Genomic DNA, 144,179 nt, shown 5'->3' with positions numbered 1-144,179 from the left:
AGGTAAGTATATCCTTTGATAATATATATAATATTAGTCCACACAAAACTCTTTACCCGGTAGAGATAAGTCAAAATACACATAAAAATTCGATGTAGCATGAATGTTGTACGAAGAAAAAGTGTTCTCGGCTTTCCCCTTTAGTCAGTTAAAATATAAGCTATTTACTTTGAAAGTAGCATCTATGTTTAACCACAGAAAAGTGGTCGTGATTTCTCGCTACGGTCAATTTTAAAGGAAGTTAAAATATAAGTTATTTATAGTAACATCAAAGGGAAGTTAACCACATAAAACTCCTTACCAGGTAGCGATTGGTAATAATACACATAACAAGAGGGCTATGAAGGCCCTGTATCGCTCAACTGACCTACTGACCTAAAGATCATCAAGATTAACATTCTGACCAAGTTTCATGAAGTTACAGTCATAAATGTGGCCACTAGAGTGTTAACAAGCTTTTCCTTTGATTTGACCTGTGACCTAGTTTTTGACCCCATCTGAATCAGATTTGAATGTGACCTATAGATCAGCAAGATTAACAGTCTGACAAAGCTTCAAATTTGGCCTATACAGTGTTAACTAGATTTTCCTTTGATTGGACCTGGTGACATACTTTTTGATCCTACATGACCCAGATTCAAAATGAAACTTGAGATTATCAAGATTAACATTCTGACCAAGTTTCATGAAGATACAGTTATAAATGTGGCCTCTATAATGTAAACAAGTTTTCATTTGATTTGACATAGTTTTTGACCCCATATGACCCAATATCGAACTAGTCCAAGGTTTTATTAATGGTAACATTCTGACCAAGTTTTATTAAGATTGGGCCAAAATTGTGACCTCTAGAGTGTTAACAAGCTTTTCCTTTGATTTGACCTCGTGACCTAGTTTTAGACCCTAGATAACCCAATATCAAATTCGTTCAAGATTTTATTAAGGGTAATATTCTGATCAAGTTTCATGAAGATTGAGCCAAAATTGTAACCTCTTAGAGTGTAAACAAGCTTTTCTTTTGATTTGACCTGGTGACCTAGTTTTTGACCCCAGATAACCCAATATCGAACTCATCCAAGATTTTATTGAGGGTAACATTCTAACAAAGTTTCATTAAGATTGGGCCAAAATTGTGACCTCTAGACTGTTAACAGTCAAATTGTTGACGACTGACGACGTCGGATGTAGCATGCATGTTGTACCAAGAAAAAGTGGTCTCGATTTTACCCTCTTGTCAGTTAAAATATAAGCTATTTACAGTAACAACAAAGGAACGATATTCTAAAAACAAGGATGCCTCATGGTGATTAACATTTGTGCCAAGTTACATCAAAATCCTTCTATGCATGAAGAAGAAATGCTCCGGACGAAGTCATTCTTGAATTTGGCTTTTGATCTCCAAGTGTGACTTTGACCTTAGACCTAGGGACCTGGTTCTTGCGCTTTCGCATCTAACATCTAAATCCCTGCATGCACGAAGAAGAAATGCTCCGGACAAAGCCAGTCTTGTAAATGACCTTGAGCCTCTGAGTGTGATCTTGACCTTAGATCAGGGTCCTGGTCCTTGGAAATGACACTCCGGCTCATGGTGGAAAACATTTGTGCCAAGTAATATTAAAATCCCTTTAAGGATTGTTGAGTTACAAACTGGACAGGAAAACAGCCGTTTTCGCTTTTGACTTCCAAGTGTAACATTTGACTTTTCAGCTAAGAGGCATACAGACACAAAATAGAAAAATGGCAGCATAGGTAGCATTTTTATAATGAAATAACAACATGACAAAATTTTTCATGGAAACTCAGATCATATGCCACCAGTGTAATTTGGGGTCTCATTTTTTTAGCTGATTTTGCAGTTCATGTGTTGACCGAAATTATTTTTCTTGCACCAAACATGACCCCCACTTTTCTTTTGATTTTTATTTAGTACTGACATTATATTATTCTTGAAGAACTGTGGCCATTAGAAATAGGTCAAATTTATTTAGAATAAAGAACAGCAAATATTTAGTGTTATAACCTATAAGAAGACATTGGTAGAAATTGAAATCTGGCCAGATGATGGTGGAAATGGGCTTCTTTGATTAGAATTTGATAGAAAATGACGAAATTATTGCAATTTTGTTGAAAATGAGGATAAAACCAAACAATATCACATTTTTACTGATTTGAACGTATTTTTTATTTCAAAAACTGCATATTTATAGCCTACTGATTGCTAATTTCTGGCCATCAGAGGTAAAAGTGAACATATTTAGCAGTTTAAATGTGTACTTTGTATGCAGATCAGAGTAGAAAATGTCAAAACAGGGTAAATCAAGGCTGCTTTTAGGGTAACTGCTTCAAAATTATGTCGCGACAGCTTTTTTTGACAGAATCTGACGCTTTGTCTTATGGTACTAAAAATGCCATAAAACCTTAGAAACTGTTGATATCAAGCTAAAACCTTGTATTTTTTATGCATTCGGGTTTCTTGTACATTTTAAATGAAACTGGCACAGTGTCAAAACTAGAATGTGTCTGTAGGACACAGGGTGTGCCCCCCACTGGTACATTTGTCACAAAGAAGTGGCAATAATTCAAATGTTTGCAGTCTTAATGGGGTATAGCCTCAACAAACATTTTTTGAAAAGGATTCATTATTCTAGGCGCTATACTTTTTGAGCTATGAGCATCACAAACAAAAAATCCACTATTTTGGCTATTTCAAGGGCCATAACTCTGTAATAAGAGCTAAGGTTCTCAAGAAGAATGCTAAGTGTGCAAGGTCACATCACGATAAAGACTCCAGCAAGGTTTCCTGAATTTACATCAAATACTTTTTCAGCTAGATATATAATTAGGTGAAAAAGTGCATATTTTTACTATTTCAGGGGCCATAACTTTAAAAATAAGGGGTGGAGCCAGACAAAAAATTAGAGGTGTGCAAGTTTATATCATGATAAAGACTTATGCGAGTTTTCAACCATTTATATTAAATACTTTTTGAGCTAGGTGTGTCACAAGGTGAAAATGTACATTTTTGACTATTTTAGGGGCCATAACTCTAAAAATAGGGGGCGGACTCAAATGAAAAATAGGAGGTGCACAAGTTCATATCATGATTAAGACTCATGCAAGGTTTCATGAATCTATATCAAATACTTTTTGAGCTAGGCATGTCACAAGGTGAAAATGTGCATTTTTGACTACTTCAGGGGCCATAACTCTGAAATTGGGGGCAGACCCAAATGAAAAATAGGAGGTGCACATGTTCATATCATGATTAAGACTCATGCAAGGTTTCATGAATCTATATCAAATACTTTTTGAGCTAGGCGTGTTACAAGGTGAAAATGTGTATTTTTGACTATTTCAGGGGCCATAACTCTGAAAATAGGGGGCGGAGCCAGATGAAAAATAGGAGGTGCGCAAGTTCATATCATGATTAAGACTCATGCAAGGTTTCATGAATCTATATCAAATACTTTTTGAGCTAGGCATGTCACAAGGTGAAAATGTGCATTTTTGACTATTTCAGGGGCCATAACTCTGAAAATAGAGGGCGGAGCCAGATGAAAAATAGGAGGTGCGCAAGTTCATATCATGATTAAGACTCATGCAAGGTTTCATGAATCTATATCAAATACTTTTTGAGCTAGGCGTGTCACAAGGTCAAAATGTGCATTTTTGATTATTTCAGGGGCCATAACTCTGAAAATAGGGGGTGGAGCCAGACGAAAAATAGGAGGTGCGCAAGTTCATATCATGATAAAGACTCATGCAAGGTTTCATCAATTTATATCAAATACTTTTCGAGCTAGGCGTGTCACGAACTTCGGACGGACGGACGGACGGACGGACGGATGGACGGACGGACGGACGGACGCACGGACAGACGGACGGACGCACGGATGCACGGACAAGAGCAAATCTATATGCCCCCACCACTCATGGGGGGGCACAAAAAGTATTTCTTATAGGCATACTAAATAGAAAAATGGCGCGAAACAAAAATGGTAGTCGCATAATGGCGGATACAAATAGTTCTCAGTTTTTTTTGCTCTGTAGAGCTATTTTCCTTATTTTCTTTGCATTTTTTTTTTTTTTTGCTAAAATCACACGGCAGATCTATGCTTGACATGTAGGTAGCATTTTTATAATGAAATAACAACATGACAAAATATTTCATGGAAACTTAGATCATACACCACCAGTGTAATTTGGGGTCTCATTTTTTAGCTGATTTTGCAGTTTATGTGTTTGACTGAAATTATTTTTCTTGCATCATGACCTCCACTTTTCTTCTGATTTTTATTTAGCACTGACATTATTCTTGAAGAAAATGTAGGTTACAGACATTTAAAATGGGTCCTGATGTGTGCTGCGGCTATTGGGAATAGGTCAATTTTATATAGAATAAAGAACAGCAACTATTTAGTGTGTTATAACCTAAGAGCCCGTCATGACACATTGACTCATCAGGTATATACTTGTGCCAACTGATATTTAAATCCTGTTTTGCATGACAAAGTTATAGGCAGTACAGGAAAATATCCGAATGGCATTTGATCTCCAAATGTGAGCTTGACCTTTAAGCTAGGGCTCTGGGCACGTCGTCTCATCATGGTGAACATTTATGCCAAATAATATAGTAATCCCTTGATGGATGACAGAGTTATGGACCTAACAGGAAAAAGTCCTGTTGACTTTTGACCACCAGTTGTGACCTTGACCTTTGAGCCAGTGGTCCGGGATTTGCGCCTGACATGTCGTCTTATCATGGAAAATATTTGTGCCAAGTAATATTAAAATCCCTTAATAAAGAACAGAGTTGTGGACCGGACACCAAACAGACCCTGTTCATGCCATGTAAACATCTGACTGCCAAGTGTGACCTTGACCTTTGAGCAAGGGGTCTGCACGTTGTACATGACACATCGTCTTATCATGAGGTACAGTTGTGCCAAGTAATATTAAAATCACTTCATTAATGGCAGATGTTACGGAAGGAAAGGAAAACAGCCCTGTTGACCTTTGACCTTCAATTGTGACGTAGACCTGTAAGCCAGGGGTCCGGGACACGTCGCCTCATCATGGGAAATATTTTTGTTAAGTAATATTAAAATCCTTTCATGATTGACCGGAGTTTGGACCGGACACAAAATTGCGGACGGATGGACGGAATGGCGAATGATGGACGGAAAAGCGCATTCCTGTAGTTCCCGAAACTAGTTTTCGAGCAGTAGGGTACTAATAATGAGTGATGATTATAGTCATAACAACATTAACATCATTATTGGCAGCAACAGTAACAAGGATAAAAACAACGAAATTATTGAAAACAAAATAGTAATATTATTATATCTTTATCTAAAGTTACTACGTATAAACGTGCGGCACAAGCATAAATCGTGTTGAAAAAAAAGTTCATTATATGCATACAATGAGAACGCTAATTAAAACTGAAACCGAGCATAGATAACAATAAATATGTTTGCTAAGGCAAGTTTAATCTATGTGAGATAAAGTGGTGGAAGAGCTGAGTGTAAGCATTCTAATCCGGATGTCATAGGTTCGAATACCGATAAGAGCGGCGTTGACCTAAGTCTCAAAATAAATTTTGAAACCAGTTGAAGAATAAATCAAATATACAAATTCAAAAGGATTTGGCTATTTCCTTAAAACTTGTTTTACTATACATAATTATATAGTGTTTTAAACATTTTCTGTTCGTCCGGAGTCATGTCTCAGACATGGTCAGAACGATTTAAATAAAACACAGTAAATCTAGAAATGTTAACTGCTATAGGGCAATGCGCTCCTTCAAGTTTTATTTAGACTGGTTAAGGAAGAAAAGGTTTATGACCTAAGCGATTTTATATACACGCATAATTCATTTTCTTTCCGTCCGGAGTTAGGGCCTATAGTCTCAGGCATAGTTTTATGGATTGCAATAATACATGATAGGAATGTTATAAATGCTCTAGGGAAGTGAGGCCCTGCATGTTTCAGACAGATAGCTTGAGCCATTTTCTGCCCGTCTGAATCTCAGACATGGTTATAATGATTTCAATAAAAGATCATAATAATGCTAATTGTAGTTAAGAAATGTTGCCCAGCAAGATTGAAGAAAAAACAATCTATGTAAATAAAATGTCTATTAATATCCATTTTTTGCCAAGCTTAATTCATTTTGGATTTCTTTGAAACTGATGTAAGGCATGCGTTCTGGTCACCGGGGTCAAAATCAGGACTGCTGTTACTAAAACTGATTGATAATTTCAGTAAGGAACAGGGGACCGGGCCCAGACTTGGAATTTAGGAAGCTTGCATGGAGGCAATGGTTTTATATGTATTTTGGGTTACTTGTATCAAGGTCAAGAAGATCGTGGATACTAAAAGTAGAAAAGTCTGTTTCTCATCGTAACTTCAGTTATGAATGAGGTAAGCAGACCAATCTTGATAAATAGTTAGCTTTCATAGAGGCCATATATTTTGTTTCATTTTAGGTAGCTTTGGTCAAGGTCATTGTTACTAAGTGTATCAAAATAGTTTTCAATGAGAAGCTTTCAAGAAGACTCAAAATCTCCTCCTTTTTGCGGGGTGAATTTGCTTGTTAGGTGAAATAGACGCTTGTATCAGGTGTTACTGATACCTATTGATAATAGTAGTATAGGCGTCGGTTTGTGTGTAAACAAACGGGCGCCATCTTGGATGACCTAGTTACTATTTATAGTAACTCATTTGCATATAAGAAATGAATTCACTGCACATGCGGGGCGGCCATTTTGAATTCTAATTTTAAAATGACGTATTTGTGAGATGCGTTTTAGTTTAAGGAATGACCTCACTCTGCTATCTGTATCTCCCAGAAGTATATAGAGCTGACTTATATACCTATCTAGGGCGTGGTCGCGCACATTGAGGGTCAGATACTCAGCCCTAGACGGGGAGATAACATGAAAATAAACTATTACAAGAAAATCAAACAGAATATGAATTATACTTAAATATGTAAATTCATCTCAGATCTAAATGAACAAATACATTTCTTTAAAACTCAAACAGATTATATTAAAAAGCAAAGAACATTACTAATCCAAATCACATTAAAAATAAAACATTAAGCATTGTTTAAGATAAATACATATTTAAAAAAGCAAGATTTACTGAAAATAAAAGGCTACTTTTTTGCTTACGATGTTTCCTCCTCGGCGTTCACTAAGTAAATGACCATGTATCTGTTTTAACAAGAGGTCATTCAAATGAACTTCAGACCTCGGTGCAACTATTATTAGGTACTGTATACCCATAGCGATGGTCATTAATCAAACGAGTCTTTGATGGTTGAGCTTTGGTATTCATGCGTAAATTTATACCGGATGAAAAAGTGTTAGTGCCTCTTTCATACCATCAATAATATGATGTTAAAGAAGATTTTGATAGTTTTCTAAAAAAAAATTGCCAAAATTTTCAATGACCATCTAGAGTTTTAGAACCTGTAAGGTACTTTTTGAGAAGGCTGCTTTAAAATCATCAAAAATAAGACGTTTAAGGGTCCATTTTTACATTTTGGGTATCAGACATTTTTGAAAAGCCTATAGAGTGCACATTACCGTAACCTAGGTGCCAACCGGAAATGAAGTCATTAAATTTCAAAGTCATCATAAAGGCTCGGGACCGGTACCGTTAGAAAGATCTTTTCGAGTAGGTTCGGAAAATATGTACTACTATGGGTCTATCTCTATCCGTTTTCCAGATATTGTGATTAAAACCGGAATCATTCATCCGGAAACACCCGGCTTCACGCCTTTATTATTAAAGATAACCTAGGCATGTTGGGTATCTAACCGAAGGTCTCGACGAGTACTATAAGTGGGTATACTCAAACCGGAAGTGAATTCAATCATGCGTAAAATTCACATATCTGCGAGTTCCTGGACGCGAACCTGGTCAAGTAAGGTACCATTGGAAAGGTCTCCACAAGAAGATTCGTAAAGTGTATACTTTGATTATCGTATTTCCAAAAGGAACCGAATAATGAGCCAAAATCACTCAAGCGTTAAAACCCAGCTAACTCCTTCATTATTGAACAAAAGCTAGGCATGTAGGGTATCTAACCAAAGGTCTTGATAAGTACTATAAGGCAATAAACTTAAACCGGAAGTCAAATCACTCATGCGAGAAATACGTCAAAGTAAGCTTACCCGATCCATACACTTTGATATCTAAAATGGCAGTGAATGAAATTACAGGGAGAAATATAATAAATAGAGCCAAACGAACGTTCTGATTAGTCAGTAAAGGTTATAGCAATGCTCTGATTGGCTAGTGATATGACGCATTCTGATTGGTTTAAATTCTCAGAGAAAGGCTAGCTTACATGTTAAAACTTGTCATGTGCGCGATAGCTGGGTTCAAAGCCGTTCCAAACTAGAATATCTATTTTAACTAGCCAATAAAATCACCCCCTTTTTACATAAGCCTTGCTTTGAAAATGTGTCCCTTCGAAACGGATATATTAAAGCACGCTTTTAGTTTGTCAAATCAGTCTGACTTTAGGCGTCAAAGCTTACAGTATGGGAAACTCTCGCCATTCAAATGTCATCATCAAACGACAAAAAGCAATCACCATATGCACGATTATGGTTGTTGTTATATTTACCTTGCCTTTCGCTTTAGCGTTTGCGACTAAGAATTCAACTACACACGTAGATTATGAAATTAAAGTGAACGAAAACCATACTGCCTGTCACTATATAAAGCAGATCGTTATACAGCAAAACGTATATATTACTGTCTGCAACAGAGATAGTGAAATCCTAGTGGATTTGAGACGTTTTATAAATCACACCGCAAGTATCATCGGAATACAACTTTACCTTAAGCAGTGGAAATCAATCATATGACTTCTTCCTAAAATCGAAGCAGCCATCATTGAAGCACAAAGCATTAAGAATATTACATATGACACAAAGACAAGAAATACTATAACAACAATCATTACACCACCACCACACCACCACAACCACCAGCTACTCCATCACCACCACACCACCACTACCACACCACCACAACCACCGACTACTCCATCACCACCACACCACCACTACCACACCACCACTACCACAACACCACCACCACCACCACCACTACTACATCCACCACCACAATCACCACCACCACCACCACCTCCATCACCACCACACCACCACTACCACACCGCCACCACCTCCACCACCACCACCTCCTCCACCACCACCACCACCTCCACCACCTCCACCACCACCACCACCACCTCCACCTCCACCACCACCACCTCCTCTTCCATCACCACCACCACCACCACCACCACCACCACACCATCACCATTACTGACAATAATTCTGACAGCAAAATATGTTTTAAAAGCGTAAGAATTGCATTTAAAATTTGTAAGAACACAAAGCAATGCCTTGTTGTATGAAAATAATTTTACATCTACTTCACAAATGAATAATTGCCCTCTATGTCACCAGTCATTCTCTAGGCGCGACGCTATGCTGAGACATCAACGTCATGTCCATGGAAATGACGAAGCCACTGACAGTTTTTCACCGCCATTACAAATATTGAACACTTCAAAAGAGACGACGTTTCAACATCCATTTTCTATGGTCGTTTCAGGACCAAGTGGTAGTGGAAAAACTGAATGGACAAGGAAACTGTTATCATCAAATCTTGTAAGACCTCAGCCTCAGCGTATCATATGGTGTTTTGGACAATGGCAACCATTGTATGATGAACTTCGGCGTGAAATTCCCGGGATCGAATTTGTACACGGTATTCCAGACTACCTGAATGATTCCCAATACATAAATGTTAGTCAAAGGAACCTGCTGGTCTTTGACGACTTGATGACTGAAGCTAAATGCGATCAAAGAATTGCTGATCTCTTTACTAAGGGCAGTCACCACAGGAACATATCTGTCGTATATCTCACCCAAAATTTGTTTCCTCAAGGTAAAGCCTGCAGAGATATCGCTTTGAATACGCAGTATCTGGTGATATTTAATAATCCTATTGATAGACAGCAAGTAGCTACATTGGCAAGAAGAATATATCCTTCGTCTAATAACATCTTTATGAAACGGTTTGAACGAGCGACATCAAGACCTCACGGTTATTTGGTAATAGACTTAAAATCGAGCACCCCAGAACAACACCGTTTACGTGAAAACATTTTTGAGGCAACCACTCCAGAAAAGAGAAAACGAACAGATGATGAATATAAACAAGAAGACTATTTCAATGGTGAAGGATACTTATCTGATAAAAATGATGACAAGATTGAAGATAAGGAGGAGAATTATGATGACCATGATGATGATGATGATGATGATGATAGTGATGATGAAACAGAAAATAGAAATAGTGACACAAGCTTTGTAAAGAAACGATCTTTGATCAAGGGACCTCCAGGTAAACGTAGAAAAGTTGAGATTATAGAAGAGCGCTCACGCCGTGAGATATGGGATAAGCGTTTTCAGGATCCTCTCAGACAATCTATTAAAGAACAATTTAAAGCTAAAGTTAACAACAATACAGAACAAGGGCTCACTTTTAAAGAAGCGTACCGTCGCACTGCTAATGATGAATTGCCTAAATTAAGAAAGAGACTGAGACAAAATTATGCCCGATTTCTAATTGACGTTTATGAGCTACAAAACGACCCTACTCAGCAGCAGATTCTACAGTCGGCTAAAAAACTAAGAAGTCAGCACGGCATGACTGTCAAAGAATCTATTAGGCAAGCCATTGCCCTTAGAAAAGACCTATTTGATGAGTTGTGGCCCGATCATAAAAGCAAAGAAGAATATTCAATAGATGATAATAAAGAAAGTGATGATGATGAAGAATCGGATGATGATGAATGAACGTTGTAAGAAGGATTGGCGTGCTTCAACTTTTCACCACGCCAAAATGGGTTCCATAGAGGTATACGATTATAAACAAGAAAAATGGGTACCGGATAAACTGGACCCGGAAAAATGGATACAACACTTCAAAGACTTGAGGGACGGATATGTGTATCCTGATCATATGGGCCGTTACATCGTGGGTAGCGGTGCACATCGAAGAAAAATGGCTGAACTAAAAGAGAAACAAGAAAGAGAAGCACAAGAACAAAAAGGGAAAGATCTCCCCACAGTAAAACTTGTGACACCCGTAGCCCAAGCGGTTGATATTGCTAGGTCGGAAATCAGACGGTCACGAAAGCATAGTGATCTAAAGCGACATAGGGATACATTGGACACACCTTTGAGTCGTGATTTAGACAGCCCACGACGTAAGAAATATCGCGAAAATATGACCCAAGATACTTTAGACTGGAACACCTATACATTCTAAAATGAATAACTATGAACTCGAGGAAATGTTAAAAGAGTACCCTGTGACAATATGTGCTGCGAATCAACTTCAGATACGTAGGGGGCAATACGTCATCTCAAATACAGACACGAGCCAGGGATCAGGAAAACATTGGGTGGCCTTTTATTTTCCTAAACGGGGACCCTACGAATTTTTCGATTCACTAGGTAATAGACCAGAGTACTACAAAGTTCATTTTGAGCAAGTGTTAAAGAAGTGTTACTGGATGAACTTCAGTCAAATACAGGATACAGATTCAAACATATGCGGGCTGTATTGCGTATATTACATTATGAACCGATGTTCTGGACGAAAAATGAAGGACATTATAAAACCGTTTGATGTGTATTGCAAGAAGTTGAATGATGACTTTATTTTGTCTTATTTTAGTTGATACATGTAACCTGTATTAGTGATACAAGCTTTGGCAATAAAAGATTGAAAGAACAATATGTCTTTGTTATTTATAACCCATACGTTCGAATTTGATCTGAAAGAAAAGATGAAGCGTCGGTAGGTGTTGTGGTGTACACAAATAAAACAACATATTCCTTTATTGTATTTTATTTCTTCAACATCGCTTCACAAATTGATATCATGCTTCGTAATAAGCGTCTCTAGCAGTTCCAAATGAAGAATTGCATCAATAATATCTACAGATTTCGTAAGTAAAATAAGATTAAGTTTATTAATCTTTTCTTGGACTGGAAACCAATCGTATAGAAATTCTTGGCCACCACCTCGTATCGCATCGTCGACATAAAGCGCTATTTCTTCGTTCTCAGGAATATAAGTCATCCAGTTACTTTCACTGATCGCCTCAATACTCAAATTCATCTTACGAAATCGAATCATGTCGATCAAAGTGTCTTTAAAAGATATAAAAGTGCTCTTTTGCTTTAACCACTGTTTTGTGCTTTCTTGGGGATACTTTTGTGCTGTTATTTTTCTAAGAACCATTCTATACGGCTCATAGTCCAGCATGTAATATAACGGTATGTAGGGTCTTTCTACACAGTCGGAAAATATTTTTCTACAGAGATCCGATGATAACACATCCATCACTTATTCTTTATAAGACGGTCTCTTTAGTCTGTCCTTCATACACATTTTGATCAACACAAATCAGCAACGAATTCCAGTCAAACACGCTTTTAAATCTACCAATTTCTGTTTGCATGATGATCACAGAGCATAGTAAGTACATCTATGTAGATATTTTCGGGTCCTTCAGGTTCTGTACTGATGTTACAGGAGCAATAGGAATTTGGTTGCAAGCTATGTTCGCACCACTTGAGTTCTATTTTCGGATGATATTTGCTCATGTAGTTTCGCAGCATGTACATCCATGTGGAGTAATTCATATCGAATTCAGTTGTCGTTTTTGTTATGTCCTTGTACTTAACATAGAGACACCCCTTCGCTTCCAGAAAGTCGCGTAAAGCACACTCTATGTCTACCAAATAATGAACGCTAGGCAAATTAATCCCCATGTCCGTATACGGATCACCAGTGTGGACGATGGAGAAGTCTACGTTCAAATTCGTCCTGTTTCTTATATAGCTTGTCAATAATTCTACCTAAATGTCTTCGGAAAACCCAAAATGTACTTTACTGTAATGCACTTCATTAATCCATACTTTGTGATGTACTGGACATACTTCCTTTAGGTCAGCAGCAAAAGAATTCATCATATTCTCGAATACTCCCGAGCTATTTTCCATGATTTGACTTCTGAATGATTTTGTCTGATGAAAGCGCTATTATATACTTTTCATTCGAGGTATTTTTAGTAACAGTGGTCATTCCTATTAATTGTGATTGGCCGATTAAAAATAGACATTCCAGTTTTGAAATGACAAGTTTTAACATGTAAGCTAGCCTTTCTTTGAGAATTTAAACCAATCAGAATGCGTCATATCACTATCCAATCAGAGCATTGCTATAACCTTTACTGACTAATCAGAACGTTCGTTTGGCTCTATTTATTATATTTCTCCCTGTAAATTCATTCACTGCCATTTTAGATATCAAAGTGTATGGATCGGGTAAGCTTACTTTGACGTATTTCTCGCATGAGTGATTTGACTTCCGGTTTAAGTTTATTGTCTTATAGTACTTATCAAGACCTTTGGTTAGATACCCTACATGCCTAGCTTTTGTTCAATAATGAAGGAGTTAGCTGGGTTTTAACGCTTGAGTGATTTTGGCTCATTATTCGGTTCCTTTTGGAAATACGATGATCAAAGTATACACTTTACGAATCTTCTTGTGGAGACCTTTCCAATGGTACCTTACTTGACCAGGTTCGCGTCCAGGAACTCGCAGATATGTGAATTTTACGCATGATTGAATTCACTTCCGGTTTGAGTATACCCACTTATAGTACTCGTCGAGACCTTCGGTTAGATACCCAACATGCCTAGGTTATCTTTAATAATAAAGGCGTGAAGCCGGGTGTTTCCGGATGAATGATTCCGGTTTTAATCGCAATATCTGGAAAACGGATAGCGATAGACCCATAATAGTACATATTTTCCGAACCTACTCGAAAAGATCTTTCTAACGGTACCGGTCCCGAGCCTTTATGATGACTTTGAAATTTAATGACTTCATTTCCGGTTGGCACCTAGGTTACGGTAATGTGCACTCTATAGGCTTTTCAAAAATGTCTGATACCCAAAATGTAAAAATGGACCCTTAAACGTCTTATTTTTGATGATTTTTAAGCAGCCTTCTCAAAAAGTACCTTACAGGTTCTAAAACTCTAGATGGTCATAGAAAATGTTGGCAATTCTTTTTAGAAAACTATCAGAATCTTCTTTAACATCATATTATTGATGGTATGAAAGAGGCACTAACACTCGAGTTCCCAGTCAGGAAATTTAATGTGTTTTCCCCATACTTGCTCCGTTAGGCATCGAGTACTTTGTCACGCGTGAATTCCAAGTCAGGAAACTTAATGAGTTTTCCACATGTATTCAGAGATGCAGAAAGTGCCCTATCACGCTTCAGTGCTATTCTGGAAAAAATAATGAGTTTACCACATGGACTCAGAGATACAGTAAGTGCACTTTCACGCTTCAGCGCTATTCCGGATAAGATAATGAGTTTACCACATGGACTCAGAGATGCAGGATGTGCACTTTCACGCGTGAGAGCCAAATGGAGAATTTAATGACTTTTTCATCCGGTATAAATTTACGCATGAATACCAAAGCTCAACCATCAAAGACTCGTTTGATTAATGACCATCGCTATGGGTATACAGTACCTAGTAATAGTTGCACCGAGGTCTGAAGTTCATTTGAATGACCTCTTGTTAAAACAGATACATGGTCATTTACTTAGTGAACGCCGAGGAGGAAACATCGTAAGCAAAAAAGTAGCCTTTTATTTTCAGTAAATCTTGCTTTTTTAAATATGTATTTATCTTAAACAATGCTTAATGTTTTATTTTTAATGTGATTTGGATTAGTAATGTTCTTTGCTTTTTAATATAATCTGTTTGAGTTTTAAAGAAATGTATTTGTTCATTTAGATCTGAGATGAATTTACATATTTAAGTATAATTCATATTCTGTTTGATTTTCTTGTAATAGTTTATTTTCATGTTATCTCCCCGTCTAGGGCTGAGTATCTGACCCTCAATGTGCGCGACCACGCCCTAGATAGGTATATAAGTCAGCTCTATATACTTCTGGGAGATACAGATAGCAGAGTGAGGTCATTCCTTAAACTAAAACGCATCTCACAAATACGTCATTCTAAAATTAGAATTCAAAATGGCCGCCGCGCATGTGCAGTGAATTCATTTCTTATATGCAAATGAGTTACTATAAATAGTAACTAGGTCATCCAAGATTGCGCCCGTTTGTTTACACACAAACCGACGCCTATACTACTGATAATAAACCCTCAACGGTACTTATTTCGTCTTTTTCATACGAGTATTGATAAGCTTAGTTCTACTCCGCGTTATCAACTGATGACATATCCAATACTGTCAGTGTACTAAATTGTCTTTTCTTACAAAGAGCCTCAGGAAAACGAAGACAGTATATTACAAGTATACAAAGTAACTTTAAATCAACAGAGAGAAGAAAAATACTTCATGAAATATAAATAATAAAATCTGTAAGAAGATCCTTTAGAAGCATAGGATGCAACAAAAAAAATCAGAATAAAAGCAAACTCGGTTTGATTCAGTCTGTTCACATTTTTGACATCAGAACCTCGCAACGCAAATTGCTAGAAATATGCTGTTTTTATTTAATGTTATAAGAGTTCAGTCATTATTTATTATTTCATTATTAACAGAACTTGTTATTAAAATAAGAAATGTCATATTTTTAAGGACTTGTTTATTATTTATAAGCTACTGATTACTGCTTAGTATTTAGAAACATTTTGTCTCTAAAAGAAATAAATAAGAAAAAAATAAAGCATTTCATTTGAATGTATAAGGAAAGCCCGGACAGAAGAGAATTACAACTTCTATAAGTTTATTCGTAATAAAATTCAAACTTATATTTATAGTGCAAAAAAAAAGAGAATTATTTTGCTGAGAAACCTGAGCATGATAGGAATAATTCCAAAACATTTTGGAAAACTTTAAAAGCAAATAGGTCTGCCTTCTATGACAGTGAATTTTCCTTTAGTTATATTGGTCTTTAAATAAAGATGTCACCTGATAATCAACAAATACAATTATATTCTAAAATATCCTTTTCTCTTTCAATCAATATTTTTTCAAACGCAAATATTGTCAAAGTAAGTAAACAATGTTTCACTAAAATAAAACGCTTATTTCAACCAGGGCTACAATTTTATGTATAGATGAAAAATATACGGTAGCGTATATGAAAAAAAATACGAGAAATATATTTCTTGTATTTTCCAAGAAGACGCGTAAATTCAAACCCCGTATTTCTGGCATATACGGAATATATATGGGGTTGCTTACAAAGTATATATGGGAAATATAAGTCCAGTACTTTCGAAATATACACATTTCCAAATTCCGTATATCCGGCATATACGGAAATACACGGAGTTGTATATGAAGCATATACGGGGAAAATATGTCCCGTATGTTCGAAATATACAAAACATTTAAATCCCGTACTTCTGGGATATACCAGAAATATACAGAGTTGTATACAGAGAATGCACGGGGAATTTAAGTCCCATTTTTTCGAAATATACAAATGATTTAAATCCCCTATTTCGGGCAAATACGGATTTATTTAAGAAGATTATACGGGAAATGTAAGTCCCGTATTTTCGAAATATACATATTATTCATATCCCGTATTTTCAGAATATACGGGAAATATACTGGGTTGTATACGAAGAATACATGGGAAATAAAGTCCCGTATTTTCGAAATTAACAAATTATTAATATCCCGTATTTCCAGAATATACGAAGTTGTATACGGAACATATAGGGGAAATATGTGTCCCGTATTTTCTTTACATATGGATTAATTTATATCCGTACACCAGACATATACGGGAAATGTACTGTGTTGTATACGATCAGATTAACCCTTTCTAAAAATTCCCGTATTTCAATAATATAAGCTGTATCGTATATCATAAATTTCATATTTCATAGTATACGAAGTCCGTATTTTATTAGTGTACGGCTTTCAAATATACAAGCACCATAACGCCCGTACTTTCGTTTTCCCGTATTTCTTCCCGTATATTATTGATATACGGATCCTGTACACTCCCGTATATTAACTCTTTTTTTCGCAGTGTTAAGTAGATGGCGACAATTATTTTGATATGTAAACTGTAGCATAAAATATTAACTCCTTCTATACAACTGTTGCATAAATGCTTGCTGAAAAACTACCAAAATGAATAAGTATGGTAGGAATTGTATATCAAACTTTATTCATCAAAAGCAATTTTACCCTAATTTTTTTTTCATTTACTATAGTGACTAAAAGATAAAGTTTTAAAATATTTGAACAACTTAAGCGCTAATAAAGCAACAGGATTTGATTGCATTCCACCGAGGTTTGTAAGCGATGATGCATAATTTAACTTGTCATGACACAAATACTTTGCAGATGTCATTATCTAAGGCCGCCTTTGATTGAATGCAATTAAAAACATTGTTTTACACAGTTCATTTATTATCTCCATACTCTTTGGCATTTTCTGTCTTATATTTTCAAATGTTTTCAAAATAAACGATTCGCCATCCGAATAATAATATAATAATGAATATGTATAGGTAAATACCTTTAATAAGTAGTATAAAGATAAAATGTGTTCCAATTCCTCTCGCCATCTGTGATTGCTACAACGCTTACATAAGAAAAGCCTCAAGTACTCTCTGTGAATGTTAGAACGCTCACAGACAACTGATGAGTTTGTCAATCTTATGTTTTGCTGAGCCAAGCTGGCGAAATATACATTAGAAAATAAATGATTGACACGTCAAGCAATAGCAAGCCGAATGAAATCCAATAAATCTGGAAGCTGTTTCTGAGCTGCACACATGACAAATTGTCGTGCGGTCCGGTTTTATTGTAATAATTGAAGCCAATAGAAGTTTATACCTTTTTGGACACAATATTTCATATCCTCCATGAAAACCCATTTCTTAAGTGCCAAAGCCTTGCCTCTCTATATTTTCTTATCTTATGTTTGTGATAGGGGAGGTATAATTCACTTTTAAAATATACATTAATAAAAGAGTTTACGTCTACCAGTTTTATCACTGTTTAATTACAGTAACTATCTTATTGCCAGTAATTGTATATATGTCAAACAATTAAAGCAATAAGCAATAATGTTGCCTTCACATTTTCTAATCTGTTTAATTTGCCTTCAAATTATTAGTCACTAAAGTGAATTCGTTTTAATGTTTGTATGTCAGGCAAAGTCAGCAGTGTAGATATAAACTAAAAACGGCCAAGGGCAAAGTTAATATCAGAGGTCAAAGGTCAAATTTTGTGTGAAAACTCGCATGAATAGCTTCATTTTGAAATATAACAGATATCTTTAAATCATTATTAGTAATTGCTCCTGATTTATTTAAATGTATATATGTCCTGTAGTTAGTAATAAAGATATCGTCGGAAACTAGACAAGTTCAAATGTGATATAAAGGGTCATAGGCCATTTTGAAATAAAAGAATAAAAAAAAGCAATAGCTTTTAAACTTTTTGTTAATAATATCTTGTTGATATTAGTCAATGATATTTTAATGTATAATGTTAGGCGATATTTGGTATGCAGATATAATTTCAAAACATTCAAAGCCAACCATAATATCAAAGGTCAGAAAACAAATCAGTGAGTAAAATGTTGCAATAATATCACCTATTTGTAATATTTCTTTGTTTAAAGATATTCTTTTTGTCATTTTAGTAACTGATTAAGTTCATTTTACTATATATATGTCAGACGATGTCGTGGAAGAGAAAGTAAGTCAAGGTCAAACCTGATATTAAAAGTCAGGCGTCGTTTTAAAGTTTATAAAGTTTAATATATATACATCAAGCCGTTAATGAGACGAAGTCAACTGAAGATAATTCTACTTAAGCTCTAATGACCCCTTAAAGGACCAAGATCACTCATTTAAAAAGGTGGGAAAGGGTCTTACAAAGATGCTATAGATTGAGTTTAATGAAGATCCATCAAGCGGCTCATGAGAAGATTTCGTTTTAAGACTTTTCTATTCTTATCTACAGCGGCCCCTAGAAACGTCCAAGCATACCAATTCTTGGAGATGACCTTACAAAATTCCTACAGATTAAATCTGATAAAGCTCCAGCATGTGGTTCATGAGAGAATTGTCACATTTTCAGTGCCCAGGAAACGTTCAATTTTTGACCAGCATTCGGCAAAACAAAATGCAGTAAAAATCACATTTTGTCGTTTGACATACACAGTTTACTTAAATGACTTTCCGGCCATTTGCGATACTAACCAATACATGTACACCTTTAACCTTTTCATGGCCAGAAAGTCTCTGCTGTGGTATATTAAAGTCTAAAACCGTATCAAAATTGCGCTTAGGGTTATATGTTGTGTAGTAATGCTCGGCATCGTGATTTTCTCCAGTCATTTCTTTAGTATGCACTCATGGTTTACTCAGCTATGTGCATTTTTTGAAGAAACTGAACCACTGCCCGTATTAATACATAGAAAAACGGATAAGACTGGAATAGGTAAAAGACATGAAATCTTCGATGGTCCTAAACGTACCCATGTTACTACCTACTATTCTATGGTTGGAGGAGTGGGGTCATATGCTAGTCGCTCTTCGAGAATTGCAGGAAGAAACAGGAATACGAAGGTGCGTTGTTTCTCTTATTAAATACCACTATACAAATCCATAGTATAAGGATAGCTGACCAGCATTTCAAATAGGGAACCATATATGGTAACCGTCTAGTTAGCAAAGAAGGGTAATTCTCAACATGCTTTTAAATTTTGGCTGTTGAAACTATATCGATTTGGTAGCAGTGCTCGAATCAACTAGCTGCAGGACTTCACCTCGATCAGCTAACATATAGTTACATTTGTGTAAAAGCTTTGTATACAAGATTCTTACTGAAAAATTAAGTGCGTCTGCAAACTAACGCGGGAATGTAATTTGTGCATAACTGTCACAAGTATGATATCTTCACCAGAAAGCCTTAGGTTTATTTAAATCTACATTGAGTTGAAATAATGAGCCTACCATCAGTTTATATAAACAGCTAAAGTGTGTTGTTGTGTGTTGGGGTTTAACGTCTTTTTCAACAATTTTTCAGTCATATAAACGACGGTGTCTACTTGTAGCAGTGTGTGTATGTGTGTGTTCGGGTTTAACGTCTTTTTCAACAAATTTTCAGTCATAGTAGTGTGCACAATGCCCAATTTTATAGTGCTGCTTCACTGGAATATCACGCCGTAGACACATGACATATACCCGACCTAGTCACATTATACTGACACCGGGCTGACCAGTCCTAGCAAATTCTGAGCGCAAAAAAAATAGCTAGAGTGATTACATATCTTGGTTGTGACGTAATTTATGTTGTCATTTTATTTTTAAAAGGCTTTATGGTTTTATCCCTCGGTGCCTCCAGATTTTGGCAAAACATTATTATTCTTTTATTTTGAAGTTTGGACATATTATGAACATTAGAATATGAGTTTTTGTTTCTGAACTATTAAAAATGCCAAATCAAGAATAAAAATATGCCCCCGTCGGAAATCAAACCCGGACTGCAGCGGCAGTAAAGAAGTTTTCAGCTGCAACTACCAATAGCGCTATGGAGGATTTAGTGTTCAATGTGCGTTAAATATACATATTTATAATCGAGGCAGTTGACCTCGAGTAAAGAGTTTCAAACGATTTTCAATTTCCATCATAAAAATTAGTAAAAACAACTAATTATCATGTGTTGCTATAACATATGTTCTGTCAGTTATTATTAAGTTCCAAAGTATTCTTAAGAAATATAGCATTAACCTCAAGATATCTAGCAGAAAATCTGTTTTGTTGTTGATTGATGTTGAGGCCAGGGCCTTTAACTGCACAAAGTATTTAACAGCGAATTGTTTTGAAGTCAGGTAAACATATGTGATGTTTTTATGCCCCCAACGTTAAAAATAAGGATGCCGGGGGAGATTATATCTGAAATCATTATTATTCGTGGGGGATTAATTTTCGTGGATTTCGTAATCCCAACGAACAAATTGTGCCCGCGACAATTTTTATTGTACGCAAAGGTCAATGTCACAGTTGGGGGTCAGAGGTCAAATTGAAATTGCCCGTAGGCACACTTGTTTTCATGCAAATCATACGTAATCACCATCATGGAAATACAAAAGTATAATAGTTATTTTGTTGTGCGTTTTTAACTATTTGTCAAGAAATATAACACTATTTAACAGGAAAACATTTCCCTTAAACTTATTTTTATACTTTTATTAATACAAAATTACAATACAGTCATTTTTTCTGATAATAAGATGAAATACTTTATATGAGGTCATCTACTAACTTATTCCCAGACAGCAGACATGCGCTGGGCCAACAAAGATTTCCAATGTTGGTCTAACGCCATTTTGCTAATTGGCGCAACATTGATTGGCCCAACGGTTGGTACTCCATTGGGCCAACAACTGGTATCCTACACTTATCGTTGGACCTCCACTGGGCCAACAGCATTTTTCCGTCTATCATGGTTGGTCCAACGTTGGGCCAACTCTATTTCTTTGTTGGCCAAAGATGGATGTCAGTGCTATCCCAACGATTACTGAAAAAAGACAAAAGCTAGCTTTATTTAGCACATATTTTATTTTCAAATAGTTGTGATTTTGTTAAAGTTTAACAAAAAAAATGTCTAACATTTATTTAAAGTTTGTTTGCATTTTTCCTGAAGAAATATAACAGAATATTTCATCACTACAACATGTCAAATATTGATTCCAGCCTTTTAAAAATCTAAATTATTTCCTTTTTTCAGTCACTGATTAAGTTCCTACTAAAGTGAATTACTGTCTGTATATTAACTCATTATATATCCAAGTTCTGTTTGATTGTTTTCTTTTCTCACTGAAGTTGCAGCTTTCTTTTTTTCCCCTGTGCACCACAGTGCTACGCACTCCATTATTACTCTCTTGAACAGGTTTTACCTGTTTCGGATCACGTGATACGGATCGAGTATATCATTAAATTTCGTGATTACCTTATTGTAAATTAAGTTCTCCGGCGATTTGATGCTATGCATGAAATTCAACAAGGTTCTGTTGCCAGATATGGTAAATAATGGTTGATTGCCAAGTGAGTGTGCAGTTATTGATTAATTGCCAATAAAGTAAATAATGACCATTGGGCATGCAACCAACCAGTCAGTACTTTTTGTATCTTCTGTGTGGGTGTTTTTTTTCACTGTGGCAGGCTTGTTTCTTTAAAATAAAGTGTAATATATAAAATGAAAGCAAAACTACACATACCATGTTATTTGCTTGATTTCTGTCAGTCTGAGACATACCAACAGGTAACACTGATTATTCCAGGAGTTTACTTTTTGACTGTCCCTTTGACTGATGTAGCTGCTTGTTTGTCAACTACCTTTAGCTGCAAATAATGAAATAAGTTGAATTCCACTATATTCTAAAACCTTAAATTTCTTTCTTCGATAGAATTACGCAGAAATATTATGGCATTCAAAGGCGTCAAATCACGACCAATCCTGAACGGTTACAGGCCTAAGTTGTACTGTCATCTTCCTCCAAAAAGTCTCATTTAAATTTGAATTGTGAACTGTTAAAAATTGCCAGGTCTTTTGTTATAAAACCGGAAAATCTCCTAAATACGTATCTGCATTTAGTACATCTGCTATAAGATTATGTAACATCTGGCAACATTTTCCTTAATTTGCTTTGTCAGCCATTTAATTTTGGTGCAACAAAATATAACATAATACAAGTGTTTAAAGTTGATACAATACTGAAATATCCCTCTTCAATGACTAGACCTTGGCTGACTATGTTCTTCTTAGACTAAAAATTGTGTACTCCCTTAGCCAAATGTAATAGTTAAACAAGAGGGTCATGCTGACTCTGGATCGCTCACCAGAGTAATATGAGCTACATGTTTCAAATGTCAAACTGATGATTTTTAGAAATTTTTTGGAAGATTTTTTCAATGTACAATCAAGTAACCCCTGGGGCTGGGCCAATTTTACCCCGGGGGTCATGATCTGAACACAGTTTGTAGAAGTCTACTGGGCAATATCTACATATCAAATATCTAAGATCTAGGCCTTCTGGTTTATTTTTAGCAAATTTATGAAGATTTCCCTATGTACAATCAAGTAACCCCTGGGGCTGGGTCAATTTGACCTGGGGGGTCAAGATTTGAACAACTTTTGTAGAGGTCTACTAGGCAATGCTGCATGTCAAATATCTAAGCTCTAGGCCTGCTGGTTTATTTTTAGAAAATTTTGAAGATTTTTCTATGTACAATCAAGTAACCCCATGGGGCGGGGTCAATTTGACCCTGGGGGTCATGATTTGAACAAATTTTGTAGAAGTCTACTAGGCAATGCTATATGTCAAATATCTAAGATCTAGGCCTTCTGGTTTATTTTTAGAAAATTTTTGAAGATTTTCCTATGTAAAATCAAGTGACCCCTGGGACGGGGTCAGTTTTGACCCCGGGGATCAGGATATGAAAAAATTTGTAGAGGTCCACTAGGCAATGCTACATGTGAAATATCTAAGCTCTAAGCCTTCTGGTTTATTTTTAGAAAAATTTTGAAGATTTTCTTATGTAAAATTAAGTGACCCCTCGGGGATCATGATTTGAACAAATTTTGTAGAGGTCCACTAGGCAATGCTACATGTCAAATATCTAAGCTCTAGGCCTTCTGGTTTATTTTTAGGAAATTTTGAAGATTTTTCTATGTACAGTCAAGTAACCCCATGGGGCAGGGTCAATTTGATCCCGGGGGTCAAGATTTGAATAAATTTTGTAGAAGTCTTCAAGCCAATACTACATGTCAAATATCTAAGATCTAGGCCTTCTGGTTTATTTTAAGAAACATTTTGAAAATTTTCCTATGTAAAATCAAGTGACCCCTGGGGCGGGGTCAATTTTGACCCCGGGGGTCATGATTTAAACAAATTTTGTAGAGGTCCACTAAGCAATGCTACACGTGAAATATCTAAGCTCTAGGCCTTCTGGCCCCTCGACTATGTATTCTGAGGATGGAAGTGGGGCATGTTTGTTGGTATGCAGGGCAAAAGTCAATAGGTGGCCATTTTGTACAGCAAAGCGGAATGTGTCTGCGATATGCACAACTAGGCTTGGTACTGATCACTCCTGTGAAGTTTTGTAGAAATCCTGCCCGCAGTTTGACCTATGAAAGCCGAACAGTTTTAATGTAGACGGACTGACAGAATGGTGAAGGCAAAAACACTATGTCTCCACTAACTATGGGGGCAACATAATACTAATGCTTACTTAAGACCCGATTAAATGAAAATAAAAAAGCAGTTTATAAAGATTTATTTTGCTATTCATCATCAGTTTATAGGTATCTATTTTCTTCTTCACCATCTTTAAAGAGACACTTTTATAATAAAAGTTGTCTATAAGACAGTAGCACACTCAACAATACAAAAAATCCAAGGCATGGGCCATAACTTGACAAGACTTCTGCAACTGAGTTATCTTATAAAATTTTAATGCATATTGGAATTTTATTATGGCAATATAAAAACTTCAGCTAAATTTTTAAAGTCAGATGACTATAATCTGAATAAATTTTAACCAGGAATAGTCAAGCTAAAAGTAACAAAAATATCTTTAATGACAGAAGTATTTACTCAATTCATTTCTTTCATTCCGAGGAGATCTCAGTCTGTAAAGACTTCTAACTGGTTTAATGCAACAGAAAATAACATAACAACCTGACTAAGAATTCAAGTCATCTTGAGTAAATTTCTCTTTTTAGTTTAATAATTCTAACAGAATAAGCTAACCTACCAACTTCATGTAAGTTTTGGTCTTTGATACAGATTCAGTTTTTTGCCGGTGTGCTTGACATGCATGGCCTTCCTTCTGTGCCTGGCATTGTGTCATCATGGGAGGGGTATGCATGTAACACTGTCTGCAGCACTTAATGAATCATTTTCCATTAAATCCAGGAAAGAACTGTGTCCATTCATCTGAGGCTGAATAGAATAATTTGTTTACATAAACTTCAAATATAAATAAACTGATTAGGCGTAAAAAAAAAAATTGTTTGTTTCCGGTATCCCGACCTACCCTAAATTTTTGGCCCGACCCTAAATGTTTTTATGGCCTTGGAGAATATTTTTTTCAACTTTTTAACAAAAAGATGCAAAACTGCACTTTTTATGCTTTAAACATGGCCAGTGATGTTAGAAATCAACTTACTGATGCTCTAAAGGCATAACCCCCTTATTTGTAATCATTTTTTGACAAAAAAATAATTTCCGAAAAGTCTCCCTTAATAAAAAAAATTTCCAAAAAAAAAATATTTTCCGACCTACCTACCCTAATTTTTTTGAGCATGTTACCGGAAACAAAGAATTTTTTTTTTTAGGCCTTAATTAACAATTCACATCAATTTCTATTCAAATAACTGGCTAAAGTAGGACTAACCTTACATTTTATTTCGAACTGTTAAGCTCAGGATTCTACCTGACTGCTGAAAAAAAACTAAAATGATTGACAGTCTTTCATGTTTTTTTTAAAAAGAATACTAAGTTTTAGTAAGTCCACACAATTGTAAACAATGTGCCTGGAAATATGGATGACTGCAGCCTGCTGAAGATGATCCACCAGATTTTGTAAAAACTGATGAAGTCTGGATGGCAAACAGCCCTCAAAGTTTTAAGAATCTCAGGCGAAGGTACTGTGAAAAATCAAAGCATAAAACTTCAGTACAGTTTTCTGTACCAGTACCGGTATATAATGAATCCCGATCCTTTCATTTCATCAACATTATATTGATTACCAGGTAAACAAGTAATTTCAGTAAGAGTAAAATAAATGGAAGTACACTGTGGTAATTAAAATTACAATTTAAAGATACCCAAACTGAAAACTTAATATCATTATTGCTGAATAATGCTTTTAAGTATCTGAATCAAATTTGAAATACCTAATCTCTTTCTTCAATATCATTACTGGTATTGTAGGTCTGTTTTCTAACTCGATCATCGGCTCGCCCACAAACAACAGCCATGGCTTTGCAAAGTGTTTGTTAGGCTGGATTGTTGTGCTCTAGCATGTTGCCTGTTGTGGACAGACAGTTTCCTGCAACTGGTGTGCCGACTGTATCTGATGGCTTGCTGCTTTCAATGTATTTCCTGTGGACAGCTAGGGGTTCATCTCCAACTGTTGGGGGCTCTGATGTCAGCAGCTTGATACATGTCCCCGGCAGCTCATCTTATGACAAAATTATCACTTGCATTTCATTTCTCTGTGATAATCATATGACGTCCAACTTAGCCATGTCTGAAAACAGACGAATTACATCATTAGTGATTAATATCCAAACATAAATATAAGTTTCACAGTATAAAAACGAAAGAAATATTTAAAGTTGCTGTACAATACTGTAGGTAATACATTTTTCTTGTGAAGCTTAGCATGCTCAGCATAAAACCTATAAAATATATGCATTTAATACAGCTTTAAGTCGTGTTCGATTTGTCCACTAAACTTTATTCCGGGTGTTCTTGGAGGAACAAGCACATGATAATAGATATGAGCCGCGCCATGAGAAAACCAACATAGTGCATTTGCGACCAGCATGGATCCAGACCATCCCGCGCAATCTGGTCAGGATCCATGCTGTTCGCTAAAGGTTTCTTTAATTGCAATAGTCTTTGAAAGCAAACAGCATGGATCCTGACCAGACTGCGCGGATGCTGGTCGCAAAGCCACTATGTTGGTTTTCTCATGGCATGGCTCATATGAATCATAGATCTCTACCCAGATCTGTTTTGTTTTCAGATGTTCTAATTTAACTTTAGATACTTGTAAATGTACAAATAATATTGCGCTAATACACTTAGAACTAGCCTGAGACGTTGTGCTCCTCATTATCTTCTATCTGCCAGCACTGGTACATGATGGTGGATGAACTCCTGCAATAGTTTTCAAAGGACCTAGCCTAAACAATATGACTGCATTATTATCAAGTGAACTTTCGCAAATTGTTGAGATATACATGTACTACCAGATACACCAACTATACCCTAAAAAGCATCCCTCCTTCAAAAAAAGAAAATGTGTATACAAATTTTTTAGAAAATTAAGCAGGAACACCCCTGTGGAATGTTTAGTCATTCTTCATGAAATACTCATGAACCATTCATGAAGGTACTTTATGAACTTACCTCAAGAGAAAAGCGTGAACAGAAAATGAGACATATTCATAAAAAGCTCATGAAACACAGTTCATGAAATATTCATAAAGTGGTATATGCATGAATTATTCATTAAATCATGCATAGCTCATGATGAAGTCTGAAACAGGCAACTTCATGAAGTAATTTCATTAAATGGTAATATCCATGATTTTTTCATGAAATTGTTCACTGTGACACAGCTCCTGTTCATGAAGAGTTTATGAACATTCATGACCAAAATTCTTGACAATGTACTTCATGAAGATCAGTTCAAGATTTTTTTGTTCATTATTTTAATGTCTCATTTTCTGTTCATGAATATTTTATTCATAAATAATGCATGAATATAAGTGCTTGAAACTTATGGACAAAATTATGATCAGCCAGAGTCATCTTTAACTAGAAATGACAATATTTATACATATCAGCATGTGTAATAAAACTTTTCCTCATCTCGGGAAATTCAAACAATTACTAAAGACGCCTTTTAGATGTGGTTGCTTACCATTTCTTGATACCACAAGAAGTCAAAGAAGTATTTTAAGGCACTTCAGTTTTGTTCTACTGCATTTTCTTTTGTATATTTAACTGTAGTCTCATTAGTTAGTCAACATTTCAAAAACAGTTAAACTCAAGTGGCAAATACAATATAGAAAAGAAGTAGAATTGATGATTTAAATTCCCCTACAAGCTTACTAAGGTCTAAAAATATGATCTACTATTGGCAAGCCATTAAGCTGGCTCTGTTCAACAAATGTTTAAATGTATTTAATTAAGTGGTCATAGCTCATAGAAACTGTTATAATAAGGCCTTGTTCAGGACTCATTCATTGGGTAATGGTAATACTTAAGTTCCCCTTTTGCAACTGTTAATACTCAGATGTCTGAAGATATTGGATAAAATGTGATTGAAATCATCAAATCATGAAAGTACAGGTATCAAATGTTTCAGTGTGTGAAAAATGTAACATTTTGTAGTTAAACTGCATGTATTTATTCACAGTTTGACTGACACGTGCACCTTCCTTCGTGAAAAAAAACTGAATATTTCTGAATTATAATCTGAATAACTAGAATCTACTGAACATTTCTAATTTCTTAATACTTGCTTAAAAAGGCACATTTCAGAGATAATCAGAAATGTTCAGACATCAATTCAAATATATTCAGACATAAGTTCAGAAATGTTCAGACATAATTCAGGAATATTCAGATCAATTCAGGAATGTTCAGATATCAGGCCTTTTTTTCATCAATTTGGGAATGCCACCGACACCGGTGGAATTGGGAAAATGCTCTCAGAAATTGTCTTAATTGGGACAATTTGCAAATTACCAAAATCTACATAAATGTGTTTTTGTGTGAAATATTTATGAATTGCATTTCAGTAATTGTTCAACAGTATTATTTACCTAAATATACACACAACTTAGCAAAACTATCTTAAAACAGCAAAAACCCTAAAATGTATAATCATTTGGGAATTTTAAATTCAACTTTGGGAAAAAAACATACTTTTTTGCATTGGGATTACCTCCTTTTACAGGAGGTAGATTTATAGCGGAAAAAAGCCCTGGATATCAGTTCAGAAATATTCAGACATAAATTCGGAAATATTCAGATCAATTCAGAAATGTTCAAACATAATTTAAAAATAGTAAGACATGATTCAGACATATTCAGAAATCAGTTCAATCACATTTAGAAAATCTCAGGCATCAATACAGAAATATTCAGCCATTCAGAAAATCTCTTCACATCGATTCCAACATAATTGGAAAGATGTTCAAAAATTTACAGAAACAGATGGAAGCTACATTTTAAACACAATCTATTTTTTTTTTTTTTAACATTTTTTTTTATTTGTCAAAAGTAGGTTACTGTATATAGCATATAGTATATGAAATATTCTATAAGTAGGTGATTACATACCAAGTTATTTGAAAAAATTGTATTATCTAAAACTTGTATAAAGCCCTGACCCTTGCCATGTTAGATTTCATTAAAGAATTTGTCTGTCCTTCAATTCGGACAGCACTATTGAGAGATTAAAAGATGTTGAACACTGTTAGAAATTACTTTTGGAATGATGTCTTTAAAGGAATCATACGAATAAATGATCAATACCCAAAAAGCTGGAGTGATTTTTGTGCACTGCCAGTATGGCACAGCAGTAATTGGTGGTGCTAGTTTTCACTATCCCATGTTTATAAGGAAAGGAGTTTTATTAGTCAACGATTTTCTAGATAGAAATGGAAATTTTCTGTTGTATAAAGATTTTATTGATAAATATGAAGTCAGAACAAATGTTTTACAATACCAAAGTATTATCAAATCAATAAGAGATTTCAATGACAAGGTTAGATTTCCACATTATGCAAAAAGGGAAACCTCACCTTTACAACCATTTGCAGTAAAAATAATTAATAGTCAAATAAAAGGATGTAGAAAAATCTATGCTTCTCTACATTACAACTCGTTTCTGAATCTCCCCAGTGCTACACCACCAACCCCTACTATGTTTCTGTCCCTTCTCCCCTCCCCACCCCCCTTTTTTTCTCAAGCTTTTTTGCATAGCCTCTCATGCCAATCTGGTATTTTTTATTTTTGTTCTTTATTAAGGGTATTACAAACAAGGAAGATGAGTAACTGTGTTTTGATTAGCTTATTGTGCTTGTAGGAATTATTTCCCTTTATTTAGCTCAATAGTAGTAACATTATACTATGGTATTGCTTTGACCCTTGTTTTTGTTTAAACACAATTGTTCTGCCTTTGAGACCAGTGTAGATCTTGACTTGCAGGCAAAGCAGTGCAGTCTGATCAAGATCTGTGCTGTTGTTTTTTTTGTTTTTGTTTTTTTTTCGCCTGTTGGTCAGTATCTTTTGGTAAACATCTTAAAACACAATCTAAGTCTTGACCTGTCATGATGCGTAAAACCAGTTTGCTTTGTAGTGTTTGAGATATCTGCTTGTATTAAACATGCAAAACTTACTCAAAATTTCTAACTTAAATTTGGGCATAATTTTGAAAATCGTCAAGCAAGCCTTCATTCCGTAGTACAATGGATTTCTAATTCATTATAGATATCTGCGACTATATTAAATAGTTACTGAGTTTGAATTAATGAGTTATCAAATACAGCAAGTGTGTGAGGGGAAAGGGGTGGGGTGGAATTCGTCATATGTCATACAGATATGTTTATTCATATCCAAATTTAGATGCACATGATGTTACACCAACATGTTCATATGCTGAAATTTGACTAGATTTTGAAAAAGCTGTAAAGTAACATGTAAAGAATATTCTAAGTTTAAGTGATGATGTTTAAAAGAAAGAAATATTTAAAATCAGATAACAACCATATTTGTGTTTTCTTACATTATATTAGGTATTCATTGCAGCAGGTACTTTTGGTACACCCTTATGGTTCACCTCTTTCCAATAATTACGTGAACCCAGGTTCACTGTTGATAAACTAGGTTTTTCGAACGTAAAACCAGGTTTTCGAATACTAACCTATATTTTCCGGCTAAAACGTAAGATAACGGGCGTAAACCATAGTTATACGCTCGTGAACCCAGGTTTACATTCGATACACTAGGTTTTTCGATTGAACTATGAATTTCGGTCGTTATCCTAAGTTCACGAGCATGAACCTATGTTAACGACCATAACATTGGGTTTACGATCGTTAACATAAGGTAACGCTCGTGAACATAGGATAACGACCGAAAATCATAGTTTTGTCCGAGAAACCTAGTTTATCGAACATAAACCTAGGTTCACATTCGTAAACTATGGTTCACGCTCGTAAACCGAAGTTCACGGTCGTAAACATAGGTCACGGTCGTAAACATAGGTTCACGCTCATAAACATAGGTTCACATCTGTAAACTATGGTTCACGGCAAGCCAACAGTCCAATAATTACATTCTTGGTTGAAAAACTAGGATTATCGGATACTTACCTATATTTTCGAAAACATAGGATAACGGGAGTAAACTAATTAGTTTCGCTCTTGGACCCTTGTTTACCTTTGATAAAATAGACTTCTTGACTGAACTATAAATATTGGTCATTATCTTAAGTTTACGAGCGTGAACCTATGTTTACGGACGTGAACATGGGTTTATGTTTACGACCGAAAATCATAGTTTTGTTCAAGAAACCTAGTTTATCAAACGTAAACCTAGATTCACGCTTGTATACCCAAGTTCATACGTCCGTAAACTATATGGTTTGATAATCCTTGTAATTATCAATCGTAAACCATGGTTTTACGTTCAATAAACTAGGTTTCTCGATTAAACTATGAATTTCGGTTGTTATTTTGTTTACAAGCGTGAACCGGGGTTCATATGTTTTTGCTTGAAAGAATAGGTTTACAAGTTAAACCTAGCGACAGTAACAAAGACGTCACAACTAAGTATTATTTAACTTTAAAAGAGAGATTTTTTGATATTGTTGGAGTAACAAAATTCTTTTAGGGGGTCTGAATAGATTTGTTATTTTGGTACCTATTAGAATATTCACCTGTGGTAAATCTACGGTGATAAAAAGTCAAAAGCACATACTTATAGATAATGCGTGTGTAGATCTTGATCCAGACTCAAAAACCAGGGCTAACTCAATCAGTTTTACTTAATGCTTGGTTTCTGTTCGATCTAGAACAGTTCTAGTAGCAGAATTGTCTGTTAAAATGGCATTCAATTTTCATTGAAGTACCATTTTTTTTCAGAGAAATCATTTAAAAACCATTTATCTGGACTGATTTCAATGACTTTTTCTCCATTAGAATAGTATTTTTTCAAAAAATGGAAAAACAATGGATGAAATCAATGATCAAAGTAACACTTTACCATTTAAACACCATTGACATTGTTTTTCATTGCAGAATATACTCAGTTCTTTTATATCAGTTGGTCCATTGTTTTTCATTGAACAACCATTGTTTTTCATTGAACAACCATTGTTTTTCATTGCAGAATTTGCTTAAAATTTGTTCAGTCAGTTTTCTCCATTGTTTTTCATTAAAAATACATTTTTTTACCATTTCTAAATGTAGTAACTGAATTTCATGATTTGTAAATAAAATAGCATCTGTTTTGGTGGAAAAATGATGAAATGGAGTTCAAAATTCTGGCCCAGGCTTATGTAAATAGCATGGTATCAGCTACAGTAAGTGTCTTTATATATGCTGAATACACAAGAAATTTAAATGAATAATAAAATGTGATATTTTTTCTGTTTCTTCGATTCACATATTCTAGTCAGATGCAGTCATATTTTTGTCATTGGTTTTCATGACTATTATTTTTTTAACATGTTTGATCAGTTCTTGATTTCCATGCTTCTTACTTTGTCAAAATATGTATTTTTGTGCCCCCAGTATGAGTGGTGAGGGGCATATGCATCTGTACATCCATCCTTATGTGTGTCCGAAAAAAAAAGTGACGCGCATAGCTCAAATAGTATTAATGATATAAATTGATGAAATCTTGCATAAGTCTTTAACATGATATTAACTTGTGCACCTCCTATTTATACCCCAACAAAACGAAGTTTTAATTGGGGTGGTATATAGGAGTGAGCTTGGCGGTCGGTCTGTCCGTTGTTTTTCATGGTTACCGGCTGATAACTCATGAAAGGCTGGACCAATTAAAATAATTTTTGGTACACAGGTGTAACATCAGAAATTACAGGTCCGGTTCAACTTTGGGGTCAGTAGGTCAAAAGTCAAGGACACAGTGATGCTGAACAGTTAAACGGTTTCCGGATGATAACTTGAGAACACTTAGGCCTAGGATCATAAAGTTTAGTACTCAGGTGTAACATCAAAAAAATACAGGTCAAGTTCGACTTTGAGGTCAGTAGGTCAAAGATCAAGGTCACAGTAATTCGAAACAGTTAAACAGTTTCATGATGATGACTTGAGAACGCTTGGGCCTAGGATCATAAATTTTGGAACACAGGTGTAACATCATAAAATACAGGTCAAGTTCGACTCTTACCTCAGTAGGTCAAAGGTCAAGGTCACAGTGACTCAGAACAGTTAAACGGTTTCCGAATGATAACTTGAGAACGCTTAGGTCTAGGATCATAAATTTTTGCACACATATGCAACATGATAAAATACAGGTCCAGTTTGACTTTGAGGTTAATAGGTCAAAGGTCAAGGTCACTATAACACGAAACAGGCAAACAGTTTCCAGATGATAACTTGAGAACGCTTGGGCCTAGGATCATGAAAATTGATAGGGAGGTCGGTTGTGACCAGCAGATGACCCCTTATGATATTGAGGTCAGTAGGTCACATGTCAAGGTTACATTGACCCAGAACATTTAAACGGTTTTTGGACAACAACTTCAGAACACTTGGGGCTAGGATCATGAAACTTAATAGGGAGGTTGGGCATGACCAGCAGATGACGCATATTGATTTTGAGTTCAAAAGGTCAAAGGTTGGAGTGACCTGGAACATTTACACCTGTTCCGGACAATAACTTGAGAACGCTAGGGCCGAGGATCATGAAACTTCATAGAGAGGTTGATCATGACCAGCAGATGACCTCTTTTGATTTTTAGGTCAATAGGTCAAAGGTCAGGCAAGTTGGGCTTTGACATTGACTTTGTTCTGTGACAAGGCCATATTGTGGGGTTGTACTTCGTCAGTCCTGTGACAACTCTAGTTTTCGTCTGTCTCTGCCCCCTATTTCTAGAGTTATGGCCCCTGAAATTGTCAAAAATGCACATTTTCATCTTGTGGTGCACCAAGCTCAGAAAGTATTTGATATAGAAACTTGCAGGAGTCTTAATTTATTATGATATGTATGACCTTGTGCAATCCTATTTTCCAGCTGGCACCACGCCCCCTCCCAATTTCCAGAGTTATGGCCCCTGAAATAGTGAAAAATGCACATTTTCATCTTGTGATGATGCATCTACCTCAAAAAGAATTTCATATAAACCTTGCATGAGTCTTTAACATGATATGAACTTAGGTACCTTCTATTTTTTGTGGCTCAACCACCTATTCCCAGAGTTATTCCTCTAAAATAGTGAAAAAATGCACATTTTCACCTTGTGACGCACCTTGAGTCTTTATCATAATGTAAACTTGCACATGACATCAACATCCAATTAAAAGCAACATTGCAAGATATATCATGTATATTTTTACCTAACGCAAAGATTAAAATCACTTGATAAATGAATATCCACTGAAAGACAGGGTCTGTATTAAAAGTTGAAGGGGGAGGCCACCTGTCAGAATAGTCATCTGTCCAGTGTTTCCTTATTGCCCGCCATGCATTTGCAGTGGGAAAAATGCTGTCCATGCAGTGCATTATTCACCATTGCATTTCATTCTAAGATATCATTGAAGTACCATTTATATTCATTGATTTACCACTGATTTTCATTAGATATCATTGAAGTACCATTTTTTTTCATTAATGTACCATTGAAATACCATTTATTTTCCATTAGAATTCCTCCATTGAAATACCATTAAATAACATTGAAATTTCATTTTTTTAAAGAGAGCTCATTTGCATATTTCGGCCCATTTCAATGGTATTTATTTAATGGTTTTTCAATGGTCTTTCGATGGTTTTTCAATGATTGCACTATAACGTATATGCGAATAAAAATGGTAGATCTCTATTTCAATGGTTACTTTCCCAAAGAATAAATGGTAATTCAATGATGTTTCAATGCCATTGCATTTCGCTAAGGGTTGACACTGAACTAAGAAAGATAAGACTTTTCATGTCCGTATTTTTGGATACACAAAATAATGACGAGAAAGTTTGGACAGTAGAGATATACTCACAGTACAAGCTCACTTTGATTGATATAACCTATAAACAATGTTCGATAGCCTTTTATTGCGTTGATATGCCGCAAAACGCATGGACACAGTACATATTAAATTCAAACAGTGATGGTATTTCTAGAACGTGTAAATTTCAAGCACGCTAATGCTGGAAAAATGTTGTCACTGTCACACTTTAACACATCACAGCTGGCGTCATTTGGCAGCCAGGAGTATCTCATCTTAGTATAAACCTGCTAAGGATTAAAAAAAAAAGAAAAGGAGAAAAGAAAATGAGAGGTGGTGGGGGAGTACAAATTAAGTGGTTTAAAAGACATGTGTAGTGACCGTGTCCGTAGTTACCCTAGTGTCCAAAGTTACCCTAATTGACCCTACAGCCTGAAACTTAAAACCTTCATTTGCTTGTGAGTCAATTGTATTACAATTTAAGATTTTCAATATTTCAATTATTAATAGTATAATACCGAAAATCAAAAGAACATCAAAATATTTGTCCAATATTATGGTAAATCAACATGTTTAATTTTACCCGGTAGTGAAAATGCGTGACTTTTAAATTTTAAGTAACTGTTTAGCAACTGTTTCTGTTTATAATTAGCAGAAATAGTAGTTGTGTTACACTGAAAATAATAACATTTGAAATAATGAAAATGTACCTTTAATACATTGTACCCATCAATGCTGGAAAACTGTTTAAAACTAGGGAACAAAATCAATACTCAGCCATTTTTATAAAGTTGCTTACAAGTAATATTTTTGTGAAAATTGCTAAGATGGATATATTGCCGGTGTATTGCCAGTTTGAAACCAGTGTATTGTCAGTATAAATCTGCTCATAATTAATTTATATCCAATGTAATGTCAGACAGACAGAAAATCCCTCCATTAATTGTTAGGTCAGATGCTATATTTAAAAAAAAAAAATCTTGTTAATTTATGTTCAGTGTGTTGCCATTCCGTAATCAGAATCTGACAATACACTGGCACTAGACTAGCCACTAGACTGATAATAAATACATTTCTACATTTTCCCCTTTTTCTGTCTAATTCAATTTAATAGAGACAAAAGCCAATCCATTTCAGAGATTTTCACAGAGAAATGATGTTAAAATTATCAGTCTAGTTCAATCCGAAATGCTCTTGGCACCTATGGCTGTTAGATTACCCGTGGATAATTTGGTACATCATGCTAGTAGTCAAGTGTTATGCTGCTGACCATAAGTCTGTTTACCTAGCTGATTTTTAACCCTTACCCTGCTAAATTTCCATAATGGACTGGTCCATGATTCAATTTGGGCAGTACCATTTATTATTCAAAGGGGTGTTCACTGAAAAATTACTGACTGAATAGCGAAAAATGCAGACTATGATCAGACTGGACGGATGTGCAGGCTCATCTTGGTCTGCACTGGTTAGTAAGGGTGTAACGATATATTGCAATTTACTGTATGGCGATACCTTAGTCTTGCGATATGCATATTGTAGACCTGTTTCTTGATACAGAATCGATACAGTGAAAAGTAGAAGCATTGAATGAAAACATTCATACAAGCAGTATAGAAGATAGTAACTAAACAAATGTGTCATTTATAACAGTTTCTTTTAACTTTAAAACAAAATTTCAAGTACTTTCCAAGTTTAGGAGCTTTTATTTTCTTTTTCAATTTGTCACATGAATGCTCAGTGTGTATCGCGATATGTACCGTATCGTTGCATCTGTATCACGATACGTATTGTATCGTGAGACAAGTGTATCGTTACACCCCTACTGGTTAGTGGTCACAAAGGCAGAATCAAGTGCCGCCAGCAGGTTAAAGGTTAATGGTGATAACTGAAGAACCCTTCTCATCTAGAATAAACCATTTTGCTACTTTTGAAATCTTGATGGGTCCTCTTGTAAATATCTATTGACAATAATATGTATATATTTTATCTAAAGGATTATTTTAATCAGTAAAAATCTTATACTGAAGAATTCTAGGATTGCTAACATACAAAACTTTTCAAAGGTATAATTAATAAAACTGAGGCTTGTTGTCCTGTTGGAAAGTCAGTTAACAGTTTATGTAGGTATTGTCACACTGACATTTATATACTGAGCAGTCTAAACTTCATGCATTAATATAGACAAAATTAAAAGTAAGCTGTAGCAAAATTGAAAGAAATACAGAGAAGTGTCAGCAAAAATAATTTCCATTCAGTGATCTCCCAGCACCGAACTGCAGTCACTGCAGCTACAAACAAAAAAAAGAAGTTTTTTTTTTTCTTTACATATGGAAGACACTTTCATTTGAGAGGAAATCGTGCCTATATGACACTGACAGCTAATGCTTTGATAAATACTGACGTTTTCATCAGCAGAACTCAGCAAAACATCAATCATTGCCCTTAAATGTTTTTGAAATATTTGAAATTTCATTTTTTTTTGTTTTGAAAATGACTGAAAATAGGGCAGGAGGGTCTGAGTAACGAAAAATCAAGAAACTCTGGCCTAAAGGATGCATAATACATTGATAATTCAGCTCTTTTCAATAAGCACTTAGCAATAAGCATATGGCATAAATTTCTCAATTAACAATTAACATTTTTGTACTATAGACAATTACAGTTTGACAGTCAATATTTGACATTCAGCATTTTGCAAATAGCATTTTGCATTAATTATATTTGTCATTTAGCATTTGGCATGTGGCATTTTTCAGATGGAAGGGCAGTGGCATAATAAATATATATTGATATAAATGAAACTATACAGTAACTACTGTCAACAAAATAGCAAATAACGTGGACTAATAAAATACTGTAAAAGCACTTATTTTTGCTGTGTCAAAATTTCGTAAATATGAAATTTTGAGCACGTTAGTGAGGTTCAATATTCGCGAAATTGTAAAAAATGGTATTCAGTACTGGATTTTGAATTATACTAATAGTGAATATTTACGCAAGGTTTAATTTTCGCGATATTTAGGGCCTCGCGAATATAGTGAAATTTAAACCCTCGCAAAAATTTCTGCTTTTACAGTAAGGTAACCAGCTCTTTCAAATAATATTACTGTAAAGTATACATAACATTTTCAATTACCTCCAGTCCTCTCTACACTGGCGATTAACTGAATAAATGCATGTCGCTTACAAGAGATATGTAATTGAATGTTAATATGTAGAAGTACCCTTACAATACCATAAATGTTTTGAAACCAAATGTCTCTATTTAACATTATATTTTTCACAAATCAATTAATTTTTATTTTAAAACATTTGGTATTTCTTGATTTGTTAAGTACTGGTAATAGATAACTATATTTTATTATAACTGCAGTCAACTGAACAATATAGTAAGCAATATGCAAAATTTGCACACAAGGACTCATGCTTACAAGAATTATAAGCTTAAATGTGTTTCTAACTTTAAGACTTTTCTATCATCAGTTTTGGTGTAAATGTATTGTGCCTTCAGGTATTTACATATGGAAATTCCTCCAATGAATGTGACACCTGCATTAGATTCAGAAAAGCATAATTATAGACATTGTAACTAACAGAATACATGAATATATTTTTCAAGCAAAATCAGTCAGGATTTTTTTTTTCCAAAAAATTCCAAGCCCCACCCAGAATATCCGATGGTCAGCCCCTAAGAGACTGAAAGTTTGTGTTGTCTGTATTACAAAAGTATTTGACCTAGAGTCATCAATTTTATAGGAATATTCAGCATGTGTGTAATATGCACTTAGTGTTCTTCTGTGGGGAAGGTGTAGATTTAATCTCTTCCCCCCCCCCCCTCATACCACTCCAACTACAAAGAAAATAGTTAAATATAGAAAATTATATCTTTAACTCTCAGGTTCTTTCATGATATCTTTTATTACGGTACTTTAACCCTTACGCTGCTAAATTTCTATAATGAACTTGTCCATCTTCTAATTTGGACAGTACCATTAACTATTAAAAGGGGTGCTTACCAAACAAAAAGATACTGACTGAATGGCGAACAGTGCAGATCATGATCAGACTGCATGGATGTGCAGGCTGATCATGATCTACACTGGTCGCAAAGGCAGAATAAATCATGTCCAGCATGATAATTAAGGGTTAACAATTAAATACTTGATGTTTTGTGGTACTAATATACCAAGGTCATAGAAATGTTTTAGAACAAGAGCTCGTCAAACACGAAATGCCCCCCTTGATGCATTTAGTAACTGCACAAGGAACAGAAATTATATGCTCACTGTAAACAAAAGTACTACCATTCTGGTTTAATCTGACCTTGACCTTTAACCTATTAACCTAACAAGAGATTACAGATTGATCTTGGCGCCAGCCACTGAGCCATTTTTGAATGTTCCAAATTTCAAGACTAGCTCAAGGTCAAAATCAAGGTCAAATTTCATTTAGGTACAAAACAATGTGTATGTGGTCCAAATTTGAAAGCAGTGGCTTGAGAAATGTGAAAGCAGGTCACTAGATCAATTTCAAGGTAAAGTTCATTTCGGTAAACAGAACTATGCATATGCTTCAAATTTGGAGGCTGTAGCTTGAGAAATGTGAAAGTAGGTAATAGATAAAAATCAATGTAAAATTTCAATTCAGAACACAAAAATATGCATGCAGTCCAAATTTGAAGCCTGTACCTTCAAAAATGTGAAAGTAGGTCACTAGGTCAATCTTAAGATCAAAGTTCATTTCGGTACACAAAACTATGCATGTGGTTCAAATTTTAAGGCTGTAGCTTGAGAAATGTGAAAGTAGGTCACTAGGTCAAAATCAAGGTCAAATTTTATTTCAGAACACAAAACTATGCAAGTGGTCCAGATTTGAAGCCTGTACCTTCAGAAATGTGAAAGTAGGTCACTGGGTCAATCTCAAGATCAAAGTTCATTTCAGTACACAAAAGTACGCTTGTGGTTCAAATTTGAAGGCTATAGCTTGAGAAATGTGAAACTAGGTCACTAGGTCAAAATCAAGGTCAAATTTTATTTTGGAACAAAAAACTATGCATGTGGTCCAAATTGATCAACTTTCTGATTTACCTTTTTTTAAATTTCCTGTATGTATCTGGGATGTAATGTTTTGAATGTTTATTGATATTGATACTAAGTATTAAAGTTTATGTTAGATATTATGCCGGGTTGTAAAACTCACTTCAACATTTATCAAAATCGTTATCTTGAGAGCTGTCACTGTCTTATTTACAAAGTGCAATTTGTTTTATCGTCATATCTGTTGGAAGCACATAATGGAAATAACTGAAATGTTTGTCCTGTTCTTTTGTCTTTTGATGCAGTTGCCAGGAATTCATGCAACCAATTTTACAAGGTAGGTCAAACATATATTTGACATTGATCATATCAAATGATTTCATCGTATCATGTTGTTTTGTTTTTTTTCTTCTAGAAGTTTAAACAGAAAAAAAATGTAGCGAAGTCGTGATATTTCATGTTTGACATTTATTAAACTCAGTTATATCAATAGTACCTCTCGGCAAAATATTGCCTAATACATTTTTGGTCCTTTATGAAACAAGATCTACAACTTATTAATAACTCAAGACACCTCTTTGCTGATGTGTCTCCATTACCGCCAGGAGAATATGAGAGAAGAGAAGCCAGACTCCTTAAAAATGCCGGACGCGGGTAGGGGAGCTACTAGTACAGAGACCGCACCCACTACCTCCCGTACTCGGAGAGGGCACTTTACCACTGGACTACTCTAACTTTTTCCTTTTTAATCGTAGAAAATACTTATACCATTTAATACTGCCCCCACAAGTCCCTTGATCTTGGTTTGCAAGGCATTAAACCGGTATGATTTCTATGATAGATATTGGTGTCTGTTGTTACCTATTAAAAATAACATTCAATGTGTCTCCAATACGTTATTACCGTAGATAAATAGGACAGGAAACATAACATACCGGATCACCTAAAATGTTTATTTGTACCGACAGTCCGTAATACTGCGGTGTCCTGATCGGGCAACTTTAAATTTCGCTGATAAATTGTGAAAATTAACAGTTTCTTGAGTTTTATAACGCGAAAACTATCAATATTTTCAATTTCGCAAAAAGTGTTGTTTATCTACCGAAAAATTACTAGTAGAATTTAAGGACTAGTGATAATTATTAGGGATGGAGAAGCGAAATTCAAAGACTACCTAACCGAAACTTTGCCAAAGGCGGGAAATGCTACGTGGTACCAGTATTTGGTTACACCGGTGTATCGGTATTTTTTATCAACATAAGCTACAAGTTATTACTTAGATCAACATAACAAAATAATGCTGCCTGGATACATTGCCCTACCTACTCGGAAAAATTATCCCAGGACTAAAAAACATTTTACTAAAATTCCACATGTACTTTATTTACTAGTCTCCCCACCTCCCGTAATTTACGTGAGAAATTAAGGCTAAAACTCTCACAAACATTGTTAGATTTCATACATACCTGGAGTGGAGCGGGATTTAAAGTGGGCCGATCAGGACATAAAAACGTAGATGATATTAAACATCATATTCAAACTGATTTTTTATTTACAGGCGTGATCTCCTGGAGTACCTAACAAACAAAACTACGTATGACCTGAATTATCCACCAGGCTATGATGAAGGTACGTAAGAATTCCTGTGGTCACATTTAACAAGCAGCATACTGAAAAGTATTTTTCAAGTGTTTTATGATTCTTTTCATTTGTTTATGTCACTGATACTAGACACGTTATGAGTAAACATCCATCGATTAACTTGAGTCTTTTTGAAGGGCTCCAGGGATGGTGGTTGGATCTTTGTCCAATTTTGAATTGTTTCAATTTTTCGCGAACTATTTTAAGAGTTGTGAACTTGTGCGAATGAAATTCTGTTTCTTACACCTTAACCACGTCGCTATAAAACGAGCTTTTCTACTAGAAATTCTAGCTAATAAAGAAAGGTATTATCAATGAACCATTATACTCTGTCATGCTATAAAAAGCTGAAAATTACAATGAAATATTGCCTATCGAAATCGTTTATGATGAATCTAAAGCTGTTAGAAAAGTTTAAAAATTTAAAGAAATAATCTGTTTTCCCATTCGTTCGGTTACAGTGCGGCAATAAGATTTGAAGATAAGATGCAATGACGCATAGGCGTAGGAGCGAGTTTAACTTGGGGGGGGGGTGGGGGGGACAAACCTTTCGACAGCCGGGTGGGGGGGGCGGGGAGGGGCGGGGGCCGACAAGGGATCCCCGGTGCATTCATGACAAAGCCTTGTCAAGGGGCCAAATGGGCCATATAGGCCCCCTCAAGCCCCTGTGTTTAAGCAACCATTGAGTTATTGTGATGATACGCATGCGACTAGCCGCTGAACTGTCTGCAGCTTGTAACTTAACCGGTCAAAATATGTATTGTTCGAATCAAGTGTGCCATTTTTTATATTCTTCCGTTGAAGACCTGGACATACAATCAAATAGCGCTGCATTTGTCTAATTGCGATATAAAGTTGTGGAAATATTATTTCCCTTGAATGGACAATGAAAAACGTAAATAACATTACGTTTACATGCGTAAACAGGCTAAATACTTATTCGTTTTTGCAGACGCTCAAACCGGAACTGTAGTGATTGCGCTCAATATCATATTCCTTTTATAAAATGTAATCAAACAATCCTCGGCACGTACAGGTTTCAATACTCACCTTACGGAGACAAGTCAAAATGCAAGGAAAGGCCAAATGTAAATCAAGAATCAGGTTGAAAAGAATTATATGATGCTAAGTAAATATTATATTAGACTGCAAGTTATATCTCTTTCGCAAAATATTGGGGGGGGGGGGGGGGGGGGGGGGGGCAAACTATAGTTCGCACCCCCCCCCCATCCTAGCATAGGGGGCCTGGCCCCTGCTGGCCCCCTCGGCTCCTACGCCTATGTGACGCTATAATACGATGCGAAGACTCGATCTCAATATCACTCTTTCGCACCGTGTTTTCGCGTTGTTGTATCGTGTTATCGCTGTATCGTTCTTAACCAAATTAGCATGCAAATGCTCCATATTAACATCGCACTTTGGTATTTATGCAATATTGCTCTTAGGTCCAAGGGACAATATCACGATAACATGATGCAGAAACACAAAAAATATGATGTGAAATTACAATATCAAGATCGCACTGTAGTACTTTCGCAATACCGCTTTAAGGTTGGGGCGATATTACTAAACAATGATGCATTCGAAAATGCGATATTGATGTATTTTGTACGTATCGTGTTTTCACATCGCATTAGAAATTTTAAGCTTACTTCGACGCTTACTGCGGAACTCTGACTGCGGACTTACTATTGTAACGATCAATTCCGAGCGAATAATTCTTTAAACTACACAATAAGAACTACTGTACATTAATATAATATTTTTTTCTCAGACTACCTGCCTAGTGATTAGATACCAATGATTTCGAAATGATTAGAATGCTTTAAAGATCAATTATTTAATCAAAAATTGAATAACACAAAAATGTCTGTACTTTTCTGCCTTAGGCTTTTAAGACAAGCTTTGCTTCCCAAGGCGCCGAAGTACCCAGAAGAATGAAACAGGTCTAGTATATTGCCCGATTGGTGCATCATGCACCGATCGGTGTATAATGCACCAATTGGTGTATTCAACAATACACCGATCAGTGTATCGGCTCAAAAAAATTATCAACTGACCGTTATTTCACATGTATTTGATATTTCCGCATCACGGGTAAAACTAAAGAACAGCCCTCCGAGGTGAAGTTTTCAAATTATTTCATTATTTTTGAAATTTATTAGGTAATGTAATGATCAAACACATTTACATGTACTACTTACATATTATTTATTGTCGAACACAACAATTTCTGGTGTTAAAAAGCATTTCTGTTTAAGATTTCTCAGTGCCACTGCAGCATGTGTTCCGCCATGTTGATATCCGGGTAATTTTGAGTGATTTCCCTTTGATTCGACGCCTGAACGCTGGAAAAATCAGCATCTGTCAGAAAATTAGACTAAAGTATGGTGTCCAAAAAATGACAAACCAAAATACAAAATTACTGCAAAAATGATTTTTTAAGTTATCTAAGCAAGTGTTGTATAAGCTACAAAATGAAATAATAAATGCACTCATGCCATCGTGATAATACATATTTTAACAGATTGAATACTAGGGAAAGCAAGTCAGAAAATGACACATGTCTGATGTCACTAAATCCATGCTAATCATCACAGAGGAGAGATAATATCGAAATAAAAGAAATAAAAGCTTTAGATAATTATTAGCCAAACTCCTTGATCCACTCTTGATTTATATAACATAATAGCTTATATCATTAATAAAACCAACATGTTACTAACTTTGATATCACTTCTTATTGATAATACAACTGTTAAATTAAGATTCATGTAAAGTGTTTGAGACTGCCCCTCGGGTGAATATTCGTTTCACGATTTTTGACCTCAAAGGCTTAAGAAAGAGTAGAAGTGTCATTCAAGAGAGGTTGTTTTGTTCGGTATAATAGTATTTCTCTTATATCACATGTACTTTGCTTGTCCACATTCTGTTTTGTAAAAAATATCAAACTTCTTTTTCAAAATTATATTGACATTAGGTCTATACTTATTGTGTGCCTAACATATTTCTCCAGGTACTCCCAGTGTTAAAATTGCTACAATACATGTACAAAATGTTGCAAACATTGCAAAACGAAAGTGATAGTAGACCTGTCAAAATGGAAAAATACTCATATGTTTTAGAAAATATGTAAGTTAACTGTATTTCAATACTGGGAGTACCTAGATAAATATATTAAAGACACAAACAAAACATATTTAAAGAAAATTACTTTTGAAAAAGAAGTTTGATATTTTCTACAAAATAGACCTGTGACGATCGAAGTACATGTAATTTTAGACAAAATACTCATTCTCAAAGAAGCTTATCTTTATATAATGTATTCCCTACTTCCTCTGAACAATTCAGTGTATTTTTAATAAATAGTAATGGTCTTTCAGGAATAAATTTCCAAAATAAAAATTCACCTGAGGGGTGGTCTCAAAACACTTTTGATGAACCTTAACTTTGAACGTTACAAGGTTTCAAAACTTACACTGTGAAAATTTATTTCATATTTTATTATGTCGCTACAGGTACACCATACATATTCAAGGTAATACGCATGTCAAATTTTGGGATGCTGGGAAAATTGTGTAGCTTTATAAGCGTAGATCCGAATCCAACATGGCTGCAACTGTATAAGGCAAAGGTTATTTAAGGAAATATGGGTAAAAATCACATTTGTTGGGGTATTTAAATGGTGTCTGCTTACCTGTCAATGAATTATAATTATGTAACAGTGCATTCAATGTAAAAAACGCAAAAAACGCAGCAGTCTGTCTGAAAAAATGTTGTGGCGACAGAAAATGGCTGATGTCATCAACAACATGTGAAGGTATCGGAATGCGGTTTTTTCCGGTTCTCGAAATATTTTGTTTTAAAGTAGCATCCTACGTGTTGATACACCGATTGGTGTATTGCTGAATACACCAATTGGTGCATGATACACCGATCGGTGCATGATGCACCAATCGGGGAATATACTAGTTAAAGCTGTGCCAGGTTAAAGCATGTAAACTGAATTAGAACCACTTTTTAAACATAAAACCTTATCAAAATAAACGCTAAGAATAGTCAAAATATTACTTCTTGTTCAAATATGATTGACACAAGCTGTAGAGAAGTCTTTATCAATCAAACTGAATACGTACCAATGTTTTGATATTTGTGTTTGGTAATGCAAATGGCGGACGTGAATTAAAGGGAAGTGACTCTAGGTAAAGAAAGAAAACGATAAGGTAATATAGTAGTAAATGTTACACTATAGTGGTTTTCTCAAATTGTATACAAGAAAGTTATGCATCCTGTTCTTATGACGTAATACTGTTTCCACGTGAAATATCTGAGAAAAGACAGTTATAAGAATAACTAATATCCTTTTTATTGAATATGAACTACCGATATATTTTGTCTTAAGGGTAAAAGTCACAGTTGCTTATATATGTATACGGCACAGATTTTCCTTTGAACAGAATTTCTTTAAAACCAAAGACAAATATCAAACAGGGAATGACACGTACCAAAATCGCAGCCTCCCCAAAACGAAACCTACAGCACGCAGACGTGCACACCACAAACACACACACACATACATTTAAACTTTGTGTACTGACTTAGTGGTTTCTGATTTTCAAGGGCAGATTATTCAAGATCAAGCCTGGGTACCTATATTTTTTAAAACATGACACTCAGTCAGTACACAAAGTTTAAAGAAATTCTGTCCATAGGAAGTCTTGCCTATATACTCTAAGCAACTGTGGCATTTACCTTTACAAGGTGGGCGCATTTGTTTTAAACTTTACCCTTGTACCTTTTTCATCTCGTTTTGATCAATGTATCTATTTAAATCTTTCGTTTACTTATGAACAAGAAGCTAGAGGAACTGTATCATAAACTTGTTCTTTTTTATTTGAAGTGCTGCAACTTATTTATATGTTTGCTGTCATTTTCATGAGGTTCTAGCCAGTATACGCTAGGAGTGAAAACAGCTGTTGAGTCTTCGATTAACTTACCCTATAATCCAGGATTTGAGCTAAGAGCCGCCTGGTAAAGGGACAGACGTCGCAAGAAGTTTACCTATTATCACAGCAACATAAGTTACAAATTATTACTTAATTGAATATTTGGTATAAAAGAATGTAAATAGTGTTTATGGAAGCATGGAGTTTCATTTTATTGCACTCACGCCGCTGAAATGCAGCTGTAAGACGCACAATTTTGAATATGCACGACACGGTGCATGCCATTTTAATGCACTGCAGTAAAAAATGTCGCACGTTGTAGTATGTATTCTTAACCATTTCAAACTCTACAAATTCAGTTTTATAAGGTACTGAATTCATTCAGTCTTGCCAGTCCTCTTATCATGATATACATTGATGGCTACATTATGAATATTTTAACCAGTATAGACCTTGAGTATTCGTGAGTTTAAGTCTTTGTTCACGTTCTCCGAAGCCGAGTATAGTCGATTACCATTTCAAACACATGCATGTATGGTATGTGTAGATACTCGGCTTCAGAGAACGTGAACAAAGACTTAAACTCATGAATACTCAAGGTCAATACGCAGGCAGAGATTATAACTGCATTTAATACTGTAGTAGTAATACATAACGCTATCTTGATGAAATTCTTAATGTAAATAATCCGTTGGTTTGGTCAATTTGTTGGGTACTATTCATCCTAGGGAGCTTCAGTTAATTAGAACGAACCATTCGGATACTAATGTTCCATTTTAAGATTTACATCTCTCTATTTATGACAATATTATACATACCAAAATTTATGACAAGAGGATGATTTTAATTTTATTATTGTAAATTTTCCCCATTTGGATGGGGATGTACCACAGGCTACATCTTATGGGGTATATATATATAACAGAAAATATTAAAAGTTACACCTGGACAAGTATATAATAAATAAAAAAGAAAAACATCCAATGGGTTTCCTCTATCTGTATTTCTGTTCATATCATAATCATCAGGGCAGACATATAAAAAATGTGTAGTTGCTACGCAACGTCACATGTGTACGCAACGTTATATTATGACGTCATCAATATTTGTTTAGTTTTGGCTTAAATATATCAAAAAAGTAACGTTCCTTAGACAACCTAGCTGAAACATTATTATTATGAAACTTATATAAAGGAAAATTTAAATACTGTGGGTCCATTTTAGAGCATAGATCTAAATGTTCACTAACAGGCAATTGTCTTGTTGATGGGTCTCTTATTTGCTGATCATGAACTGTCCTTCTGTTTCTTAATTTGTCACCTGTTTGACCAATATAAAACTCTTTGCATCCATTGCAAATCAAAACATTCAGAACATTTTGAACAGTACAATCCAGATATATCTCAAATAATTCGATTTGAAAGGGCGTATAGTCATGTTAAGGATTTCAATGAACGCAATCAATATATTACAAGTAAACATCTTCAGCAAGGCTACCGTTTTTACAAATTGCGTAAATATTTTGCTAAATTTTACTATCGTAATTCTGATTTGGTTTTAAAATTCAATAGTAATCTTAAGAAAACTGTATTTGTAAACTATAAACTGTATTTGGTAAAATTATAAAACATATTATTATTGAAACACGTTACGACCCAACTGTTTTGAGACATACTGCATGTTTAGTGTTCAACCCGTTTACAGTTAGACACAACGCTTCCCTCTTTGTGTCTGTGAAGAGGGAGAGGACTCTATGATAAGCAGTTTTTAAATCCTACCAGGACTGAACTGTTTTGATGTCTGTCTTCTGGTATGTGTCGTCTGGCCCTTAAGGGTGTTTCTCTTGTTGCTCTGTCTTCTGAAAAGGCATTGAGTACATACGTTTTTGGTTATTAAGGTTGCTCTTTATATATTTATACACGACCATTTTTGTGTTTTACATGCCATACCTTTTTGTTTCCATTTCGTTTTTTTTTTAAACTGACCGTTCCAAGGCGGTGCCCCGCTGTGTTCCGTTCTTTGTTCGTTTTGTCCTCGTGAGTTGGCTTTGTGTGTGTGTGTGTGTGTGTGTGTGTGTGTGTGCGTGTATGTGTGATGCACATCTGCGTGCAGTGGGTTTCGTTTTTGGGAGGCTGCGTTTTAGTACGAGGCATTCCCTGTTTGATATTTGTCTTTGCTTTTCATTTGTCAAAAATGATATAAAGCTAGTCTCGACTACTAAGATGTTTGCATCAATTACCTCACAGAATTGCTCAAATGGTGTCATTCGAGTCGACTAAGTCAAAAATATAATTCTATTGACAGTTCTATGCATGTACTGGCCGTAAAATATTTTCGGAATGTGATTGGAATTTCGACCTTAGGTGCTTCCCACGACCCAAAACAATTGTCGGTCTTAGCTGGGATTCAAATTGAAATTATGACAGATAGTTTTAATTGTCCTTTAAGATTAAATTCCAGTTGAGACTTACATTCTTTAATGAATAGTCACTTTAAAATAGTCATGAATGTAAAACAAAAACTTTAACATGCAGTTTTGATATCAATAACAAAATTTCACCATCAAAATTGAATTCCTGGATTTCTGTTTTGAAAACATTTTGAGTCTCGGTTGAGCTTGTCCTGACCTCTGTCATCAAGATCGAGTCTGTCTTGATCCGTTTTCACAATTTGATATAAGATAATGATAATATGAAGTGGATGTTCCTTTTTTTATTATCAAACATGCTGATACATAATTAATGCAGGATGTTTTCGCTACGTTATGGTAATTAATCGGATCTCGATTCGACGAGGATGAAATGAGAACCTCCTGTATGTTTAGACAACATTCTACAATTATCAAACTTAATAAAAACATGGACTTTTTTTCCATACAGAAGTCTACGATAACACAGTATTTTGTACTACGCAACAAAAAATAAACGGACGTTCATTTTATTCAAGCTGTTTAATTTTTTTTTCCACAATACTGAATATTTGTACTGCGTGCTTTTCTTCTCTTACAAGTCTAGAAATCGTATGGACGGACACAAATTAAACCGAAACTGTTTTTATAAGGATCGCCGTTACCTTCCAATCAATTACTCAAGTTGTATTTTAATGCATGTAATATTAATGTCAAGTATTATCGTAGTACCGTGGGTTCGAACCTGTACATGTGCCATTTGAGTCGCGCGGATGATAGGTAACGCCATATTTGAAAGGCAAGTAAAATGCGACAGAGTACTTAGCTGAATATATAGGTATCCTTCATGTAGACATTTATGGAACCGAATCGTTAAAATATGTCATGGACTATAAAATAATAGAATATGAGGTCAAAAATTGCGATTACGTTTGTTAAATGTAGCCTGTTCACTATACGTATATTTTCAAACATATGTATTGTATTACCAGTTAACAATATCTGTCACAAACACTAATTTCTACAATGAAGGCAAACGTGACTTCACATATAGGTAAAAGAAACATATTCTATAGGTATGTATACTTTCTTTCGAACCTTTAAATATTTTGAGAAAACTCCATACTGTATGTGCGCAGTCGAAGTAAGTTGAAAATCTCTACTATCACTGCATTGTAGCGTATCTTTGCGTATTGGCGTAGCCTTTGAGAAATAAACTCATTATTTGAGTGCCCCTACGCTCGATGTAATTGTATCATTGTCTGCCAATATGAACAACGCATTAGGCTACTAATTTTGATGGACAAGGTAACATTCCATTTTCAGCGTTGGTACTATCATGTGACAAGCGTACTGTAAGCGAAATAGAGAACGGTTTTAGAAATTTCAACATTTCCTACAGTATTTTATATATAGGCGGGACCTAAGACGTGTTCTCTAACTTAGTTAGAGTACGGCTTATAGTCACGCCTCTTCCTCAACTGAAGAATATTACAAATAGAAGTTAACAGATATAATGGCACTGCAGGTAAACCATGATACAAAACGTATTATCGCACTGTCGACCTTACCAGTTTACATGTCGAAGGGGCGAATAAAGGATGGCCCTGACAGAAAATTGATATTAAGACAAATCAAAAACGCTTGTTGGGATATGGTATTTTTTCATACAATACTCGGTCTAAACGCACGTTTGTCGTGTCTGAAATGAGATTGTAAACGAGTAATATTTTATTATCCTTAATGATTAATTTTGTCAATATTGCACTGTTTAAAGATGAAGTGTTGATATAAAATGTTTTAATATTCCAAGAAATGCATAGGTCCGATTTTTCTGAAAGGGACGCCCAACCCCAATCCCCTTCGTCTGGAATATTGTTGATTTGTCTCAAAAGCTTTCTCAAAAATAGTGGATACACATAATACCTCTATGACTGTTTATCTAAATCTCATACACGTTATTGTACAAAATCATTAAAACCTGTCAGATCACGCGCTACATGAACAATTAAATAATCACGGTTACATTAACTCTATGGGAAAAGTGGCGGAATAGAGCTGTTAAATGTCTGTGCCAAAGTGTTCACAGACTATTGATATTAATAAGTGCATGTATATACACATAATCAAGGAAAATCACGACACAGTCGTGTCCAAGCAAAAAAAGATATGTCTTTAAATAAATTAAATCTAAATCGTTGAAATGCATATTCTATTCGCATAAATCCACTGAGTAACACTTGCACGTTGTAAATTCTGAATGTTCGTGCATGATATGTTTGGGGTTTTGTTTGTTTGTTTGTTTTCATGGAAATTAGCATACATTCGAATAAATGTGTTTCTGCATATTTTAAGCCAAATGCTCAAGGTGAGCTTTAGTTACCACTTGATGTCCGTCGTGCATCGTCTGTCTGTCAACAAATTCTTTTCTGTACGAAAATGGTTTTATTTATGATTGGATGATTGGACTTCCACACAACTCGTATCACCATAAGATCGTGGTTCTTGTTTTGTGTGTGTGTGTGTGTGCGCGTGTGTTAGTGTGCGTGTGTGTGTGTGTGTGTGTGTGTTCGGGTTTAACGTCTTTTTCAACAATTTTTCAGTCATATAAACGACGGTGTCAACTTGTAGCAGTAAGCACAATGCCCAACTTTATAGTGCTGCCTCACTGGAATATCACGCCGTAGACACTTGGCATGATACCCCACCCAGTCACATTATACTGACACCGGGCTGACCAGTCCTAGCACTATCCTCTTAATGCTGAGCGCAAAGCGAGGGAGCTACTAGTACCATTTTTTACGTCTCTGGTGTCATATCCCGTTATGGGTTCCAGACTTACAGCTCCTGAAAGAACAAAAATTGACTATTGTTGTCTTGACTGCACGATAGTGGTTTCTTTTATAACTTGATTTTAACAAAACTTTCACACAACTTGTAACACCATAAAATCTCGGTTCTTTATTTTAAATCGTCATATTCCACCTTGGGTTTTAGGTTTGCAGCCCCTGAAAGACCTAGAAATTGGCTATTTTGGTCGTTTCTGCACAAAAGCAGTTTCATTTATGACTGGATTTTAACCAAACTTGCATGGCCCCGTATAACGGCGTGGTCCCTTTTTCCTATATTTACTGAATATAGTCAAAACATTAAAAAATGTTCTTGTCTGAAACTGCTAGCCTGATTTTAATATATTTTTACACAAATTGTTCTTGTGTGACCCTCTACCAAGACTGTTCAAATCATTTCGATTCATTCAAAAAAAAAAAAAATGGCTGCCAGGGGGCGTGGTCACTTTTCCCTATATGTGTATATAGTAGACAATCTAATTAATTTCACACAATTTGTCCTTGAGTAACCTTCTACAAGTATTGTTAAAATGTTTCTGATTCATCATAAACACGACCGCCAGACATCAAGAATTTCTTTAAACAAAATCTTCAATACCAATGAAGGGATTATGATGAAACTTTACATAAATTATCTCTCCGGGTAGCTCACTATCAAAGTTGTTTAAAGTTTCCGATTCAGTGTACACATGGGTAGTTTTGGTAAAAAATAGTTTTCAGCCATCAGACTAAGAATATTTTATATCGTTAATATTTTGCATATGATATTAGGGTTGGACTCTCTACCATACTTTTCCAAATTATTGCGCTAAGGTAAAAGTGGCACGCCCCTGTGTGTGACATGTATATTTGCTATAGGTTTAAATATAAGTAACTTTGAAAATCTTCTTCTCTGAATCTATAGTTATAGCTAGAGCCTTGATATTTGGCGTGTGATATCACAGTTGTACTGTCTACCGTAATTATTCAAATTATTGTCATAGCTTCAAAAATATGTATGACATGTATATAATATAGGCTAACATAAGAGAAACCTAACTCTGTACATGTGTCATCACGTTATACAGCTCACTCGAAGCCTTGTACATAGGTGAGCCCTTTAGGGTCAATGATCCTCTTGTTTCCAAATTATTATGTATAAATTTTGTATGTGTTTGTGAGTTTTTGTTTGAATACTGAATTGAGCAGAAATATTCCATGAGGTTGTACAGAAATAACTATTTCTAAACTTTCTTGTTTTCAAAATACAAATCTCAATAATTAATTAACACGCGAAAAGTTATCGTATGACTTCTGCATTTAATAACCACTTAGATATCATTTCGTACAGTTTGTTAGAATTATGTCAATTTGTAGCATTGACTGATTAAATAATTAGATAATTTAAATAATGACATTAATAAATGTGTCACATATTGATATTATTCTTCATTTCAGTTGCTTCACACATCATCTGCAATATTAGATAAGGCAAAAAAAAATAATAACGCATTCTTTCTTACTTCTGATATTCCTAAGGAGAATAATATCAGTCAATGGATATCTAACATTAAATTGTTCTACAAAATCTTTAGAGTGTGGCCAAATTTATAAAAAGTAATGCATTCGATATTATTTCAGGCATTCTTAGGTTAAAGAAAAACAAAATTCAGTTTACGATATTTAGCATTAAAGTTCTTATACAATATCTGCAGAATGTGTAGAGTAATAACTTATTAGCGACTGATGGCCCTATCAAGCATCTATAGAATCAGTATTTAATAAACGAATGTCGTTTTGAAAATATGGCTGTAACATCTAGGTCAGTAGCTCTTATGACCAATTCTCTGTAAGAACCAAATAAATAAATTAAAGAAGGGGTGGGAAACTCATAGTCTCAGAATTACTTCATATTTGCACCTATTTTAGTATTCAAGCCATATATGAAGAATCAAGGGCGAAAATATATGATTCAGCTCTGGTTACCATGAAAACGGGTACATTATATTTTTTTTGCGAAAAATGCCAAATTTCAGAGAGTCAAATTTTACTAAAATGTTACAATTTTCTTTACAAATAGTGGTCTCTATGTCTGAAACAGCACGCTAATTTTCATATCTGCCTGAAATACATACCTGAAGTAATTATTTAAAACAAATTTTGTCTTTCAACATTTTCACAGTTTTAGAAGCAACAATTTTATAAGAACCCACCTTTAAGATTTTATATTATCTTTAAAAATTGGTCTACATGTATATTTTTAAATTCTAATAGATACTTGTATGGATTCAGCTGAGCTATAATACCAATTTCAATTTAAGGAGGAATTTTAGTGGGTCATTCATATTTGAGCTTTTTAGAGAATTTTGAAAGTTGACAAAAATGAGTTTCCAGCAAACTCATTTATGCCTAAATGACAGAATAACCTAAAATGATATTACATTGCCAGATACAGAATTAAAGCAAAACATAAGTATTTCATGTAAAATCATTTTACAAAGTTATAGTGCCCAAATCTTTGTCTAGAAATTAAGGAGAATGATCCGTTACCAAGGCAACGTACAAGAAAATTATAATTCAGAACTTTTTTGAGCACTTTCAGTATCAATTTTGTATTCTATGAAACAAGAAAAATTCATCTGCAAGCTGTCAATGCATCTTAGGCACCTAAAGCATATTCTGGGCAGAATTAGGATGGATACAACCATGATAATAATGATCTATGAAAGCATTGTCACAAGGTCAGTTCTCAACAGACTTGTATGCACTTTTCTTTCTTTTTGGTACACTAATTTTGAGTTTAAAAGCAGTTGGAAATACTTATAACCAACTGTTACTGGCCCTTAAGGTATTGTATGGTTACTAACCATGACTTGTTTTGCCATGGTTACAACATTCATTATGAATTTAAAAAGAGCTATAGTTATTTTTTGCTGCAGTTAGTATAAAGCCATTAATATTAAATGACATTTTTGGATAAAATAACAAAACTATTTATGTATTTGTGTAAAGACAGTGTCCCTTCCTTTCACCTTTAGAAATCACTTTGTTGCCATGTAAACAAATAGTAGTAAAAGCAAAATCATGTATATTTCAATACAATTCAAAATTATGAACAAATAACAGTGTATATCCAAGACTGAAAAATATCATGATATCTAAAGATATACAATAGGTTCATGTAAATACAATCTAGGAAAGTTTATTAGGTTTAAATACTGTCAATGGCAAAATGAACGTTTCTGTTATCAATTTACATTTAGCATGTAACAAAATTACAATGGTCAATTATTGGGATTTGAAATACAAATATCCCAATCATTTCCATCCAGCAGATTTTTTGGTGAATATTTTAAAAATTGATATTTCTGGACCTAGATGCACATTCTTCCTTTAACAAGCAAATTAAATCAAATGATCTACAGAGAACGGTTTAATCTATATTTTGCTACACACAGCTTTTATTTAGATGTATATGGTTCTTTCTAACTATCAAGACAATTATCAGACTTTTTAAGTATAGCAATAGATAATGTAGATTCAAGACCTGACTAAGTTTATTCAGAGTCATGCACATACCAGTGCCAGTAAATACTGCAGTTGTAGACATATCTCCTAATTCTTTCCAAAATTTATCAAAATACACGACTAAATCTACTTTATTTATTAAAGTCATAACATGTCGGTAAAATAGGATGTTATATGCCTTGTATATCTTAGAATGAAACCTGTTTTACAGATGACAATTTTACTGGATTTCTGAAGATTAATAGATGTTGTTACATGAACGAGGTCTTAAATTAGCCAGAAAGTCAGCTAGGAACTCAGATATTCTCTTTAATCATTGGCCAATTAGTATATATGGGCTTAAGTAAATACCTAAAACAATATAGGTAACTTTACAAATGTATGATTTTTCATTAAAATCTACATGTCAGACATTTAAAAAAAAAAATTCATCAGAAAATATGATTTTATGATGCAGTTTTATGAGTGAAAAAGAATTGTAATATTGTAATATTTCAAAAGTCTCACAAAATCAAGTATACTAATTCAACCATTATTTTGCTATAGTTTCTTAGTATTTTTTAAAGGTTTAAAAAATCCATATGAAATAAAAAAAACAACATAATTATTAACTCTGACATAATCAAACCATTTACATTCAGAATGTACTTGTGAAACAGTTAAACAGGCATGTGAAGATTAAACATGCTGACTTATGTGTAGCAATGGATGCAATTTAATGTTTTCGTTTTTGGCATTCAGTGAGTTTTTACTTCAGTAAGTCTAAATTTCTACAGGTACTTTGGCAAACACATACACTATTGCAAATGACTAGATTATGATTACCTCTCTAGAACACACATTCACTTCATAGTTGTTTGAAACTTTATCATCAATCAGTCATTTTCAAAAGACACAAAACAAATAAATTTACAAAAATATATACATTTTGAGATATAAATATGTCTTTATCTGCTTTTTGCAAATAGCATAAACAAGCATGCTAATGGTCATTTACAACTAAAATCGGGGCTTTTTCTCCTATAAATCTACCTCCCATAAAATGAGGTAATCCCTCCAAAAAATTGTTTTCCCAATTCTGAATTAGAAATTCCCAAAATCATAAACTTTGGCCAAAATCTACAAGAATATGTCTGAATGACCCACTACAATTTATATTTCTTTTTGAAATATCATCTTCCCTTCATACAAACAAATATATTTTCTGCAGCGACCTGTGCACTTTTCAAGATGTAGAGCACAATATAAATGTACGTTTTGCTCCATAAATATATTTTTCTTGCAGATGAAAGTCTAGATCATACAAGAATCAAAAAAAAAATACTTGGAAATATTAGTTTGGTATGAAACCTTGTTCATTTGCCTTTAAAATTTGTAAGTACAAAAATAAAGGACACTTTCTAGTACTTTCCAGATAACAAAATAAGCATGCACCCCTGATATTTTGAAAATGAAGCAAGTGGAGAATTTGCATCCCCGTTTCCATGGTAACACATTGAAAAAATGAAAAACAGGATTTTGCATCCTCTTCAAGAAAAAATCGGTTTAAAGGAAATCTGTGACTATGAGTTTCCATTTTTTTGTTCTTACAGAGAACTTGGTCTAAAATGCAGAAATACCTGACATCTCAGGCTTGTACGGACACTTTCAAACAACATCAAAAAGGGCCTTAAAATGATTGATTTCACGAGGTTAGAAAAATCTACGTTTTACCCTTGTCCTACTATGGACCCCTGTGGGGTTTACGCGCGCAAATATTTGTTCATGAAAGCTAACATGTCGTGCTCAGGCCTAAATATCTTTAAATTGTAAATCGGTTGTTAGGTTAGCTTGAATGGTATAGGCCTAGCGCCGACGGGGGAAGTTTGGGAGGGAGTGCCCCCGCCCTTTCCGCAGGTAGGTGTTGTGGGTGAAGGTGTCCCCTAAAAGCATAAAATATGACATTAAAACGCATTTTAGTTTTTTCCCTTTCACTCTGCGATCTACCGCATCGTACTGATATTAATCTAAAGTTCGTCTCAGATTCATCACGACTTTCCATTGTGATGTGTATGTATAATACCCTGGATTGTGGATCTTGTTTATCACATAGGAGTAACATTACATTCTAATGGTCCAACCATAGGCCAAACTTACGCTGCAGACAGGAGGAAAGGGGCATTAGTCTTCTATAACAAAATATTTTCTATCATCGGATGAATAGAGTGTTATTAAAAGACTTGACATGTGATTAAAAGAAATGGTATATCTCACCATAGATCCGACCACGTTTCAATTAATTCATTTGCGACGTAAAATTATGATAAAACCAGGTACAATAAAAATTCATATACATACTAGATAAGATGATTTAATTAATCATAATTTAAGCTCCATCTATTGATCATGATAGCACATGTTCACGCGTCATTACCTGTCGTCTGAATATGAAGGCGTTCGTGGAAAAAAGTACATATCTCCATTGAGTGAAAATGTTGGAAAATTCGCATTTTTATTCATATCACTATATCAAAACATGTTGTCTGCCGATTATGTTTATGCAACGAGGGCTCTACGTCCATAGAGTTAGGACCATTTTTGCATTAAAGCTAATAAGCTTGATTTGTGCATAATTTTGCCTAAATAAAGCTATAAAATATATTAATTTCACATACCTGATGACTTTTAAAATCGATATAGACCATTTACATTAGGTTAGTGTTCTTTTTATTATAGGACCATTTCGCATTAAAACCATGGTTTAGAACTGATAAGTTTGATTTGCACATCATCGTTGAGTTAGAGTGCTGCATACCTGAAATACCATTTTTTTTTACTATTAAACAGAAAAATACGCTGCTGGGGGATTATTCACTGGTAGAGAGTGTTCTTTTTATGTCACAAAGGTCCTAACTCCATTTTGACCAAATATGGAGATATGTACATTTTAGCACGGACCAATATGACGTTTTTTGAAACAACAACTTCGCTTTCATTAATTATTATTCAAAGCAAGTGAAAATATACCGTATTGTGACCTATTAAAGGTCCGCTACTAACACCCGAACGAGTATTACATTAAAATTTTAAAGAAAACTTTGTAGATGAGACTTCATATTTACTGAAAATATGACCCACTGCATCAGATCTGACCAAATAGTCGTGGATATTTTCAAGAATAACCAACAAATAAACAAAACCATTTTGCCCATTTCAAACCGAAAGTATGTTTTTCGACTGCTTACGAACCCGTCCTGCATATTCGGATTTTTTCGGAATAATGCTCCAAAACGAGGCCATAGTTTATAAATAGATCCAACGGTTACGTGATGTTTACAAACATAGCATAGGGAATTCAACATTTTTGTAACTCACAAAACCTTCATAAAAATCATTCATATAATACAAGTAATATACAGCTATTCTACAAGTTTTTGGGTGGACAATTTAGGCCCTTACTGTATAAATGTGTTTTCACAACTTTATCTGCAAACTTATGCGGTCAATCTTTTTTCATCAAAGTTTTAAGAATATAGATTAATAATTACCTTACACTTTAGAAACAAAATGTGATTGAAATTCACCTAAAACCATTGATTTATGTACATATTGCCACATCATTCAATAAAATTTTAGACATAAACATATTGTCTTGGCCTAATATATGTCACCGTCAATTTGAAACTAAAATCTTGTAAATTTATATTTTTCATGCAAATCATGTGTAATTACTATCATAGAAATACAAAAAAATTATACAGTTACATTGTGTTTTTAAACGGATATTCGTTTGAATTAATTTTGAAATCCCGAAGAATTTCCGATCGATAACGGAAAAACGATAAACATGAAAGTAGGACAAAATGACCATCCATGTCATCTAAAAAAATACAAAATCATTCATTCGTTTATCTTCACATGTTTTGACTTGAAGGGAATATTGCACGGCTATCGTAATGTTTAGTAATATATTTCAAATTGTGTATTCTTTTTTAAGATTTATGTTTTTCTTTATTTTTCTTTATTTGGTGCCTTTAAGTATGTTTTCACAAAACTAAAATACATATTAACAAAGTTGATAAGTCATCAAGTTTCATCTATTGTTCATAATGTAACACAGCACGACCCTATAAATCTTCTTTGCACTGAAGCTCGGTGCTTTTTAACGCAAACATTTAATGAAGTCCCAAATTCGTTTTATTTTTAGTCCCGAATGGACTTTATCTTTATTGTCAAATATAAAATCACCATGACATATGCTCAGCTTGATTTACACATGCATTGAGACCTGAAAGAAAACTCTTTAGAATTCTAAATAAATCTATTTCAGTATCAATGGTTACTCTTTAAATGATTTTGCCCTTGTCACCAAACATTTTTAAAAACTTTCTGAATTTTGAATCTTAACCATACATTGAAATTAGGTTAGATTAGATTACATAAAGGACGACCATTAAGAACATTTTAGCTCGACTATTCGAAAAAGAGGTAGTGCTTCCTACAGACCATGGCGTCGGCGTCACACAATGGTTAAATATTTCGTACCAGTCCACATTTTGACAAAACCTTTGAAACTTTCAGCGCTTGTGTACCATCACCATGTCAAGTTTGAGACAAGAATACATCACTCCTTTACGGATTTCTGCCGACTTATGGCACCTTATCACTTAAAAATCGTGGTGAGGTTTTTTGTACTTGTTCATATTTTATGTAAACTGTTTGATGTATGGCTTTAACCTTAAGACTGCTAAATTTTTAAAATGGACTGGCATATCTTTCAATTTCGTCAATACCATTTATTATTCAAAGGGATATTCACTGAAAATTTACTGACTGAATAACGAACTGTACAATGATCAGACTGCTCGGCTAATCTTGGTCTGCATTGGTCACAAAGGCACAATCACTTGCCGTCAGCAGGCTAATGGTTGAGCCTTTAACACTTGCTATTATAGCATCTATCTGTAGACAAGATATAGAGTATATAACTATTTCAAGTATTTTGAGTGTATCATGGCCCTTTCTGGACTTGGAAATTGGTACAAATTTCATAAAAGTCAAACTATTTGACATTTGGCTTTGAAACTTTGAACACTTGCTTATCATCATCATTTAAATATGTAGACAAGAGTACATAACTAATTTAATTTGGCTGAATTATGGCCCTTTTTTGAGCTTGGGAATTAGTTCTGCTTTCGTATAAATCCACGTTTGACATGTGGCTTTGTAACTTTGAACACTTGCTTATCATCATGAATTCCATCAGTAGGCAAGAGTACATAACTCTGTCAACTATTTTGGCTGAACTATGGTCCTTTCTTTACTTGGAAACTGGCTCAATTTTCGTACAAGTCAGGGAAGGAAGAAGACATAAATATTACTTAAATTAAGCTCATTGCAAGAAAGATTAACTTAATAGATGTTCTGAGATGAGTATAAATATGCGAATATACCGTTTAAAAATTACCGTGTAAGCTTAAAATCTGTCATTTCATACAGAAATCGATGGGACTCGATATCAAAATTAGTTACTTATTTCAAACTCTTAGGGAAGCAAGATGATCATATTTTATTTTATCAAAATTATATTGAAAGGAGAGTGATATTGTGTCAGAAATAGATTCGTCTTATACTACTATCAATGAAACCTTAATTCTGAGACAGACAATTTTGTTTCTTCAAATCTGTCCTGTTCTAATCAGTTTTTTTCAATGACCAAATCCGTATCTCACTGTCACAGTCACAGCTTATTTCAGGATCCTGAAAGTTGATAATTGGGTTTCTGAATATGCAAATTTTAAAACAAGTGTGTTGTTATAACATTTTGTTATAACATATATAGTACAAATATTTTTTATGCATCATTGATAGATATAAGTTCATTTTGTTATACTGCAGTAGAGAAAATTAGGTGCCTTCCAGTAGGGGACTTAATATTGCATGGCAATACTTCATTTACGGCACTTCTTGCATCGTCATAGAATTGTCAAATCTGACAGTTTGACGTACTAATGTAGATGTAGATGTAAATCCTGGAACGCTTTCAATTTAGTAGTCTAGTGTAGATTCAATCAATGACCCTTTCTATTGAGTGGTAATAATCATTCAGTTGCATTCATCCCATCACTTGCCTCTTACCGATGTAGGTTCGAGCCTCACTCGGGGCGTTGAATTCTTCATGTGAGGAAGCTATCAAGCAGGCTTACGGAAGGTCAGTGGTCAGTGCCCGCTCGTGATGAAATAATGAACGGAGGGGCACCTTGGGTCTTCCTCCACCATCAAAGCTGGAAAGTGGCCATATGATCTATAATTCGGTCGGTGCGACGTTAAACCCAACAAAACAAACAAACTTGTTCTTTGCCAGCGCACATCTAAAGCCCCCTTTCAACAGAACATTTCTTTGGCGTGATACGGTCATTTCAAAACAAAATAAATAGTAGCATATAATTAAAAACTATACTGCAGCGGTGCGATTTTAAACCTTAGCTTCTTTCAACAAATATTAAAAGACTGTGCCTTTTAAAAAAACATCAATGCATTTTCTTATTTGTCTGTTCAAGTCTTGCCTTGAACTCAGCTTTTTCCAAAATACTATTAAAACCTCCTACTTAAAGTGGAAACTAAATGAAATGATGTGTCGACGTCTACCTTTGATTAAAAATCAGTTATTTATATCCATACCTTCATTTAGTAACCGACGTAGTCGTCTAATGAGCGTAGAAATCCTTGTCTTTGGTAATTCCGCTAAAGGTTGTTCTCCACTTCTCAAAACAGCTTTTCGAACATAATACGTCAATTATGTCATTCATGTCAATCATTCAGCAAGCCGTTTAAACGCATATTGACAGACTAGATGATTTGTCTCCGTTTTCATATTTCTTACACATAAAATGACAAATATAAGGACATGTAAAGAACAAATATCATACATATGCAGATTAATAGTATACAACAAATGTTCAGGATGTGCCTTGTTCTTTCACTATCAAAATGCTCAAATTAAGTTTACGAACCATCTAGCACTGTTACAATTTGTTACTTCAATTAATAGAATGTTCAGACAATGATGATCACATTTATATGAGCCATCCCGATTTTAGTTATGCTGGAAATTGGTAAGCCGGTGGAAGGCGAAATTTTAGTTTACTGATTTCTTGAAAAGTTTAGATTCTGGTAACTAATCAAGGTATCACTGACCTCTGTTTGCAATTATAGAACATCCTTCAAGGCTTTGATTTGTCAGAAATGCATGAAAACTCTTTTTATGCGGTACAATATGGTGTGTTGGACAGAGAAGTGTTTTTATGAAGAGCATTGTGCACGAATGTTTTCTTAAACGGAAGGGTTTCTTGCAAAATGCAAACGTCAATGATAAACTAGACATACATGCGGGTGCTTTAGACTATATGCCATTTCCAAATGTATTCATTATCATTGTAATAATCGCAAGTTTACTCAACGAATCGAGATGTTTTGACACACACACACACACACACACACACACAAACACATCGGGAGGTGTTGCGCGTTCCTGTTGATGACGTACTATACCACCTCTGAGAACGCAACATAACGAAACATTTTATTTCGCCTTGGCATAGGTGACAATGCGCCATCGTGAACTATGTGTTAATGGCGCGTACGTCGTTAAACAAAGAAGCATTATATTTCGTCTTGGTGCCCCCGCCAACGCGCAAACACTGACATTTTTTAGAGTGCGCTTGCCAGGATGAAATATAGTGTGTCGTTCCCTCACTATCTTTGTTTTGTTTTGACGCATTCAAATTGTCGTTTTGTCGGGGCTGTAAGCACAACAAGACGCCATACCGAAACTTTCGCTATGGCTTGTTGGCGCGCACACCAAGACGACATAACGAATTGCTTTACCTCCTTTAAGAATCGACCATTTTCACTGGTTAAAAAGGTGTCATGTGGTGACTTCTTATATTTCTGTGGAGGGTTAGTATATCTTCATGTCGATCAAGGTTATAAATAAATAGTGGATAATATTAATCAATTCTAGCGTTTTTAAGCGACTCTCGACGGAATAAAAGTGGGACCACTATGATAAATATGCTGGGGACTCGACTAACGCCTCGCCCGCTCCCCGACATTTATCATTCTAGCCCCACCTATTCACATATTTCCGCGGAGGATCACTAATAAACACAACGATTAATAATGTGCTACAGAGGTCGCGCACACGCGAACCCAACATTATATAAATAACATATGGCAGCGTGTTTGGCATTGATATTGTCAACCCGAGGGCAGAATGTAACCCGAGGCGAAAGCTGAGTGGTGACATTTTGTTTTAAGGGTTGACAGTATCAGTGTCGTACACGCTGTCATATGATATTTATTTTCTTGTACAGAACAAAAATAAGCAGATATAAACGTTTTTAAAATGTTTTAAATTCATTTTATTAAATATTAAACAGTTTTATCTTTAGCGCGGTAATCACCGGTGTACACATTGAATAGTAACATCATTACAATATGACACTGTGTACAAGGGAGGCAATCATTTGACTAAAACTGTAAAGCAGTTATTTGCCCTTATTTGACATTCAAAATATCAGCGCGGTCACATGAAGTGACAGTGACTTTCGCTTGGCCACGTGTCAGAAAGGTTGAAAAGAGTTCTGATAGTCAAAATATCTCTTTTTCGGGTTATGGGATTCTACCATTGTAGACAAAAGTGAGGTATAATAAAACGAAATATCCTTATTAAGCCACCATACAATCTATCATTCAGTAGTAATCCTGCTCGGAAATATGTAGGATCAGTACAATAAATCGCGGGGAATGTGGGGGGGGGGGGGGGGGGGGGGGGGGGGTTAGCTGAGTGCCCATATTTATCTTACTGATTCTCCTATTTCTGCTGAGGGTAGAAAACCCTATAACTGAATTGTTTATTCCACCACTTATCTTTTTAGCCTGGAACGACATTAAGATCACAAAAATATAGATCACTACGCCCTACTGGATGCACATGCCATTAAAAGGCTCATGAAGTTGGCCTTATTTTTTCAAACATTGTAAACAGAGTTTTAACAGGTCACCAATAAAATTCACCTCTTCCTTTTTTGCTATTTAATGGCATTTTCATGACCATAACTTTAATGCCATATATTAAAAAGTCATGAAATAAGTACAGTAAAACCCTGGTAAAATATACCTTGTTAAAATGACTTTGAGTGCCATGAAAAGCTGCTAAAAATAAACCATTAAAATAATTTAATTGGCTCCTTAAAACCCCATGATAATTTCTTAATTGGCATTAAATTAATGAGCCACTAAAAAAGGTACCCCTTAATTTGACATTACTTAGTAAATACTAAGAGGTCCATTAATTTTTTCAATACTCTATTAATGGCTGTTAATTATTAAGAATTAGTTAGTGGTCTCATTAAATATGTCACATGTAATAGTATCTATACATATGTACTGTTTTGTAAAATGCTAGAAGAATATTTGATTCTTTTTCTCTCAATATTTTGTTATGTAAACAAATGTAACACACATTTGTCATATTGTATCCTCATTCTGTCACATGTTCATATGAAATGAGAAAATAAATGGATATTGTATTGTGTTGTACTGAGAAGGGTTTACAGGTACCGGTTTTACTATTAAGACCAAGTGACCATTTGGGTAGTTTTAACTAACCAACATTTTCATACTGACAAACATTCTGACCAAGTTTGTTTTAATGTCTGGTACAGACATTAGGCGTCATGTGTATTCAAAACGCCACTGTTGATGACAATGTCAACACACAATGGGCGATCACAATTTAGCTCTCCTTCAGTACTTTGTGCTCAGGTGCATGCACTTAAACAGCTAAGAGCAAATGTTTGAGGGATTGCATCACAAGTAGCTCCCCCCAATCAAGCGTACCACACTCTTTGATTCACTGAAACGAAACAGCTAATGGTCTGCCCATGCCCCAAGTGAATTTAAATCAGACTGTAAACTTCACAATCATGTGTATTGTTCACTTCTCTATAAACCTTAGTTTTTACTCGAGGATTGGAAAATTTGAAAATCTGAACTGGTCTGTACACAACTCATAATGTAAATTCCTTACCCCACCCACTTTCGTATACAAATGCTGATTATTTGGACAGGAAAAACAGAAAACAGAAAAGTGGCATGCATCAATACGTATTTACCCTTACCAAAATAATGTAGACTGATGTTATCAAATAAATCAGTATGTTTTTATCCGACTTTCATTGAAATAAATCCGATTTTTGTAGGAACACAATTTGGCTAACATTTGAAGAAAATGGCGTAATTGCATCAAGGGGAAATAACTTTAATGCAACTAAATATAACATCATGATATATTATAAACGATGTGTGCGTAGTATGTATTTATTGTGATTAAAGTCCATTTTAGAACAATATGGGACTGGAATTATAAGCATTCAATGGAGCAAGCGCAAGCCAAAAACAAAACAAAAATATTTGTTTGTGTTTCTGAAAATATAGGAATCACATTTTACAGAATGTAGGATTTCATGGGCATCACATTGCTGTTATGGGCCATTAATTGTACTCTTAAGTGAAATCGTACAGAACCAAAACATTTAATGGGCATTAAATCATTATTTTCTCAAAGCCATTAACTTTTTTAGCTACCAAACCAAAGTTGTAAATGGGTGTTTTAATGGTATTTTAATATGTAACCTATTAATTTGTGAAACCTGTTAAAAAAGTGATGTAAGAATTAATGGGGTTAATTACCGGGTTTTCCTATTTTAATGGATATTTTACAGGGTTTTAAACCATGTTTAATGGTATGTGCATCCAGTAGTGACGGTCTCTGTAAAGTTAGCAGTATAGCAAAATAGCAGAATAACTCCAGCAGAATAGCAGAAAAACTCCAGCTTAATAGCAAAATAACTCCATCAGAATAACTCCAGCAGAATAACTTCAGGAGAATAACTCCAGCAAAATAGCAGAAGTATTCCAGCAGAATAGCAGAACAGCAGAACAACTTCAGTAGAATAGCAAAATAGCAAAACAACTACTACCTATGTCACAGTGTGGATATGATTATAATGCAGAGACTGAAAATTCGATCAATTTGTGACATTTCTATAACTTCTTCCCGGCAATTTTTCAGGAATATAATATTCACAATTTAGTAAGACTATATGGAGTTGTGAGTAGATTGACTGAAAGTACATTTAAAGGTTCAACATAGATTTATTACTTTTGGATTTGAGAAAAAGAGGCTTTTAACTAAGTTCAATGTTTGTATTAAGTGATAAACAGTTAAACGTACAAAATGACTTAAAGAACGCTAATAATCAACGTCCGCCATCAAACAGGAATGATCATAATTTTATGAATTCAAATCACGTCGTTTGACGATCTTGCTGGGATTGATCTGGAAACTCAATAAAGTTCCGTCTGCTGAAAAACAGGCGGTTTTAAGAAAAATTTAGCATTTTTGTCTTTTTAACGTTGTTTTGCTATTCTGCTGGAGTTGTTATGCTTTTCTGCTGGAGTTGTTCTGCTCTTCTGCTGGAGTTGCTCTGCTATTCTGCTGGAGCTATTCTGCTGGAGTTGTTCTGTTCTTCTGCTGGAGTTGCTCTTCTATTCTGCTGGAGTTATTCTGCTATTCTGCTGGAGTTGTTATGCTTTTCAGTTGGAGTTGTTCTGCTATTCTGCTGGAGTTATTCTGCTATTCTGCTGGAGTTGCTCTGCTATTCTGCTGGAGTTATTCTGCTATTCTGCTGGAGTTGTTCTAATTCTATTAATCGTTCGTTTGTAGAGAGAGTTGAGTGCCATTTTCCTTGCCAAACTGAGTATGGTTGTTTTCTCAATGTGGCAGAGTGTGTAAAACAAAGTTATCCTCGTGAAGTTCGTGCACTCTCGTGCAAGTACACGTCATGTTGAATAATTCATAATCAAGAAGATATTTGAAAAAACTTATGTTATGCGAAAATAGCAAAATGATACAAGTAATGCAATTCAAATACATATTTTACATTATCACCATTTTAAAGTGTATGTTAGCAAAATATAAAATGAAAAAAGTATACAATGAAAAAAAAATGATCTCCGTTGGAATTCGAACTCACAAAAGTTAGATTCAAGAGCCGTTACGCTTACCACTGCACCACGGCGTCTAATTATCGAAGGAGGCAGTCATTGAAATATTTATTATAAAAATAAGTTATAAAAAGGTAGGGTACCTCTTTACTGAATTGGATTATTCCAGTAATCTTTTAAATCTATTAATAAAAGCCACAGGTCACTCCTAAATACTAGTAATTGCTTTGCTATTTTTATAACTGCTAAGTGTCGTCGACGACAGTAAGTAGTTTACCATTGAAATCTTTGAAAGTACGCCGAATTTAACAAGTATCAATGTTTCACTATTGAAACCAGATTATTTGACCACGTACAAGTAGAATTATTTTTTTCTATAACGAAATTTAATTAGACTGTGGAAAGCAGCTTTAACTACTATACATATATCAAATGTAATTTTCGATAGGTTACGACTGCAACGTTTTTTTCATTTTGTTCTCATTTTCTTCCGTGATTATTTTTTCCACTAGTTTGTAAGTCATATACAATTTAGCGTATTTTTGTGACTTTTCAAAAATGGGTTGAAGTTATAAAATGCAAAATCCATGCTGTTATTGTTTGATTTTACTGGCTTATTTTCAGACATTTGTCTCGGGTTAGCTGTTTTGTTCGTTATATATAGCTAGTTTTTAGGAAATAGTAACGCCACAAACTGCTTTACGGACATTTTCGTTGCTGCGACATCTTGCAATTTAAGTTCCATATATAATATAAATGTAAGTTAACATTTACATTTCAGGAAACAGAACTGTAGTGATCGTTCAGCTGGATATATTTGATTTGACTTCAATCAGCGAACAAAACATGGTACGTCTATGAAGTCTTAAAGGCAATCGATCACATTTGACCAACGTATTTTGACATTTTAGAATATTCTGTTTGAGAATTATTTAAAGAACAAAGGGACTCATTTCATAGGTCTCTATTGGAAGTATATGTTTTATTACTACCTATGACATTTTGTGATTACTCTCCTTACTCTCCACTTAAAAAGTGAACTATTGCTACTGATTTCAATATAATTTCTAATTTTACATTTGCATTTAATAAATATTAGGATTTTCAAGAATTTGAACCAAAAGGCAAGTTCTGAAACAATGTGTAGCTTAGGAATTCATATATTTCCAATCTGTTCTGGTTGCGCAACCAAGGTAAAGGGCATACGTCCAAGAAAGGCTTCATTATGAAATTGAACATGTGCTTCTGCATTCTGTGTCGATAGGATGAACTTAAGCCCAGATTTAGTCACCTTAGGTAATCGATGTAGTCTTTATGATATACAAAGTGAAACTAGTTTCTGCAATTTATACCTTATATGTCAATAAAAAACGATGAAATCTGGTGCGTTTGGGGGTGGGGGGGGGTGCATTTTTATGCATTGAACCATGTGGATAAAATTATTGCTTGTATGTAGAATCAAATAATGGCACATATTGTGTGGCATTGGTCTGCTGATGTGTCAAGTGTGGTGTGTTGTGTGTTGTTTGCTTGTCACTTTCCGCTTTCAGCCTCTACCGCTGGCTAGCCTTCTGGTGAACAAGGAGCCGAGTGCCAGTACATAGCCTCTCTGCAGACAAGCCCTTTTGCAGTGCCTCCCAGTTGGTGCCCACCGGTGTGTGGACATGCCCTGATGCATATGAACAGACCCCCAGCTATGAGACAAGTGTTCCCAGGATAGGGTTTTAACTCGGAACTAAGGGTGAGGTAACCCCGAAAGAAACCTAGAGAGTTGAAGACAGAGGTGCTGGGCTATTGGCACTCTCTTAACGAACTACAGCACCATGCAATACCGCTATGACTAAACAGCCATCCGGTATTCAACAATGTGGTGCTGAATCTCTAAGGTCCCTCCAGGGGGATTCAGTGCCGGGCTCTGAGCCTCGACAGAGTCCACTTACAGCTGCTACTGGGGGTCCCTCCTTCAATCCACAACATGCAAAGAGAAGAAGGAGGAACATACCAAGGAAATGAACCAATCCGCATCAGCCTTTCAGGCTGATGCATTGGAATGTGGAGGGTGTCTTCAACAAGAAAGCTGAACTTGAGCATATCCTCCATGAGAAAGACGTCAATGTCTGTTGCATTCAGGAAACTCACCTACAGCCAGAGAAATCCTTCAAAGTCAGAGGATACCAGTGTTTTCGCTGTGACAGAACTGGCAGAAAGAACGAGTTCAACTTGAAACTTGTGAATATATACTCTCCAAAGCTCTGTCCCTTGACAAAATTACAACTGATGAAACCAGGTTCATCATTGTAGGAGACTTTAACAGTCACTCACAAAGCTGGGGATATGACCACCTGGATAAACGTGGAGAGGAAGTGGAGACCTGGCAAAATGATAACAAGCTAAACCTTATCAACAAGACAGATGATCCCCCAACTTTTTACTCCAGAAGCTGGCGAACAACATCAACCCCTGATCTTGCTTTATGTACTGATGACATATATGGACATGTCAAGCGGAAAGTCGATGAACAACCATCGCACATTCCAACTTACTATGGACCATATAGCCTCTACTTCACCTAACATCACCAGATGGAACTACAAGAAGGCCAAATGGACCTTTTACCAAAGTCTGAGTGATGAGCTCTGTAAAGACATCAAAGTGGAAGGTAGAGACATCAACCGGGTTGTCAAAGACTTCAACGCCAGTATACTTAAGGCTGCTTACAGCGCCATTCCAAGGTGAGCAAGAATAGACTATAAGCCCTACTGGAGTGATGAGTTTGAGAATCTACAGGCAAAGTCATCAGAAGCCAGGGAGGAAGCAGAAAACAATCCCACACAAGAAAGTAACCTCTCTCTACAGCGAGCCAAGGCCAAATTCCTCAGGCACAAACGGGAAGCACAGAGGAAGAGCTGGAGAAACAAAACAGCCTCGCTCAACCTAAAGCTGTGGAGATTGACGAGACAGCTGAACGATGAAGAAACAGGAAGAAGCTCAGTAACTTTGGAAGAGAATGGTGAACTGTTGACGGGTAAACAAGCGGCAAACACTTTTGCCTCTAACTATAAAGATGTTTCCAACATCCCCATCAACAGGGAACGGCAAAGGGAAGCCCGAAAAGAAAAAAGGGAAAGGCAGACAAGCCAAGTGACACCAGAATGCATGAAGCAGAGTCTTAAACTGCATGAGCTACAGACAGCTCTTAGGCAGTTGAAGACAAAGAAGTCTCCTGGACCAGATGGAGTCACAAATGAAATGCCGACCCAGCTAGGAACTGCCGCAATTTGCAAACTCCTGGAAATTTACAACAGCTGTACACAAGGACTGCTTCCACAGATATGGAAAGAGGTAGTCATGATCCCCATCCAAAAGAAAGGGAAGGATCCAAAGAAGGCTGCAAGCTATCGCCCAGTTGGCCTTACCAGCTGTGTTGAAAAGACCATGGAGAGGATTGTGAATGCAGTGAAGTGGTACATGGAGACTAACACCCTATTTGTAACGCAACAAGCTGCCTTCAGGCAATTCCGCTCCACTGAGGACCAGACCACTTATCTATCGCAAGAGATAGAGGACGCCTCCTTCCAAGAGCAGAAAGTCGTGCTTACAGCATGGATTGATCTGTAGAGAGACAAAGTCTGGACTGATGGACTCCTCGTCAAATTGATGACTGGAGTAGGAGGTCACATGCCGAGGTGGATTAAGTCATACCTCCACAACAGGAGAGCAAGAGTCAGTTTAGAACATGCCAGCAGTAGGAAGTTCCTGATGCGTCATGGTGTCCCACAAGTCGGAATCTTATCCCCTACACTCTTCTTGGTTTTCATCAATGATCTGGTGTCTGAACTACCGAAAGGAGTTAAGGCTGCACTCTACGGTGACGATCTGGTGTTATGGTGTAAGGCAGAACATGCCACTACGGCGACACACAGGATGCAAGGAGCCATCAACTTTCAGCCTGGGCTGAAGATTGGTGTGTATCGATCAATACAGAGAAATTGTCCACCACACTATTCTCCCTGTCGTCAAAGCAGAGGGCGGGTAAAATCAAGATTGGAAATACTTCGCTGATTGAAGCAAAACGAGGCAAAATACCGTGGCGTGACCTTTGACAAACGGCTAACCTGGAAGCCCAACATTAGTCAAGCAGAAGGGAAAGCCCGTATGAAGCTTGCCATGATGCACAAACTTGCTGGAACAACGTGGGGAGCAAATGAGCAAATACTCAAGACAGTATATCAGGGAACAGTGAGACCCGATTTAGAGTATAGCTCAACTGCCTGGTCCACTACTGCCAAAACTAACCAACAGGCTTTAGACAAAGTACAGAACCAAGCATTGCGGATCATGACAGGTGCTACAAAGTCTACACCAATCTCCTTCATGGAGAAGCTAAAGGCACACAGCCGTTACAAGACAGGAGACAAGCAGAGAAGTTCAGGTCTTTTCAAGACCATCCCATGAAAGCCAAGCTAGATGGCTACACCAAAAATCGGCTCAAACGTAGCAGGAGGCAAAGAAACTCAACCGAGAGTATCAAAACTGAGCTGAACATAACAACGACTCACCTAGATAGTGAAGACATTATAAACCCACTAGCGAATGATCTGTCCTCAGTGACTATGAGACTTGCTGTTCCTCTGATCAACAATAAAGCTCCGCAGCTAGCCAGGAGAATGTAGAGCCTGAGTATAACCTGCAAAGTAGCGCTTCAGTGGATTCCATCCCACTGTGGACTTACAGGCAATGAAGAGGCAGACAAACTGGCTTAGCTAGGAGCTCAGTCAGAACAACCAAAAGAACCTGTGACTTACAAGGAGAAAGTCACCATCATCAAGGCACTAACGAGACCAAGGATGGAGGAAGATGCTTTTCATCTCCTTGATCGGTCTGAACAAGTGATGATGGCCAGGCTCCGCTCAGGGCACAACAAGCTCAATGCTCACATGTACAAGAAATACAGACTGGCATCATTGCCAACTTGTCCATGTAGCGAGGAAGATCAGACTGCGGAGCATATACTTCAGAGATGTAAAAGGCATGACCAGGAGCGAGATACCTCAATCAACAAGAAACTGTATGGAGGCATTGAGGATCTGCGTCAATCCACAATTTTCATCGAGGCTACTGGTCTGACAGTGTACGAGAAGAAGAAGATGGTACATATTACACTGCCGTTAAATTTTTTAATGATGCCGACGGCATACGTCTAAAAAGGCATGATTACGAAATTTAAACCCTTTCCGGTGCTTAGATACTGCTGTATTTTGCATCGTCAAGATTTGGTCACCTAAGGTTATAGCTTTCGTCTTTATGAGATACAAATTGAAATTAGTTTAAGCAATTTAATGTTTATGCATTTTGTGCCTTTAATAAGGCACGGTAAAATCTTATTTTTGTCATTTTTCAGGTGTCCTAAAATGCTCCGAGACGAATTACAGCAGTAACAAGAATGTGGCCCCGTTTTCTGATATTCAAAAATTGACAAAATACGATTTCAAACAGATTACACAGAGTTTTTTTTGTTGTTGCTAAAACTAGTTTCAAAGTGTATCATTTACAGTCCCCGACGATAATCACTCTAAGCGGGCAAATCCGTGGCTTGAGTCCGTCGTATTGGCGCAGAACACAAAGGTTACTGTGTTCAGTTTTCTTAATGATGTCTTCTTTAGACGTTTGGCGCGCCCATTTTTCGGACACCTAGAAATATTCCACACATTTAACCGTCTTTCCTTGGAGCATTGTGAATACATTATTAAATTAATTTTATATCTCATATAGACTCTAACGATTACCTAAGGTATATTGGCTCAAGAACATCGCTTTGGCGCAGTATCTAAGCACCAAATCATGTAATACAACAATTACAACAGTAACAATGATTTGAACCTATTTTCGGACATCCAAAATTCTAAAAAATATGATTTTCGTCATATTTTGCCGTTTTTCTTCGGCACATTATACTGAAATTGGTAAATACAATTCCGTTTTGTATCTCATAAAGACTCCATAGATGAACAAAGGAGACCAAATCTTGGCTCAAGTCAATTGTTCCGGTGTAAACTATAGCAGAATCTAAGCACCAATCACGTTCCAATTTCGTTATGAAGCCTTCGTCGGCATCCTGAAAATCCGTTGTTATATGTACTATTATTTGGAAATATTTACCAGCAACATATCCAACTTGTTCAATGCATCCTCAAGCCGTCCCGAACACTGCAAAATAGAGCAGTAACAAGGATTCGAGCCCATTTTCCGACACCTGAAAAATGACAAAATTTACGATTTTTCATACATCACCGTTCTTGCCTCAAGTCATCGTTTCAATGCAGACAACAGCAGTATCTAAGCACCCAAACATGTTATAATTTTATAATAAGGCCTTTGAAGGTCCTGAAAATATGTCGGTAATTTAACATCATCTACTGTTATTCGGGCAATACGTTTAAGCCTGATATAAACATTGTTTAACTCATCCTCAAGTCCTCCTAGACGCTTTGAATAATAGTATAACAAGGACTTGATTCCTTTTTTGAAACCTAACAATTATCGAAAGAGAGAGATTTTCAACACATTTTGCCCTTTTCCTTGGCACATATTGCATGAATAGCTGATACTAATTTCATTTTGTAAGCAACGAGGACCTTATGTGACCAAATCAAGTCAATCGTTCCGGCGCAAGAAACAATAGCACAAAAACATGTTCCAATTTCGTAATTAAGTCGTTATCCGTCGGCGGCATTTTAGTATATTCTATCTTTTTGACAAACAAAGCAACAATATATCGACATCGATAATTGCATCCTCGGGCCCTCCTAAACGTTGTAAAATTACAGCAGTGATATGGGTTCAAGACAATTTCCTGAATCATAAAAAAGACATAGAATAACACGTGCCAAAACAAGAGGGTCATTATGACCCTGGATCGCTCACCCGAGTAATATGAGCTACATATATCAAATGTCAAAAATGATGCTAAAATATTAAGAAAGTAGGTCAGTGGGTCACATTCATGGTCACTGAAAGTCAGTTTTTAAGATCAGTGTGCAAAACTGTACATGTCACCAAAGTTTCAAGGCTGTATCTTAAAAAACAAGAAAGTATGTCGGGGCAGGGCCTCTTTTCACCCAGGGGAATAAATCAAAGTAAAACTTGGGACACCCTGGATGGGGTTTCTTTTCAACTAAGGGGCATAATTTGAATAAACTTTGGTATCTAGAGGACCACTAGGCAATGTAACATACCAAATATCAAAGCCTAGGCCATGCAGTTTCATAGAAGATTTTTAAAGTTTTTCCTATATAGGTATAATGTAAAACTATGGACCCCCAGGGAAGGGCATTTTTTCACCATAGGGTAATAATTTGAACAATCTCGGTAGAGGACCATAAGGCAATGTTACGTACAAAATATCAAAGGCCTAGGTCTTGTGGTTTCAGACAAGAAGATTTTTAAAGTTTTTCCTTTACAAGTCTATTTAAATCAAGTGACCCCGGCCTGGGCGGAACAATATTTGACCCTAGGGGATAAATTGAACAAACATGGTAAAGGACCAATAGATGATGCTACATACCAAATACCAAAGCCCTATGCACTGCGGTTGTGGACAAAAAAAATTCAAAAATTTTCCCTATATAAGTCAATATAAACCATGTGATCCCTGGGGTGGGGCCATATTTGACCCTAAGTAGATACTTTGAACAAACAGACTATTTGATGATGCTACATACCAAATATCAAAGTCCTAGGCCCTATGGTTTTGGACTGGAAGATTTTCAAAGTTTTTCCCGATATAAGTCTATATAAACCATTAATTTGACCCCGGGGCTGGCCATATTTAACCCTAGGGTGATAATTTGTACAATCTCAGTAAAGGGCCACTAGATGATGTTACATAAAAATATCACAGCTCTAAGCCCTGTGGTTTTGGACAGGAAGATTTTCAACGTTTTTCCTATATAAGTCTATGTAAACCATATGACCCACAGGGCGGGGCCATATTTGACCCTAGGGGATAATTTGAACTAACTTGGTAGAGGACCATTAGATGATCCCACATACCAAATACCAAAGCCCTATCTACTGTGGTTTTGGGCAAGAAGATTTTTAAAGTTTTTCCTTTCCGTTGCCATGGCAACCAGAGACCTGCATGGATTTCAATTATATGGGCAATTGTGATAGAGGGCACCCAAGGATCATTTCTATGACCAGTGGTTTTAAAGAAGAAGATTTTTTTAATTTACGATATATCCATATTGGGAAAATAAGCCCAGCCGCCTGGCGGCTATGTTTTTTTTCCAAAACAGAATGGCTTAGGCAAGTTTGGAAGAGGGTCACCTAGAGATCTTTTCTACAAAATATTTTTGAAAACTGGCTAACAGTTTCTGACCAGAAGATTTTCAAAGTTTTTCCTTTCGATTGCCACGGCAACCAGAGTTCTGCATCGAATTAAATTCTTTGGGCAATTTTGAAAGGAGGCCACGCAAGGATCATTCCTGTGAACTTTGGTGTAAATCTGCCCAATGGTTCTGAAGAAGAAGATTTTTTTTTACAAATTGTTGACGGACGACGGACATCAAGCGGTCACAAAAGCTCACCTTGTCACTACGTGACAGGTGAGCTAAAAACACAGCGTCTCCTAATCACAACTCTCAGCACGCGGACGTGCACACGGTAAACACACACAAACGCACGCATGCACGCGCGCGCGCGCGCACGCACGCAAGCACGCACAAACACAGAGGCACGCACGCGCGCGCTAACAAAGAACGCCGTGGGGTACCGCTTTGGAATAGTCAGCGGCAAAAGCAACACTGGTTTATGGTGCGAATCAAACCTCACATTTATCCAAATAATGTTACAAAGTTACAGTGTAGATGAATCCCTAACACAGGCAATAGAACAAATTGCACGAAATGGAAACCACACAAACTCTGGTGTAGTATAAAAAACTAGAACAGCTAAATACGCAGGATAATCAGCTTGAAGAGCTTGACAAAACTGGCCAGAAGACTAGTATCAAACAGATCAGCCCCATTGAATACATGCATGTTGGTTACATTTTCAATGAATCAAGCAAAATATCAAATGTATGACCCTGACCTTTTTAGTGACGAATTGTATTATGTATGTAATCAAATTCTTAAAACTTGTGAGTTTTAGTGAAACTAAAAAGATTACGATCAGCACATTCCTATTCTGAAACCAACGCCGACCATCTGTTCTGATGTTGTTTGTTTGATATTGCCTTTTGTAATTAAGGGGTTATCTGACCTTATAATATGATTCTACCTTCACAATGTGGCTTTGATGTCACATATTGCAATAGTTTCGAACCGCCACTATATCATCAGTTTATGTGAGCATCGTCTGAATGTGTTGATTATTGCACAAAACAATAGACTAACGAAAGTGCATCCAAACTTAATAAATGTATACTTAAATGCAGAGTTAAATAGCGAATAGTAAGTGCATAATTACAAAAATAAATACTTTTTGTCCTGGAATCCAATTTGGATCTAAAGTTTCGCTTTAGGGTGGATTATTCCCAAAAAAAGGGCCTCCGTGGCCGAGTGGTTAAGGTCACTGACTTCAAATCACTTGCCCCTCACCGATGTGGGTTCGAGCCTCACTCGGGGCGTTGAATTCTTCATGTGAGGAAACCATCCAGCTGGCTTGCGAAAGGTCAGTTGTTCTACCCAGGTGACCGCTCGTGATGAAATAATGCATGGAGGGGCACCTGGGGTCTTCCACAACCAGCAAAAGCTGGAAGTCGTGATATGAATTATAATTGAACATAATTAAACATCAACTGACGTATATTTTGATAGCTCTAGATGAAATAAATTATGTAAAAGGTCAAATCTGTTTCTTATATTTAAACGAAAGCAGTCGGAATTGCCTACCGTCTATTTTGTCTATCTGAAGTTGGGATCATTCACCAGATATTACATGGTAACATAGTCTTAAACAGTGTTGTTTCATATGTTGTATTAATAGGATTTACGTAACAAAAATTAATACCTCTTTAAGAAGACTTATATCACTTTACATAAAACCAATTTTGAAAAATAGAGCTGTAATCAATACTTTTTTTAATCATTGCAGGAATACACAATAATGATGCTTATGAGGATGCAGTGGCAAGATGAACGATTAGCATTCAAAGAACTTGCAAACTACAGCCGACTTGATCTAACAGGGGAAATGGTCGCACTGGTTTGGACACCAGACCTGTATATAAGCAATGAGAGGAAGGCGGGGGCACATTCATTAGTAAAACCTGAAGAGCTTATTTACATTAATCCAGATGGAGTAGTTACGTTTAGCAAAAGGTACCTATCCATAAATCTTAAATTTCTGACGAGTTAAAAAGTATCCAGTGTACTTTCCGTTCCCTTCCGATTGAGGTGTAATAGTAGATCTAGCTACTTCCTACTAATTCTTACCCAGGCAGTTATGATAGCATGATAAAATGTTTGAACGATCATTATATCTTCTGAACCTTGACCCAGTTTATAATGCTTACTGTACATGTACTTGGAACAGTAGACTACCGGATAAAGCAAAACATGTTCATCTGCTAGCTTAGATTTCGAATGTAAAATCATCCAGTCATCGGAAAATCTAAGACAATATCCAACACATTAAATAAGGTTTATCTTTTGTCTTTGAAGTGGAACCGTACATGTTTGGTTAATTGATCTTGTGTGTTTGGATATATTCATTTTCTGTATGTATAGGAAATTAAGGGTAACCGCGTGTACCGTAAGCTGTTGGAATACAAGACAGGTGGAAAATCTGATTGCCTAAATCGATTAAAACGATGGGGTCTTTTGTTCTTAACTGTTATCGTGTATCCTTTATATACAGCCCTTAATAAATTAAGTCTCTTTAGACGGTTTGGTGTTTTTCTGACCCTTATTGGTGTGGTCTCAGCCTGTTATTGCTGTTTGGTACCATATTATTGTTGCAATACCTCATCTATTCGTGTACACGTACTTTTGCTGTTGTTACTTGTCACGTATGTCTTGGAATTGCGCACTTAGTCACCAATGTTTACTTGCTTTTACATGTATTTGAACTTCTAATAGACAGCTACTGGCATTACAAAACCTTAAATAATGTTTGTCAATTTCGTATTTCTATATCAGATGTTTTAAAGTTTGCAAAGTACAATTGTGGTGCATATGATGTCATGTATTTCCAGTGCTTCCTTTGGCTAATATAGCATACTTTATTTATGGATTATAATTGCAAATGATCCACTAGAATGTACTGCCATTAAGTTTAGGCTTACAGCACTTGTTTTATTGTTTGTAATTGTTTCGATGTCCATTCCCCGCAACCCCACCCACACCCAGTCCACTCCGACAAAACGACATAACGGAAAATATGTAGCGCAAAAGAATGCCCAATATGTACACGTCAATGAGATCTAACGATTGCAATCTTTTTATTACCAGACTTTCGATGACAAACTTCTGTCGTATGAATTTGATGAATTATCCATTCGACGTGCAAAGATGTGGAATTACGATAATGAGTTGTAAGTACACGTATCATTTTAACTTTCAGTGTGTATTTATTTATGTGTTGAGGGATAATTTTATACATGTACTTATGAAATCAAATTTATCTTTGTATCGTCACAAAAACTGTAAGTCTACATGGGCAAAGTTAATAGATAAGGTTAGAATAAGGGCATGTGAGAACTTAGACACCTTCCTTTGAAGAAGCAGTTAGTCATGATTAATTGAGAGAAGCAAACATGATCGCTCTTTTTTCCAGCTATAAGCATTATTGAACGTTATTAAGACATGGCTCCGAATTGCATCATTCTTGCTTTAGGCTCGTGGTCAGTTCTGTTTAATGCTCTTTTTAGCTCACCTGAACTGAAGGTTCAGGGTATAAGTGAAAGTGGATGGTCAGGCGTCCATTGTACGTCGTCCACATTTTCACTTAAACATCTTTTCCTCTAAAACTACTAGTCAGAACTACACCAAACTTAGTCAGTAGTATTCCGACACTTTTTTCTATCACATTTGTTCAAGTGGTTTACCTTGGACCCTTTTAGAAGCCGCAAAAACTAAAAGTAGAAAAAAATATCTTTTCATGAAACGTTTGATGGATCTTCACCAAACTTGGTCTGTTACAGCATTATAATGTTTGTCACAAGTTTGTTCAAATTGGAGCACTTGGTCCCGTTTAGAGGACGCTAAAGCCAAAATAAGAAATGCATTTAAAACACTGTAACGACGCCATTTCTTTGTATTCGCAGTACTGTATTTTTAATTCTGGACTGCTTTCAATTAGACTTAGTATTGTATTTTCCACGTGGAGTCCAATATTTATAGGTTATTAGCTTTGTATCGGGAAATATGCACGAGTTCTTCAGCGGAAATATTGCGCGACTTTAGGAGCACAATATTCTTCCGCTGAAGAACGAGTGCATATTTCCTGATGCAAAGATTATAACTTTTTTATTACATACACATCTACACGTATAAATATAATGTTAATATCATAAATTTGTTCAATAGCCTGAATAGGATTGACAATATTGAACTAAACAGAAAAAAATAGTGCAACAACAAACACTGAATTACGTCACGCACCCGATATGAAATTCAGGCGTCAGTGTATGGAAAAATATTGACGTTTCCGGTACCATTGTAACTTGACGGGGAATAGAAACGAGTATGTAATAATTGTTTAATATTGGAGTCTTTATTTGATATTGGATTGCACGAGGAAAACGATTAATATATTTATTACATACACTTTTCTATTCCCCGTTAGTTTACACTGGTACCGGAAATGTCAATATTTTTCCATACACTGACGCCTGAATTTCATATCGGGTGCGTGACGTAATTCAGTATGAGTTGTTACACTATTTCTTTTTTTTAGTTCAGTATTGTCAGTCATATTCAGGCTATTGAACAAATTTATGATATTTACATTATATTTATACGTGTAGATGCGTATGTAATAAAAAGGTTATTATCTTTGCATCGGGAAGTATGCACTCGTTATTCAGCGGAAGAATATTGCGCTCCTAAAGTTGCGCAATATTTCCACTGAAGAACTCGTGCATATTTCCGATACAAAGCTAATAACCTATAAATATTCGATTTACTCGTGTAGTTCAATATTTAGCAATAGCTTGATTCCATACAAATACATTACTGTAACCCACTGAAAGCAGTTCAATATTTGAACACAGAACTGATAGTAAAAACAAAATTAATAACAAAACGAAGTTTTATGTATTGATGCCTAAGCAATATGGAAGTAATCGCAAAATATTTAGAATAACACTGACATTTTTGCATGTGTCGACGTAGTCTTGCTGCCTAAACGACACATACCTAGAGCAACAACTTCCCTTGAAAAATATTGTTTAGGTTTCTTGGTTTTAATAATTTATGCAAGAATTTGATCCCTCTCTTCATAAAAACAAGTTTTATAAGATTAATGATAAATGATACTTCTGAGAGGCTGTGCTGTAGTAAATTTTTGGATTTCGCGACGAGAGAGAGCCTACTTTTCATACAGTCCCAATTTCTCTATATTGCACGAAGCTTGCATTAACTGCCTTGTTGAAAAGAACTATATTAAAAATAAAATCTGCAATTAAGGTATCCTAGTTTTAAACACATTTCACGTGCAAATTTTCATAAAAATAAAAGATGAATAAGCGGTAACTATAAAATCAATAATTTTGTCATAATTATATTATAAGTATCTATGTGAAGATATGCAAAAAGTAGGTGCATTTCACTACCTGTTTTATGTCTTTATTTGATATTTTTTTCTGGCCAGAATGACACCATTTTGAATTTTACGTGTAGTCAAACTCAATATATATGCAATTCATGTAATAATAACAGCCAATTATAAACCAGACCGTGAAGAACAAAGTCTTAGGAAATTATTTTGAAATTTTACCAGGTTACTGAATTATACACGAAACTCCAAACAACATTAATTTATCCAATTTTTTTTCTGTTCAAACATAATTTACATGTATATAAACAGGTTATAGTTCGACTTTTCAATAAAAAACCATGTTATCTCCGTATATAAGTCAATATAATTAGCGCAGTGATGCGTTGAACTATCGATGCGTATTGGTTTACCTAGCTGCAGGCTGTGGTCAGTATTGCATGTGTACACAAGCAACATTTTGAATTAATTTTACATGGGGTTGTCTGTCTGTGCATAATGCAATAACCAGGAACAAATTCGACAAAAAGTCCGTAAGAGTGTGTATTATACATATTGTACTTAAAACGAACTTAATTTTGTCTTTGTAAATTAAATATGTATTATAATGGAGTTTAATTGCGCGTAAGATTTCAGTATGTTGGGGTAGGCTTTCGGTCTAAACGAGAATCAACATTTTACAAGCGGCGTATGTACTATAAATCATCATAAATCATCATATGATACTGTGTTGACGATAATTTGACCAACTGTTAAGGCTTTAGTGCAATTTTCAAGAGAAAAATACTCGGCCTGAAAATTTGAACTGATACTGAGTTTTGACTGTGGCGAATTGCCTTAAAAGCTGGGTTTGAAAAGCAAATGCAAGCACATTTGTTTGGAAATCTGACTTGAGGGTTTGCAGGGGCCTCCGTGGCCGTGTGGTTAAGGTCGCTCATCGATGCGGGTTCGAGCCCATCTCGGGGCGTTGAATTCTTCAGGGGCATTGAAGCCATCCAGCTGGCTTACGGAAGGTCGGTGATTCTACCCAGGTGCCCGCTCGTGATGAAATAATGCACGGATGTGCACCTAGGGTCTTCCTCCACCATCAAAGCTGGAAAGTCGCCATATGACCTAAAATGTGTGGGTGCGACGTTAAACCCAACCAAAAAAAATATAAGGGTTTGCAAGAGTTATCTTTCCTGTGGTTAAAAATGCATGAATGAATTAATGAATTCAAAGTGAATGATATAAGATATATTTTACAGTACTCATGATGGGACTACTTAAAATATATTTCCCCTTAGGGTGCATCAGGCACTGACGTCTATTGCGATAATAACGATAAGAATAGTTTCGGGCGCACAAATAAAATTCATATTGAAACCAAGCTTTCATTAGTTGTTAGCTTCCGCCTCACTATGCGCCACATATTAACCAGTTAACAGAAAAGAAAATAATATCAATTAGTATGGTTTGGATTTATCATAGCTGTATCCGATAATTATTGAAAGCGTCTGTTCTGTAAGTCTTCTTGCACTAAATTTGAAGATTTTCAGGCATATTCATGTACAACCCAGCAAAAATTGTCATTTAACTAATATATCAAAACAACAGTTTATTGCCAGGCAGATAAATAAATAACCCATTTTCTCATTTAGTGCACACGTATACGGTGTATATGCAGATCGGATCCCTCTCTGTGGTAAATGAGAAAACAGATCCCTCTTTGTTCGCGCATAGGGCTCTCTTTATGGTGAACAATGAATTTCAACGTCAGGGAGCTCAGAAAATCAAAAGTTTCGTCCTGGACACATTTTTGTGCATACAAAAACACGGAAAGGCGTAGCTATATACCGTTGCTTTTTATCGTTACATTAGTTTTATCAGTTGAAATGAAGATGGAATGTAGCCGGGGTAACTGGATGTTTATGAAACTTAAATATGACTTTCTTTGAATATAGCAAGTATCGAATACCTTAGATGTGAAGCCGTTGATCCCATCTTATTTGTAAATACCTAATATGTGGTTATTTTTATCATATTTCCTTAAAAACGCTCTACTTTCGATTTCACTAATGCTCGGGATCCCTCTCAGTCGGCTCAATTTTGCCTCGCAGGATCCCTCTTGACTCCATGCACACGGTACAGGAACCCTCTCGCACTCAATCAATTTTCTATCGGCACCGACGCCCTCTCAATTTAACTTCAGTGTTAGAGTTATGAGATTAAGTTCGTATTTAAAAGCACCACAATAACTATAGGCTATGCACGAGTTGTGCAGCGAAAATAGATTGCACGACTTTAGGAGCGGAATATTCTTCCGCTAAAGAACTAGTGCATATTTACCGATGCAAAGATGATATCCTTTTTATTACATACGCATACAATGTAATATGGCGTGTAATGTGTTGCAATATTATATCTTCTATAATTATTTTCTATCTTTATACATTTATTCAATGTCTTAAAATATTTATTGTAAAATGGAAATATTTGTTCAATATTTTCATATATTTTTTTCTATCTTTTGAAATAAGTATTGTAAAATCAAAAAAAAATATTTATTCAATGTTTTCAAATAATTTATTCGATCCTTTAAGATGTTTTTTGCAAAACTAAAATATTTGTTCAATAAAATTTAAAAAATATTGTATATCACAAAATATATTTCAAAACTTTAAAATTTTTGTTAATCCTACAAAATTTTTGTTCGATGCAACAATAATAATTTTGTGTAAAATGTAAATATTCATTCTTGAATAAATATATAAAGATAGACAATAATTATAGAAGATGTAATATTGCAACACATTACACGCCATAATCAATGTAATGTAACTACTATAGATTTGTTCAATAGTCTGAATAAGATTGACAATACTGAATTAAATAAAAGAATTAATGCCATGACACACATTCAGTTACGTCACGCTTCCGATATGAGATTCAAGAGGGATCCTGTGAGACAAATTGAGTCGAATGAGAGAGATCCCGTGCATTAATGTAATCGAAAGTAGAGCGTTTTTAAGGAAATATGATGAAAGTAACCACATATTATGTATTTACAAATAAGACGGGATCAAACGGCTTCACATCTAAGGTATTAGATACTTGCTATATTCAAGGAAAGTCGTACTTTAGTTTCATAAACATCGCACGATGTTCATCCGAGCCAGTACCTCCGGCTCCATTCCATTTTCGTTTGGACTTGTGTCAACTGATAAAACAAATGTAACGATAAAAAGCAAAGGCATATAGCTACGTCTTTCCGTGTTTTTTTATGCACAAAAATGTTTTCAGGACGAAAAGTTTGATTTTCTGAGCTCCCTGAGGTTGGAGTTCATTGTTTACTACAAGACCTTTTCGGCGTAAATGTATATGTGTGTATGACTACGTACATGTATTATGTACGTCTGACAAAAGTGTGTATGTGCGGGGGGCGGGGGTGTTGTCTCAAGACAATAACGAATAACGTATCATCGGTTAATATTAATACCAAGTCTCATAGTCATAGCACAGCTGTTTTTGATCACCTTAAAAAATGGTTTGGTATATTCCAGTTTGAATATTGAAACTTTCTAAATAAATAGAATATTTCCACTATGACTTAATACATTTGCCTCCTCTAATTTGCGCTTCATAGTTTTGTCGCCCAGTGTGACAGTTTTACACAAATTTAGAATCACAACCATATTTCATAGGAAACTTGGAGCTATCAAATTATTTTTTATTATTGATTCCTGTTCGCGAAAACATTATGAAAGTTACGATTTCCCATAGACACACATTATGAAAATTTGCGTGAGGTCTAAAGCAGTCAAGCAAATTTCAAGCACACCCCTATCTTTTCTATTTGGTGAATTTTTTAAGTATCTTCTGACGTTTTGAAATATCAGGGTTCTGTACCAGTCTCCGCAAGTAACTGCCAACTTCCCTACATGAATCAAAGGTGGAAGACGAATGATTTCAGATACAATGTCTTTTATCATATAGTCACTGAGAATATACGCTTAGCCCGAGGATCGAACTCAAGACGCCGCTATCCGAAGATCTATGCTCTTCCTACAGAGCTAAGCGTCGAGTGTTCTAGATATTAAACAAAAAATACGTTCGCTTCGCTCGTAACAACTACTAGTATTTCATTCTGGTCCATATCCTACAGTTTGAAAGATAGTACTGTTATAATTTGACCTTTATTCCGGCAAGGATATCAAATATATATTGCTTCTCCTGCAATAATTATGTTGCCCATTAAAACTAAATTTAAAAACGGCATGTAAACTTTTTACCTTTATGCTTAATTGGCTACAGCGTAATAAGTTACTGTGCATAACCTGTTGCTGTTATCCATTCATACATGCTTTTTTATATGATACTGTATAGACTTTAATAAAGAGTAAACGAGTCTGGGCAAAATCTGACAGGCCAGGCTCCTCTTTTGAAATGGCCGTTCCCTAAATATTGAATTTGAACTGAAAAACCACCATCAGTGTTTTAATTCCACGGGTGTCGAAGACCAACGAGGCATACAGTATCCGACGTCCGTCGGTCCTATACCGTGAAAAACTGTCGTTTTCAGTTCATTTTACAGTTCTCATTAAGATGAAATAAAAGTGGATATAAATTATCAACATCATCTTTTCTCTAGACGACAACGAATAACATTTCATTAGTTCATATAAATACCAAGCATCATAGTCATGGCACAGCTGAGTTAGACAACCAAAGGAAGAATTGATTATCGCACGGTTCGATTGTGTCAGAATTTATCAAGCACGTTTCTGTTTGACTTTCTATGTAAACTGGCTGAATTATTCATATCCAAAATGTGTCCAATAATTTGAGAAAACCCCTCGAAATTGACCGAAGTACATATACCTATATATAGTCGTGTACATTTCCATTTACACCGAAAAGGTCTACTGAAACGTCTTCTTCTCATAAACTGCTTGAAGGATTTTCATCAAACTCGATCTGTATCATCATTAAACGCATTATACCCATGAACCGCCTGAATGATCTTTATCAAAGTTTTGATGAACAAATTACATACTCAGAGCAAAATATTTTACCTAGTGTAATTTTCGGCAAATTAATTAATAATTAGCTGCAGTACCTGTTCAAATGTCGGCTTGTGAAATTTCGTGTAAATACCTGCATTATTGACAAAATAGTAATACAAATATAAACTGACCGATTAGGAATTTTGTTGAGTGTATGTTTTGAGAAAGAAGACTACGACGGAAAATGAATTATACATAAATATGTAAGACTTCTCGTATAAACTTTTACAAACTCTTTACTATCGAGTATGCAACTAGGTATATTTAGCTCTATAAGGAGAGCGGGGTCACAAATTCGATCCACTGGCGAGGCGTTTGTTTTCCATGACGACTTGATGATAGATATTGTGCCAGGAGTAATTTTACCCTCCACCTCTGAATCATATTAGGAAGTTGGCAGTTACTTGCGGGAAATGTCTAGTACAAATACAGAATCCAGATACACTTGTTAGGTTAAATGACTGCCGTTACATGACTGAAATACTTGTAAAAATGGCGCTATACAAAAAAAAGAACAAATAAACAAACTAAGTATTTCAATTAAAAAAAGATAATAATAGCTCTCTTAAGATATTTTTTTCGCAACTACAGCATATAAAAGTTTTTTTAGTGTTCCTTATTACAAAAATGACGATACTGAGTTCTATCATTTTCTATAACTTAAATTTGACAGGTTCCATATCTTAACATACCTGATAAACTGAAAGAAATAAACACTTGTACGAAAATACATCTCACTTTGTAAATAAAATTTACATATATGATATACTTCTCCAGCATGCAAAGATATCATTTCAGTACTGGTGATAAAATCATTATATAATAATATCTATCATTTTAGAAGAATAACTGAAATGTTGATTACGTTATACGTGTTCACATGGTAGGATCATTATAAGGTCCTCTCTCACACTTGTTCAAAAGAGGGCAGTTGCTAGACTAAAAGTAAAAATTCATTTAATGACTACTTATCAATAAAAGCTCCTCTCATAAATGTGTGTGTTCAGTTTGGGGCATTTCGCCCATGGTAGGGTCAGATGGTTTAGGTCCTCTTCAGGTGAGCGAATTAGGTACAATTGGGCCTCTTGTTTTTCCTATGTGTGTGATGATAAAATCTGTGAAGGACCGATGGAAGCATAAAAAGAAACCAAGTGAAACAAGAGGGCCATGAAGGCCCTGTATCGCTCACCTGACCTATTGACCTAAAGATCATCAAGATTAACATTCTGACCAAGTTTCATTTAGACATGGTCATAAATGTGGCCTCTACAGTGTTAATTAGGTTTTCCTTTAATCTGACCTTAAAAGCTTTACGTTTGATTTGACCTGTTGACCAAGTTTATGATCCAACCTGACCCAGATTAAAACTTGACCTAAAGATCTTCAAGATTAACACTCTGATCAAGTTTCATTAAGATATGGTCATAAATGTGGCCTCTAGAGTGTTAACAAGCTTTTCCTTTTAAAATTATCAAGATTAACATTCTGACTAAATCCTTAAGATACGGACATAAATGTGGCTTATAGTGTGTTAACTAGCTTTTCTTTTGATTTGACCTGGTGATCTAGTTTTTAATCCCACCTGGCCCAGATTTAAACCTGACCTAAAGATCCTCAAGATTAACATTTTGGCCAAGTTTCATTAAGATATGTTAATACATGTGGCTCTATAGTGTTAACAAGTTTTTCCTTTGATTTGAACTGGTGACCTAGTTTTTGATTTCACATAACTAAGATTCGAACTTAACCTAAAAATTACCAACGTTAACATTCTGATTAAATTTCATGATGATACAGTAATAAATGTTGCCTCTATGGCGTTAACAACCTTTTCATTTGATTTGACCTGGTGACCTAGTTTTTGACCCCCACATGATCTAGATTCAAACTTGATCTAAAGATTATCAAGATTAACATTCTGGCAAAGTTTCATGAAGATACAGTCATGAATGTGGCCTCTAGAATGTTAACAATCTTTTCCTTATGTTTGCCCTTTTGACTTAGTTTTTGATCCCAGATGACCCAATATCAAACTCGTCCAAGATGTTAATGAGAGTAACATTCTGACCAAGTTTATTTAAGATTGGACCAAAATTGTGACCTGCAGAGTTTTAACAAGCTGTTCCTTTGATTTGACCTGGAGACCTAGTTTTTGAACCCAGATGATTCAATATCGAACTCGTCCAAGATTTTATTAAGGGTAACATTTTGACCAAGTTCCATTAAGATTGGGCCAAAATTGTAACCTCTAGCGTGTTAATAGTCAAATTGTTGACGACGGACGGCGACGGACGACGGACACAGGGCGATCACAAAAGCTCACCTTGAGCACTTCGTGCTCAGGTGAGCTAATAAAAACAGACTGGACGTGATTGAGTCTGTTCATAAAAGGTAATGAAATGTGCAATACCCCTTACGCCATTTAGCACCGGAGTAAGCGAAATTCTGTTATAGTATAGTATGAAGGGAATTCATGATCCAAAAGGAAAACAAAATATAACAACACTCAGTACATGTATGGGGTACCTATATATCAAGTTTTATTGCATTTCTAGCTTCAAATCTGTAAGAAAACAAAATCAATATGAAATTAGGTGCTGCCAGACAGACAGGAAAACTAAGTCACGTAAGGTAATGTTGATTCTTGCAAATTGTTCTTTACGATATATCAGTAAACGTGGTGTTTTTGCTCTTGGTATGAAAACGAGAGATACAAGCAAATCTTTAAATATGTATTATGAAAATACACGTTAGGTTTCTTTTTTCACCGTTTTAATCATTACTTGTTTTACCATGCCATATCTATCAAAAATTTGAATACTTGTAAATAGTTTGATCCTATATAATATACGACTTTATCACATGTTTGACGTCGCGGGAGTGTAATAAAGTCATTTCGTAAAAATGATAATACACTAGGGTAATAAAGCTTTGACGTCAACGTCGTTTATAGTATAGGAGACGTTGCTCAAATAGACTTGTTTATATTGAAAAGGAGTTTAAAATTTTTAATATTTCGGCAAGTAAAGCTAATATGTGATAAAAAGATAATTACATTTGTTACTTTCCACATTGAATTTATTTAACTCGTTGAATAAAATAGATAATGCTCGGCAAAGCCTCGAATTTTATTATTTTATTCAACTCGTTTAATTAATTCGATATGAAAAGACACTCATGTAATATCCTCTATATAACTGGAATAAGTATCTTCTTTAACTAATGTCACAATTTTCGCTGAAAGTTGCATGATCGCTCACAAATGTTTAATATAACAAAAATAAAAATAATAATGTTACTGAAGTAAGCGACTTTATTGTAAATACACAGTCTGAGTCCGAACCTGTGCAAGATGTTAATACGATATGTTTTGTTGTTACAAAATTATTTATATTTTTCGATGACCTGAACGCGTACTGGGGACAGACGAATCAAATAAACTGCTGTACTGGGGATACCTATTAAGTGTACTGAGGACAGCTTTGATGTATTTAGAACATTATTACTGTGATAATGATTATTTATAGCATATAGCTTCTTACCTCTACGCAAAGAAGGAGGGATATGTTTTCGAGGGATGAGAGCAAAACTGTTCCAAATGTTTCTGTGTTTCGCTCTGACCCCTCGATATCTCGTCTGTCTGTTCGTCCTTCCAGAAGTTGGTCTAACTTTTTGATCTCGCATACACAGATTCTTTGGGTATTACAGTCTTAAGTTTCTTCCCTCATTTATTCTTTTGCCTTCCTTCGAAAAAGGAGGGGTATATTGTTTTGCAGATGTCGGCCGGTCAGTCGGTATGTAGACCAATCCGTTTCCGGATGATAACTCAGGAACGCTTGGGCCTAGGATCATGAAAGCTGGTAGGAATGTTGGTCATATTCAGCAAATGACCCCATTAATTTTAAGATCAGTAGGTCAGAGGTCAAGGTCACAGTGACCCAGAACAGATAAACAGTATCCGGATGACAACTCAAGAACGCTTGGACGTAGGATCATGAACGTTGACAGGGAGGTTAGTCATTACCAGCAGATGACCCATATTGGTTTTGAGATTAGTATGTCAAATGTCAAGGTCACAGTGACCCGGAATAGTTAAACGGTTTCCGGATGATAACTCAAGAATGCTTGGGCCTAGGATCATGAAAATTGATAGGGAGGTTAGTCATGACCAGTAGATGACCATGTTGATTTTGAGGTCAGTAGATAAAACAGAACATTTAAACCGTTTCCGGACGATAACTTGAGAATGATTGGGCCTAGGATCGTGAAAGTTGATAGGGAGGTTAATCATGACCAGCAAATGACCCCTATTGATGTTTAGGTCAGTAGGTCAAAGGGCAAGTTCACATTGACCCAGAACAATAGAACTTTTGTGTACAGTGAACAAATAATTTCTGTTCCTTGTGCAATTACTGAAAGCATTAAGGGGAGCATTTCGTGTTCTACGAGCTCTAGTCTAATATCAAATTTGCAATTCTGTATATACATAGAATTGTTTAAATATTTCCTTCAACACAAAAGTATAATTTACTATACTTTTATTTCAAATAATTAAAATTATTGTTAAACAAAAGATAATATGTAAGGGTAGATTTCTCTCGGATTTCTCGGAATACTTAGTTCGTATAGAAGTAGTTAACCGTTCTTTTTACCAATTTAACCTTTCCCAAGCATCAACTTTCGATATACATATAATTGAACGATACATTAGAGTATAGTTCTGGCTGTCATAACTTAACTGGCTCTATGTTTGTAAGCCCGAAAGGACAAATTATGTAACATCCCAGGTGTCCGTCTGTCTGTCCGTCCGTTAGCAATTTCGTGTCCACTCTGTTACTCCTAAACCCCTTGAAGGATTTCAAAGAAACTTGACACAAATGTCCACCACATCGGGTCAACGTGCAGAGGGTATGTTCTGGATGGCTCGCTTAAAGGTCATGGTCAAACATAGGGGTCAGTTGTCATATTTCGTGTCCGCTCTGAAAACTTAGCATACATGTTCACCATATCAAGAAGACGTGCAGAGCGCATGTTTTGGATGTCTCGCTTCAAGGTCAAGGTCACACCTCATCGCTCTGTAACTCTTGAAACCATTACAAGGATTTCAACGAAACTTGACAGAAATGTTAACCACATCGGGACAAGTGCAGAGGAAAAAAACTATTGACATTTGATCTCAAAGTGTGGCATTGACCTTTGAGTTAGGGTTCTGTGTGTTGCGCATGGTACGTCGTCCGGGGAACATTATGCCAAGTAATATTATAATCCCTTGATGGATCACAGAGTTCACCAAAGGATACGTAACAGACGCTCTTCAAGCCATCTTATCATTTGACTGCCATTTAAGCTGGAAGTTTTCGCATCGCCATATTATGTAGTACATTTGTGCCAAGAAATATTAAAATCCTTAAATGGATTGTTGAGTTACAGACCGGGCAGGAAGAATGCACTGTTGACATTTTACCTCCATGTTTGACCTTGACCTTTAAATTAGGGTCCGGGTTTTGCGCATTACATGTCATCTCATCATGGGGAACATTTGTGCTAAGTACTTTAAAAATCCCTTGATGAATGAGCAATGGACCGGACAAGAAAACGCTTTCAATGTTGAACATATCGTCAAGCAGTTACAGATCCTGTCAAAAGATATGTTTAATATTTTAAATATATACATATATCCTGGCATGGCAACAAGCTGTGACTCTAGACAGAATCCATTGAAAACTGTTAAAGGGGATAACCGGATATCTGACGATGCAACAATTATCTTAGATGGGTCAGAAAAATTCTTTAACTGTTTACTAAGCAAAATCGAAGAATTTAGTCATTTTTCTCGATTAAACGCTAATACAAATCAGTCGACTATTTTACGGATCGGGTATCTAAAACACACAGACAAAATATATTGTTAGATGAAACCATTTAATTGGTCATCTGACAATGTCACAACGCTAGAAATTGTATCTACTAATCGTGTTGAATTTGAATAATAAATTAGAACAGTTATATCGCTGCTTAAATAGATGGAAAAACACAACCTAACTTTACTTGGAAAAAATACTGTGATAAAAACTTTTGCTTTACCTAAAATAATATCCCATTTGACGGTCCTTGAAAATCCTCAAGAACATATACTGACAAACAAAACAAAACGTATGTACTCTTTTCTTTTGGATAATAAACCAGAAAACAATCGCACGAAATGTGATAAAAAAAAGAATATGAAGAAGGCGGTCTAAAGATGATAAATATAAAAGCATATATAAGCTCAATAAAAGCAAGTTTGGTAAAGCGCATAATAAATGCTGAAGATAAAGGCTTCTGGAAAGATATATACAAAAAAAGAAATATAAAAATTTGGCGGTAATATTTATTCGAAGCAAACATTTTTAAAAACGATATAAAAGAAAAGAATAGACAAAAATACATTTCTAACAGACGCGCTTATAAGCTGGGCACGTAAAAACTTCAACTCAGACGCAGGAAGTGACAAAAGAACTCATATGGAACGACTCTTTTATCAAAAAACGAAAATAAAACAATGTGCACACAATGTTCTATAATGAATGATTTACAGCCAGAGTTAAAAACATTAAAAATATATACGAATTTAGGAGAAAAACAGTTTTTTGCCATTTGTAACAGTTCAAAATAGGTTTACTCTAAACAGTTCAGACTTCCTTAATCTCTAATATACCAAGTGAATGGAAGGAAAAGCTAAAAATGAAAATCAATATGACGAGGCGGATACATTATTTGCAACAAAACACAATGACAATAAAAAATCTGAAACTAAATGGAATAGTACGGTGCCCCTAAAGTGACATGTTACTCACTTTTTTTTCCACTTAGGTAATGTGAGACTTTTTTAAACGAAATCATTTCGTTAAAACGAAATAACTTTTTCGTTTAAACGAAATAAGTTTAAACGAAATCATTTCGTTTGAACGAAATAACAATTTCGTTTAAACGAAATCATTTCATTTTAACGAAATAACTAATTCGTTTAAACGAAATAACATTTCGTTTAAACGAAATCATTTCGTTTTAACGAAATAACTAATTCGTTTAAACGAAATCATTTAGTTATTTCGTTAAAACGAAATAATTTCGTTTAAAGGAAATAGTTATTTCATTAAAACGAAATGGTTTCGTTTAAACGAATTAGTTATTTCGTTAAAATGAAATGATTTCGTTTAAACTTATTTCGTTAAAACGAAATAAAAAAAAGTCTCACATTACCTACGTGGAAAAAAAGTGTGTAACATGTCACTTTAGGGGCACCGTAGAATAGTGTCTATGAAAATTTGAATTGGATAACGATATATTGTGCGACTCTTTGTAGTTGTAAAGACGCAAAATTAAGGGTTTTCCAACATAAATATCTTAAAAGAATTAGAGTAACAAATCAGTTTCTGCATAAATGCAAAATTATCGAATCTCGCTTGCGTAATTTTTGTAACATGAAGGTAGAATCATTGAACTTTCTTTTTTCGGAGTACCAAATCTTACAAGGTTTCTGGTCAAGTATCAAACAATTCTTATATAGCAAAGGTATAGAATTTGCATTAAACTTCCAAAATGATTCATTTGGTTCTCAAATAAAATCTCCTACAGATAATAAATTTAATCACAATTTTAGCAAATACTTTATATATAAATGCAAATTAGGAAATCAAAATCCAAGGGTTGAGTCAAACAAATTGAAGAAATTTAAAAACACATAGCGTTAAAAAGAATAAAATAACCAGTTATAACAAAATGTGGGATCGGCTGCCTCTATAAAGTGCGACATTCCAACATTTTGGAGATCTAAATGAAGGACACTTTTATTTTCTTCCGGAACATTGTATATACATTTTTCTTAAATTATATCTTTCATGCCCATCTTCTAACGTTATGCCGCCTTTACACTCTTATCCCATAAAAAATATCATAATTTACACGCCAGAATTCGAATCATAATATATTGATTTACGTACTGATGTAAATCAGATTTTTTTCTCTCTGTTCACTGAAATATTCAGAAGTATGTATATGTATATATATCATATGTATATATGTTATTTCAAAGCCAAAATTCATACTCAAACAATTGTTTAATTTGGGAATATGGCATTTTGTATTAAGTAAAAACCGATACATAGGTTGGTTAATCACGTTTTAGCTATATCCACACTACGTTTCCCCACCTTATTAAAATCTATACCAGCATCCATTCATCCCAATGATTTGTCATTAGTTCATTGCTTACAGACGCCTTTACCTCGGATGAATTGATGTTGCAATGGGCCGATTACAGTGTACAAGCCAAGGGCCTGGATTTACCAAACTATGATATTGCCGTTGAGAGTGTTACAGATGGTGTCTTGTCTAATGGACAAAAGTCATTGGCAGGTAGTGTCGTAATACCCGAAACTAGCATCATCATTAAATACATTAATCATTGTAGTTGTTTTTATTCTTCTTTTTTTCGTAAAGTATGTATATGCATTTGAAATTATATCTATCACAAACACATTTTGCAAATTTTAAAATTGTTTTTGCGATGTAAATAAATACGACTTAATGTGTTGTAACATAGAGAGCTAGTCGGTGGTGGTGATTTGGTAATGTTTCGTTAAGCTTTATGAACAGGTTGTAATTATTCTGCCTAGAATCAATGATCATAAAAACTGTGCTTTCACTATTTACCATATAATATTTGGAATGAAACTAAATGTTTGGTATATTTTCAGAGGGTAATTTCTCCACTTTGACTTTGACATTGAAAATTGAGAGAAAGGCTCGAGCGTACGGTTCCATGTATTTTGCCCCCTATCCTGTGTTTTTCATAATCGCAATGACTTCCTTTGGATTCAAGAACAAAATAGGTTCTCGGATCACTGTCTGCACGGCTGGTATAACAACATCCGTACTGCAGTGGATTGCTATCTATTCAAGACTCCCTCCAGTTTGGTACCTTACACATCTCGATGGCTGGATCATCTCTCATGTTTCTATCATTGGATTTCTCCTAGTGTACCATGCATTTTGGTACTTGTATCTACATAAGGTATTTCTTTTTTTACGTACGTAATTATTTTTATTGTTAAACAAAAATATTGCTGAAGGTTTAAGAGTATATCATCAAAATACAGAAATATTTGGTAAACACATGACATCTTTACCAGCAATCTTCGTATTAGTTACATACTCTACCATACTGTCTCGTACAACTGGATACTTAAAATATTCTCAAAAAGTTGTCCCCCTTTTTGACTTAATGCCATTTGTAAATAAATTAACATAAACACGCTGAAAACTTCGTTCCACCTAGTCAGGTAGAAATTTAGCACCGGGACATAATTGCAAATGCATCAGAAGCATATGTACCTATTCTTTGAAAATGGTGAGATTTTAAAAGCACTGATCTCTCCAGAGGTGCAGTCCTTCTCCAGATTTTAAGGTATAACTCCTGTAATAGTGTACCTCTTTTAGAGAAGAATTCAGTTCCTACAATAAACCTACTTTTGACTTAACTTTTTCAGGGGCATAGGTTCAAGCCCCACTGGGACCAATTTTGTTTCCTTATATCCCCTTTTTACTATTTTTCAAGATTTGTTATTGATTTGTTGTACAAAGGCGATTCCTTTCCATTTGATTAGTGATTTCTTGCTGTTCATAAAGAATTTACCTCTGAAATAGAAGGGGTCGGAGTTAGACATCTTTAAAGATACTGAGTTACATGTGGTAAAAGTTTAGATTACATGTTCTAATATGATTGTTTCTGTTAAAACACTTACGCTAGAATGACGTCATGTTAATGTGCGATGACGTCAAAGCTTTTGTTGCGAACAAGAAAGCGCGCTTCTACGACAATGACAATGACAATGACAATTTCTTTATTGATATATAGGCCACCGGCCTAAAACAACATAATGTTTACGCAAGTATTATTATGCTAATGTACACAGCCTTGTAAATGTTACAAGTAGGTTTCAAACAATATAATATCAAACATATACACATAATTTCACATCATAGTCATATCCTTTCCATCTTTAAGTATGACTTATATGATCTGCGAACTGTTTAGGAATTATAACTTAATAACCATATTTTCTGTAATGTTTAACTTTTCTTAAATTGCAAGTAATTTGTTATACAATTTCAAATGTTTATTTAAAGTTTTTCTGTGGTCGAAAAAAAGATACTTGAAAGTTCTGTATATGTGTTTTAATTCAACCGATGTGAAATGTTAACCAGTAGCCTTAAATGAAACGAAACAGTAAGGCAATCTAACTAAACATAACACAAACTGTAGTATGTAAAATGTATACATATTCAAAAAATAGATAATATCGCTTTATATCTTTAGATACTGCTTGGTTCCCTTTAATGGAAAAGGGTACAAATATGTACATGTATGTCATTTGTTTAACAATTGTACAACTAATAATTACATAATTCTACAAGAAATTAATCTAAATATATACATACAGCAACATCATCTGGTATGCTAAGTTTTTACATTTGGACAATATTGTGAAAATTCACTGGTCATTACATAATTTTACAAGAAATCAATGTAAATCAGTGTAACTTCCGAAAACCGGACCTTCTGAAAACCGGACACCTTTGAAAATCGCACGAAACTCAAGGTCCCGTTTTTTCTGTTCTTATTTCTATATATTTTTAACTTCTGAAAACCGGAACTTCCGAATTCTGAAAACCGGACGATTTTTGAAGCACCGTTTATATCTTAACATTAAAATTGACTTCCGAAAACCGAACAGCAAAATATTTGCTGGATTAAAAGTGTCACCTGATAATCAGAAAACGCTTTCAACAAGTTCTTTTGTTTATCTATTAGCGGCGCGCGTTTATTTTGACACGCTATATAACCACAATGACCATTTTATGCAAAAGTAAGGAACTTAATCAGCGATAACTTTCATTTGTACTCAGTTTATGAAAGCGTGATGAATTAAACATCTTACGTGTAAAAAACTTTCTTAATGTTTGAACGAAAGAAAGATAGGTGTTTTAATTGATTTAGTTACATCGATTAAACTATGCATTATCAATATTAATTAAATTTTAATATTGATGAACTCGGGACTCCAAAGATGGTAAAATGTAAGTGGAAAATGTTTGCGTAAACAAACTTTCAAACTTCTAAACTCCGGAAACTTCCAAAAACCAAACTTTTAGGCCGGTCCGGAGGTCGTTCGGTTTTCGGAAGTTACGCTGTATATACATACAGTAACAGCATATGGTATGTTAAGTTATTAGCCGTACTCACTACATGTGCAGTCACATGTTTATAATTTTAGCTAATTTCTTAGCTCCGATCTGTGCTTAAATGCATATTATACAAAGAATGCTAAATTTTTCAATACATTTTCTGACCTTGAGCTAAGCAATATATTAAATTTATTTATATTTGGCGAAACCCAATATTTACGTGGTGTATACTGTTCTCTCAAAGCTGTGTATGCTTTACAAATTAAAACAAAATGAAATTCGGACTCAATACAGTTCTCCTCCTGACATATTTTACAAAGTCTTTCCTCTCTATTGATATTTCTATATCTTCCTCTTTCTATACCAAGATCATTGTTTGATATTCATAATTTGGCTAATGCACTTCGAAATTTTCTTATAGTTAACATATTAAGATATTCTTCATGTTCAAAATTTATTTTGAAACTGCTGTAACACAGAAGTTTAGAGCTGCGTGTTATATTTGCTGTCCAAACTTGGAGAAATTGGTCTTTTAGTCTTTGGATAAATACTTGTATGATTTTTTTTCATCACTTACATACTGATTGTGCCAAACATAGCCAAATCCAAGTAGGTTTTTGATTTCAGATGCCCAGTTGTTATGTCCTTGATCATCCATATGTAGTAACATATGGTAATATTTTTTACTAATCTTTGATCTTTCATATTAAGGATTTTAAGCCAATATTTCAAGCACCGTTTTGTTGCTGTAATATGCAGAGGGTGTCTTCCACAATCGCCAAGTACGGCCATGTTAGATGCTCTTTGTTTGACGCACATATAGCGCTTACACTCATAGTGATGTACAGTTTCAACTGAGTCCTGTGATTGTGTTCCCCAAATTTCAGCACCGTACAAGAGCACTGGTGTAACTTTGGTGTCAAATATATTAAAATAAACACTTTTTAACATTTGACCGTATTGATAAAGTTTGTTTCGTACAGATATAATAATTCTCTTTCCTTTCAGTGCCTGTTCCTTGGCCATATTACACACAGAATTTCTTTTAGTAAAGTTTAAACCTACATATGAAAAACATGACACTATTTCAATGGCATATTGTCGTAAGTCCAACGTTCTGTACGTGCTAATTGTCATCCATTTCTGAAAACCAAAATTTTAATCTTTTTCATATTACATTTAAGACCCTTTTCTTTGCAGAAATCACTCAAAAGATTTAAAAGTATCTGTAAACCTGTAACTGTATCTGCAAGCAGTGCTAAGTCATCTGCGAATAATAATGATAGTAACAATCGACCATTAACTTTATAGGGACCAATGTGCTACCATGAATAAACTCTTAATTTAGGCCCAAACTGACTACTTCTCTGAGAAGGTTAAGTCGCGTGGTACTGACTACGAAAGTTTGGCCATGATAACCAAAAATCTACTAGGAGACAGCCATGAGGCATCCCGTCCCTCTAACTCATCATCAAGGGAACTTGCGCTGAAGTTAACTGACTTTTTCATCGAGAAAATTAAAAACATTAGGAATGACATTATTTCGCACAGCCAAACTGATTGTGATTCAGTTGACTTGCATTGTTCAGAACACCAGGAAGTAGCATACTGTCTTATTGATTTGGCTTCTACAACGATAGAAGAGGTAAAACAAATTGTACAAAAATCTCCAAACAATTCTGTGAACTTGACCCTTTACCGACATGGCTTTTGAAGAAATGTCTCAATGAGCTCTTGCCGTTGATAACAAACATCATAAATACATCAATGGAATTAGGTTATGTACCAAAAGAGTTTAAAAGTGCTAGGATAAGACCCCTGCTTAAGAAACCAGGCCTTGAACCAAACATTCTCAAAAACTACAGGCATGTGTCTAAGCTCCCTTTCATTTCAAATATCTTAGAAAAGGTAGTAGATGCGCGTCTTGAGCGGCACTTGAGTGAAAATAAGCTACATGAGGGACTGCAGTCTGCTTACAGAAAGTTTCATTCAACTGAGTCGGCTTTGATAAAGGTACAGAATGACATCCTCACATCCCTCGACCAAAATGCTGTAACAGTCCTCGTGCTACTCGATCTTTCTGCAGCTTTCGACACGACTGACCACCAAACGCTGTTACACCGACTCGAACATCATTTTGGAGTCACAGACAAAGCACTTGCATGGATGTCATCATATCTTAGTCACCGCTATCAAACTGTGTGCGTTGACGGTGAGTTGTCGACGCCTATGTTGATGAAATACAGTGTGCCAAAGGGATCAGTGCTTGGTCCAAAGAATTATATCATGTACACTAAACCCGTAGGTGCCATATGCAGACGTCAACTTTTTCACCATTTCTACGCCGATGACTCTCAATTATACCTATCCTTTTAGCCGATAGAGGCTGTGGCTAGAAGTGCGGCCTTGTGCCGCATTGAGAGCTGTCTGGCTGAAATTGTATCGTGGATGCGTTGCAACATGCTGAAGCTTAATGCTGATAAAACGGAGGTAATGCTTTTCACATCAAAGCGTAACTCCGAGTACACTGATGACGTCTCTGTGAAGGTCGGTGACTCTGTGATAAAATCCACAAAATGTGTTAGAAATCTTGGTGCAGTAATTGACAACAATATGGATATGGAACAACAAGTCAACTCTGTGTGCCGGGCTGGATATGCACAACTTCGCAGAATAGGTCACATCAGACGGTATCTTACCAGTGATGCCACAAAGACCCTTATCAACAGCCCGGTTACTTCACGGTTAGACTCCAAACAGCACACTTAACAAGTTGCAACATGTCCAGAACACTGCAGCTCGCGTCATCACCAAGACGCCCCGTCGAAATCATATAACACCGGTTCTGAAGGAGATCCATTGGTTGCCAGTAAACTACAGGGTGCAGTACAAGGTTCTGACCCACACCTTTAAGGCTTTTAACAATCAGTCCCCTGCCTATATTAGGGATATGATAGAAGTGTATAAACCGGTCAGAAACCTAAGATCACAAGACACGCTGTCACTGGTTATGCCAAAAACTAAAACCATGATATGTGGCAATCGCAGCTTTTCGTGCACTGCTTCAAAGCTTTGGAACTCCCTTCCCGTCAAGATCAGGGAAGCTGACACGCTAGCTGCTTTCAAAAGCCTGCTAAAATCCCACTTCTTTGTACAATATTTTGTTAACTGGCCGATACACTGATGTTTTTTCTTCTTCTTCTTCATAAAACTGCGTAGAACAGTTTTTATCCTAGGGTAACCTAAATACTTTTAAATATGTATGTATGTTTATCTTGTTTAATTTATACGTTTTACATTTATGAATTTTGTTAATGTGGAATGCATTATTTTTGTATGCGTATTTGTCAGTATTTTTGCATTTTTCTGTGAAGCACTTTTTAACGTGTATACGTGCATGAAAAGAGTGCTATATAAATGTGGTATAATAATAAAATAATAAAATATGAGTTACGTCTGGAAATAGTTGTATACCAGTATATCCTGAAGAATTTATTCGTTCTATTAATTCGTTTATATAAAGTATAAAAAGTGTTGTACTCCCTAAACATCCCTGTTTTAAACCATTTGGACAATTGAAAGATATCTGAATGTCCAGAGTTTGTTATAACACATGCCTTTACATTTTTGTATATTCTTTGTAAAGATTTAAATAGTTTACCACGTATTCAACACTTTCTTAGTACAGACTATAATTTCTGTCTACTGACACGGTCGAAAGCCTTTTCGAAGTCCACAAATGCTACATACAACTTTGCCCCTGTTTTGATAACTGCTTTTGTATTACAGAGTTTAGTATGAAAGCATTATCAATGGTACTATATCCTTCACGAAATCCTGCTTGTTCTTCGGCAATCTTATCGTATATATTAAAATAAAAATTTAATCGTCTAGTTAATATGTCAGTGTAAAGTTTTCCAAGGATGTCTAATAATGAAATCCCACGATAATTGTTTGGGTCATTGATATCTCCTTTCTTGTGTAGAACCACAATGTATATTTACTCCATGTATCAGAAAATTCTACAGTTAATAATGGCAATATTTTATCGATACTACTTATAAAAAAAATTCCGGAATTAAGTTGTCATCCCCACCACTTTTGCCCTTTTTCAAATGCTTAACAGCTCTTAACACTTCTTCATCTGAAATTTCCGAGTTAAAGATGCAATTTTCAAGGTCATCTAGATTTCATTTAAACCGAACTGGTCATCTTGTAATAAAACATTGTCATTTTCGTCTATGCTTCCAAAAAGGCCTTCAAAATGACTTAACCACTACGCTTTACTGATGTTGTTTGCTGTTTTCTTTCTGCTTTGAGACATATATTTCAGTTTATTCCAAAACGCTTTGGCATCATTTGATTTTTCTATAAGATCATCTAACTCCCGGTGGTAAAATTCATTTTTAACTTTATCACAATGCTTTTTAAATGTATGTTTAGCCTCTATGTACAATTGTAAATTTTTATCACACCTATTACGCCTATATATACGAAGTAAGCTATACTTTTCTGCTTTTAATTTCTTGCAAGTCTTGTCAAACCATTTTTGTTGCTTCTATATTTTGTCTAATGTTTGAGATTAGGGGCATATTAGAATCGAAATAATTTATAGCACAAGCGTGCTTTAACACTGTTTATACACTCGGGTGGTAATATGTCGTTCAAATTATTATTACGCCCGACATATAACCACCCATCGTGCATAAATAGTGTTAAAGCACTCTTTTGCTATAAATTCTTTCTTAATTGTTGTAGAAGTATAGATAGGTTTTACTTCTGCCCCAAGGTTATTTTTGAATGAAGTGAGCAAAATTTAAAACATTTCCATAGGATTCGACCTTAAATTTTCCTAATAGTAGAGGCAAAATAAAAAAAAAAAATACCGCAAGTAACTCGTATTTTAAAAGATGCCCAACTCTGGCCCCTTCTGTTTCAGAGGCAAATTCACTTTGAACAGCAAGGAATAACATTCCCATTTTTGTACAATAAATCAATAAAAAGTCTTGAGAAAAGTAAAAACTTACTAGGAAAAAGGAAATTAAGTAATAAAGAATTGGGCCCAATGGAGCTTGAACCTACGTCCCCAGAACAATTTCAGGCAAAGTAGGTTTATTGTAGGAACTGAATACTCTTCAAAAAGGATGTATCTATTACGGGTCTAATACCTCAAGTTTTGCATATAACCCTCTCACTTGATGTTTATTGCTGTAACCTTGTTTTGAACATTTGAAATATTCACCATTAGGCGGGTTATATTTTAATGTAGATATTAGTCAAATTGACAGAAGTTTGCTTTTAGAGCAATATACATTGTATAATATGTTGTTTACTTTCATGTAAAATAACCCTCTCCATGATTAAGTGTTGTTTGATTTTTTTCTCGAAATATGGCGCTTACCGTTAAAGGAATGTTTGTATTTAAGTAAGATACCCGTTATTTTGTTCACTGTTGTGTTCTCTAAGTAATATCGCGGTTGCTGTAGGAAACTGTAAGATATGTTAACGGATTTCAAGCGCTGTCGATGTACATGAATTGGCAGTCAGTATAATATTCGTGGTATAAGTAAAGACAATATTTCTTTATTTCTATGAAAGTAACGGAAATGGTTGATTTATTTCGAAAAATTATCTAATTTTATTTTATGTTGATTCAAAATTTAACAATAGAAGGATGAAATGTATTTAGGTATTTAATGGTACAAGAAACACACAATGTTGAAATGAATTTTTCTAATGAGATTTCCAAAGCATAGAGGCGGTAAGTAGAGTATGTATAATTGAAAGAAATGTCAAATTCTATTTTAGAGTCGCGAAGAACAAGACCAGGTTTTAGTCTTTCATGTACCCTGGCTTTTTGAAAACCTCTAATCCCCTAACGTATCATCTGCAGTTTAGATAGTTCCCGATTTTTGTACAATTTGTCTCCGTTAAAACAACGGCAGCCATTTTGGGGTTCTAAATTCTAGATACCTAACAGGGACAGATTAGAAACTCGGCAAAATATAGTAAATGTACAAGGAAAGATTGCATATGTAGCACCAATATAAGAAATATTTTTATTAGTTAACAGAATCTCTGAGTATAGTGTGAGAAATTCTTGTCAATTCTGTTACGGATTTTATGGTAGGAATGACCCCTTAAATGGCGGCTAGGGTAGATAATTTGTGCAGACACAACCTTCCCCTTGCCGCTTGCTTTTTCTGTACAAGACATTATAACACAAAGCTATTACGATTCTGCGATTTAAAAATTACTTTAATACCTTGTTTAGGGGAGTACCTTTATAGATAACAATCAAATATTTTAAACAGATACCACTTATTTCATAAAGATCATAAAAGTAACACCTTAGTTGATGCTAGCATAGTTTACATGTTAAATAGAAAATGTAGGTATTTTCCTTATATTTGTTTCACACAACTGCTGTGACAAGGCAAAATTTGAAAGGTTAGAGTAGATTGCCTGGGAAATAGAGCACAGTTAAAACAGCCAGAACCACACATACATTGCAAAGTTTGCCCGCCGCAAATAGAACTTCTAGTGGAAAGATATAGCAGACGGAGTAAACAAACAAACAGCGGGGACAATTGAGGGGCAAGTCTTTTAAAGTCGGCGACCTTAACCACTTGACACAGAGCCATTTAATTAATCATTATATATAAATGTATGTATTGAAACTTTCCGAGAAACATAAATTAGTGTCAATGAATAAGCTCAATCAAACCGAGACTAAAACGTTTTCATTTATGTTGTGTTTGACGACCGGTGGTTTTCCACTTTTCTAACTTTACCAATCAATAATGAAGTAATATACAAAAATAAAGGATGCTTTAAGGTAATATGCGCCACCTAATGATTTTCAACGGACTGTTATGACATTTTGCCAAATTAAAGTTGACGATATTTCCGATTGACTGGTACTTTTTTCAGTTCTCAGTTTTTCTCCATTTTGCAGCTGTAAGTCTTCAAACATGACCACTAAAGTCATTTTTTAGCAGAACGCAAAATGACACACTTGACAGGTTTTTTGAGTAGCGTTTTTAAATACAACTAAAATGCGACAAAAAATCTTTATTTTCAAGTTTGTATTAAAATTATCTCTCCAATGATATATAATTTGTCAAGTTTCTTTCGACGTCACATCCGAGGTAAACGATTTATGAACGCAAAACACGCAAAACTGACGTCGAGCTTCACCCCAAATTTTGCGTAAAGACGCCTATATTTAAGAAACTGCCAGATAGCTTTTTGAATAAATTTGAACAAGCGTGCAAAATTTCAATCGCTATCTATTCCATCAACAGAAACAGAAACTGAATTTTGAATTAATGAAAAATAGGGGTCACCGTTTTAGATTTCGCTCTATTTACCGTGGCGCCTCCCCTACCCCCAGTAAAAATAATGACATTTTTATACATATTTCGTAAATTATTGTTTTTTGAGTACTTATCACCAGTTTTGCCTATTTAGTTTATTCGCCGTGTTAATTTTTGAAATGCATGTATACCAAATTAAGTTGAACACCAGCACTACAACAATAAAATAAAAAGTTCGAACTCCATGTAGTATTTTGAAGAGTGCACAGTTAATGATTCCATCCTTAAATAGAAACAGTTTACAGTAATTTAGCTTACGCATACAGTAATCTAATGAGGAGAGAAAGGGATTTGTCCCGTAAGTTTATTTAGGGTGTTACGAATCACATGTACCTCCAAGACGTTCACACTGCAAAGTTTCACTCGTGGTACTTGAAGCGCAGATACATTGATCCGTGATGAAAATACATACATGTTATCTTTAGTTTGAAGAGAATAATAATGAAACGATATTAAACTTTTGATTGATATTGAGTACTTTAACAAAATACTTGTTTTGTTTATATATCCCGATAAACAAATGTTACAAACAACACCGAGGATAGTTTGCGCCTGATATCAGAAGACGCAAGTTCGTACATGTGCTATATATCCCGACAAAAATTATAAACGTCTACTGGAAATTATGCTGTAAATTGAATAAAATACTCACAAAACGTGAGCACGGCTTTATATATTAACATATTTTATAATTTAATTTTATACTACAGTCATGTTTTACAAAGTCTCCATTTTATTTTCTGACCATATTTGCTTAATTAAACTATCTACATGTGACGTCAATATATACTTGACAAATTATATATCATTGGAGAGATAATTTTAATACAAACTTGAAAATGAAGATATTTTGTCGCATTTTTGTTGTATATAAAAACGCTACTAAAAAACCCTGTCAAATACGTCATTTTGCGCTCTGCTGAGAAAATGACGTTAGTGGTCATGTTTGAAGACTTACAGCTGCAAAATAAAGAATAACAGAGAACTGAAAAAAATACCAGTCAATCGGAAATATCGTGAACTTTAATATGGCAAAATTTCATAACAGTCCGTTGAAAATCGTTAGGTGGCGCATATTACCTTAACGATGATACACATGCTGTAAACAGAAACGATATAATCAGTCCCGTAATTATGGAAGTCTCACAAATGTGTGTAATGTAAAAGAGCTCGAAACGAATTCATTAATTTGATGTGGAAACATCAATAACTCAGCAAGAACAACACTGATACAGACACTGATAGCCACTTAATAGTGTAGTGTATGCGGATATCAAACCCTTTGAAATGTCAGCCATGTTCAGGTCTCCTCTATATGCAGTGTTGAAACTTCCTGTGTTGAGGATGTCGCTGTATCGTTTTATATAGGTTACCGGCATGGCTGACTTAGGCGAATGTGCCGTATTCTCAGGTTTATTGAATGTGGACTCTGTTGCGGACTAATGTTCGTAAGATCTGAATATGACGCGATTTTTTCTGTGCTCTTTGCTCCAGGGAAATTTGCACTTACCATTTTATTTAATACTGTGTTTTTTCCATATACCTTGCTAAGTATGTTTGCTATTCCTTTCTGAGAGGGTTTTGCCTAGCGGGGATAACTTTTATCAACACTGTCCTTTACCTTTGGAAAATTCTGGAATAAGAGTTAGGTCAGGTGCACACCATAAACCGGTTAATGCTACTTTTGTTGCGTTGTTTGTTCGTTTTGTTCTCGTCTATTTGCTTTGTCTGTGCGTTTGTGTGTTCAGGTTTGTTTGTCGTATGGGCATCCACGTGCTGCGGATTGCGCTTTGGGGAGGCTATGTTCATGTTTCCTAGAGATTATATATACAGCTTTTTATCATTTAAATGATAACGCATGTACCATTGTCTTCATATTTGACATTATTTATGAAAGTTCTATGCAACTAGGGAAATCATGAATTCAATAAATTGACCTAAACCAAGAATTGGCACAAGTACCCTGATTATCATAAGCACTGGTAAGCGCTTTGGATGTTAGTTGTTCATCAAATGGTTTTTCGTTGATTTTAAAACGAATAAGCCTTTCAACAATAACTATGCAATTTTCAGTGTACATACGTCTATGGTTTATTCGTTTTTCTTTTATATATCTTTTACATATCCCGTATGTAACGGATTCGCCTGCTGAAAATAACTTTATTATTAAACTTTGAAGCATGGAGGGGTTAAGAGTGACGGTTCGCGCGCAATTTACCGGTTAATACCCATTATTATTCAACTTTACAATATTACACACTGTATTAGATCAATTGCAAACATCATATGAAACAGACAGAGCTAATACAAAACATAACTGAGCCAATAAGAGAAAAACAGGGCAAATACGAGAAACACAGGGCCAATACGAAATTCAAGCATTTTGATTGGTTCAAAAGAGAGGGCCAATACGGAGAAGCCACTTCCGTTAGATTTTTAAAAGATTTAAAGACGCCATTTTGTTTTACATCAGAGTTATAGATTACATTTTTTTCACATTTTGACAAAAAAAAAATCATCCAACATGTTCATTTAATAAGTATGACTGTGCGGGATGTACGTCTTCAGAGATTACAACGGTATTTTTGCTTATTCGGTATTGTGTAAAATGCAAGTGTTTCCTGTCATAAATTCTGGCAGTTGTCAAGGAAAATAATAAGAAAATATGGAAACTCAGATTAATTAAAAGAATGAGACTTATCTTTAACAGACATTTTGATAGTGTGGACTATTTGTGCAATGATAAATAGCGATTCAAGTGCTGGAAAGTGGATAAGTAAATTGGTGAACAAGAGTGCAAACAATTTCGGAGAAGAATTAAACGAGGCATGGGACTATATAATATGTGCTTGATTGGTTGTATTATCTTGATCAACACATATGTGTATAATTTTGTGTCTCGTTGCTTGCAGCCTAAAAGGAAATGACTTTTAAAGCAGTTTTTATCGCAGTTCAAATGATAAGATACTCGCTAAAGAAATAAATAGGAATTCCAAAACATTAAGGTAAGTTCTAGTTACTCTTGATTTTGTCGCATTAAAAATATCTCTCAAAATTATTCTCAAGTACCTACATACAACTCATTCTGTTTTACTGGCGAAAATGATCATGATTTCTAAAATACGTCTAAACAATTTGTCAAGATTTTTCACCTGAATATGCATAGCTGTCATAAGGTAACTCACAGAGTTCTTATACTGTTACCGCCAACAGTTGAAAGTTGAATAATAATATTATCATTAATAACGGCCTCGGGCCAATACGACAACCCTTGGACAAATAACAAGGCAAATATGAAATTGCTTGATTAATAACATAATAGTACATTGTATTGTTTTGTCAACTACCATTCCAATTTGTGTCTTTTGTATATTCATGACATCTGAAGCGATACAAATATTAATAATATTGTGAACATTTCACAGTTTATTAGTATCACAAGATTTTCTCTAATCTGCTAAAACAAAAGAAAAATGGTTGACTGTTGTTTAAAATATGATTACAAGTATGAACACATGAACAAGGTATTAAAACAATAAAGAATTAAAGTAAAACCTGAGCTAGGAGAATGTTTATAACAGAAATAAACGACCTTACAGTAAGACATATTTTAAGCACATTTTTAAAAGGGTAGCCATACATTTACTGATTGCAGAATTGTTGCCTTGCTGAGGAGATTGATTAAAAAAGAGGTTGACCAGTATAAAACACATTTTGAATTTCAAGGCATATTTGATCTTCAACATTCCCTTGAAAAGATTATGTTAACAATTTGGTTAATTATATTTATAGTTCGAAGAATTGCTGAAGGAAGTGCAGGAAGGCCGACGTACAGAACAAAGCATTGATAACCAAAACGACAGAGAACCAATCAGAGATGATGTGGATAATCAAAACGACAGAGAACCAAAAAGAGATGATGTGGATAATCAAAACGACAGAGAACCAATCAGAGATGATGTATATAACCAAAACAACAGTGTGCCAACATGTGATGATGTGGAAATAAGAGCAGATAAACGATACAAAGTTATTGGACGGGAAAGAGCTGAAAAGTATAGGACAGAATTTGCAAAACGTTTGGTAGGTCGTCGTATTAGAGGATCTGGCCTCCAGATCGTATGATAAGAAAAACGAAATATTTTAGAAACCGGGAAATTATTGCTCTTAAAAAGACTTTGAGACTTAGTTATCGGCAGGTTATTTGTTATGAAAACGCATGAAAATTAGTTATTGTACTACTTCAGCATTTTTAAAATAATTTAGATACACAAACTTCTGTTCAAATGTTCATAATAAAACCAAACAGCATTTGTAAAGAAAGATCATTTTGATCTAAAATCTGGAGCCCAGTGCCTTTAAAATAATTGTTTAACATGAAAGTTATCAACCCAAATTACCAGTTTATATATTCTAATGAGACATATTATACTACAGGATAGTTTAAAACATAAAAGGCAAGCATATTTGCATGATAAACGAAACTTATGCTCATGTTTGAAAGCGATATTATGCTATTTAATTAACCTTTTTAGAGTTACATTTTTACTAAACGTATATCTTCATGTGTCACTATGTTACAATATTCACTACCATAAACATGTTTTGTCAAAAAGACCAAACCGTGGATAATTGATAGTTATTGTTTTAGGAACATGTCTGCAAATCTCTCACAGGTCTGTAATCACCTTGCAGACCTATTCCGAGAATGATAACTGAAGTTCACTTACTGCATGTTCGTTTGTTTAAAAAAGTCAATATATAATAGGGTTTGCCCTATATGAATAATTATCTTCCGGCTCCTTTGTTTAGAAGAGGTTTATATATATATTATGAATCGTTTAAGAGTTCTGTAATGACTATCTGACAAAGCAAGATTATTTATCTCAATATACGACCGGTCCTAGGATTTATCTGATCATTAAAACGGGCCCACTCAGTAAGATCATTATCAGTTATAATTTATACAGAACATTAATGCAAAACTTGTATTTTAGAAATTAAACACACGTTATACTGTTCAGAACATATTTCATCACGCTTCAAGGCTTGTCTGAAAAAATAATCCTTCAGTTTAACAGTAAATTTATAAGGTAGACAAGGGTGGATAATTTGAAAGAGTACATTCCTCGTTTTCTCAACATGTCCATGATCTTGAATGATATCGTTACTTTGTGACCTTTTTCATGCTTTTAGACAATATAACATATGTTGCATAGAACAAAGGTTAATCGGTCTTTTGCCGTTTATGTAACAGTCTTCCATTTTTGTAGAGCATCCAGTCTCCCGAATTCTTACTAACATGCAACACAAGAAAACAGAAGGGCACCGTTATAGGCTCACAAGCATACAAACGCACCCACACAAGTAGGAAAAAACAATCTAGTACCGTCTTAGGATTCCGGCTGCCAAAACAAAGGGGGACCACGAAAACATACTCAAAGTAAAGGGGGAGGGGATGCAAACAGTAGCCTAAATGCAAGGGAAAGGGGGGGGGGGGTGGGGGCAATGGGGGACTGTGGAGGAGGAAAAACGCTTACAACAAACAAGAAAACATATGCAACAGACAATACAAGAGAGACAAAACAACCAGTTGAAAATAGGTGCACCGCCTTGGAACGGTCATTAACCTATATAGAGGAAACTGAGGGGGGGGGGGGGGGGTAAACGCGTTTAGGGCATGCCAACCTTGCACTTACGCTATTTTCAACAAGTTAAACAACACAATGTAAATAAAATCCCCGCTGAGAAAGGCTCTAAAATTAGTGCAAAAATAACAGATAAATAAAGCAAAACATAAAATTAAAAAAATAATCTAAGGTATAATTACACCTATGTACTCAACAACTTGTCTGAAGTCAGAGCAACAAGAGCCTAACTTTTAAGAGCACGAGTAAGAAAACTGTAAGACAAAAATCAACTCCCTCCGTCCGTTGTAAGTAGGATTTAGGAGAAACGCATCATGGAGTCCTACACTTTATTAGTCATCGCACCATCAAATAGGAAAGCGTAGCAATTAACTGTTGAGGGGTCAGTCACTAAACATACACTGTGCTTCACGATTTTCGCATCGTATCCTCTTTTGATAAGCATTTAACCAATTTTACAAATATTCGATTAAAATAAGAGCTATGTTTAATTTTCCGAATTTTATAAACTACATCTCCATAGTAAACTGCACATATTTTGTTGAATTTAACATTAAAATCCGCTTCCCGGTCAAACCTTTCACCAGACAGAACAATTACGACGTCATCTAAGGACAATACGCGGGCGTCGGCCATCAAAACAGCGGTCCGTTATCACTAAGCAACGTTGTCGTAACTTCTGCGCCTTTTCTTTTGCTGTTAATACAAAATGAACTCAGTTTCTTGATAACTATGCTATAAATGTTGTCGGAAAGAAAATGCAGATACGATGGAAAAAGAATATTTTTAAAATCATATTTTTAAAACTCGAATTAAATTTTATGAATTAAACCCTTGCTTATTACCTACTAAACCCAAGTTTTCACTTCGAAATTTAAAGAAAGCTTTATTTCAGGTACACACGAACCTTTGTTTTAACACCTGCTGACAAAGCTCAAAATTATATTACCATTATGTGACACATTTGCTATACAGAAATATTATAAAAATTAACTGAAACATACGAAAACTTACCGGTGATCGCTACAAGATGAGAATAATATTGTAAAATGTCATGTAGATCAATGTTAATGTCGCACTCGACTTGCGATCCCTTTCTTTGGCATCTCCTCCCCTTTATTATTAGAAAGTTATCATGTCCATCTAAATTTTGGCTACCGGAATCTTAAGGCAGTGCCCGATTGTTGTCTTTGCTGCTTATATGTGTGCATTTGTGTGCTTGTGTGTCAAGCCTATGAGTCTGCCATATCGGTTTTAGGTCAAGGCCACAACACAAGGTCAAATGTTTGAGTCGTCCGTTGTGTGTCCGCTCTTTATCTTCTAAACCGCTTGAAGGATTTTCAGGAGACTTGGGTCAAATGTTCACCTCATCAAGACAATGCGCAGGATTTAAGTCGGCCATGTTTGCATAAGGTCAATGTCACAACTCAGAGGCAAAGGCTTAAGTCTTCCATCTTGTGTCCGTTCTGTTTCTCCTAACCCACTTGAATGAATTTTAATATGACTTGGCTGTAATATTTCCCTTATCAAGACGATGTGAAGTACTGAAAGTTCACCTATGCCAGCTCAAGGTCAATGTCACAACTAAAATGTTTGAACCTTCAATTCCCTAAATGATCATCTTTTCTGGACGATGTGCAGAGCTCATTCAGAATTCACTGATGATTTGTATACTCTTGATTCTTTTTTATAATATCAAATTTATTCCTGTAATCTCTCAGCGTATCGCTTGGAACAAATTCAGTGATGTCGTCATACATGGACTATGAAATACACCTTACAACATCAATACAACCGCCCCAGTACCACTAAACATTTCACTATCCATAACAGCGGCGGGGGGTATAGCTGTCTTTCAGACTGCCTTGTCTGACAAATTAGAGAGAACAGGAAAATTGTTTTGTATATGTCTATTTACATATCTAGATAATTTTCAGGACCTAATTAGCATTAAATGTTGACATGTTACTGCAAAAGTGTTTAAGATATTTTTATGTAAAATCTACATTTAAAAGACATTTTTGCGGAACAGGCTCCTATTTCTCTCGCGAATTTTAGGACTTGCTTTTAAATATATGTCCAAACCTCTAATGTTACTACTTATACAACAGAATTGTTATAGATCTCTTTAGCGATTTATAAGTATGACGACATGGTATTGATTGTGTAGATTTTGTTTTGTGAGAAAATATTGGTAAAATTTGGTTTTTACCTGTCACAAAATACAAAATAAAAACAAAATGGGTTTTATCTTTATTAAAGATCTAAATCGCCTTCGCGTGTAAAAATCTAAATATTCCAATCTCTTGTTAAACTGAAATATTGCACCTGTTTGACCATACACAGGGATGATCAAAGTTTCTCTCTTTAATTTCCCTTTCGAAATTAGTTGAAAAAGATGAATATAAAAGAAAGCTAAAATACTTTTAAGACTGTTATACGGAGAAAAAAATATATATATCAGAAGTTATTGAATAAAATATAAAAACAAACAACAGCTTAAGATCTCAATACACACTACTATATATATAACGAATAACAATACGGAATACATGTACTTCGTTTCCGATCACGTAACTACGTGCTAAGCTCACAAATGTTTAATTAAAGTTTGATTTATTATTCCTTCTCTTGAGAAGGAATATCTTAATTCAATAAGTCACACTTGACTGAGGTACTGGTATCGAAAGCTGTTGTAATTACAAGCTGGCTAATTAAACTCCGTGACCTTAGAAATAACCTCTGACGTTAAACTATTCTTTCTCAATTGAGGCGACTCTATGGATTACACAATACTAAACTTGAGGATGATTAATTGATTCTTTTATTTCCTCCATTCTTGAAGAACATAACATATGTACATTCAGTTGACCAGATAGACATATATCAGCAAATTTAAATGTAAAAAAAACAAATATTATCGTTACTTTCAAATGCATGGTTAATATGTGAAAACAAATCCCATTGCGACCCTCTAATTATGCGCAACGAATTCACACATTGCATCATAATAGATTGACCGGGTCAATGTCTTATTGTCGTATTTACTCTACTGAAAGTGGTAACAGATTTAATTTGTTGTTTCATTAACCATTTATGTTAAATAACTAGCGTAAATACTTACTTGACGTTTTTCGGCAGTATAAAACAGACATTGCAACCAAACTTTACAAGATGATCATTATATATTTATATAGATGTGCCCTAGAAGGAACTTTTGCTTTGCATTAACTTGTATTACGTTATTATTTTACTGCATTTATAAGAATGATATTGGGTCAGGTCATACAGCATAACTGCCTATCTCTAGTAGCTCAGAAAAAGTATCTTCCTATACTTAACTGTTTTCTTTTGAATATTGCAGAACAGCAAGACAAAGTTCATGAAAGCTATTCGGAAAAACTTGATAGAGTTTCTCGTCTTTGTGTTATTTACAGTGGGTTATACAGGGTTATTAAGCCTTCTGCTTATTTGGTCAAGATCTCAAGATAAAGTGATGTGGGTGTACGTGTTGCTTCCAATCATCGTTTTCGTTATCGCATCATGTATCCTGTTTGGCTGTGAATATGCATGTATGAGGCGCCAAAGAGTGATCGAAACGTTTCGAACGAAGGTGTGTGCGTTGATGTACACACGTATGTAACTAACATTTTACATCCATCGATACTATAGAAGACGCTGTAAATGTTGCTTTCTTAAAACACAGAAGAGGCAGAACGTACTAAAAGAGTAACAATAACTGAATACTTGTGTGTTTGAATGGTATTTTGAACGATACTACTATGAATTGTCTTAATGTTACAACTTTGAAATTTATGATAGTTATATAATATGTTACGTCAAAGGGTAACAAATGCTTGTTAAAGTAAGTAGAAGTAACAGAAAAACAAACCAGCAACTATTGACAATAACATTAAATTTTATTCATAAAAGTAATAATTCAAATACCTTCAAACATGTCAAATAGCCGTCAAATTCAGTTTTATATGTAATATTAGTCCGCATCCTGTCCAGGTCAAATTTAAATCATAATATCTACAATATTTCACACCAGATCAATCCCAGATCTTTACTGCCAAAATAACTATTTAAATCCGCAGTTTCAATGTAAATCCTTCAAATGTTAAATATCGAAACTGGTAATATTTTGTTATTTCGAAATACAGGAAAGTTTTCAATAATACTATAACTTTAGGTTCTGTGCGTAAGTACCCTATATAATGTATCATGGAAGGTGACAGAATTTTAATTTAATACTAAAAATAAAAAGACCGTTTTGGAAAAACCAAGAACAATCCTTTTAAAAAGAATGATTACACACTATTTAACGGTATTGTGGTAAACATGCTGGATCACCTTAGAAAATATTTACATGATGTCTCAAAACCAGGTCAATAAACACCTAAAAGGGCGGGGGTTGACATTATGCATGACACATTATTTCAAACTGATATAAAAGGTGCAAATAAAATTTGATTATGGTTAAAGACACCATAAACAAGCTGGTGTTGAATTTTATAAAGGAATATGAGAGAGTCAATCTGACTAAAGTACTTGATCTTCTGAACAAAGATCTGAGAATGACCCATTTACATTCGTCTTTTGTATATTTTTGATTTACGATATTGGTATTTTTATTTTCGTAAATCTATCTATATTTGAATCAATTAGACGACTTGTTTCAACAAGCATTTAGCTGAACCATATAAATAGCGTCGAAAGTCGAAGAGTGGGAAAAATGTGCAGTCAGTCCGGGGTTCGAACCCGGTCAGGGCGAGTGCCCTACCGACTGAGCTAACCAGCTGTCTGACATCTTACGTTACCAAGTCCGTACCATGACATATGATTTCTCTCAAAACACGAGGGCGTAGTCGCGATTTGGTCGTCATACAAAACATTTAAAGATGAAAACCCCAGGCTAAGTATAAATTTTTTAAACTTCTACTTTCACATAAAAAAAAATTGTAAGGTTCTGACTGGCTAGCGGAAGGGTAGTCGAGACTATCAATAGCACGTCTTCAGAGCCTAAGCATAACGTAATTGTAGATGTACTCCAGTCAGATTGATGAGAGAGTTATTGGCTTTTCGATGTTCTAGAGTTTGTTTATCATTTGTGATACACTGCTGATGAAATCATAATTATTACAAATATACCTGGCCGCAGCTCTCTGGACACTTTCGATCTTATAGGTAAGATGTTTTTTCAAGGGTGCCAAACAGCTGAGCAGTACTCCACTTATGGCCCACATTGTAATGTAAGCAGCTTCTTTTACCTCTCTATTAGATGTTTTGGTGTTTCTTTTGATAAATCTGAGTGAATTGTTACCTTTTTCCGTGATGTTGTTTATGTGCTGGTTCCAGTTTAAATCCTTAGAAATGGTCACCCCTAGATAATTAGCTGAATCAGTGGTTTTAAGTGTGGTGTTATGCAGCGTGTAGGGGGAAATAACAGTAATGTCTGTTTTGTATTCTATATATCTACAATGCAACTGCAATGGAAATGTTTTAAAAAGTTAATTAAGGAAGAACTTTATGTCATAACTGCCGCGAAAACTGATGACAAATTAACTTTATATATCATTGGACAGATGCGGAAATATAATATAAATGATGATAATAATGATAATTATGAATAAACTTGATATTTTCTTTTCGCTACATTAAGGGAAAAACTTGAGCTTTTAAAGAATAAGAAGTAAATATAGCAAGTATTAAAGAGTCAATCATGTAACGTATTTTCCTGTATTTCGAAAATGTCGGTGCGACAGCTTTATTTCACTTAAAGTAAATCAATGTTATAGAACATTTTTCCAGGGTGAGATAATAGCTTGTTTAATCATAATTTGGACCTACTTTACTCTTAGGGTGTGTTCGATTTGGTCAAGCGGGAGTACACTAGTGTTACACTCGCGCATGCGCAGTTTACTGTCGAATCGAACAGGCTCGAGTCGGGTAGAGTTGAGCGTAAATACAGATGATTTTTTTAAATCAAAATGACGCATCTACATTAATTCGATAAATTTGCATTGTTTCTCAACATCAGTTTCGATGCAAATATTAAACTTTACTTACAATCGGTAGAGTTTTTGTTAAATGCTAACCTTGCGGAAGGAGCATATTCTTGAACTGTGACCTCGACACTAGTGTTGCACTATTCGCGTTCGATTGGCGGTAGCGTGAAAAATCCGCTCGATTCTACCCGAATCGAACACACCCTTAATGACTGGCTTGAGGGCAAATAGGTCACACTTCCTATCAATGACTTAATAACAGGCGCTGGTGTCATAAATAGATACTATTTCTATTATTTTCTTTTTTCTTAAAATTATAGTACTATGTATTAACTGTGCTTCAACATGTTACATGTATATATATGTTATGCTACCTGTTTCGATTCGCCTAACAGATATGATTTTGATTTTTGTTATGTCTCAGTTTCTTTAATGCAAAATAAAAAGAAGATAATAAAGATCATATATTCAGAATAAAGTAACGTAAATCTATCGTTCGGTGTCTTCTTTTTTCCGTTCTGTATTGTATATTATTGGAAAACTGAATTAAATAAATTAAACTAACTAAAATTAAATGTTATTACATTCTATGTAACCCGGTAGAAATCATTTTAAGGCAGACTGTATTTGTTGTTTTTGGACCGGTACTAAATATTGGTATAAAATTAATTCCCTATTCCCATGTTTTTACAGTATCTATAAGGCCTAACTAAACTAAAGGAACCAGCGTGGGAGCCATCTGGACTAGTCGCGTAATGGCTGCCAGGTATTTGAACACTATTTTTTCAATTGGCATGGCAACAGAGGTCTAAATTGAGGCTAGTTTTTGTTTAAATTTCATTGTGGATGTATTTTTGACATTTTGGTAGGAAAAATGGGAGAGCAGGTTGTATTTGGTGAAGTCAAGCTCAATTTTAGTATGAGTAGTACTTCCAGGTCACAGCAGTGTGATTTTGATGTCAGTTTACAGTAAGTAAATGTGACCAGAGAAATCTCTCTTAGAAGATACATGACCCCTACTTTTCTCTTCATTTTATATCAGTTTTATCATAACTCTTTAAAATGAGGTAAGGATTTGTTCTCTGAAATGGGTCTAGCTATGTTTGGTAGCTCTTTGAAAAAGGTCAGTTTTATATAGAATATATAGGGAAAACTATTTAGGCTATTGTGACCTATAAGAAAATGTGGGCAAAAACTGAGATTTGTCCAGATATTGATATAAATGAACTAGTTTGGTCAGATTTTGGTAAAAAATGAGCATTTCATTGAAATTTTGCTGCAAAAATTGATAAAAACCCAAAAAATCACATTTTCACTGTTTTGGGGGTATTTTTTAAAAAAAAATGCAAATTTGCACTCTAAATTATGCCCATCTATACCTTTCAGAGGGGACATTTGGTATATTCCAAAGTGTTAATGTGTAATTTGCTTGCAAATTATGGTGAAAATTTATGAAATAGGGCAAAAACCAGCTCTGGCTAGAAGAACTGGTTAAAAATTATGTCGCGACATCAGTTTTGAAGGAAAATTGGCGCAGGGACCCGCGTTACTGAAAATGCCATTAAACCTGGAAAACTGATTTAATCAAGCTGAAACTTGGTATTTTTCATGCAGATGTGTTACTGCTACTATACAAATGAAATTGAGACTATTACAGAAAAACAGTTTTTCTTATAGGCCTAACTAAACTAAAGGAACCAGCGTGGGAGCCATCTGGTCTAGTCGCGTAATGGCTGCCAGGTATATGAACACTAATTTTTCACTTGGCATGGCAACAGAGGTCTAAATTGAGGCTGGTTTTTGTTTAAATTTCATTGTGGATGTATTGTTGACATTTTGGTAGGAAAAATGGGAGAGCAGGTTGTATTTGGTGAAGTCAAGCTCAATTTTAGTATGAGTAGTACTTCCAGGTCACAGCAGTGTGATTTTGATGTCAGTTTACAGTAAGTAAATGTGACCAGAGAAATCTCTCTTAGAAGATATATGACCCCTACTTTTCTCTTCATTTTATATCAGTTTTATCATAACTCTTTAAAATGAGATAAGGATTTGTTCTCTGAAATAGGTCTAGCTATGTTTGGTAGCTCTTTGAAAAAGGTCAGTTTTATATAGAATATATAGGGAAAACTATTTAGGCTATTGTGACCTATAATCCTGGCATTTATGTTCGGCACATCCCGTAGATTTTGAAATAGCCGAAGCATATCGTATGCGCTCCTCGATAAAATATCCGATATTGATCTGTTTATTGAGTTAGACGGAGGAAGGGAGACAACTGTGTATAGCGTTGATTTTATGAACAAGGGGAGATAATAAAATCGATTTATACAATTCTTCAGTATGGATAAAAGCTGTTATAGATATTGCGAAAATATCTAAAAAGGAAACATCTTTAATTGGAATATTTATAGATTATTAGCTTTGTATCGGGAAATGTGCACGAGTTCTTCAGCGGAAATATTGGGAGCGCAATATTTTCCGCTGAAGAACGAGTGCATATTTCCGATGCAAAGATAATTATCTTTTTTATTACATACTCGTTTCTATTCCCCGTTCAGTTACACTGTTACCGTAAACGTCAATTTTTTTTCATACACTGACGCCTGAATTTCATATCGGGTGTGTGACGTAATCCAGTGTGTGTTGTTGCACTACTGTTTTTTATTTAGTTCAGTATTGTCAATCCTATTCAGGCTATTGAACGTATTTATGATATTTACATAATATTTATACGTGTAGATGCTTATGTAATAAACAGCTTTATACCAGCTATCAATGAAAAGTAAGATAGGTATTAGTTATCAATATATATGGGTTGAATAATAGTTGGAAATGCGTGACATTACTTTTTGCAAATAATGTGGTGAAGTAGCTTTTGATTCAAAGCAGCACACTGTTGTACAAAACATATGTAATAAGCGGCATCTTCATATAAGTAATAACAACAAGGGTGGCTAGTTTACACTGATTTATTTTAAGTCGCTTGAGAAACAATTTCAATGGCTTAATATAAATTATTCTCCATATTACGTTTCTAGTTGTATCAAGCAACAAGACATTTTTCCTACTTGAGTGTCACGCAGAGGTTATATGACGCGTTTGGTAAGGAGCTGCTGGTAAGTGAACCCAAATAACTTCTGACATCCAAACCAAATGCTCTACCACTAATGTTTCGAAGCGCTACACGGCTAATGGATAATGTCGCAACAAATTCAAACTGGTGAATCTCGTAATTCATTTTTGTAGTAAAGCGTAGTTGTTGTATTAAAACGTCTGTTGTTCCCGTTTCGGGTGATAGGGTTTTATCCTCGAACATTGTGCCGTAATACCTATAAGGTGGTGACCATATGTGCTTTTATTCATGGGCTCTTCCTCTACCAGTTGTGTGCTCGATCACAGCTGTTGTATAGGAATGATTCTGCAATACAAAAACTAAAATTAAACAAACGTATTAAAAAGTGTTTTACTCAGTATGATTTATGTTTATAATCAAAGCACTGAGAGTACTGATGGGTCGGGGCAATTCAGCTGTATTGATAACATAGCAGAGTAATCTCCAGGGTTCATACAGAAAGCTGGGAACTGAATTCAAGGACTTTCCGAGGAATAATTGGCATTTTCAAGGACCTGTACCGCGCTCCAATTTTTGAGACTGTTACAGTTGTTACTTTGAAACACATTTATCAAACTATTTAAACTATAAATATTATTCATAACTTTCGCCCATGGCACTTTTTCAATTTTTTTTATAACAAACTCGGCAATGCGCTTTGTGGACGTCTTTTTCCTTTCTGCACCATCTTTAATCCTTTAGCCAACTCAGTTTGAAACGGCACTTGCCATTTTGAAATCAATTGTCAGTAAATCACAACAGGAGTCAGTAAATTTACTTTTCTACCATTCGATTCGACATTTCAAGCACTTTTCACGATGCAGCTCGTTTTCAAGCACTTTCCAAGGCCTGTGCGAATATGTGTCAAAAATATTAAGTATTAAATATTAAGAGAGGTAAAGATAAAGTGTAAGCTTCTCTAATTTATATGTGAAAATAAAATATGTGTCAGAAACCATTTGATGCTGAATATCATGCTTGATTCTGCCTTTACAATCAGTGTAGACCACAATCAGCATGCACAACTGTGCAGTCTGATCATAATCAGTATGTGCATCTGAACAGTCTGATAATGATCTGTACTGTTTGCCATTCAGTTAGTATCTTTTTGTTAGCATCTATTTTAACAATTAATGGTAGTATTTCCAGATTCAAAGATGGAAATATTGATTATTTAAATTGAGCAGGGTAAGGGTAAACAGGACAACAATGTGGAATATGACCATAGTTACAGAGTGCATCTTACTCCCCATACATGTTACAGCAGCATAAATAGTAAATTTCAAAGGGTTCATGCAAATATTTCCCCCAATATTCAACTTCATGAACTTCCCAAAAACATTTCAGAGTTCAAAAGCTTGAATTCAATCACTCTTTTCCTGTAATGCCAGTATTATATTTCATGCAACAGCAATATAAGTCATCAGAGTACATGCTTTTGAATACTTTTCATTTGCACACAACACAAATTTGTTCTCATACGAAAAATATCATAATTTAACTAGACAGTGATAATTTTGTTTCCTTTTCTTATTTATTTTCTTTTAATTTTTTTCTTGGATTCCTTTGATAACAGCGAAAACATTTCAGATTCAGAGATATTAATTGATCACATGTTTGACTTCGTGGGAGTGTAAAACCGCCAATGAATAAAAATGATAATACACTAGAGTATTAAAGTTTTGATGTCGATATTGTTTAACATATATATGAGAATTGGTCAAATTGACTTGTTTCTATAGTGAAAGAAAGTAGTTTTTTTGCTGTTTCAAAAGGAAACGCTAACATGTACCGTAATTAATCCTTGACAGAGCCTCGCATTTTTTTTTATATTATTCAGTTTGTTTAAAAATTCAATATGAAAAGACACTTATGTAATATCCTTTATAGTATCCTTTATCAAAGTGCTGTTACGGATATCTTGTGCAATCATAAGAAAATAGAAAGTGCTAGACCAACTTTGCTAAATAAATAAGCACTTCTGTGAAGAAAACAAAGAACCTGCTTGTAAATGAAGTTCATCTTTTAAAAGATTTTTGCCAAACATGCGACAACGCCGCACTGCAAATTATGCCCGGTAGTATGACAATACAACACTTAGATAAAGCTTCATTCCAATATGGTGGCTTCCAGCAAATTAATTACCTCTTTTTTTCTAAGTCTTAGCATCTGTATTAGTACTTGTTTTATATTTCTAAAATAATTAACATTTTATCTTGGCCAATAAAAACAAACAAAATGCTGTTAATGCAGTTATTTTACATAGTACACTGAATTCATACATGTAGTACATATTTTCGTATTTGAAAAACGTTTATGGAAATCCTTGTTTAGGTTCTCATCATTTTCACTGAGTCTGTCAGAGCTTGAAAGAAACAGTCACTATTGCAGATTCAATAATATTTCCATATATCAATCAATAACAAAAACACTTGTATCATCCAGGCTGTTACTGGAAGAACTGGAATGGCCGTTTGACTCCTTTCTCGCAGTCTGTTAAATGTCTCTTACTTTCTGCTCGCTCCCTTGTCAACAGAAATAACAATGTCTGTCTTAAAACTTCCAACATTATTACTGGTATACACTCCAAACACCTAAAATGATAAACTTGACAAATAGTTGATTAAGTTACACTTTTCTTCTTATAGGAAATCAGTCACAATATTTGAAACCTACGTTTCTGGAATCTTGTATAAGTATGTTCATTTTAACTGAGATACTGAGCTCCATTTTTTTCATCAATAACATGTTCGATCAAATGGTTCAATTTTGGTTTCAAATAAAAGTATATGTACAGGTAAAAAAAGCGGTAACAACATTTATTTCGCATTTGTTATTGCGATTAGAATGATAAAGTTAAACTTTTACTTTTAGTATTTTAGACTTGGAATTGTTGCATTGCTTAGTTCATTCTATTAATAGAGTAGATTGTACCAGTTACTAAAGTCACCAAGTGAGAGCTGTTTACATAAAATATTTAACAAAAACTATGTTTATGACAATAAATCATAGCTTTTCCTTAGCAAACATCATATACATGTACATTGTTTACATGGTACATAGCAGTACAACTACAAGTACATAATTTGATTACCGCACCGTCAGGTGTCCGTTTGTTTGTTTTATTATTTTTTTTTTTTATTGGTCATAAGGCGACTTTCAAGCTTTGATGATGGAGGAAGACCCCAGGTGCCCCTCCGTGCATTATTTCATCAAGAGCGGGCACCTGGGTAGAACCACCGATCTTCTGTAAGCCAGCTGGATGGCTTCCTCACAGGAAGAATTCAACGCCCCGAGTGAGGCTCGAACCCACATCGATGAGGGGCAAGTGATTTGAAGTCAGCGACCTTAACCACTCGGCCATGGACATAAATTCTATTTTCATAACATGAAAACATATTTTACAAACAAAGGACGTGGTTGATTAAAACATATTTTGCAAACTAAGTACGTGTTTGCAGTATAAAAACAACTTATACATGATATACGGACACATAAAACCACCACTTTTTTAGTCAGTTTTGATAAAAGATGAAAGTCATGTTTATCAACATGAAACGGTCTCAGAAAAAAATGTGCAGCCTAGACCGGTACTCGAACCTTCGGCTTACCATGCCTACGCTCTTCCAGTTGAGCTACAATGGCCGACCAGTACGAGAACCGCTACACACCTTTCCACTTACCGCAAGAAAATTGGCTCTCTTTGTTAATGTCTAACGCAGACTATTAACCGAATTCAGATGCACACCCCAGTCAAACTGCTTTGTTCCGCATGTGCTCAAAGGGTAAACATCTCAGTAGAACCTCCAAATGTAACAGTCTAAGGAAAAGTTGTGCAGCTTAGACCCGAACCTCGGTCTTTCGACTTAATGCACCAACGCTCTACCAACTGAGCTACTTAGGACACCCGATAATAGAACTTATACATTTGTTAAAGAACTCGTTTGACCATAAAATGTAGTGATAAAGATTTCCGTAGCTACTTTAGAGACATTATGCAGCCATTCAATAAAAAAAAATGTAAAATGAAATTTTAGTCCCATTCAAATACAGTATAGTCAGTATAGGCTCTTTGAAAACCAGTGTATAATTTCCAGTGTGTGCATTTTCATGTCTTAAAACTCTTTAAAATGTACATGCAACAAAATAAGCTAGGTTTAAAAAATGAAAGCGAGCATTCGAATCTGCAATTATAATTTACGGATTCAGGTGTAATCAAAACACGACAAGTGTTTGCTGAACGGCGAACGTTATACTTTACGAACCTTTTCTACTATACCTTTCGGTTTATCTCCACGGTTAGGTAATCCACATTCAAGCAAGAGTTTCAGCTCAAATACCGAATGTTCATTTATATCATTTTAACGAAACTTCGCCCTTGGAATACGGTTTCCGTAAAGTTTTTATTTGGAATAGTTTCTCAGAAGCAATTGTTTGTTGTGTATATCAACTTAATCAAGCGGTATACATGACATATATCGATCACGTCTGTGTGGCATTCTAAAAATAGCCGTTAATGTAAAAATAGCCAAAAATAGTCCTGGTGATATTCATGCGCTTTGTTATAGCTGCACTAATTTTTGTTATTTGCCGTTTTTTACTAAAAACTGTAGTGGTTTTCATTTACCGTCTATTATTCCATTGAGTCGGAGCAAAGCCCCGACCCAAAAACGGTCTGCTACGTAGAGTCTTTAAAAATGCCCGCAGTACGTTCATATCATAGTATAAAGATTATGTTATGGCATATTATCTGTGAATATATAGTACTCGAAGCTCGATAATGTCTTACAAGATGATGATTACTTTCTAAATAATCATCTGCTAACAAATGTACGATCACATTGTTACAAATGTCTCTGAGTTAATCCTGTGAAAATGTGTTGAAATGTTAGCAGTCTCCATGTCATATTCTACTGTGAAATATTGCTGATTTGAAATTGTGTGCAGTTTAGCAAACACTAGTATATTGTTTAAGTTAACGCAATACGTAAATTTTCCACCATATGTTTCCTGAGTTCAGTACATGTATAATGTTAGGGTACGGCCGAGCTATTCAACTACCTTTTTTCCGGAGTAACGATTCCTCCGTGAAGTGTAATGAAATTATTTACATATAGAGTATATCTTTCAACTATTCTATTGGTAGCACCGTTACTGGTATCAGAATGAGAGAAAACTGAATACCTTTAGTATTTCCACTATTGCTGTGACGCACTCTAATAAGGCCTAAAAAATCATTGTTTCCGGTAACATGCTGAAAAAAATTAGGGTAGGTAGATCGGATCTTTCTTTTTTTTTGGATTTTTTTTTATTAAGGGGGACTTTTCGGAAATTATATTTTTGTCAAAAAATGATTACAAATAAGGGGGTTATGCCTTTAGAGCATCAGTACGTTGATTTCTAACATCACTGGCTATGTTTAAAGCATAAAAAGTGCAGTTTTGCATCTTTTTGTTCAAAAGTTGAAAAAAATATTCTCCAAGGCCATAAAAACATTTAGGGTCGGGCCAAAAATTTAGGGTAGGTCGGGATACCGGAAACAAACATTTTTTTTTACGCCTAATTATTCAATCAGTTACCTCCTGAAATGGACTACAATGATGTGTTTGAATAGTACTGAACCTTATCCATTAATTTTGGGCACTGGACCCTACCATGACAGTTAATATTGAGTTTCGTTGAAGTTTAAAAGTTCATTTAGCATAAGACAGATAGCTTTGGGGATATATTTAAAACAGACTCGGTCTATAGTTTATGAGAAATGAATAATTCGAGATGAGCAAAATGCACTGAACCTTATTCTACGATTTCAGTTAGATTTCCCCTCGATTTAAATCACGTGATCAGCACTCCTGGAAAACTACAATAGCTTTTTTGTTGCCACAAAGACTGGTATGTTCCAAAACGTGTGTAGCAGGTTTACAGCCCGGTGTTCTTCTCCAGCATTATTTTTTTATAAAAGACACTTTTTAGGAAAAACTCGCCTTTTGGTGTAGTGCCGCCATATTAGTTGTTTAGATAAGGATCAATGCGATTCTTCCCTTGACTTCACACACATGTTCACTGTGATGATTGACATCCAACCCCAATTAATAATATAGAAGAAAATATGAAATAATGCCACTGAAACATGATATGGCATATCCAACTTATAATCATCGTGTTGTCCTATTAGTCAGTTTGTCATGACAAGTGTCCAAGTTATGTAACTTACGACTCCTGGCTTAATAATTCGGTGTCTTACAAAAGCATGTAACAATGTATTCGCTCTCGTATCATGGTATGTACATTACTTTATTAAAGTCCCATTATTACGGTGTTCCGTTTGGACAATCGTGACTTTTTATTTAATACTAAACCGCGATGCACGATGGTACGATGACGAAAACGCAATTGCGCGATGGCACGATGATGAAACAACGATGGTACGATGGTGAAAACGCGATGGCACGATGATGAAATCGCGATGGTGTGAGGGTACGATGGTGAAATGTCGATGTAATATCGCGTTTTCATCATCGTACCATCGCGTTTTCACCATCGCACCATCGTGCCATCGCGTTTTCATCATCGTACCATCGTGCCATCGCGTTTTCACCATCGTATCATCGCGTTTTCACTATCCTACCATCGCGTTATCATCATCCTACCATTGTGGTTTCACCATCGTACCATCGCCTTTTCACCATTGTACCATCGCGTTTTCACAATCGTTCCATCGCGTTATCGTCATCGTATCATCGTGGTTTCACCATCGTGCCATCGCGTTTTCACCATCGTACCATCGCGTTTTCATCATCGTACCATCCTTCCGGTTAGAAATGCGTAGTCCCGTACACCGTATTTTTGTCAACAATAGATGAATGTATCTCGATGTATACTGTGAGAAGAAAATTACCATTTAGATTATGCTGTTTGGCAAAATGTTTTACAAAATTTTCAGTGCTCAGTTCATATAAAAATCTGGGTGTAATAGTCACATGGTATTATTCAAACTCAGCTTATTCTTGTTAGGATGTAGAAGGTACATAGTGCAATGTGAAAATGAGATTATATCAAGCCTGTATTTTACTGACACATATACTGTACCACTGCGCATGACCACCGGAAGGCGATGGTACGATCGATGGTGAAAATGCGATGGTACGATGGTGATAACGCGATGGTACGATGGTGATAACGCGATGGTACGATGGTGAAAACGCGATGGTACGATGATGAAAACGCGATGGTACGATGATACGATTGTGAAAACGCGATGGTACGATGATGAAAACGCGATATTACATCGACATTTCACCATCGTACCATCGCAACATTGCGATTTCATCATCATGCCATCGCGTTTTCACCATCGTACCATCGTTGTTTCATCATCGTGCCATCGCGCCATCGCGTTTTCGTCATCGTACCATCATGCATCGCGGCTTAGTATTAAATAAAAAGTCACGATTGTTCAAACGGAACACCGTACATTATTTCTCTGAAATAGCATTATTTTCCATAGAAAGAAAACCACGAAACATTGTCAGATTGTAGAGCTTTCTAAATAGTACTGAAACAGTATATATTTTGTCTTTATTACATACTCGTTTCTATTCCGCGTTCTGTTACACTGGTACCGGAAACGTCAATATTTTTTCCATACACTGACGCCTGAATTTCATATCGGGTGCGTGACGTAATTCAGTGTGTGCTGTTGCACTATTTTTTTTCTATTTAGTTCAGTATTGTCAATCCTATTCAGGCTATTGAACATATTTATGATATTTACATAATATTTATACGTGTAGACGCGTATGTAATAAAAAGGTTATTATCTTTGCATCGGGAAATATGCACTCGTTCTTCAGCGGAAGAATATTGCGCTCCTAAAGTCGCGCAATATTTCCGCTGAAGACCTCGTGCTTATTTCCCGATACAAAGCTAATAACTTATAAATGTTGACACTTTATACTTCAAAAATAATCGCCGCAAAACGCCGTTTAGTATTTTGTGTAGAAGACAAAATACTGCCAGTGTTTACATCTTTAATCGGCGGGTCTTTCCAATGACAGTTCGTAATAACTCGGAAGGACGCATAATTTAATGACGTCGTCCGCACAAAAATTCAAGATGGAAGCTCTGCACACACTTAAAAAAAAAACTTACTCCGAGCGTTTCAACACAAATTGCTTGTCCAAGGAATACGATAATAAATCCGAGCAGAGCCTAGACACAGAAAATATCATCAGTGGTTATAATAGAAATACCCACTTTAAAAGTTTACTGCCGAGCTAAGGCGCTTGTTCAGAAAACTCTGTTTTGTCAGGGCTGAGGGTTCGCTCCTTGATGAGGACAACCTTTTTTATTCAGGAGATTATATCGTTAAAAGAATTTGAAAATAATTTGAAAATTGAAAAATAAAAGATTGTCTACAGCTGGAATTAAGGACTCCTTAAATGAATCGTTAGTACATACATTGTGCAATATGATCAGTATTTATTCAACAAACGTTAAATATTTACCGAGAAAAACTAACAAGTAAGAACCTGAAAATGAAATAATTATGTGAAAGTTTATAACCGATATGATATAAGTAGACTTGTTATCCTGCAACGTTTACCAGAGATATCCGTAGAAAAGTCAAATCGCATAAATCAAGCCATGGTTATGTAATCATTAAGTTTCAGATACTGTTAACCAGCCAGCCTAATGACTAATGTGGCTCGTGACTTAGTGGGCTGTCAGTGAAAACATTAGCAGTCGGATTCAAATTATGAGAGATACCACAGCAACTCTGCCAATCATGCAAAGCTACGGTATTCAGAATTGCCAATGAACTTCAACTATATGCGAAAAAGTAAAGTACATGACCATATACAGTAATTTATTAGTTAAATAATACAGACAGGAAAAGTCTTATGTTACTTTTGTACAGCCCTCGTATATATAAATAAAAGTACTTTAAGATAAGGTTCAAGGAATTATATAACTGTGACGGTGTACTTGTGTTGGCTCTGAACACTGTTTTCACTTTTTCCATAGCTCATCAGTTTTCTGTGATGACATCACCAATTGTTTTCCAGTGGTCCTCCAATATAGTCTTCTAGTGATACTTTATCTGAGACATTTTCGCGTGAATGATATGACCCTTTACCTTTTTCCAAAAAACATTTATTCCGAGTAACTTCTCTGTTCTTGTTTGGATTGGTGGTCTCTGACCTATAGCAAAACCAATTTTTTATACCAGAGGATTTGTCCAAGCAATATTGTGGTTTTCTTTTTCACCTAGAAAAGTATTTGCCTTCAACACGACCATTTTCCAAACTGATATCCCAAGTGTTTACACCCAAGTTTAAGCAAAGACAACTTAGCGTATTATCTTGATATTGTTATTGCGCTCCTTTATGTTCACCAGTTTCATTAATGTACACTAGTATGACAAGATTTGTCAGGGCAATAAAAACGCTATTCCCGATTTCGTAATATTTCAAACTTTGACACATGATCGACTATTATCCCACTCTTTTTAAATAACTGAACATTAACTATTTATTATTCGCTAACTATTATATTTGTCTATCACGACTTGGAAGTCTAAATGTCATATTTTACGTATGGACAACAGATTTGACGTCACTTTCCTAATTAAGAAGGAAATGATGTCATAACGGCGCTCTCAAAACAAGAACTGGACAGTTATGATCATTACGGATTTATTCTATTATTATTTGTTGGATAAAAATCATAAACAAGCTAGATAAAGACTAAACCTTAAATGGCTAGAGGTGCTGCCAGGCTAAGAACTGGCTTAAAGAAAATGAATAAAAATTGACCCATACGAAGCATGCAGAACAAGTTGTTATCCATTGTGCGGTATATACGACCAATAGCACCTGAAGCTGACTACATGACACTGAAACAAGTTTTGAAAGTGGCAACTGAGAAAAGATGGAAAGCTAACGATCCCCTGCCAGCATCAAAATGATTAGAAGTTAGAAACGTACAGAAATTGATAGTGCATCAACGTACCCCAGACAGAACAATTGAGCTTTGAACGTCGCAAAACATGTCCTAGGAAATGACGATTTATTTTAAGTTTGTCACATTTTCTACAATTTTTGCTCTTTTTAATGCCTTTTTAAAAGGTTTAAAGATATAAAAGAGCCAAATTTCATACATGTACTGAAAAATATAAACAATTACTATATATATTTTTATACAAACATTAAACTAACAAGTTTGTGTGTATTAGCAGAACTATAATTTATGATTAAAATAGTACACATTTAATGCAAGTATAGTTTAAACAGTATGAATGTGTACCGCTACTAAAAACCTGGAAGATGTTTTAGCAAACGACTGTTTCTGCATCTCTTTTCATTATGAATATCGATCTACATACATAATTAATTGAAATATTTAGTAAAGTTGAACATTCTAAATTGAACTTGTCCATCTGTCAATTTGGACAGCGCCGTTAACTGTTAAAAGGGGTACATACCAAAAGAAGATGCTGACTGAACAGCGAACAGTGTAGATCATGATAAGAATACACGGATGTGCAGGCTTATCATGATCTACACTTGTCGCAAGGCAGAACCAGTCGTGTCTAGCATGATAAGGGGTAAGTAAATATCTAACAAGAAAATATTTAGTGACGGACGAAAATTTGATTTCTTAAAGCCAATAAATATGTCCCGAATATTATGGTGGCTGATTTCTGCCAACTTCGCCTTTTCGCTTTGTCGCCCGCGAAAAGCGAAAAGGCGAGGTTTTTGGTATTGGCGTGTTGTCGACTTTTCGCTTTGTCGCGGGCGCCAGGACGAAAAGGCGAGATTTCTGGTTTTGGCGCGTTGTCGTCTGTTTGCTTTGTCATGGGCGCCAGAGCGAAAATGCGAGATTTAGAACTAAACAAGTAATAGAAAGAGCATTGAAACTCGAGGGTAAACGATTTGTACGAGGGGGCGTAGCCCCCGAGTATCAATCGTTTACCTGAGAGTTTTAATGTTCTTTCTGTTTTGTATCATAGCAATCAATATATGGTAGCTCAGTAGGCGTTCCACATTGCCATAATTATACAGCAGTTCAGTGAGTATTTAAAATTCTTGCTTTACAAATGTGTTAAGCCCAAGTAAAATAAATCAATGCGAGAGCAGAAAATCAATAAAAAACACTCCACTGTCTGCTGTTCCAGACACGCTGGCATACTTTCCTATCCAACAGTGCGGTAACTAGCGTGCGGGTATTTAATACCTGTACACTTTTAGTTACCGCACCCTGCTCTCAGTGTATACGACTTACCTGCACCAAATTTGTTCAGAAAAAACACCGAGCTATGATACAAGCAGAATAAAAAAAAAACAACGTGACAAGGCGAAATAGCGAGATAGCGTCTGTGAGAGCAGGTGTTCCTCAAGGATCCATCTTGGGTCTTCTTCTCTTTCTTGTGTTTATAAATGATATTGTTGTTGAGATTGATTCATCAGTTAACTTATTTGCTGACGATATTAGTCTGTACATTGTCGTTGATAAACCAAATGTGGCTGCCAATCTTCTTCAAAGTGACATTCACAAAATTTCATCATGGGCGGAAAAATGGTTAGTAACATTCAACCCTTCAAAATCGGAGTCTGTCCTTATCTCTCGTAAAATCAGCCAACAACAACACCCTGCCCAGTTTATGTATGGTCAGCAGATTCTCGAGGTACCTGAACATAAACATCTTGGTATCTTCCTTTCAAATGATTGCAGTTGGCATTCCCATATCGAATACATCACGAGTAAGGCATGGAAGAGAGTCAATATTATGCGTAAACTAAAGTTCTCTCTTGATCGTAGATCACTGGAGGTCATATATACCTCTTTTATAAGGCCAATTCTTGAATACGCTGATGTTGTCTGGAGTAATTGTACTCTATATGAAATGGACCAACTTGACAAAATACAGAACGAATGCGCCTGCATCTCGACTGGAGCTACAAAACTTGTCTCTTTAGAAAACTTAAAGAACGAAACAAAATGGGAATCCCTTGCAGAAAGAAGGTATAAGCATAAACTCATTCTTTTCTATAAAATGGTTAATAATCAGACACCCGACTACCTCACTTCTCTTGTTCCCCACTCAAATGAGCCTCGATATAACCTTAGAAACTCGGAAGATGTCCGCGGAGTTCAAGCTCGTACCACACTTTATTTTAATTCATTTTTACCTTCGGTAATTCGGGACTGGAATTTACTGCCTCTAAATGTTCGACAATCTGCATCACTTTCTTCATTTAAAAGTTGCCTGAACAAAGACAAAAACAAAGTCCCATTCTACTACTATGTAGGTACTAGAAGACTGCAGGTCCTTCACACACGTCTTCGTACAAAATGTAGTTCTCTCAACTATCATCTGTTTCTGAAAAACGTATCCCCTACATCTTTGTGCAACTGTGGTGAAATTGAGACAAACTTTCACTTTTTCTTCGACTGCAGGTTTTATAATGACATTCGTAAAATTCTGCTTGGCAGTCTTCAAAATTTTAATATTAACCTAAATACACTATTATTTGGGGACCCAGCTCTTTTAGATCAAGATAATTCTCTCATTTTTACATTAGTACAATCTTATATATCAAGCAGCAAGAGATTTCTCAACTGATTCAAACCTATCCAACTCACCGAAATGAGGCATTGCTTTTCCCTTCCTCTTTTTCTTCCCTTCTTTCCTTTCCGCTTTCAGTCACTTTCATACATTTTGCAAAGAATTTCTTTCGTTAGAGTTTTGGTCATGTTCATTTTTTTTTCAATCAGATATTCCATATTTCGTTAATCTTAAAGCTCAGGGCAGTAGAAATAATAAAATACAAATACCAGACATAGGAGAAGAACTCTATAAGACATTGTCTTTCGTTCTAATCCTGTCCATACAAATGTAATATATGCTTATGTAACTATATGTACATATATATGGAATAAATATGTTTAAACTAAATAGCGAGATTTTTAACGCGCCGTAAAAGTCTCGTTATTTCGCTTTCTCGCCTTGTCACCCAGGACAAAGCGAGAAGACGACAACGCGCCAAAGGAAAAATCTCACCTTTTCGTTTTGTCGCCTTCCTGTAGCGCATGCGCACACCATTGCTATGAGCTCATATTTTATTGCTTTCTGTTTCAAAGATACACACAATAGTACATACATTTTAACACATAACAAAAACCGGGTCGGGCAACGAGTTATTGCAACATCAACATACAGTCCTTCCCACAGAACGAATGTTATACTCTACTTAACAGATTTAATGTGAGCAAGTTACTTGAGAGAAAAAAACAACAACAACAAACAAAAGAATACATTTCTCTAATGGAGCTACTTTATTTTTTCTTGAAGCTGCCTCTTCATCCCGACCGTTCCAAAAGAAACCCATACTTGATATAAATTTATACTTATGAGAGCTTATTTAAAACTTATATAAATTTATATAAAGTCATACTTTGTTCAAGCAAATAAGAACATACGTAGACAATTTCATTCATAACAAAATTTATATAAAAGGTAACAAATAGAAATAAATAAAGATATATAAGGTTATTGAATTTATTGTACTAGTTAGACCGATTTGATTGTTGAATAAAAGCTTGCATTGCTAATATATTTTACTATTTTCTTCTGTTTGTTCTTGTTTTCAAAAGAGTAATATATTTGCGTTTAAAAGATGAAACTGTCTTGTTAATTGAAATAATCGAAGTCTTTCCTCAGGTTTTATTTTACAAATAATGAAATAATTTTCTGCATTTTCTTCTCCATTTCTGCATTCACAAAAGGCGTCATTTCGTAACTGATTATTGTAACGATCGTAGTTAAAAATGCTACATTTAATTCTTAATCGAACATGATAAACTGCATTTTCTCTGTGAGGGTGATTCTCTAACTGAAGGTTCTAATTCATTCCATAACTGATGATTGTATACAGATTTTGAGACTATTTCTGTACGGCGTGCTGAAGTCACAAGGTTATCTTTATTTCGAAAATCATATGGCACTGTGTCGTTAAATAGTGTTATGAGATGTGACAGAATTTAAAATTTATACAGCGCATGCGCTACAGGAAGGCAACAAAGCGAAACAGCGAGATTTTTTTTTAAAAAACTCGTCTTGTCGCTTTGTCGCCTTGTTGCTTTGTCTCCTTGTCGCTTTGTCGCCTTGTCGCTTTTTCGCAGTGTCGCTTTGTCGGCTTCCTGTAGCACATGCGCACACCATTGTTAGGAGATATATATCATATAGCACATGCGCTACAGGAAGGCGACAAAGCGAAAATATTGGCGGGTTGTCGCCTTTTCGCTTTGTCCCGAGCGACAAAGTGACAAGGTGAAAGGCGACGGTGCATTAAACATCTCGTGATTTCGCCTTTTCGCGTTGTGGTTTTTCGCTTATCGTGTTCTCAATCTCGCCTTTTCGCTCTGAGGCCTGCGACAAAATGAAAAGGCGACGACGTGCCAATGCCACAAATCTCGCCTTTTCGCTTTGTCGCAGAAATCAGCCATGATACGAATAAGATTTAAATGCTCCCAAATACACGTCAAATGTTGTCAAATACATATGTCGATAGTTTTAATAATTATTGTGCGTAACTGTAAAGAATTAAATCATTTTAAATGTGGATAATCTAATGTTAAATTATTCAGTCTCATGTTTACTTCAAAAACGACCTTCCCCACAAAGTACGTCATTAACCTGTTAGTAAGGATTTTCTATTAACAAAACTTAGGGGTGCATGATGTTCTTTATGCGTATCAATTAAACGGCTAATCCTGTAATCGTATGCGGTATACCTATACTGAAAGGTAAATCAATCTATCTGATTTCTATGGAAAGCATGGGCGCAATGCTTTTTGCGAAATGCGTCATGCTTTTTGCAAAATGCGAAATGCTTATTGCTAAATGCTTTTTGCGAAATGCTTTTTGCTTGTACATAGATGGTCATACAACATACTTGTACAGTATACTCAACAAATTCCTAATTATAATATAATGCAAAATAATAATTTATTCACACGAAATTTTACATATCTTTATCTGTTTGAAATAAACATTTTTTATTTCAATGAAGTTTACATTCATATTAAACAAAGACTGTTCAACAAATAACTCATTAGCGATCATTTCAGTTGGTGTATTAATTTATTAATGTAAAAATTACCTTCACACACTTCAATTGCGGCTTTAAGGACGCTCGCTACAGTTTCGTAATTTTTTTCTCAATAATAGATTTTGATAAAATGTTTTGTATTAAAAGATTATGTTATGATGTATCGAAAAATGAAATAAAAATACTAGGTCACCAGCTTTGTTTCAATTTAATTTGCCCCTAGATATGGTGCTATTTTAAACATTTTTCAAAATTTCTGTAATCCTAAAATATATTTCAGTAAAGTACAATAATCAGCATAAATTTGATTATCTAAGCTTTTTTATAACGGAAAACAATATATCTATTTGAAACATGCTCAGAGAAATCAAAAGAACATGATTTTGTAAAGAAAGGAATACTTGTTTAGCAAACCCAAGGGCTATTTTTGCAAATTTTTGTCAGTTTTAAGTTGGTACTTCTGCTATTTTATCGAGTTTCACATAATAGAATTTAATCAAACCCTGCACATACCTTTGGTTATGTCTAACTAATCTAAAACAAGAAGAAAATTGATAGGTCACCATATTAGATTTCGCTTAAATCAAATTACAACGAGGTGGGGTGTGGCGGGCATTTATACAACGCAGTTTGGTACGAAATACTCTTTCATTGTTTGAGCAAATGACGTAGAAATATATATATAAAATTATCAAACGGCAGATTTCTTAATAAGTGGATTTTAAGGTGTTTCTAAAGCATTTTGATGGCATAAAACGATAAAAGTTTCCGCCCCTTTTTTAACAAAACCTATAGTAAGGGATTAGAAACAGCTGTGACTCAATGCAGAGTTTGCGCTGGTATACATAACAGACTCCAGTATATGTTGGATTGAAGCAATTTGAACTAAAAGTACTTTAAATGTATATATTTTGTAACCATGGTGATACTTACCCTAACATTTAGTCAGTATATTATACATTTTGTACATTAAATGCATGCGAACATACAATAATTTGCGAAATTTTGCCGTACGCGACATTAGATAATCTCTTCCGGGGCATGCGCAGAAGACCGCACCAACTCTGCAGTGAGCTACATCGATTAGAAACACAACCAAATTGGCACGGTGTTGGGGTAAATATCGACCCGTCCGGAAAAACTGTAGCGAGTGCCTTTAAGCGAAAACACAATCCGAGAAAAATCATTGAAAAAGGATTAATTTTGTTTTTTTTTCGATTGCTTTATTACACGACATAAAGCATATGCAATGAATGTACAATATGACAGGTACATTAAGGGGCCAAGTATAATACATTTCTTAAAGAAATATATTATACCTGGCTCCTTAATGTACTCTTAGTATGCAATCGTGGCACAGGCATTAGCTTTGACCCCTCCATTCATTTTTGACGGGGTGAGGTGTCGAGGAGCGGTGGGTTGGGGGGAGAGGAGTAGCGCTTTTAAAGCCCGTCCAACTGTCCGTTTGCCTGAATTTATGTCGTTCATATCTCAAAAATGTATTTGATCCAGAGACACCAAACCTCACATGATTATCATTCAGCCCAGGAAGTTGTGCACATGGGGTTTTAATTTGGACATCATACAGCTGGAACTGAGTTATGGCCCTTGACTTAGTCACAAATATGCATGGAACGGGCCTAAATTTGTGTCGTATCTATATCAAAAAGAAATTGAGTCAGTTTCATGAAACATTACAGGAATATTATATACCATGTGAAGTTATGCACACGAGGGTTTTGTCAGTAATATCATTTAGCAGTACCAATGTTATGGCCCTTGAATTTGTCAAAAGTATGGATGAAAAGGCAAACAAATTGTGTCGCACATATCTCAACAAGAGCTCCGCCAAATGGGGCAATATACGCCTGAAGGGTTACTAAAATAGTTTTTGTGAGGGGTGCGGTGGTTAATTGAGGAGGTGTTGTAATATAGATTGTTATAGTCTGCACATTGTTTCATCAACACCTGCCTATATTCCAACTTCCAAGTCAATACGCATCACTATCTGCCTACATGCCATGTCTGAAGTCAATTTCTTGAATGGTTAATAAGTTGTACTCCGGACATGGAATATGACAAGGCAGATTTGACCTTTTAGCTCAGTCTGTGATCTTGATATTTGATCTACAGAGACGGTTCCAGTGCTCTGCACATCATCTCGTCGCCATCTTCCTATACGTCAAGTTTAAAGTCAATACTTTTTATCTTTATAAAGATATGCTCCAGACACGCACTTCGACGGACAGATGGACGGACGTTCTTACGAACGGACCTTTATTTGTTATTTCTCTGCTACAAAGTACCCAACAAGCGACAGAAATTACCCAATAAGCAGTACAAAATGAATAGAATTTACCGTTAACTACTTTCCTCAGTATGCAACGAATGTTCTCTCTTTTGCTTGGACTATCTCATAATACGTGCTGTTTGTATTTTTAAAACGGGCGCATACAAATTATTTGTCCTAGCGTCATGAAATTTCACATAAATATTATTCAGCATGTGAAGTTGTCGACTGTCAAAAATATTTATAAATGGGGTACAAGTTTGTGTCGCATGTATTTTAAAAAGTATTTGACTTAGAGTCCTAAAATATATTAAGATTGTTTTATAGATTAGTAAATGTAGTTGCGCACCTGGCTTTTTACCATATCTGTCCCTTCTTTTGACTTTCGCCAGCTTCCGAGAGGAGCGGGTGTCGTTTTTATCGTCATGATGTACAACCTATATGAAGAAATAGAAACAGGTTAGTCAAGGCGAAAATATGTAACTGCCAATTTGATCTTCACATAGTACTGAACCAAACACCTATTGGTCCTACCCTACCACTTTCAGTTATGTCATGAAAGTAATCTTATAATATATTAGAGAGAACAAACGAGCATGCATATAGCACATTTTCTAATCAGCCCCTGAGTCTATTTTCACAATAGGTCCACTATCCCAATAAAATAAGTTTTAGTGCTATCTTATATACATATCCAAATCATTTGCATACCCTCTGTACATTTCGAGATATGTTAATATTTACGGAAACGTAGAAGGGCCTCCACTTGTCTAGATAATTTTACGAATGTTGGCTTATGTTTTATCGCCTCAATTAGAAATATCTGCATTTTTCGATTTAATTAAGTCGCATTATCATGAAAGTTTTGGACAACACACCTTATTTTTTCTCGACATAACCAGTACTTTTTTCAGCGCAAGATGACACAACTCGCCAAACGAATTCTTTCTAAATAGTTGACAAAACCTATGTCAAAAAGACGGATGTTTTTGTTTAGTTGATACGATTTTTCCGAAAAATGAAATGTTTTTCAATAGGCGTAAAGATTTTGTCGACAATACGTAACTGTTGTTTCCCTTCAATATCTGACCAAGAATGTTTGCATGCTGACCTTTTTTTAAAAGTCTTCACTATGTCGGAATTAATGATGGTGGGTGTTTTTGCTGTGTTCATTTTTCGTTTTATTTTTGTAGTGATATTGGTGCAGTTAGATGCAGGAATGTGTAAGCTTATAGAGCGTAAAATCCTGAGTTACATTGCCGGCTCCAAGATTAAGCTGATTCGGTCACATAAATGTTTTACTTTCAGTAACTTGGAAACTTGTAATGAGTTGTTGATCACTCGAATGAATGATTGTACTGAATACTAGAGGGATGTCTGTTATTTAACGAAATGTAAATATTTGATGTTGAGAGATGGGATACACGTTAATTTTTATGTTTTATTTCGGCGACAAAACTATACTTAACATGCATTTTATTTTATAATTTTAGGCACTACTGATTCTTTTCGGCAGTTTGTCTGCCTGCTGGGCGGTTCCTTCCGACAATGCAGAAATAGAAAATCTTGTTAGACAGTATTTTAACTCCGGTTTTACGGTTAAAGAAATTGTTGCATCTATTTTGTTTGTGCACTACATGATTGTTAGTGAAAGGACAATGAAACGAGTACTCAGACGACTGAACCTAAGAAGACGTACTGAAAGTAGTTTCTATAGCATAGTTAACGGAATTCGATGGCTTCTTACCCATGGCTATTCAAATTACGGTCACAAATGGATATGGCATCTGCTTAATAACAATTTAGGAATCAGGGCGTACCAAGAAACCGTGAGACATGCTTTGTTGATTATGGACCCGGATGGAGTAACGAGACGAAAACAAAGAAGATTAAGGAGGCGACAGTATGTAAATCGTGGTCCAAATTTCGTTATTCACATCGATGGATATGACAAACTTAAACCATTTGGTATTTCAATACATGGTGCAATAGATGGATTTTCTAGAAAGATTTTATGGCTTAAAGCTGGACCATCTAATAAAAATCCTCGTTTCATAGCTTATTACTATTTGAACTTTTTGATCAAACTGAAGCGAGTTCCAAGAATGTTGCGTTTTGATGCTGGAACTGAAAACGCTCTAATTAGAGATATCCACATGGCTTTACGTATGCATCATTCAGATAGCATGTCGGGATTACAAAGTTGCACTACTGGACGGTCTACTGGTAACCAAAGGATTGAAATGCTATGGAGCATATTGATGAGAGGTTTTACTTCCTTCTGGAGAATTTATTTTAAAGATATGATTGACGAAGGTATATTCAATAATGCCGATCCTGTTCATGTAGAATGTGTATTACTGTGTTTTCTTCCGACAATCCAGAAACATCTTGATCAGTTTGTTGAATGCTGGAATGGTCACAGAATTCACTCACAGAGAAACAACGAATGTCCAACCGGAATACCAAATATAATGTATCACCAACCATTTGTGTATTGCACTCGATATTATTCCTTCGACATGCCATGCAATGTTGACGATCTTTCGGTGTTAGTAGAACGATTTTCACAAGCACCACCAGTTTATGACTGTTCGAACGAAATGATTCAACTCGCTCATATAGTATGTGGAATAAATGAACGCTATTTTGCGCAAGTACACAGTCCGAACATATGTAAATCATTATTTGAAAGTGTGATTAGACAAATTTTACAACATCTTTAGATATAAAAAACACACTTTGTAAAGTAACTGTTTCAGCAGATTTGTATATTTACTATAATAAACGTTTTACATATTTCCCTGTTAATGTTCACAGATAAAGTTGTGCATTTAAAAATAAATTTGACATTTGTTAAAGGAACTCATAACTTCCCAATCTTTCAACAATGTGTTTGTATGTATAAACATGTTCCTATTCGTACATCTCAAGTTACACTACTATGAATAAATTATAACATTGTCTTGTCGTTATGTGTTTCTTAAAAAGTACTATTACTTGCTTCGTAGTGAATTGTACTTTGATAGCTAGTACAATTACAGAAATGTAAGTTATTTTTTTAGTAAAGTTTACGACTCAAAATATTGAGGATCACTTTTCCTTGCAGTCACTATGCAAATAAGTAATTACCTGTAGAATAGTAAAATTTCTGGTTTCAAAGTAAAGTTCATTAAGCAAGTTAATAACAAATATTATCATTTTATTGTATAATTTACTACACCAAATAGTGTGGATCACTTGTCTTTGATGTCACCCCACAAATTAATAGATATTTGCAGAATGGAAAATACTGAAGGTTTATTCCGAATACTCAAATAGCTTACTGTTAACATAAATGCATTTTGTTCTACTTTGTATATATGAAAGTTCAGCTTTGAGCCGGATTTTTCAAGGAATAATTTCGGCCTATAGATTGGCTAATGGCGGTTGGGCGTTCGTCCGTCGTCGCTAACAATTTTTTTTTGTTTTCCAGCCATATTTTCAGAACAACTCTGCTGTCTTCATGAAATAGAAATTGAAATTATTGGAAAATACAGCTATCTCATTGGCTGAAAAAATAGGTCATACACTAAATATCTGAAGAAGTCTGCGTCAAAAAGTGGATATTACACATATTGGTTGATCTTGATGAGTATATGACCCCTATCGTTTATGGGGTCAGTAGGTCATAGCCCAAAGTCACATATGTTAAATTGGTTTTTCAATCAAAATCTCAGTAACTATTCAGTACTATACAGTAAATATAACATATGTTATTGGTCTTGATGAGTACATCAGTAGGTCAAAGGTCAAGGGATCAGTTATGTTAAATTTCTTTCAGCTCAATATCTAGAGAATTACTCATCGAGAGTATATATTTCACATGGCAATTGGTATTGATGAGTACACGACCCTTAATTATTTTTGTGGTCAGCAGGTCAAAAGTCAAGGTCACAGGGTTCACACTATTCAAAATTGGTTTGTGTTTAATATCTTAAGAACCATTCATCACAGAGTTCGTGTTTTACATAGTAACTGTTGTTGACGAAAACAAAACCCATATTGTTTTTTTGTGGTTAGTAAATCAAAGTTCATGGTCACAAGGTTCATTTATAATAATATGATTTTAAATCATCTTTCAGTTACCATACATATATTACCAAAGACTCACCTGATCACCAGATATCCATAATTAGATAATTTAGACATTTAGGTCAAAGGTCAAGGGGAAGACATGTTATTTTTTTTCTAAAAAAATCTCAAGTTTGAATTTGGATGGCAATTGTCACTGCAGCCTGACATGTAATCTTTATACTAAGCTAAAGAATAACTAATTAGGCCTGCATACTGAAGAAATGTGAGAGCATAGGTAATGGGGTTGTTTTTGTTTGTGAATTACATTGACTTTGTCAACATCATACCCACTAGGTACTGGTGACCAACTGTCAGGTTTTGAAAAACTGCCTATGGAAAAAAAACTTATTCTAAACAATTGAAGTCATGGAAAATTAAAATTTGAACTGTGACCTTGACCTTAGAGAATAACTGTAAAATGTTCTATGCAAAATTAATTACATATCCCATCATACATATCTACAGTGATTATAATTACGTTAAAGGTTGAATTGTGGCCTTGACCTTTGATCTAGCAGAATGATAATTTGATAATCCACAGTGTTAAGTAAGGTGATCACTTTATTTTATTTCAAACCCTCATTAAACAGGACAAAGTTGTCTTTAACCCATTTTGCTTAACAAATGGTAGTATCCAAATTACAAGGGTCATAACTTTGTTAGGAATGTGCGAGAAACCCAGCCTTCATGCAACTACATTGTGAGCAAGTTCAGAGGAGTTAAGTTTACGGGATTTTCCCGTATATATAATTTACAAGTAAAAATTTCAAGAGCCATACGTTTGGATATGAATGTGCAAGCCAGAATCCAAGTCTACATGCACTGCTACATCCTAAGGCAAATATTGTGAGCAAGTTTGGCAAACGTCTTGCAAGCGGTTTAGGAAATTATTGTGACAAGATATATGGACGGATGTACATAAGTACGGATGGATAGGGTCAACATATAATGCCCATTGCTAATCTTCAAATTGTTGGGGCATGAAGATGTTAACTGACCATCAAATGGAGTTTTTTTATATTCCTTATAAAACTAAATAAGACAGATATGTTTTATGTGATGTTTATTTCATAAACAAAACTGTGAAAAACTGAGCTCTGCTGAGGGTTTTCCAAACTGAGAGATTTTCGTTTTTCATATTTTCAGCTTAAATTAGATTATTATAATAACTGATTTCAAAGTTTAAACCTTCAACAATATGTATTCTACACATGAGCTTACGGCCAAATAATTATGTAGCACTGTATTGTAGCAAATGTCGTCAGGCCGAACTTTGAGGAAAGGTTTTAGGTTAAGTTCATAATTAATACACTGTACATAGGATTGATTAAAATTCATAAATTTAAAGTAATAACTATCAAGATATGTCTTACCGGTATTGTGTTCCTACCTGTGTTAAAATGCAAGGAGAACAAGCAAAGTCAATGAATTGACATCCCCCGCCGAATATCATTGATTATTTTAAGGTTGTTATTACTGAGAACTGTCATGCTCAAGAAACACGTACATGTACATTTTAGCCATTGTTTACAAATAAGGGCCATACTTCAGCTAAAATAATTGAGAGTTATCTCCTCTTGTCATGAAGTAGCCATGTTGATGATAAGGAAGTGTTGAAAGTTTCATTTGAATATCTTTATGAGTTAAGAAGATATCTGGATGGACAAAATTCCTAAATTTCAGTCAATTAAGGGGGCATAACTCTGGAGTTACCTAGTCGATCCGGACGAAATATGCATGTGCACCACCGCAGTATGATAATACACATTTATTTTAAGTTTCACGAAATTCCATACAACAGTTACTGAGAAACAGCTCCGGACAGACAAGTGTGACGGACGGAGACAGACAGACGGACGGACAACGTCAAAACAATATCCCTCCGCCTTCGGCGGGGATAATATTGCCACTAACTAAATTGTTTTGATACCAGTGCAAGGAGTACATGTATATGCAACATTCCTCTGACAACAAGGTGGGGTAAAATCATTTATATGACTTTTAACTTAACATAAGTAGTTAATTATCAGATGAGATGCTAAAACTGTTTTAGCTTAAATAGTGAGTAGGTTATAGGAAAAAGATGTTTCCTTTTGTGAAGAAAGCACCAAACCTTGTATGTAACTATGTTGAAGTATTATACAAAACATAATTCATATGTTTTTCAAGACAGTTAATGACTTCAAGCTAAAGCATAGGATCATCCTAATGCTTTCTTTACAACAAAAGAAAATGAAATGTGAACTAAATGTATTGTATTTATTATTTCTAATTTATACTATATTCAATGATACTAATTTATTTGAATTAGATTAAGATTTCAAGTTTTAGAATCAGTCTAAATTCCGCATTCTTGAAAATAGCACTGGTATTGTATGATAGATTAACCTTTGTACGGTTTGAACCAACGACCTTCCTATTGATCTGACAACACCTGTACTACTAGATGGTCTCTCCCACTGAACCCTCCACAAAACTTATAACTAAAAACATTTCTAAAGTTCGGTGATTTACTGCAGACACCCCAAAAACGCAAATAGTTACATATAAAAAATGTTTTAAGATGAAAATATGATACAGAAATAAAGAAAGTCATACCGAATAGAGTTAGATGTAAACTTTTTAAGGTAAAGATTAGTCGATTAGTTTTTAAACAATGTCTCCTTAAAACATACTGAGCTACACTTATCTTGCATATTAAGCCTTTTGACAAATAACAAAACATTGTATTTTCTGTCTTAGGTTCCAAATCGGCTTATATAATGATATCATGTATCTGATAAAGAAACGGTCATTAAAACCATTGTACTTGTGGGTCAGAGTTGAGAATACTCTGCATCTCGGTATAGCCGATGGAGCTCATTCAGCATGGGTAAAAGGACTATTGCAGGCCGTCCTAGTTATAATCATAGCTGATATGTGCTCTTTGTCCAATACAGTGGTATAGCTAGGAATACCTCTCAGTAGCGCAATTAT

General features: G+C 35.1%; 1 protein-coding gene across 2 annotated transcripts; it reads left to right on the top strand.

The window, feature by feature from the left end:
• The first annotated feature begins 40,313 nt into the window (after nucleotides 1-40,313).
• On the top strand, nucleotides 40,314-117,063 carry LOC128547023 (glycine receptor subunit alpha-2-like). Of its 2 annotated transcripts, XM_053518580.1 has the most exons (10): nucleotides 40,315-40,471; nucleotides 41,693-41,763; nucleotides 68,317-68,384; nucleotides 77,634-77,860; nucleotides 78,992-79,074; nucleotides 94,559-94,699; nucleotides 95,041-95,357; nucleotides 103,340-103,360; nucleotides 108,703-108,993; nucleotides 113,923-117,063. In XM_053518580.1, the coding sequence occupies exons 1-10, from the start codon at nucleotides 40,392-40,394 to the stop codon at nucleotides 114,199-114,201; spliced, it is 1,578 nt and encodes a 525-aa protein (XP_053374555.1). In that variant the 5' UTR covers nucleotides 40,315-40,391; the 3' UTR covers nucleotides 114,202-117,063. The 2 variants fall into 2 exon arrangements, with proteins under 2 accessions (XP_053374556.1, XP_053374555.1); XM_053518581.1 differs by lacking the exon at nucleotides 103,340-103,360 and having other exon boundaries at nucleotides 40,314-40,471.
• Nucleotides 117,064-144,179: the final 27,116 nt, after the last annotated feature.

Source organism: Mercenaria mercenaria, chromosome 11 (assembly GCF_021730395.1).
Source record: "Mercenaria mercenaria strain notata chromosome 11, MADL_Memer_1, whole genome shotgun sequence".
NCBI classification, from domain to species: domain Eukaryota; kingdom Metazoa; phylum Mollusca; class Bivalvia; order Venerida; family Veneridae; genus Mercenaria; species Mercenaria mercenaria.
The sequence above is the reverse complement of the archived record's forward strand: the minus strand, read 5'-3'. Positions and strand labels throughout refer to the sequence as shown.

Coding starts and splice junctions, on each gene's coding strand:
- LOC128547023 (XM_053518580.1), top strand. CDS start 40,392: ATGGAAATAACTGAAATGTTTGTCCTGTTCTTTTGTCTTTTGATGCAG. Junction 41,764..68,316: donor TCCACCAGGCTATGATGAAG/GTACGTAAGAAT, acceptor TTTACATTTCAG/GAAACAGAACTGTAGTGATC. Junction 95,358..103,339: donor GGTACTTGTATCTACATAAG/GTATTTCTTTTT, acceptor ATTCTATTTTAG/AGTCGCGAAGAACAAGACCA.